This window comes from Salvelinus fontinalis, chromosome 6, assembly GCF_029448725.1.
Source record: "Salvelinus fontinalis isolate EN_2023a chromosome 6, ASM2944872v1, whole genome shotgun sequence".
Classification (NCBI taxonomy): Eukaryota; Metazoa; Chordata; class Actinopteri; order Salmoniformes; family Salmonidae; genus Salvelinus; species Salvelinus fontinalis.
The window spans coordinates 24,931,758-25,073,883 of NC_074670.1; the positions used below are offsets into that span (position 1 = coordinate 24,931,758).

Sequence of the window (142,126 nt, forward strand, 5' to 3'; positions counted from 1 at the left end):
CATACATATTCATCCTGGTCCCCCCGTGGGAATTGAACCCTGGTCCCCCCGTGGGAAATGAACCCACAACCCTGGCGTTGCAAGCGCCATGCTCTACCAACTGAGCCACACGGGACCACGGATATGATCAGATATGATGGATAGCAGGTGAATGACTGCTCACGCTCTCTTTAGCAGAATCCTAGTTATGTACAAAACAGTTTGGCAAATTATGTTGACAGTGACGTTCAATAGGTGAGGTTTGTGTATTTCCTGCCAGTTAGCTGGTGGCTATAATAGGCTGTATGACCACTGCTGCTGCATAGTCTGTTGCATCTTTCCTCTGTTGCATTGCTTTTCATTTTTGTCTTGTATTAAATCTGTCCACAGATGATGCTTTATACCAAATCTATCACAACGACATTCAGTTGTTTTCAATGGATCACTGTCCCACATAGGCTAAGCTTCCAATAAAGTCAATTGAATTAAAATTGCCAAAATTATATAGCCTAATTAGCCTACTCCTGTCTATACAGAAACAAATAAAATCATTCAAAATAGGCTACTACACCAGAAAGCATGATTTGGCCACAGAGGGTCATTAGCGTCTTTGAAATAAATAAGATGTGGATTGTTTTAAATCGCATTGCCTACAGTCAGAAAGGCCCTCAATTAGTCTTTTAGTTATCAAAATGTATTGAGCAAACAGTATACTCTAAACAGCGGTACTAAACTCTTACCCTACGAGTTCCGAATCCTGCTGGTTTTCTGTTATACCTGATAATTAATTGCACACATCTGGTGTCCCAGGTCTAAATCAGTCCCTGATTAGAGGGGAACAATGTAAACAATGCATGGGGAACTGGCTTCGAGGTCCAGAGTTTGGTTTGAGGGCTCTAAAATGAAAAGGTTCCTGGAGGCACCTTTAGGCATTCCTCAGATTGCAACACCAGTGGAACCTTTTTCCTGAGGAACCTTTTAAAAAGGTTCCTTAAAGAACCTTCTAGGAACATAGGGCCTTAAGGTTTGTTGTGGAAATTCAACACAGGGACACTGAGTAAATTTTAAATAATTATTTATTATCAGCAAGCTTGAGAGGTTCCAACAAACTTAATGCACCAAGTCTGTCAGGAGCTCTGTCGGGGCAGTCCCATGAGTTCTCTTATATACTTGCTTACAGGGACAAGTTATATTTGTATGATTTACATTATTCCTGATTAATTCATCATTAACTTTTGGTTCATGCATGTGACTGACCAATACCTCACAAGGCTTCTTCTCTCTAAGCTGAGACCTTGAAACTGAGACACCCCTTTCGGTCCTCAAAACAATGTTCTAGGCGTACTCCCAAACTGCATTATACTGATAGTGAGGATTCCTCCCAGGCAAGCTCAATCATTCACTTGCATGAACCGAGTCGAATTGGTTATTCGAAAAGCACAAACATAAAATGTTCCTTCACGGGTTCCTGTCCAATGTATTCTATTATAAATAATAGTAATATTAACAATAATAATAATAATACAAATAAAGATTGGGTAGCAAACTTGTAAAGTCACAAATTAATTGTATTAACATTTAAAGTCACAGAAATCCAAACATGCAATCAATAAATAAAGTAAAATGTCAACCATTGACAAAAATTCATATTTGATGTGTATCGACAACAAGATAAGAGCATATTAAAAATAAAATGATAATTATTTTCATCAACTATATCAAAAGACCACATCTTACTGATATAAATGATATGTTTAGATACAGTCAGGCAGTCAGGTTTGGGGAGTAATGGTCAGACAGTCAGGGTTGGGGAGTAAGGGATTACACAGGGCACAGAGTAATATAGCACCTCTTCGCCAACAAAGCCAAAGCTTGGCTTCTCCTCTTGGCCTTTCGGCCCCAATTTCCCCACAGGATGAAGCCAACCCTCTCCACCCGCTTGGCACGGGACGCCTTGACAAACTCGTCAAAACCGAATTCTGAAAAGCTATGTTCCATAGGGGTGTTTTTAGGGTGTGAAATTGGTTCTTGTAGAATACGCTTCATTTTCTTCCATATTGTCATGGTGTTCGTAGCTATGAAGTTGATAATGTTCTTAGCTTCATCCTTTGAAAACAGTCACGTGAAAATATTCTGGAGATGAACATGCGCATCTTCAATATGTACCCATTGTTCCTCTTTAGTGTATTTAACTATATGTCACAAGTAAAGGCATTGGGTGGCGAGTTGATAAAATTCCAGGTCTGGAAGGCTAAAACAACCCTCAAACTTAAGGACATGTAAAACTTTCCTATTTATTCTATGAGTTTTATTTGCCCATAATAAGTCTGTTATGTCCAAGTATACTTTTTTAAAGAGTTTCTTCGATGGGGTAATTGGTATTACCAAAAATAAATATAAAAACTTCCATTCTAAATAGGTCTATTCTACTGGTAAGATTTATGGGTAGATTTCTCAATTTAATTATATCTGCTTTCATATTGTTGAGTAATGGGATAAAGTTATCTTTATATATTTGTTGTTTGTTGTCGCTCATTAAGCATCATAAGTATTTAATATGTTTTTGTGGTCCACTTAAAGGATTGCTGTAGATCATGAGTTATTCTTTTTCCTATTGCCATTATTTCAATTTTCTCCACGTTAATTTTATATCCTGAGATTTAAGAGTATTCTGAAAATATTCTTTACAAGGGGGCAGTTTTCAATATTAGTCGTCAGGTATATCAAGAGATCTGTAACAGTGCCTGTGTGTAGCTTGTGTAGAGGAGTCAGGCGCAGGACAGCAGATATGAGTAGTAAACGTAATTTACAAATATTCACAAATACAATACTTCGAGCCCACAATAACGGACCATATTACAAACCAACAATCACTCACAAACAAACATGGGGGAACAGAGGGTTAAATAATGAACACGTAATTGGGGAAATGAAACCAGGTGTGTAAGACAAGGACAAAACAAATGGAAAATGAAAAGTGGATCGACGATGGCTAGAAGGCCGGTGACATCGACCGCCGAACGTCACCCGAACAAGGAGAGGGACCGACTTCGGCGGAAGTCGTGACAAGATCAGTGTCAAATAAGTTTAGTTTATATTCATGTTTACCAATACTGATACCTGTTACATTTGGGTCCTGTCTAATTCTTTCTGCAAGTGGTTCAAATGCCAGTGCAAACAGGAGAAGGGAGAGAGGACAACCCAGTCTCATGCCCCTTTCTAAAGACATTTCATCAGATTTATTATTTGTGTATATTTCTGCTTTAGGATATTTATATCATATTTTTATTAAATGTATTATTTCAGCTGTAAAGTTCAAGGCTTCCAAAGTTTGAATAGAAAAAGCCAACGTTGTCAAGTTACTTGCACAACTCATATGCCAAAGTAAAATTGAAAGGGATGAATTATTCACAGACAAAAAAAAAAACGTTTTCCTTCTATTAAAAAACAAAGAAGAGGTGGTGTGTTTCTTATAAAGTTCTCTATATTACGTAACTTAACCATACAATAGATACAGGACATGATACCTAAAAACTGTTCTGCACAGCTTGTATTCTCACTTTAGTCTGTGTTGACAGAAGACCACAATAATCAGATCATTATTGTGGTAAAAAGGAAGATGGCAAAGTCTTTGATATCCTCAAATAAAAAAAAGATTTGTGGAACATTCTGATTGTCTTCACTTCTATAGGTGAGATTATTTAACCCATTCAGTTATTATTGTATTAAAAATGTTATAGCAAGATGAATTCATATTTGAAATAAGTCTGACTGCTTCATCATTACTAAACCATGATGAACACATAGCCATAAACTATATTTAGAGCAACCACTTGCAGAAAGAATTAGACAGGACCCACTATGTTAACTGTCTGTCACGAGTAAAGGATAATATCCATTAAATACCATGGCTAGTAACAGATATGTAGTAGGCTAAACACTGGATTGTTCTGGATTATCCTCTATGTTTCTCAGGAACCTGGGCCCTTAAATTTATCCAGAGACCTGATGAGATTGTAAAACTGGCTCAGAATACCACATTGGTCTGTCAGTTCTTCCACATCCCAGACTAGCAGGTAGCAAAGAGTCCCATTCTCCACTGGCATAAAATTACAAGTCAGACCCAAATGACAAGACTGTGGCCTGACCCGGAGTCACCGTACAAGGATCGTGTGGATGTTCTGGACAGAGACCGCAACTCACCAAACAGATCTGTACTTCTGAAGAATGTCCAGTGGGACGATTGCAGAGGAAAGTATGAGTGTAAACTTTGTTATAGGGTTATAGGGCCGCCGGACAAGAGGACAAAAGGGAGCGGCGTTAAGCTGTTGATACATGGTAATGATACAATTTCTATGCTTTTGCCATGTTGTCCACTAATTGCAGTTTTTCAATTTCTATACCAGACCATGTTATGAGACAAATGTGTGTGTGTGTGTGTGTGTGTGTGCGCGTGACTTTCTGTACGTCTAATCCAGATTCCATGAGAATGAGACCCAAATCATGTGTGATGTGAATGTTTCCCGGGCCTATCGGTTTGTCTTATCCTCGCTACAAGACGGATCTAAAGTATACACCCTTCATCCTCTTCACCCCAACATTCCACTGTCTGTTACCCTGTCTGTGATCCTCCCCTTGGATCAGGGCAAGAACTATGAGTGTCAAATCTACCTGGGCTCCACCATGATAATGAGCCAGCCCTTCCAACAGCCGCTTGATTACAGTGGGTCACATCTATGATGACTTCTTGTCCTATGCAGGTCAGACAGTAAGACTGACTGCCACTGGCTCATTCTACAACACATTGAAAGCCATTCATGAAAGCGGTGGATGTTGTTAATATTTGTATTATTTATTTTATCAAATCAAGTTTTTCACCACATTCGTGTGATAGACTTTTGTTATAAAATTAACTTTACTGCGTGATGAGGGAAATTCTAACTCTTTTGCTTCCTCACTGTTTTGACATCCCATGTTTCAGTAAATGTTTTCTTGTGCCCAAATGGGGGAAGTTCTAAAAAGGGGACATTTGTGCTCCTATTTACCAGCCAACAATATATTACCCTGTCAACAATCATGAACATTTTGATTATAACTGAAAATACTGTAGTCGTATCTATCAGGTTTCAGGTATGACCCAGATGCAGACAGTGTCGAAGAAACAAACATGTTTTCTAGTACAGGGGCAGGCAAACGACATGTCGAGGGCAGGCAGAGGTCAGTAATCCAGAGAGGGTGCAAAAGGTCCAGAACGGCAGACAGTCTCGGGGTCAGGGCAGGCTGGGGTCAATAATCCAGTGAGGTGGGCAAGATATAGAATGGAAGGCAGGGTCAGGGCAGGCAGAATGGTCAAAACCGGGAAGGACTAGAAAACAGGAGCAAGAACAGACAGGAGAAGGGGAACAAACGCTTGTGGGTTTCACAAAACAAAACAAACTGGCAACAGACAAAAAGAGAACAAAGGTATAAATACACAGGAGATAATGGGGAAGATGGGCGACACCTGGAGGGGGGTGGAGACAAGCACAAAGACTGGTGAAACAGATCAGGGTGTGACAGTATCAGATTAAAGTGCCTTTTTCTAACTTGTGTAAAATATGTCTTCAGACAAGATTATCAATATTTTCTTGAGAGAATGTTTTTCCACGTCTCTTACATAAGATGGAGTGTTAACCCTTTTGCGCTACCAAACAGCATGAAACATATGGTATAGCAACAAGGCCCCAGGATACAAGCACCAATCAAATTGGAAGTAAACAACCAGTCAGTCGAGTGACTGTGCAGCTGCCAATGTCTTAAGGAGACTTTGGAGTAACATCTGTGACTTGCTGCAGTATTGCTGGGATAACACTTGAGTACTAGGAATCAGCAACTTCATCACTGTCACCAAGCACAAAACTGACTTCTTGTTGTTAGAGTCCCAACTAACCATATCTACAGAAATCTGTTGTATTAAATGTGTATTTTGTTGTTCTCATTGTTTTAGCAATATTATATGTATTGTAAATGGTCAACTAAAATGCACTCATTCATCAAATGAATACGAAAGTATATTCTCACAGCTTTGCTCCCTGGAAAGTCACCATTTCTGTTTGAATACGGGTCGTATTTTCATTCCCTCATTTGATAATGCTGTGATTTATAAAGTGTTATCCTCATACAAAATAATACAAATGACTGGAGTTAGAGGAACAAACAATTTGGAGGTCAGGTCAGACTGACTAGATGAGATGAGTACATGTGTCTGTCTCCCTGTGAGCCAAAACATGGGACAATAATCCTAGAGTCTACTGTCATTGTTCAATTGAAAAATGAGATATGAGCCATTCATTTGACTGATGTTCTCTGTCCCAGTGTGCACTAGACTTGCTTTAGTTGACCTGTGTTCAGAGAGTATCTGTGTGTGTGTGTGTGTGTGTGTGTGTGTCGATGTGCATGCTGGCGAGTATTCTTCACAAATTAGCTATTATAACACCGTTATAGAATAAGTTGTGTTTTATTGGGGGTCCAGTAATACAACTAATTACCAACACTCCCTTTTCTCTAATTTCCCTAGATTCCTTTTCCTTTGCCTCCTCCTCCTCTCTCTTTTCCTCTTACAACTGAGATGTCATCCATTCCTGGTTTATTCATTTGCTATAGGAAACACAGTCACCATGTTTAGATACAATGTTAATTAACAGCAACGGACACCTCTCTCTCTCTCAATTCAATTTCAATTTAAGGGCTTTATTGGATTGGGAAACATATGTTAACATTGACAAAGCAAGTGAACTAGATAATAAACAAAAGTGAAATTAACAATAAAAATGAACAGTAAACAATACATCGCTGTGATGGCACTGTGGTATTTCAACCCAAAAGATATGGGAGTTTATCAAAATTGGGTTTGTTTTCAAATTCTTTGTGTATCTGTGTAATCTCAGGGATATATGTGTCTCTAATATGGTCATACATTTGGCAGTAGATTAGGAATGTAACAATAGTGAGAGTCTTAACAGAAACAAGGCAAACGCTCAAGAGCACACTAATAAACATGTAACCTAAGCAAAGATACAGGCCAACTGAGGAACCTAATTAACAAGGCAACCAGGTGAACAGAGAAAGTAATTAAACACAGGTGAATCCAATAAGTAATAATCAGGGTAACCGGGAAACTAGAAAACAGGGTAAGGGTGCCCTCCAGCGGTAACCTAAGGTAACAACAATCAAATAACAGAAACTGTGACAAGGAAGTGCAGCGCAGTTTCCACCTCATTTTGTGGACAGTGTGCACATAGCCTGTCTTCTCTTGAGAGCCAGGTCTGCCTACGGCAGCCTTTCTCAATAGCAATGCTATGCTCACTGAGTCTGTACATAGTCAAATCTTTCCTTGAGTATGGGTCAGTCACAGTGGTCAGGTATTCTGCCAGTGTACTCTCTGTTTACGGCCAAATAGCATTCTAGTTCGCAATGTTTTTTTGTTAATTCTTTCCAATGTGTCAAGTAATAATCTTTTTGTTTTCTCATTATTTGGTTGGGTCTAATTGTGTTGCTGTCCTGTGGCTCTGTGGGAACTGTCTGTGTTTGTGAACAGAGCCCCAGGACCAGCTTGCTTAGGGGACTTTTCTCCAGGTGCATCTCTCTGTAGGTGATGGCTTTGTTATGATTGGTTTGGGAATCGCTTCCTTTTAGGTGGTTAGCTGCCTAATTCTGCTCTGCATGCATTATTTTGTGTTTTACGTTGTACACAGGACATTTTTGCAGAATTCTGCATGCAGTCTAAATTTGTTGTTTGTCCCATTTTGTTAATTCTTGGTTGGTGAGCGGACCCCAGACCTCACAACCATAAAGGGCAATGGGTTCTCTAACTGATTCAAGTATTTTTAACCAGATCCTAATTTGTATGTTGAATTTTATATTCCTTTTGATGGCATAGAAGGCCCTTCTTGCCTCGTCTCTCAGCACGTTCACAGCTTTGTGGAAGTTACCTGTGGCGCTGTTTAGGCAGTGGTTCCCAAACGTTTTATAGTCCCGTACCACTTCAAACATTCAACCTCCAGCTGCGTACTCCCTCTAGCACCAGGGTCAGCGCACTCTCAAATGTTGTTTTTTGCCACACACACTATACGATACATTTATTAAACATAATGAGTGTGAGTTTGTCACAACCCGGCTCGTGGGAAGTGACAAAGAGCTCTTATAGGACCAGGGCACAAATAATAATATTATAATAATTAATCATTTTGCTCTTTATTTAGCCATCTTACATATAAAACCATATAATTTTCCACACTCAGTCTGTGCCTGTATTTAGTTTTCATGCTAGTGAGGGCCGAGAATCCACTCTCAAATAGGTACGTGGTTGCAAAGGGCATCAGTGTCTTAACAGTGCGATTTGCCAAGGCAAGAAACTCTGAGCGTAGCCCAATCCAGAAATCTGGCAGTGGCTTCTGATTAAATTCAATTTTCACAGAACCGCTTGTTGCAATTTCGATGAGGCTCTCTTGTTCAGATATCGGTAAGTGGACTGGAGGCAGAGCATGAAAGGGATAACGAATCCAGTTGTTTGTGTTGTCCGTTTCGGGAAAGTACATGTGTAATTTCGCACCCAGCTCACTCTGGTGCTTCGCTATATACATTTGACATTGTCCGTATGCTTGAGTTCATTTGCACACAAGAAATCATACAATGATGGAAAAACCTGTGTGTTGTCCTTGTTAATGCAGACAGAAAAAAGCTCCAACTTCTTAAATCAGAGCTTTAATTTTGTCCCGCACATTGAATATAGTTGCGGAGAGTCCCTGTAATCCTAGATTCAGATCATTCAGGAGAGAAAAAACATCACCCAGGTAGGTGTGAGAAACTCGTCATCTTGTTTCAGACAAGTGAAAATTATGGTCAGTAAAAAAAAAACATGTCAATACTTTTCCCCTTGATAACCAAGTAAAAGCGTTAAATGGTCTCTGCCTATATCATTGCATAATGCAGAAAATACACGATACTTCAGGGGCCTTGCTTTAACAAAGTTAACCATTTTCACTGTAGTGTCCAAAACGTCTTTCAAGCTGTCAGGCATTCCCTTGGCAGCAAGAGCCTCTCGGTGGATGCTGCAGTGTACCAAAGTGGTGTGGGGACAACTGTTTGCACACAGGTTACCACTCCACTGTCTCACTGTCATGGCATTGCGCCATCGGTACAGATACCAACATATCTTGACCACCAAAGTCCATTTGATGTCACAAAGCTGTCCAGTACTTTAAAAATATCCTCTCATGTTTTCCTGGTTTCCAGTGGTTTGCAGAAGAGGATGTCTTCCTTAATTGACCCCCCATAAACGTGATGGACATATACCAGGAGCTGTGCCATGCCTGCCACATCTGTTGACTCATCCAGCTGTAACGCATAGAATTCACTGGCTTGTATGCAAAGCAGTAATTGTTTCAAAACATCTCCTGCCATTTCACTGATGCGTCGTGAAACAGTGTTGTTTGATGAAGGCATTGTCTGTATAGTTTTTTGGCTTTTTCCCACAGCATTGTCCCAGTCATATCCACGGCAGCAGGAAGAATTAAGTCCTCCACAATAGTATGGGGCTTGCCAGCCCTAACCACTCGGTACCTCACCATATAAGACGCTTCTAGACCCTTCTTATTAATAGTATCTGTTGCTATTATACACATCTTAATACTCAAAAGTCGTCTTTATTCTCACTCAAAAAACCCCGTGGCTTATTTTTCAAATGGTCATGTTTCGTTTCTAAATGTCTGCGCAAGAGTGAAGGTTTTCTCGCGAGAGAGTAACGGTTGCAGTTATTGGATGCTAATTATTTGACTAGGGTACCTGTATTTGACATTGTGTTGTTATTACGCTGAACACTAGATGGTTAATTTTATTTTAGGCAGTGAAACGAGGCTACTCATGCGAGAAAAAAATCTCACCCAAATGTATTTTTTATCTTTGACTATACACTTCTCCTCTACCTCCTTCATATTTCTTTTTTTGCACTCTCAATCCTTTCATTAGCCATTTTCAACTCTTACTCTACTTCTTCATTCCTCTCTCCATCTCTCTCCATCTTCTCTCTCTCCTTTTCCTTCCACTCTCCTTGAATGTCCCTCTGCTCTCTCTTTACCGCCATCTAATCCATTGAGAATGCACACCATCAAAAATAAATCCATCATTAATGTGTTTGGTCATTTCCTAAGAAACATTAATCGACTAATAAAATGTATTTTCAATAGAATAGAATAGCATATTTTGATTTTAATTAGGCCTATGTTACAGGTGCAGCCATGCACCATCCATATGAAATTAATAGTTTGTTATTTTGTTAAATAAACAGACAAGACACACCTATCCGATCACAGTCAACACATATATTCACAGAGTGTATAAAACATTTCCATGCTTTTTCCATGACATAGACTGACCAGGTGAATCCAGGTGAAAGCTATGATCCCTTATTGATGTCACCTGTTAAATCCACTTCAATCAGTGTATATGAAGGGGAGGAGACAGGTTAAAGAAGGATTTTTAAGCCTTGAGACAATTGAGACATGGATTGTGTATGTGTGCTATTCAGAGAGTGAATGGGCAAGACAGAATATTGACGTGCCTTTGAAAGGGGTAGGTGCGAGGCGCACTGGTTTGAGTGTAGCAAGAACTGCAACGTTGCTGGGGTTTACACACAACAGTTTGCACTGTTTATCAAGAATGGTCCACCACCAAAAGGACATCCAGTCAACTTGACACAACTGTAGGAAGTATTGGAGTCACCACTTACACCTTGTAGTCCATGCCTCGAAGAATTGAGGCTGTTCTGAAGGCAAAAGGGGGTGCAACTCAATATTAGAAAGGTGTTCCTAATGTTTTGTAAACCTAGTGTATTTTACAGTAACAATATAATAGAATATAACAGAATAAAATACAACAAATATTTTCCCACACAACTTGTGGAATGTGTAGAACCGCTGTCATAAAAAAAGTGATATTTTGAAACAGTGCCCAAGCCCATGTTTTTGATTGCACTTTTCAGCTCTTTCCTACCCTCACTCTGCTTTGTTAGGGAGCAGGCGTAGGGTCTTGCCTTCATAGAAAATAATAGCAATCCTATTTCCAAAAGCATGTAAGTCTCGTTCATATTTCACAACCTCCACAGGCTTTTGGAGTTGCTATACACGATAGAGCAAAATAATAGGCCTACACTTGATTTGGGCTACATTATTGCTTACTAAATGTTCCTGTGATAGATGAGCAAAGGAATACATGAGCTATACCACCACCACTTACTTTCCCAGCCAGAAACGAATTAACCAAATAGCCTATAGGCCTACAGACAGAGATTCAGTGTAACAAAACCACATTGATTATCATACGTGTCAGTGAAGTCACATGCTTTTGGTCGGGAGTAGGCCTAGGCTACTAAGATACTGCGAGAGACGAGTGAAATAATCCACTTGTTAAACTAACTATAATGAACACATAGAAATTGTTGCATGTTGCGTTTAAGATTTTACTGAGTTACATTTCATATAAGGAAATCAGTCAATTTAAATAAATTCATTAGACCCTAGGAATTTAATATGACTGGGAATACCGATATGCATCTGTTGGTCACATGTGCCTTAAAAAAACAGTAGGGGCTTGGATCATAAAACCAGGCAAATGTGACCCCCATTTGCCTCATGCAGCGTGACACATCTCTTTCTGCATAGAGTTGATCAGGCTGGTGATTGGAATGTTGTACCACTCCTCTTCAAAGGCTCTGCGAAGTTGCTGAATATTGGCGGGAACTGGAACACGCTGTCATCCGCGTTGATCCAGAGCATCCCAAACATGCTCAACGGGTGACATGTCTGGTGAGTATGCAGGGCATTGAAGAACTGGGACATTTTCAGCTTCTAGGAATGTGTGTACAGATCATTGCAACATAGGGCCGTGAATTATCTTGCTGAAACATGTGGTGATGGCGGCAGATAAATGGCAACAACGCCACCATGGGGCACTCTATTCACAACGTTGACATCAGCAAACCACTCGCCCACATGACGCCATACACATCGTCTACGGTTGTGAGGCCGGTTGGACGTACTGCCAAATTCTCTAAAACGACGTTGGAGGTGGCTTATGGTACGCAACAGCTCTGGCGGACATTCCTGGAGTCAGAATGCCAATTAAACACTCCCTCAGAACTTGAGACATCTGTGGCATTGTGTTGTGTGACAAAACTGTGCATTTTTGAGTGGCCTTTTATTGTCCCCAGCAAAAGGTGCACCTGTGTAATGATGTTTTCTAATCATCTTCTTGATATGCTACACCGGTCAGGGATGTAAACAAATTTGCACACAAAATTTGAGAAAAATAAGCATTTTGTGGATATGGAAAATTTCTGTGATCTTTTATTTCAGCTCAACACTTTACATGTTGCATTTCTATTTTTGTTCAGTGTACATAACATGTCAAAATGTTCTAATAAATGAGCCAACTAGACAAGAGGATCATGGGCAGCACTCACCTCAACTCCATTTTCACAGCCTAATTGTAGCCTAACCAATGTCCAAACCGAGATTCTGGGAAAACAAAAATCGGACATTTATTGATTTATCAGGAGGGTTCCCCACGCTTGTCTCAAAGCCCAATCAAAATGGTACTGAAATTGTGGTCTAGTTGACCACATGCTTTTGCTTCAAATGTATTACATTGATTGGATGACTTTGAAAATGTCAGTAAGCAACAATTGCATTCATGCTTTCAATTGCAATAGCTTACTTTATTACAATACTTTCGTCATTCAGTGATATTTATTAACACAGTAAGTACTTATGGATACATTCAGTTGTGGTTAAGAAAAGTGCATACTTAGTCGTGGGCTATGTGAAGAGACATGCCTTGCCAGGTTTAGAACTGGCAGGAGGATGGTTAACGGGCCACTATAGCAACCATCAAGAGTTTAAGAGCATAGTGCGTGCCAAAGCCGCCTCAGCCTTACATGCTGACCAAACCATGTGCGTGCGTGCATTTGCGCACAAATTGATTTTGTTCACCCACACCAGACGCGCTCAGGACACGCAAAACAAACTCTGAACCAATTATATTAATTTGGGGACAGGTCAAAAAGCATTAAACATTTATGGCAATTTAGCTAGCTAGCTTGCTGTTGCTAGCTAATTTGTCCTGGGATATAAATATTGGTTTGTTATTTTACCTGAAATGGACAAGGAAATCATCTACTTCGACAATTAATCCACAGAAAACGGTAAACCGAATGTGTTTCTGTCATCTCTCCTCCTCCCTTCAGGCTTCTTTTTCTTCTTTGGACTTTATATGGCGGTTGGCAACCAACTCTATGGTGCATTACCACAAAGATGAACTGAGTGTGGACCTCAGTTCATCTTTCAATCACCCACGTGGGTTTATGCTCCTAAAAACAAATGTCACTGGTGTAGAGTGGAGTAGGCAGTCGCAGGTTTAGAAATACTGAATTTATTTAAGCACCATAGATCAATGCATGACGAAACCCAAACAATCTTGTGCTCAAAATATATCTTCATACACAAAAAGGCACACGGCGCACCCAAAGTGCAAAATATAAAGTACTCAGGAAATAGGAGAGATTCCTCTCTGGAAAACAAGTAACAGTTACAATGACCGACAAAGACAAATGGCAGATGGAGTATATATATAAGGTGATAGAGTGGGGATTGGATCCAGATGTGTGTAATGACGAGACAAGTCCGGGGTTGATGAGTAAAGGGCGTTTGCCAGCAGTAGGTTCGGCAGCAGCTAAACTCAGCAAAAAAGAAACGTCCCTTTTTCAGGACCCTGTCTTTCAAAGATAATTTGTAAAAATCCAAATACACTGCTCAAAAAAATAAAGGGAACTCTTAAACAACACAATGTAACTCCAAGTCAATCACACTTCTGTTAAATCAAACTGTCCACTTAGGAAGCAACACTGATTGACAATAAATTTCACATGCTGTTGTGCAAATGGAATAGACAAAAAGTGGAAATTATAGGCAATTAGCCAGACACCCCCAATAAAGGAGTGATTCTGCAGGTGGTGACCACAGACCACTTCTCAGTTCCTATGCTTCCTGGCTGATGTTTTGGTCACTTTTGAATGCTGGCGGTGCTCTCACTCTAGTGGTAGCATGAGACGGAGTCTACAACCCACACAAGTGGCTCAGGTAGTGCAACTCAACCAGGATGGCACATCAATGTGAGCTGTGGCAAGAAGGTTTGCTGTGTCTGTCAGCGTAGTGTCCAGAGCATGGAGGCGCTACCAGGAGACAGGCCAGTACATCAGGAGATGTGGAGGAGGCCGTAGGAGGGCAACAACCCAGCAGCAGGACCGCTACCTCCGCCTTTGAGCAGGTGGAGCACTGCCAGAGCCCTGAAAATGACCTCCAGCAGGCCACAAATGTGCATGTGTCAGCATATGGTCACACAAGGGCTCTGAGGATCTCATCTCGGTACCTGATGGCAGTCAGGCTAACTCTGGCGAGCACATGGAGGGCTGTGCGGCCCCACAAAGAAATGCCACCCCACACCATGACTGACCCACCGCCAAACCGGTCATGCTGGAGGATGTTGCAAGCAGCAGAACGTTCTCCACGGCGTCTCCAGACTCTGTCACGTCTGTCACATGTGCTCATGTGCTCAGTGTGAACCTGCTTTCATCTGTGAAGAGCACAGGGCGCCAGTGGCGAATTTGCCAATCTTGGTGTTCTCTGGCAAATGCCAAACGTCCTGCACGGTGTTGGGCTGTAAACACAACCCCCACCTGTGGACGTCGGGCCCTCATACCACCCTCATGGAGTCTGTTTCTGACCGTTTGAGCAGACACATGCACATTTGTGGCCTGCTGGAGGTCATTTTGCAGGGCTCTGGCAGTGCTCCTCCTGCTCAAAGGCGGAGGTAGCGGTCCTGCTGCTGGGTTGTTGCCCTCCTACGGCCTCCTCCATGTCTCCTGATGTACTGGCCTGTCTCCTGGTAGCGCCTCCATGCTCTGGACACTACGCTGACAGACACAGTAAACCTTCTTGCCACAGCTCGCATTGATGTGCCATCCTGGATGAGCAGCACTACCTGAGCCACTTGTGTGGGTTGTAGACTCCGTCTCATGCTACCACTAGAGTGAGAGCACCGCCAGCATTCAAAAGTGACCAAAACATCAGCCAGGAAGCATAGGAACTGAGAAGTGGTCTGTGGTCACCACCTGCAGAATCACTCCTTTATTGGGGGTGTCTGGCTAATTGCCTATAATTTCCACTTTTTGTCTATTCCATTTGCACAACAGCATGTGACATTTATTGTCAATCAGTGTTGCTTCCTAAGTGGACAGTTTGATTTCACAGAAGTGTGATTTACTTGGAGTTACATTGTGTTGTTTAAGTGTTCCCTTTATTTTTTTGAGCAGTGTAATTTCACAGATCTTCATTGTAAAGGGTTTAAACACAGTTTCAAATGCTTGTTCAATGAACCATAAACAATTAATGAACATACACCTGTGAAACGGTCGTTAAGACACTAACAGCTTACAGACGGTAGGCAATTAAGGTCACAGTTATGAAAACTTAGGACACTAAAGAGGCCTTTCTACTGACTCTGAAAAACACCAAAATAAAGATGCCCAGAGTCCCTGCTCATCTGCGTGAACATGCCTTGGGCATGCTGCAAGGAGGCATGAGGACTGCAGATGTGGCCAGGGCAATAAATTGCAATGTCCGTACTGTGAGATGCCTAAGACAGCTCTACAGGGAGACAGGGTAGACAGCTGATCATCTTCGCAGTGGCAGACCACGTGTAACAACACCTGCACAGTATCGGTACATCCAAACATCACACCTGCGGGACAGGTAAAAGATGGCAACAACAACTGCCTGAGTTACACCAGGAACACACAATCCCTTCATCAGTGCTCAGACTGTCCGCAATAGGCTGAGAGAGGCTGGACTGAGGGCTTGTAGGCCTGTTGTAAGGCAGGTCCTCACCAGACATCCCCGGCAACAACGTCGCCTATGGGCACAAACCCATGGTCACTGGACCAGACAGGACTTGCAAAAAGTGCTCTTAACTGACGCGTCGTGGTTCTGTCTCGCCAGGGGTGATGGTCAGATTTGCGTTTATTGTCGAAGGAATGAGCGTTACACCGAGGCCTGTACTCTGGAGCGGGATTGATGTGGAGGGCCCGTCATGGTCTGGGGCGGTGTGTCCCAGCATCATCGGACTGAGCTTGTTGTCATTGCATGCAATCTCAACGCTGTGCGTTACAGGGAAGACATCCTCCTCCCTCATGTGGTACCCTTCCTGCAGGCTCATCCTGACATGACCCTCCAGCATGACAATGCCACCAGCCATACTGCTTGTTATGTGCGTGATTTCCTGCAAGACAGAAATGTCAGTGTTCTGCCATGGCCAGCGAAGAGCCTGGATCTCAATCCCATTGAGCACGTCTGGGACCTGTTGGATCGGAGGGTGAGGGCTAGGGCCATTCCCCACAGAAATGTCCGGGAACTTGCAGGTGCCTTGGTGGAAGAGTGGGGTAACATCTCACAGCAAGAACTGGCTAATCTGGTGCAGTCCATGAGGAGGAGATACACTGCAGTACTTAATGCAGCTGGTGGCCACACCAGATACTGACTGTTACTTTTGATTTTGACCCCCCTTTGTTCAAGGACACATTATTCAATTTCTGTTAGTCACATGTCTGTGGAACTTGTTCAGTTTATGTCTCAGTTGTTGAATCTTGTTATGTTCATACAAATATTTACACATGTTAAGTTTCTGAGTTTAGAAGGCCGGCAACACCGAACGCCTGAGCTGGACAGAAGGGGGAGCCAAAGCGAAGGCTGGTGTGCCAGTACACCCCCCGAGGCGCTGCTCCAGTAGCTGGGTGCCGCCGACATTGTGGACGACCCCGGAGATGCAGTGCGGGTCGGTGAAAGTTCCGAATGAGAGAACAGTCCAGGACATCCCTGTCGGAACCCAGCATCGCTCTTCGGGACAGTACCCTTCCCAGTCGACCAGGTACTGGAGAAGCCCCCCACGACGCCGTGAGTCCAACAGGCTGCGGACGGAGTACGCCAGGGCCCCTTGAGGGGGAGGTGCGTTGTGGGGTCCAGCACTAGCCAAGGGACCAGCTGCCACCGACCTGAGGAGAGATAAATGAAATGAGGGTAAGATACGGTAATTGACGGGGAGCTGTAATCTGTATGTCACCTCATTGATTCTCATCAGGACTGAACGGCCACACAAACAGCGGGCTCAGCTTCCGGCAGGGCAGGCGGAGGGGAAGGTCCTTCGTAGAACGCCAGACCCTGTCACCGGGGTGAAAGCCTGGTTCCTGATTTACCCTTTCCACCTGCCCATTTGATTGGGGACGGTACCCGGAGGTGAGGCTGATCGTGACCCCCAGTCGTTCCATGAAGGCTTTCCAGACATGGGAGGTAAACTGAGGACCACGGTCAGACACGATGTCCTCCGGGATCCCGTAGTGCCGGAAGACGTGAGACAAGAGAGCCTCCGCTGTCTGCAGGACCATAGGGAGACCAGGCCGAAGAATCAAATTCCAGGCTTTGGAAAACCGATCCACAACGACCAGGATGGTGGCGTGCCCTTATGAGGGGGGAAGGTCTGTGACAAAGTCCACGGAGAGATGGGACCAGGGTCGTTGTGGAACCGGCAGCAGGTGGCGTTTGCGATAGGGAAGGTGTCTAGGAGTCTTGCTCTGTGCGCAGGTGGAGCAGGAAGAGACGTAAACCCGTCCCTGGCCAAGGACGTCCCTGGCCAAGGTGGGCCACCAGTACCAGAGAGACTGTCGATAGTATGGGCTATACCCGAGTGCCCCGACACAGGTGCTGTGTGTGCCCAGGTGAGGAGACGGCCCCGCACATTAGAGGACAAGTAGATATGCCTCTTGGGACATTGGGCAGGTGAAGGCTCCTGTTCAGGGCTCGATGGATGTCCATGTCCACATGACAGGAGCCACAATGCGGGACAGGGGAATAATGGGTGTCACTTTCTCCCTCCGATCCTCTGTGTCATGCACCCGGGACAACGCATCGGCCTTAACGTTCTTTGATCCCAGCCGGTAGGAAAGGGTAAAGTCAAACCTGGCGAAGAATAGGGCCCACCTGGCCTGATGCGGGTTCAGCCTCGTCGCTGCTTGAATGTACTCCAAGTTCCTGTGGTTCGTCCAGACAAGGAAAGGGTGTTTAGCACCCTCCAGCCAGTGCCCAGCATGCTTTCAGTGCCTTCTTGACGGCCAACAACTCACGATCCCCCGCGTCGTAATTCCACTCCGCGGGAGACAGCTCTATGAGTAGATGGAGTTTAGCTGGCGATCCAGTGCGTTGGGAAAGAACAGCCCCTACTTCAACCTCGGAGGCGTCCACCTCCATGATGAAGGGCAGAGACGGGTCGGGCTTTAGAAGGCCGGCAACGCCGACCGCGTGAGCGGGACATAAGGGGGAGCCAAAGCGGAGGCTGGTGAGATGGCACGTGGGTATATGCTTCTAAAAATCAATGAGGAGATGGGAAAAGCAGGACTTGCAGCGGCTGATGAGAGCAGTGTGGGTGCAATGATTGAATAACATGTATGTACAAATGTATTAAGTAACGCTCGCCAGTATGTTACATACATGTTTAATGCTTTTTGACCTGTCCCCAAATTAATATAATTGTTTCAGAGTTTGTTTTGATATTTTAACCTGCGTGTCCTGATCGCATCTGGTGTGGATGAACAAAATCCATTTGCGCGCCATGGCGGACGCACGCGCGGTTTGGTCAGCAAATAATGCAACAGCGCCGTTTCATAGGCGTATAGGCTCTGATTTGACCATTTTACGCTTACTATAGGCCTATACAGTGTGTTCGAAACACACGTGGATTTTGCATGGGATGAAAACAGCACATTAAATCATCGTTGCCATCACAACAACATCCACATACCTCTCCGATCCTCCTTCTCCATCCCACTGCTGCAATACACTACTCCTCCCATTCACTTCACTCCCCAACCTCTCTTAGCGCTCCCGGTCCCAAAGAGTGATATAGCCTAGATAGGCTGCAGCCTTCCGAAGACCATGTAATTTCGCAGTCTCATCCGTTATCTCCTCGGCGCTCTGGTCACCTATTCAATAGCAAATTATGTTGAAAAATTGCCTGTTCGTAGGCCTACTGTGGATACTATTTGAAAGTGCCTAAAATGGGATTTTTCGCTTTTTATTGGTAAAATTCTGTGCCACGTTTTACTCGCCGAAGCAGATCTCTCAAACGCACGGAATTGCCTAGGAGGCAACAGTCGACCGAAAACCTTGGAGTAGACGCAATGGAGAATATAATCTAAAGAGGAACACATGGGGAAAGAAAATAAGGAATAGGAGGGTACCGTACATAACGACAGATATTGCTCATAAACGCAGCATATCTTTTTAAAATGTGAAGTTGCCAGAATCAGAGAAAGTCACGAATTTTATTCTGTTTTTAATTAGGCATTTTGATGAATTAATTTTGTGCTTTGTATAGTCATATCCAATAATATATCGGAATGTAGTTTAGTAGGGTATGTATATGACCACTGCTATAATAACAAATGGTAAAAAGTTAGATAGGTCAATAGGCCTATTGTAAAGTTATTTCTACATGCCTTCTTGGCCACAATCACCCTTAATGGTTGTGTATGGAATGACCTGTTATCCCGACCTGTAGGGGTTAGTGTTACCGTGCACGAGTGTATTGGTATGAACAAGAACAAAAATGTAAGCACTAAGTAGGCCCACTGTAAGTCCTCTGGATAAGCGCATCTGCTAAATGACAAAAATGTAATGTAAAACATAAATTATCATAAGTGTTGTGGAATGATGTTTATTTTTGCAAATATAACACGTTCTTATGGTGAATAGTGCATTGCATCTCTCAAACTCATTGCACAATTATCTGTCTTCCATGAAATGCACAAATTCTATCAGACACACTAATGTTGTCTTCTACTTTCTGAGCCTAAACTCAACATGTCTTCCTGAGAAACCTCATCACGAAGAATCATTGATCGTATCAGCTGCTAGTCTATTTACCACATGTTGCTTTTTTTCTGTGCACACCCAGTCACATTGCCAAACAGCGCGTCCAGATTATAAACAGTTGAACAAAAGCTTTAAACGAGCAGCCAGGGTTACTGAAACCTGAGGCGCAGGGCATTATTTCCTCATCATTGGTAACTGAATCCGGTGGATGTGGATTCTGTAGACTGTCAGCTGGACAGGCACCAGTCTGATTTAAAACGGAGGCCGGTGAGGTAAGGAGGAGGCTGCTTATTCCTGATAAGGACACAGCCTAGAGCTGACATCCACCTCACCTGGCCACTCACCCCACAGAGGGACACCTCCCAGGCCGAGCACCAGCTGAAGAGGAGGACGAAAAATGTACTCTGACTGTGAGCTTCGTCTCACCAGAAGAGGTCCTGGCTCAGATCTCCTCCCCCAGACTGGTTGAGACGCTCCAGTTGTGTTTTGATACTTTTCTCTTGAGTTTTTTTTTTTTACCCATCCTCACTGGAGTGAGAGAGTGAAGACATTTTGAAGACCCAGAGGTTTTTGCTCTGGGAGTACCTTTACTTGGAGTAGCTGCTAATAGACGGAGACCTACAGTCTTTCTTTGTCTTTCCCTGTCTGTGGTGTTTGTGGTGTGTGTGTGACAGTGCTTGTCGGTTGGCACAGGTGAGAGCCGTCTCCCTTCCCTCCGCCAGGATGTCTGCAGTTCAGCTGCTGCTGGTCCCGCTAGCGCTGTGGGCTCTGCAAGGTGAGTGGCCAGTGGGTGGTTGTCACAGCCACAGTCCAGTCTTCACTCTTTGTCTGCTCTTATAGGGGCTAATAAGCATAGGGGCCCAGTACTGTGTGCATGGTCAGCTTTTGAGAGGAGAAGGGTGTGTGAATCTTTTGTTGTTTGAGCCTTAGTTACAGGGACTCTGACTGCTGTTGTTACACTGATTGTTAAATCATAGAGATACAGTATATTGAATGTCCTGTGCGCTGTTTAACCAAGCTTTCCTTCCCATTAACTGCAATGAACAAGACCAGTGTGTACTTCTGTGTGTGCGTGCGTGCATGCGTGCATGCGTGCGTGCGTGGGAGCCTCATTTTGCCGGATTGCTCACTAAAAGCCTAAACCAGCTGCTCTTGTTTTCAGAGCGAATAACGAGATGAGATGAGGCCATGCCTTGGAGTTAAAATTGAGGGCTCAGTAGCATGGAACAGTCTAGAACAGTGTAGATTATTACCTGTACTCATTGTTGCTTAATCGGTCACCCAAGCCCACTGTGTCTACCCACCTAGCATCATGGAAAACAGAATGGACTGTGCTTCTCTACGGTTTGCATACAGCAAATATATTACAGTATGCACAAATGCACATAATGTACTCTGAATCGATATTACATGTACAGTGCTGTGAAAATGATTTGCTCCCTTTCAAAGTATCTCTCCTTTTGCATATTTTTGATACTGACTGCTATCAGATTTTCAACCAAAACCTAATATTAGATAAAGGATAAAGAGAACCTGAGTGAACAAATAACACAACAATGACATACTTATTTCATTTATTTCACAAACAAAGTTATGCAACACCCAACGCCCCTGTTTGAAAAAGTAATTGCCCCCTTACACTCAATAATAACTGGTTGTGCCACCTTTAGATGCAATGACATCAATCCAACGCTTCCTATAGTTGAAGCTGAAGCACAGCTGGGTCATGTACGAGATGGGTCCCATTATGTCTGGCAAAAATCAAACACTGCAGACCAAAGTAAGAACCTCATACCAACGGAAACGCACGGTGGTGGTAGTCTGATGGTTAGCAGATGTTAATGTGAGTGTAGCGAAATGCTTGTGCTTCTAGTTCCAACAGTGCAGTAATATTTAACAAATAATCTAACAATTCCCGACAACTACCTAATACACACAAATCTAACAAGTAATCTAACAATTCCCCAACATCTACCTAATACACACAAATCTAAAGGGGTGAAGGAGAATATGTACATATAAATATATGGATGAGCGATGGCCGAGCGGCATAAGCAAGGTGCAGTAGATGGTATAAATACAGTATATACATGTGATATGAGTAATGTAAGACATGTAAACATTATTAAAGTGGCATTGTTTAAAGTGGAACAAAATTATTAAAGGCATTGTTTTACTAGTGATCCATTTATTAAAGTGTCCAGTGATTGGGTCTCAATACAGTATATACATGTGATAGGAGTAATGTAAGATATGTAGACATTATTAAAGTGGCCTTATTTAGAGTGGCATTGTTTAAAGTGACTAGTGAACCATTTATTAAAGTGTCCAGTGATCGGATCTCAATGTAGGCAGCAGCTTCTCTGAGTTAGTGATTGCTGTTTAGCAGTCTGATGGCCTTGGGATAGAAGCTGTTTCTCAATCTCTTAATAGATGGAACCATGAATTCTGCTCTGTATCAGAGAATTCTACAGGAGACTGTCACGCCATCCACCTGTGAGCTGAAGCTGAAGCGCAGCTGGGTCATGCAACAAGACAATGACCCACAACACACAATCAAGTCTACATGAAAATGGTTAAAAAGCAACACATTTTAAGTTTTGGGATGGCCTGGTCAAAGTCCAGACCTAATCCCAATTGAGATGTTGTGGCAGGACTTGAAACGAGCAGTTCATGCTTGAAAACCCACAAATGTCGCTGAGTTACAGCAGTTCTCCGTGCAAGAGTGTGTCAAAATACCTCCACAGCGATGTGCGAGACTGATCAACAACTACAGGAAGCATTTGGTTGCAGTCATTGCAGCTAAGGGTTGTCACGACCAGTTATCAAGTGTAAGGGGGCAATTACTTGTTCACAAAGGGGAATTGGCTGTTGCATAAGTTTGTTCATTAAATAAATGGAATAATTATATATTTTGTGTTGTTATTTGTGAAGTCAGGTTCCCTTTATCTAATATTAGGTTTTGGTTGAAGATCTGATAACATTCAGAATTAAAAATAGGAAAAAATAGAGAAAATCAGAAAGGGGGCAAATACATTTTCACAGCACTGTAGTAGCCTTTACAACCTCATTAGGCAATGCAGGAGGTAAGGTATAGAAACATGCTCTTGGGGAAAAAGGTCCTGGTTTACAATGCTAATGCCCCAGTTGGTAATTTGAAGAATGTCCCCTATGGTGCTATTCATACACCTGTACCTGTGTGGAACTGTGGAACAGAGTCATCCATCTCTCCCCAATAAAATATGTTAGAAATAGGCCAAACTGGCCAAACTGACCCCCTATATCAGGTTTCCCCAACTGGTTCATTGTTGGACATAAACGACCGTAAAATCGCAGGAAATCAGCTCCAAGTGATGTTCATTTTGGAAATCTGTTCCCAAGTGTTCCCACGCATAATAGAGACACACGTGATTGTATAAAATGTAAGTATGGTTTGAAATGATTATGTTTCAGTCAAATATTATACACTGTAAATACCAAAGTATGTGGACACCCATTCACATTTGTGTATTCTTTGTGTATTCGGCTATTTCAGCTACACCCATTGCTGACAGCTGTATAAAATCGAGTACACAGTCATGCAATCTCCATAGACAACCATTGGCAGTAGAATGGCCTTACTGACGAGCTCTGTGACTTTCAATGTGGCACTTTCAATGGAGAGCATGCATTTAGTTTTACTAGCATTTAAAAGCAGTTGGAGGCCACGGAAGGAGTGTTGTATGTCATTGAAGCTCATTTGGAGGTTTGTTAACACAGTGTCCAAAGGGACAGATGTATATAGAATGGTGTCGTCTGCATAGAGGTGAATCAGAGAATCACCAGCTGCAAGAGCAACATCATTGATATATACAGAGAAAAGAGTCTACCCGAGAATTGAACCCTGTGGCACCCCCATAGAGACTGCCAGAGGTCCGAACAACATGCCCTCCGATTTGACACACTGAACTCTATCTGAGAAGTAGTTGGTGAACCAGGCGAGGCAGTCATTTGAGAAACCAAGGCTATTGAGTCTGCCGATAAGAATGTGGTGATTGAAAGAGTCGAAAGCCTTGGCCAGGTCGATGAAAATGGCTGCACAGTACTGCCTTTTATCGATGGCGGTTATGATATCGTTTAGGACCTTGAGCGTGGCTGAGGTGCACCCATGACCAGCTCGGAAACCAGATTGCGTAATGGAGAAGGTATGGTGGGATTCGAAATGGTCGGTGATCTGTTTGTTAACTTGGCTTTCAAAGATTTTAGAAAGGCAGGGCAGGATGGATATAGGTATATAACAATTTGGGTCTAGACTCTAGAGTGTCTCTCCCTTTGAGGAGGGGGATGACCGCGGTAGCTTTCCAATCTTTGGGGATCTCAGACGATACAAAAGACAGATTAAACAGGCTATTAATAGGGGTTGCAACAATTTCGGGGGGTAATTTTAGAAAGAGAGGGTCCAGATTGTCTAGCCCAGCTGATTTGTAGGGATCCAGATTTTGCAGCTCTCTGGATTTGGGTGAAGGAGAAGCCGGGGGGCTTGTGCAAGTTGCTGCAGGGGGTGCTGAGCTGTTGGCCAGGGTAGGTGTAGCCAGGTGGAAAGCATGGCCAGCCGTAGAAAAATGCTTATTGAAATTATCGATTATCGTAGATTTATTGGTGGTGACAGTGTTTCCTAGCTTCAGTGCAGTGGGCAGCTGGGAGGAGGTGCTCTTATTCTCCATGAACTTTACAGTGTCCCAAAACTTTTTGGAACTACAGGATGCAAATTTCTGTTTGAAAAAGCTAGCCTTAGCTTTCCTAACTGACTGAGTATATTGGTTCATGACTTCCCTGAAAAGTTGCATATCGCGGGGGCTATTCGATGCTATTGCAGAACGCCACAGGATGTTTTTGTCAAGTCTGGGGTGAACCAAGGGCTATATCTGTTCTTAGTTCTAAATGTTTTGAATGGGGCATGCTTATTTAAGATGGTGAGGAAAGCACTTTTAAAGAGCAACCATGCATCCTCTACTGACGGGATGAGGTCAATATCCTTCCAGGATACCCGGGTCAGGTCGATTAGAAAGGCCTGCTCGCTGAAGTGTTTTAGGGAGCATTTGACAGTGATGAGAGGTGGTCGTTTGACCGCGGACCCATCACGCACTCAAGCAATGAGGCAGTCATCGCTGAGATCCTGGTTGAAGACAGCAGAAGTGTATTTAGAGGACAAGTTGGTCAGGATGATATCTAAGAGGGTGCCCATGGTTACGGATTTAGGGGTTGTACCTGGTAGGTTCCTTAATAATTTGTGTGAGATTGAGGGCATCTAGCTTAGATTGTAGGATGGCTGGGGTGTTAAGCATATCCCAGTTTACGTCACCTAACAGTACGAACTCTGTTGATAGATGGGGGGAAATCAATTCACATATAGTGTCCAGGTCACAGCTGGGGGCTGAAGGGGGTGAATAACAAGCGGCAACGGTGAGAGACTTGTTTCTGGAAAGGTGGATTTTTAAAATTAGAAGCTCGAATTGTTTCGGCACAGACCTGGATAGTATGACAGAACTCTGCAGGCTATCTCTGCAGTAGATTGCAACTCCGCCCCCTTTGGCAGTTCTATCTTGTCGGAAGATGTTATAGTTAGGGATGGAAATTTCAGGATTTTTGGTGGCCTTCCTAAGCCATGATTCAGACACGGCTAGGAATTCAGGGTTGGTGGAGTGTGCTAAAAGCAGTGAATAAAACAAATTTAGGGAGGAGGCTTCTAATGTTAACATGCATGAAACCAAGGCTTTTGCGGTTACAGAAGTCAACAAATGAGAGCGCCTGGGGAATGGGAATGGTGCTGGGGGCTGCAGGGCCTGGGTTAACCTCTACATCACCATAAAAATAGAGGAGGAGTAGGTTAAGGGTACGGCTAAAGGCTATACGAACTGGTCGTCTAGTGCATTCGGAACAGAGAGTAAAAGGAGCAGATTTCTGGGCGCGGAAGAATAGATTCAAGGGATAATGTACAGACAAAGTTATGGTTGGATGTGGTATGGTAGGATGTGAGTACAGTGGAGATAAACCTAGGATTTGAGTGACGATGAGAGAGGTTTTGTCTCTAGAGGCACCAGTTAAGCCAGGTGAGGTAACCGCATGTGTGGGGGGTGGAACAAAAGGGCTTTCTAATGACTATTGGGCAGGGCTAGGGGTTCTACAGTGAAATAAGACAATAACCACCAACCGAAACAGCAATAGACAAGGCATATTGACATTAGGGAGAGGCATGTGTAGCGGAGTGATCATAGGGTTCAATGAGTAGTACTAGTCATGAGTAGCACTAGTCAGGGAGCCAATTCCATAGACGCTGCTACGCTAGGCGAGCTGGATGCATGGCGATTCAGACAGCTAGCTGGCCGGGACTAGCAGATGGGCATTCGGCGACGTCGCAACGGAAGAGCCTGTTGAAACCACCTTGGACGGTTACATCAGCAGACCAGTCATAATGGATCGGCGGGGCTCCGTGTCAGCAGTAAAGGGTCCAGGCCAATTAGAAAAAGAGGTATTGTAGCCCAAGAATTGGCTGGTGGACCTCTTTGGCTAGCCGGAAGATGGGCCTAGCTCTAGGCTAGCTCCAGGCTAACTGGTGCTTGCTTCGGGACAAAGACGTTAGCCAGGAGTAGCCACTCAGACAGCAGCTAGCTAGCTGCGATGATCTGGTGTAAAGGTTCAGAGCTTGCAGTAAGAATCCGGAGATGTAGCAGAGAAAAAACAGTTCAATATGCTCTGGGTTGATATCGCACTGTGCAGACTGGCAGGAATTGACCGGGTTGAGGCTGGCTGATGTCCGAGTTAACGGTGAGGACCGCTAGCAGTGGCTAACTGATTACTAGCTAGTAGCTAGTTAGCTGGCTAGTTTCTGAAGGGGGTTCCGGTTCTAAAGTATAAAAATAGCAGATCCGTACCACATTGGGTGAAGCGGGTTGAAGGAGAGTATATTCAGTCCGTAGATGGAAAGTGATATTAAAATATATACGAAGAATATACGAGGAAAACAATATATACACGGGACAAGACAAAAACACACGTCTGACTGCTATGCCATCCTGGAATATATTGTGAAGAGTGTCAAATTAGTCTGTCCTCGGTTGCAACTACAGAGTTCCAAACTGCCTCTGGAAGCAACGTCAGCACAAGAACTGTACGTCAGGAGCTTCATGAAATGGGTTTCCATGGCCGAGCAGCTGCACACAAGCCTAAGATCAATATGCGCAATGCCAAGCGTTGGCTGGAGTGGTGTAAAGTTCGTCGCCATTGGACTCTGGAGCAGTGGAAATGCTTTCTCTGGAGTAATGAATCACGCTTTACCATCTGTCAGTCCGACGGATGAATCTGGGTTTGGCGGATGCCAGGAGAACGCTATCTGCCCCAATGCATAGTGCCAACTGTAAAGTTTGGTGGATGAAGAATAATGGTCTGGGGCTGTTTTTATGGTTCGGGCTAGGCCCCTTAGTTCCAGTGAAGGGAAATCTTAGCGCTACAGCATACAATAACATTACAGATAATTCTGTGCTTCCAACTTTGTGGCAACAGTTTGGGGAATGCCCTTTCATGTTTCAGCATGACAATGCCCCCATGCACAAAGAAAAGTCCATACAGAAATGGTTTGTCAAGATTGGTGTGGAAGAACTTGATCGCCCCTGCACAGAGCCCTGACCTCAACTCCATCGCACACATTTGGGATGAATTGGAATGCTGACTGTGAGCCAGGTCTAATCGCCCAACATCAGTGCCCAATCTCACTAATGCTCTTGTGGCTGAATGGAAACAAGTCCCCGCAGCAATGTTCCATCATCTAGTGGAAAGCCTTCCCAGAAGAGTGGAGTCTGTTATGGCAGCTAAGGGGCGGACAAACTCCATAATAATGGCGATGATTTTGGAATGAGATGTTCGACAAGCAGGTGTCCACATACTTTTGTTCATGTAGTGTATCTGTTTGGGCTTCTTGCAGTCAATTTGCAGTCTACAAATTATTTGTAATAATGTTCCGGCCCCCCGACCATTTCCTGAAGAAAAAAATCGTCACCATGCGGAATCTAGTTCATGATCCCAGCCCTATGTGAAAAACATGCATGTTTCTATTTGAATGGATGTACACACATTGTCTGGCTACCCAAACTCCTTGCTGCGGCCAAACGCTACTCCACGCCCACGGACGTTAGTTTCTTCCCCGCAATTAGTCTGGATCTGAGTACCTCCCAGACGATTTCTAGAACGCTAACAAATTCTTACCATTCTGTTTGGTCCCAGAAACCAATGGGTTGGGCGAGAGCCAGAACACATGTGGGTAAAGCAGCATTTGGAAAATTCGTCATTGGCTTTGTTCCTCTGATTGGTTAGAGATGATCCAATCGCTGATGACTTTGTTTTGTACAACACCCTTCATTTTGACGTCACCACAAACGACTTCAGTTTTTGCAGTCAGACTGAAGTATGATGTGAACATAGACCAGAGGGCAGAATTCAGAGTCGTCAGGCAAGTACGCACACGTGGCCCTTACTATTACAGAGTGGTGGTGAAAGCACAAATCAGAGAGAATGTTTGCTGATGCATGGTCAGATCTATGAGTGTACAGTATATTCTATGTATGTATATAAGTACGTGCTGTGTGGTTTTGCTTATGCTTCCGTGTGGCATGCTTTGATTATGCTGAGGCTCTGAATACAATGAAGGAAGCATTTCCTTAAATGGGAGATTTAGGGAGAGCTTATCTCCCCCAGCCATCCTCTGTCCCCCTCTAACCCTGCCCCAATAAACGAAACAACCGCTACCGCCACTCGTTGTCCCAAATGTAGGACACACAGTATGCCCACCGTGTCCCCATCTAAACCTGCCCCTGTTAGCAGTACCGCGGCCCTCACGCTACCATCTGTAGGACACACAGTTTACCCTCGCTGGCAGCACCACAGCCAAATCTCTTAAAAGTATGTCAGTGCATCAAAAGAATGGAGGGATTTAGAGAATGGAGAGTTTCTGCACAAAGAGAGCTGCAGAGTGATGGAGGACAATGAGACCAGGCTAACAAAAAAATTGTTTTTGAGAAAAAGGGAGAGAGAAGGAGAGCGAGAGAGAGAGAGAGGTTGGGGTGGAGGTATGAGCGTTATGCAACAGCCCTTCTGCAACGGGTAAATAAAGCAGCCTGTCTGTCTGCTGGACCGGCCGGGCCAAGTGAGGGCAGCCCAAAGAGAGACAGGGTCTGGCGTGCTGTGCACATCTGTACCCATTCAGGGAGAGGAAATGAGAGAGGACAGACAATGGGTGATGATAAGGACAGACAGACAGAATCCTCAAAGAAGCCTGGTCTTCAAGTACAGTAGATGAGAGTGAGACAGGTAGATGAGAGTGAGAAAGGTAGATGAGAGTGAGAAAGGTAGATTAGAGTGAGACAGGTAGATGAGAGTGAGACAGGTAGATGAGAGTGAGACAGGTAGATGAGAGTGAGACAGGTAGATGAGAGTGAGACAGGTAGATGAGAGTGAGATAGGTAGATGCGAGTGAGAGAGGTAGATGAGAGTGAGACAGGTAGATGAGAGTGAGGGAGATAGATTTTATTTATTTATTTATTTTACCATTATTTTACCAGGTAAGTTGACTGAGAACACGTTCTCATTTGCAGCAACGACCTGGGGAGTAGTTACAGGGGAGAGGAGGGGGATGAATGAGCCAATTGTAAACTGGAGATGAGAGTGAGACAGGTAGATGAGAGTGAGACAGGTAGATGAGAGTGAGATAGGTAGATGAGAGTGAGACAGGTAGATGAGAGTGAGATAGGTAGATGAGAGTGAGACAGGTAGAGGAGAGTGAGATAGGTAGATGAGAGTGAGACAGATAGATGAGAGTGAGACAGGTAGAGGAGAGTGAGACAGGTAGATGAGAGTGAGACAGGTAGAGGAGAGTGAGACAGGTAGATGAGAGTGAGACAGATAGATGAGAGTGAGACAGGTAGAGGAGAGTGAGACAGGTAGATGAGAGTGAGGCAGATAGATGAGAGTGAGACAGGTAGATGAGCGTGAGACAGGTAGATGAGAGTGAGATAGGTAGATGAGAGTGAGACAGGTAGAGGAGAGTGAGATAGGTAGATGAGAGTGAGACAGATAGATGAGAGTGAGACAGGTAGAGGAGAGTGAGACGGGTAGATGAGAGTGAGACAGGTAGAGGAGAGTGAGACAGGTAGATGAGAGTGAGACAGGTTGAGGAGAGTGAGACAGGTAGATGAGAGTTGGACAAGCAGATGATTGAGACAAGTAGATGGTGAGACAAGAAGACCAAAATGGGCCGATCTCAGTTTTCCCCCGATATGACTAAACTGCATACTACCTGCCTCGCTTGTCCTTGCTGTTGACAAGAGTGTAAAACATAAAGACATATCAAAACTAAAGAATGGGCAGCCTTGAGGAATCCTCGCTGTTAGAGTGACCATCCTCAATGTTAGAGTGACCTGCACAGGCCCATAGACCCATAGCCTGTCAAATGGACGACCAGGAATTGCTAGAGGACGAGGTCAATGTTAATGGCGTACTGGAAGTGGCAAGCCTCTCCAAACTCTCAAGCACTTTGGAGATTAGATCAATTCAATAGTTCATATCTTCAATTAAGATTACCATAATTTCTTCACTTGCCCATTTCAAATAGCCCTCCCAAAGGCTTCCCTGATTGATGGGCTCAAGTTGTGTGTGCTAACATCTTGGGAATGAAGACTGTAAATGGAAATGCAGCAGCCATTGCACTGTTTAGATCATTCAAATCCTTGCAGTTGTGATCTGGTTCAAGCTTCTCCCTATGAGTTCAGAATAGCCTCAAAATGAAATATATTATTCAAATCTGTAAATTTGATGGAAGCTGTAATCTATCCGTTTAATCTAATCCACTAATCTGGACCATGACCATGTTCTAATTGCACGCACACACACACACAGTGAATGGAGTGTTTTTATAAGCTCTTTGCACGTTCTTAAGTATGGTTTTACTTGACTGTAGCTACTATAATGGCAGAAAGTCTGTACCTGTTATGTACTCACTGATAAAACAGTACTCTAAAAAAACATGAAAGAAGTTTTCCATTAAATGTCAGAAAAGTATGCATAGCCTTTATTTTTGGATTGAACTAAAATAGTTGTTTCGATCTAATTACAACAATCGACGAGACAAGAGAAACAACCCAAGACAAACACATGCCCAGGGTCATCTGCAGTGGTAGCCATACATTTGATAGATAAACTGACTGTTGGTCATAGATCCTCTCTCTCTCTCTGGGTCTGCCCATGAGTCAAAGCAGTTCAGCCTCAGGTTGAAGCAGTTCACACACACAAAAACCTCCACACACAATCAGCCATCGTATTGGGCCTGGAGACAGGGAGACCAATGAGGAGGGAGGATAGTGCTCCAAAGTGATTTCCTGATGGGTGTCTCACGACAATGCCTTCTCACTCAGCAGTGACGCACTGATTACATCTGAGACGGTGTGTGTGTGTGTGTGTGCGTGTGCGTGCTCTCTTTCCCTGAACTGATAGAAGTCCCCAGACCACACTTCAATGTACAGTACTATGGAGATTCTAATTCAAAGATAGAAAAATCGTAGGGGAGTGTCAATAGGCCATTTTCAACACAGATCCAAGAATTCTTGCATCCTCAAATGCAACGCTGGTCTAGATGTGTCAAATCCTCTGAGAAAATGAATGTGACAAACAGTACATTACACCTATTTGTTACTATGGAAAGTTTCTTTCTTGGTTAGTGTCCAGGGACATGTATGTCATGGATGTTTGCTATTTCCCCAGGTCGAGGGTGTGTGTGTGCATCTCCACTGTGAATGGGTGGTAACCTTGTCATGGAAACTGACGTGATCTGTTTCCCTTCTGTCTCTCTCTCTCTCTCCCTCTTTCCTTCGCTCTATAGATTCCTCTTTCATTCTCTCTATTTCTCTCTCTCCCTCCTTCACTCTACTGTAGATCACTCTCTTTTATACTTTCTCTGCTTTGTTCCTCTATCTGGCTCAGAGAATGACCATCCATTCTCTTGCAATCCCTTCCGTTCCTAACAGTTGATTTACCAACATCAGTCTGTAGGGACTGACAGCTAGACAGCCGTTTCAGGGACTGAACTATAACTCACCATTTTGTATTGTTGCTTTCAGACTGAGGGCATTCAGTAAATTGATATCAACGGCTAATCCCCCACACTGCCCCCTCTCCTAATCTAATCTGCAGTTTCTGGAATATTAGTTGCATAAGGCGAATCTCTGCCCAACCGTCAACAGATTACGCAATGGATTTTGGATATTGTGTGCTGTGTCTGTCACATTACCGGAAATGAGTTTGCAGAAGGTTGAAGATAGGTCGCTGAGTCTGCACTTTGTTTGGATGAGTCTACACACTCTGCATGTTCTGTTCCTCTCCTCTCGCTGTCTCTGCTATGAACAGCCGGCAGCAGCATCCGCTCCTCCCCACTGTGCCTCTCTCCTCTCCACTCTTCACTCCTCTTCAAACAACGGCCTGCTACTGTTTGTGTACTCTATAATTACACTGCACTGTGTCAGTTTTCACCACTCTCCCTCTCCCTCTCCTTCCTCTGCTGTCTTGCAGCAATGGTGCATCAGCATTATCTCCTGTCTTGTGACCTCCCCCAACCCCCTTCCAACTCTCTCATTTGGTGGATGATATGGTGGTGTGTGAAATGTGACAGTGTTGTGTCCTCATGTCTGCGTTCCTTCCGGGTCTTTTCCTTTCTGAGCAGTCAAAACCAGCCATCTCTGTCCCCTTTCTACACGTCTGTCTGCATGGGCTGTATCCCGATTCCCCCCCCCCCCATGTGGAAGTAGCTGATGTGATGAAACTGTTGTGATGTTAACTTTCTCCCCCCCCCCCTCTCTCTGCAGTGAATCAGCAAGCATTACGCCTGTCCTCTCCTCTGCCTCTCCTGGAAATGACTGTTAACTCTCTCTCTCTCTTTCCTCCCTCCCTCCCTCTGTTTCTTCCCTCCCTCCCTCTGTTTCTTCCTCTTTCTCTGCAGTATTCTCTCTCTGTCTTCATCTGTATCAGTATTCAGTGTTGCAATATTTCCATCAGAGAGTTCTCACATTGGTGCATATCAGGTAGTATAATATGAATGGTGACTATGAAATTCTACCAAACTATGTATTGGTTTATTTTCAAGTCACTTTCCATCTGACCACCTGTGCATCCTGTCCCCTTCATCTCATTGCGGTTGAACAAAAAAGCATCGCCAGAGGTCAAAGCGGAAAATAGCACGAGAGCATTGGTTGAGAGCGATGCAGGTGCAGATGCCTTTGTGGAAACTGCAGGGTGCAGTGTGAGAAAGAAACACTTGCAGTTCCAGGTGTGTTGCTCTCGGCCGATGTACAGTATGTGACATGATGGCATATATAGACTTATGCGTCTATATATGCAAATAGCTTACTTATATATAACTCGCAGACAGGCTGCAAGAAGACTAGCATCGCTCACTGCAATCTGTTTATTTCCCCTCAATTTCTACATCCAGGTCACCCTTAGCAATTGTAGCTTTTTTAGCTAATTCGTCAATAGACTATATGAATCTGAAAGAAAAAAAAACACAATTGACCAAAAACGACAACAAAACGTATATGGAAATTATGAGTGGAAATAAATAAATAAATAAAATTTGCTCTGATATTGAAAAAAAGACAAGCATGCTATGAGCGATAGGAGCAAGCACGCAAAACAAAAACTCTGAATGATATAATTGTCATATTATCTGCCAATTCAATTGACAAGCATTAGGAGACAGTTTGTCTGCAATATCACTAGAGCATTGGCCTTGTGTCAGCCTGTTCTCAAGCCATGGATCAATGCACAAGGGTCAACACCCATTATGGCTCTCAGGCCTACTTCAGATTTACTCGTACACTGCACTCCATTTTTAGTGAACGTGGTTATATTGACCAACCGTTTATAGTGATCAAATTATCGTGCTGCACGGATGTGACCACTGTAAAAGAGGTGTGCACTCCCACAGGGCACAGACGTCAATTCAACGTCTATTCCACGTTGGGTCAACATCATTTCATTGAAATGACGTGGAAACAACGTTGATTCACCCAGTGGGCTGTAAAGACAAATATCCATGGCTAACTGTATGTTTGTTGTACTTTATCTCTCCTTAGCGTCTCTATGCCATGGAGCGTGTGTGGAGGTGGACTCTGACACTGACGCAGTGGTCAATGAAGGCTTTAAGCTGGGCTGCATCTCCTGTAAGATGAGGGGCGAGGTGCCCGCCGAGGCCACTGTTGAATGGTCCTTCATGCCCAAAGGGGAGAGCGAGTTCACAAAAGTGAGTAGACACGGATCTAAGGGCCTATAGGGATAGTAGCGGGATATGTCCCAATTATCTCTCCTCCTCGCAAAATGTGCACCTGTTCACTTTCCTTCACTGATTTGAAAGGAAATGACTGGTAGAAGAAATATGGTACTCCCACTAGCCCATGACTGCACCAATCCAGTGATTTTAGATCTGTGGGAAGTAGTGAATGAGTACACACTTCAGGAGAAAATAAATATTGTTGAGACACACCTTAGATTCTCCACACTTTGCCTCTATTGGTTGACCTAACTAACTATAGCGAGGCTACTCATGATGTATTGGTTGACCTAACTAACTATAGCTAGGCTACTCATGATGTATTGCTTGTTTGTTTTTTGCTGTTGAAGCGCTTAGATTTTTATGAACACCGCTATAGAAATGTGATCAATTATTTTTATTATTCCACTTTGCACTTGCACACTCACCGACATGGATTTTAAAGGATTGGATTGGTGTTAACATTGGCTAGAGGGAGTTTCCACCGCTGTTAAATCCATGACAGGGAGTGTGCAAGTGCACAATAAGTGATCCCTCCCAGCAGAGTTTAAAAAGTGTTCCCATTCATTCTGTGGGGATCGACCCCATAAGGGGTCATTGGGGTAGCCAAGCAGGTTGACTTGTCTGTTGTGTCAGCAACAAAGGCAGGTCTTTTAGTTTCATTTGGATGCAATTCATGAATGGGAGAGCCCCACTGATCACAATGACTACCAAGACATCACACCAATGGGTGCTGTACAATGGAGACACATCAAGATAGATCATTTTAACTCATTCAGTAAAAAGACACACCACATCAACCAAAACAAGCATGTTTACATTTCGTAGGCAATTTCTATGTCAGCAGAACAAGCAGTCTCTTCTCCAGTGAAATGGGCACTATCATTCATCATGAAAGAGCATCACAGCCATGTAAATCATGCAATGCTGTCAATAAGAGATGGTTTTAGTTATGCACACTGGTCTAAAACGGATTCACCCCTTAACATCCAAACTTTTGTTTCACAGTTTCCAAATATTGTAGTGTCAAACCAGGCAACTGGCTGCGGCCACTCCTAGCAGGAGCCCTTGTTGAGGCTGTATTACTGAGGGCCTGCCTGCACCACTTCCTGATTGGATCTCTCTCCTCATGTATGCGTTTATGTGCTGGAGCGATTTAATGGCTAATGGCCGCCCTGTATTGATGTTGGAACACACTCTTACCTTGTAGGGAAACGTGTGTATGTTTACATCTGACACTGAGAAAACTAAAACCATCTCTTATTGAGAGCAATAATTGTTATAGACATGCATGCTGTATCAGGAAAAACACTGCAAATTATTCTTAAATTGGTGTAAAAATACTTGTTTTTTTACACCAAGTTCTCTCCTCCTGTACATTTTAGTAAAACAAGAAAATGGTAGAGTATGAATTGCTTAATATAAGGAATTACAAATTATTTATACTTAAGTATATTTGAGCAATTACATTGACTTTTGATACTTAAGTATATTTAAAAACAAATACTTAGACTTTTACTCAATTAGGATTTTACTGGGTGACTTTCACTTGAGTTATTTTCTCTTAATGTATCTTTACTTTTACTCAAGTATGACAATCGGGTACTTTTTCCACCACTGCTTATTCTGTACCAACCAAACTGCTTTAGAAATCACTTCATCTTGTTTTGAAATCACTCCATAATCAAATCATAACAGAACCAAAGTGCCTGATTGAGCACTTAGTCCAGAGAGATGAGCCCTTGTTGATGCAGAACATTGGTGCTTTGACAAAAGTGCTGCACAGATTTCATCCAGTAATGTACAAATTCTAATATCCTAATAGGATCTGCCCAGGATGAGTGTGTTGGCTCACCAAACCCTGTCTCATATAGCCTAGAATAAAAACGAAGTAATCTTGTCCAAGCCAGACTAGCAGGATCCTATCTCCTGTTTCTGTAGCGTGAGGCAGCTCGATGTACAAGTACACCCCTGGACAGGATGCTAGTCTATCGCAAGGCCTTTCCCCCAATACATCTCCTTAATGCTTTAACAGTCTTTGGTATGACATCATCAAGGTTCAAACGGCCTACCTTCCAATCTCAGGGCATATGCTCTAACCACAAGGCCAATCCTAACTGATATGCTCCATTTAACAGCATATTAGTTTGTTTGCAAGCTCGTATGTCTCACTTCCCCCCCCATTGTGTTTCTCAATAGATCTACAGCTACGAGGATCTAATGAGTGACATTCCAGACGAGCGCTTCTACGAGCGTCTGGACTGGAACGGCAGCAAGAAGACCAAGGACCTGCAGGACGGCTCCATCTACATCCTGAACGTGACGTGGAACGACACGGGCACCTACCGCTGCATCTTCAACCGCACCCTCACCTTCACCTCCTACGAGTTCCACACCAACGCCACCAAGATCGTCCACCTCAACGTGGTGCCAAGACGTAAGGCTTTGGCTTAGGGTTCACAGGGTTAGGCTTAGGTCTAGACACAAATGAACACATGCAAACGAACACACACACACAAACAGTATAGTAGACACACACCCTCATCTTGGGATAGGGGAGAGGGAGAGAGGAGGGGAGGAGAGAGGGGAGGGTGGAAGAGAGGGAAATAGTACACTAAGATCACCCTCGTGAAAGTAGTGACATGACATGGGCTTACTTACACCCTGCATGGGGAGGGGGAAGAGATGGAGGGGAGAGAGGGTGCTGGGGAAGGGGGTTGGGTGGGGTAGAGGGAGGGAAGGAAGGAAGGTTAGAAGAGAGGACGAGAGTGGACCGACACTCGATGTCCATGCCTGAATTGACAAAAATTGCAATATTGTCAGAGCGAATGATGGGTTATGCAGGGGTTATGATTTTGATGTAGGGTCAGGGTTAGATAGTCCATGGTAGATTGGACCATGTTTCAAAATAGAAGCATTGACATCAAAATCACGGAAATATGACAGAGGGACGAACAGGAAACAGTCATACATCTCATTATCTATACAGCTGTTGATGGATGGTTAGTAGTAGTAGCCCTGTCACAGAAGCGGTCACAGCTGTCATTAACGCTCATATCTCCCAATCCAAAGGCTCAGCCACAGCCACGCCATTGATTGTCCAACACATCATTGTCAATGACAGCTGGCCATTAAGTAGATACTGTATCAAGAAAGACATACAGTAGACATGTACATGCAGAGACAGATATAGTGCCTTCAGAATGTCTTCACACCCTTTGAATTAAAAAATAAATAATTGTCACTGGCCTACACACAATACCCCATCATGTAAAAATGGAATCATGTTTTAAAAAATGTCTACAAATTAATTAAAAATAAAGCTGAAATGTATTGAGTCAATAAGTATTCAACCCCTTTTTTTATGGCGAGCCTAACTAAGTTCAGTAAACATTTGCTTAGCAAGTCACATAATACGTTTCAAGTCACTCGCTCTGTGTGCAAAAATAGTGTTTAGCATGATTTTTGAATAACTACCATATCTCTGTACGCCACACACACAGATAATTGTAAGGTCCCTCAGTCAAGCAGTGAATTTCCCACACAGATTCAACCACAAAGACCAGGGTGGTTTTCCAATGCCTCGCAAAGAAGGGCACCTATTAAAGAAAAAAAGCAGACATTGAATATCCCTTTGAACATGGTGAAGTTATTAATTACACATTGGATGGTGTATCAATACACCCAGTCACTACAAAGATACAGGTGTCCTTAATAACACAGTTTCTAGAGAGGAAGGAAACCGCTCAGGGATTTCACCATGAGGCCAATGGTGACTTTAAAACAGTTAGTTGAAGGCTGTGATAGGAGAAATCTGAGAATGAATCAACAACATTGTAGTTACTCCTAAATGTCAGAGTGAAAAGAAGGAAGCCTGTGCAGAATAAAAAATATTCCAATACATGCATACTAGTTGCAACAAGGCACTAAAGTAAAACTGCAAAAAAAATGTGGCAAAGGAATGAACTCTATGTCCTGAATACAAAGTGTTATATTTGGGGCAAATCCAACAACACTGAGTACCACTCTTCCTATTTTCAAGCATGGTGGTGGCTGCATCATGTTATGGGTATGATTATTCTCGGTAAGAACTAGGAAGTTTTTTTTAGGATAAACAGAAACGTAGTTGAGCTAAGCACAGGCAAAATCCTGGAGGAAACCCTGGTTCAATCTGCTTTCCAACAGAATTCCCTTTTCAGCAATAACCTAAAACACAAGGCCAAATATAGTTGCTTACCAAGACGTCATTGAATATTCCTGTGTGGCTTAGTTTTATTTTTGACTTAAATCGGCTTTAAAATCTGAGGCAAGATTTGAAAATGGCTGTCTAGCAATGATCAACAACCAACTTGACAGAGCTTGAAGAATGTGAAAAATAATGGGAAATTGTACAATCCAGGTGTGCAAAGCTTTTAGAGACTTACCCAGAAAGACTTATAGCTGTAATTGCTGCCAAAGGTGATTCTAACACTCAGGGGTGTGAATACTTCTGTAAATGAGATATTTCTGTATTTCATTTTCAATAAATTTACTAACATTTCTAAAAACAAGATTTCACTTTGTCATTATGGTGTATTGTGTCGACGGGCAAGATTTTTTTTTAATCCCATTTTGAATTCAGGCTGTAACAAAACAAAATGTGGAATAAGTCAAGGGGTATGAAAACTTTCTGAAGCACTGTACATACATACATATGCTACCGTTCAAAAGTTTGGGGTCACAGAAATTCTTGTTTCCATGAAAACAGATGTGAAATGATTTGCAAAATTAATAGGAAATATAGTCAAGACGTTGATAAGGTTATAAATAATGTTTTTTAAATTAAATAATAATTGTGTCCTTCAAACTTTTCTTTCGTCAAAGAATCCTCCATTTGCAGCAATTACAGCCTTGCAGACCTTTGGCATTCTAGTTGTCAATTTGTTGAGGTAATCTGAAGAGATTTCACCCCATGCTTCCTGAAGCACCTCACACAAGTTGGATTGGCTTGATGGGCACTTCTTACGTACCATACGGTCATGCTGCTCCCACAACAGCTCAATAGGGTTGAGATCCGATGACTCCTCTTTCTTTTCTGGTTAGAGCCAGTTTGCGCTGTTCTGTGAAGGGAGTAGTACACGAGATCTTCAGTTTCTTGTCAATTTCTCGCATGGAATAGCCTTCATTTCTCAGAACAAGAATAGACTGACGAGTTTCAGAAGAAAGGTCTTTGTTTCTGGCCATTTTGAGCCTGTAATCAAACCCACAAATGCTCCAGATACTCAACTAGTCTAAAGAAGGCCAGTTGTATTGCTTCTTTAAATCAGCACAACAGTTTTCAGCTGTGCTAACATAATTGCAAAAGGTTTTTCTAATCATCAATTAGCCCTTTAAAATGATAAACTTGGATTAGCTAACACAACGTGCCATTGGAACACAGGAGTGATGGTTGCTGATAATGGGCCTCTGTATGCCTATGTAGATATTCCATTAAAAATCAGCCGTTTCCAGCTACAAAAATCGCTGAAGCTGAAGACTTATATTTCCCTCACTAACTTCAAACATCAGCTATCTGAGCAGCTAACCGATCGCTGCAGCTGTACATAGCCCATCTGTAAATAGCCCATCCAATCTACCTACCTCATCACTATATTGTTTTTATTTACTTTTCTGCTATTTTGCAGACCAGTATTTCTACTTGCACATCACCATCTGCTCATCTATCACTCCAGTGTTAATTTGCTAAATTGTAATTACTTCGCTACTATGGCCTATTTATTGCCTTACCTCCTCACGCCATTTGCACACACTGTATATAGACTTTATTTTGTTCTGTGTTATTGACTGTACACTTGTTTATTCCATGTGTAACTCTATGTTGTTGTTTGTGTCGAACTGCTTTGCTTTATCTTGGCCAGGTCGCAGTTGTTCTCAACTAGCTTACCTGGTTAAATAAAATGTAATTTTTTTTTTTACAACATTAGCAATGTCTACACTGCATTTCTGATAAATGTTATGTTATTTTAATGGATTTTTTTGTAGCTTTTCTTTAAAAAACAAGGACATTTCTAAGTGACCCCAAACTTTTGAACGGTAGAGTACATACATACATAGAGACCTACTGTACTGCTTTAATGGACCTGCATTTTGATGAATGATTTTTCTCCTCAAGAGTGGAGAGGTCAAAACTTCCAAGCGCTAAATAGCTTTCATAATCCTAAGTAATATTTTAAAGGCTTCCACAAAGGTTGATACAGTGTCTCTAGAATGTTGGGTTTAGCAGCAAGCTTAGTCAACTCACCCACTACTTGAGGTCATTCCACCAGTCTTAGTTGAGATTAATGTTGACCTTGAAAAACTGGGCCATTTCCAGTGAAACACTGAACCCTTGTGGATGTCTGGGGATAATTGTACCATCATGTTTTCTAGGAGGCATCAGACATTCAGAAACCTGTATATTTTCATTGAAATAGGTTCTAATTAATAATTAATTAAGCCCAAGGCGTTCTCTTAACCCCTCCTCTCATTCTCTAGTGACCAGGGGGATAGCGTCCATCTTGTCTGAGGTGATGATGTATGTCACCATCATTGGGCTGCAGGTATGGCTGGTGGTAGAGATGGTTTACTGCTACAGGAAGATATCAGCACAAGGCGAGGAAGCATTGAGAGAGAGCGCGTGAGTAGACACAAACACACAGGTCCAATTCAATCACAGACACCTTCGCACAAGAGCACACACTTTTTCCTCAATCTTCCTCTGAAAATATTATTTTCTTGCTATGTAATTTCCTAGCGAAAACTGCTCCTTTCTAACTGCCCCTCTCTCTTATACCTCACCTTCTCTCTCAATCTTTCTCTCTCTCAGGGCGGAGTACTTAGCTATAGCTTCGGAGAGTAAAGAGAACTGTGCAATGGTGGCAGTGACAGAATAGCACTGGTAGGTTTCCCCTACTACTAATCCATCACTGGACTCTTGGCCGTTTGTTCTTTCCTTTACTCTTGTTCTGTCACTGATGCGAACTCATATCAGCACCCAGAACCAAATCACCTACATTTTAAAGGGGAAGTTCAGGATTTTATAACTTGATATTAGATGGTTTCTTCCCCAAAAATAAATCCAGGAGAAACTTCACCTTTATGGCAGTCACAAGTGGACTCATGGCATCTCCATGTTCTTACAAGTTGTTTTCATTTCAGGTTAAAGAATGGCTCCAAACGACGAATAGCTCTCGATAGCCCTTCAACACTTCACCCTTTCTTCCAGACTTCCATTATGACACCATCTCATTACCCCATCCAGGAGGACAAGCAGCCAAGAGGCTTTTCCAGAGAACAGATGGATGAGAAGTGAAACAGCCAATGAAAAAGGACTTCACTGTATTTAAAAGCAACTATACAGCACGAGTGTACTATCTAGCAGTACTATAATATCAAAGAGAGTTGTAACTACAGTACGTATGCTTAATTATGCAATCCAAATCTTCATTGTAATACTGATACATTATAATAAGTTAGTTCATACATAGCATTGTACATTAGAATTGCATGTTTTAGTTTAAACATTTGAAAATGTTTAAGCTATCGTTCTACCGTTGTGACTGGAAACCTTAATATGCAACATCCATAAATATATTTATTGCAGTATAATTGCATTCTCTGCATATTTCATTAATGCTTTATTTGCTAGATTTTCCTTACCATATTTACAACAACAACAAGGGCTTGTGATATTAGCTACCATTTTACTGCCATGGGAAACTACCATAATTTGTTCAGTGTGCCTAGAGCAGTAATGTCTGACTGGTCAAAGACCAAAATCTCTACGGAGCAGAATACATTGAGCTGCTATTGAAGAAAAAAATGGACATCCCTGTCATTCCTATTTGGCAGTCAATTCTGTATTATACCTCCAGGGGCAGCATAACACTGCCTAATGTGGACTGCAATCTTGCACACATACTTTCTTGTATAATTTCATTGGGATCTGGGTTTAACTACCAAGGGTTTGCAACATTTGAAGTACGGAAAAGTGAAAGAATAATAGGATTGTTATTGCATGATAACTGTCACACATGAACAAATTATAATTCATGTTCAAGATTCTGAATTATTCAAAATTCCCTTTAAAAACCTTGAAGCTGATTTGGTCAGATTAGAGATTCTAGTCACCTTTCACAGAACTTCTACATTCAATAGTGGAATATGTTGGAAAAAAACAACAGGCTTATAATAGGGAATAGTCGACTTCTGCCGTCATTTAAAATGTTCACTGAAGAGAGCTGATCCAGTACACACTACTGTGGAAATGTTGCTTGCCAAAACGGTCAGCTTTATACCATAATACAATTGTCATGTGAGAATGGAGTAGGCTTTATATCTGGTTTATTAAATCAAAACAATTTCTACCGTGTCAGATTTTTATATTTGTGGTAACTTTTCAGGTCTCTGACAAGAAAGACTCTCTTTCACACGCACACAGAGACAAAAGACAGAGACAGACAGAGTGTAATAATATAATCTGAAGAGCATAGCGGCAACTGAAGTGTGGGACAGAAATGGCCTGTTGTTCTGGCATGCAGTCACATGTTGTATGGCTGTCAATGCGCTGTGGCTAACCTCATGATAGAGTACCTGACTGGAAACTGGTGATGTCACATTTCCAGGGAACTGACGGGCTGCTCACTGGGAGTCAGGAGGATCAGATAGCAGATAAAGTAGTCTGTTGACCGTGGCGTTGACCATGACCGACTTCGGCAGTGGTCAAACACAAACTTTCCCTTATAACCTTGGAAAACCACTCGTATTAAATATTTCATTGACAATTTCCAAAATGTACTTTAACATAATGTACAAGGTGCCTGAGGGTGGCCTTACAGTTAAGGGCCCTATACTCTGCACATATACCTTCTCCCCCTATTCTAGCTTTGACTCGACTGATAGCTACGTTGACGAAAAATGTACTTTCTATACCTGTAAAATGTGGTTGTCCCACCTAGCTATCTGAAGACGAATGCACTAAGTGGCTGTGGATAAGAGCGTCTGCTAAATGACTAAAACGTAAAAATTGTACGTATCCTAGCGACTACCAGCCCTACATTGCATCTTCCTTCTCTCCGTCTCCTCTTAATTTCATACCGTCTCTGTTAATAAACAAGAGTTCAAGTTGTCTCCCTTTAAAAAAAAAAAACGACAAGGTTTGAAATTCTCCATGAACTAACGTGTCCTCTGACGCTCAGTGGGTACAGCATGGCGCTTGCAACGCCGGAACAGTGGGTTGGATTCCCGGGACCACTCGTAGGTATAACGAATGCACGCATGAGTACGTTGCTTTGGGTAAAATCATCTGCTAAACGCCAGATATTGTACTGATATACACTGCTCAAAAAATAAAGGGAACACTTAAACAACACAATGTAACTCCAAGTCAATCACACTTCTGTGAAATCAAACTGTCCACTTAGGAAGCAACACTGATTGACAATAAATTTCACAAGCTGTTGTGCAAATGGAATAGACAAAAGGTGGAAATTATAGGCAATTAGTAAGACACCCCCAAAAAAGGAATGGTTCTGCAGGTGGTGACCACACACCACTTCTCAGTTCCTATGCTTCCTGGCTGATGTTTTGGTCACTTTTGAATGCTGGCGGTGCTTTCACTCTAGTGGTAGCATGAGACGGAGTCTACAACCCACACAAGTGGCTCAGGTAGTGCAGCTCATCCAGGATGGCACATCAATGCGAGCTGTGGCAAAAAGGTTTGCTGTGTCTGTCAGCGTAGTGTCCAGAGCATGGAGGCGAACCAGGAGACAGGCCAGTACATCAGGAGATGTACTGGACCGCTACCTCCGCCTTTGTGCAAGGAGGTGCACTGCCAGAGCCCTGCAAAATGACCTCCAGCAGGCCACAAATGTGCATGTGTCAGCATATGGTCTCAGAAGGGGTCTGAGGATCTCATCTCGGTACCTAATGGCAGTCAGGCTACCTCTGGCGAGCACATGGAGGGCTGTGCGGCCCCACAAAGAATTGCCACCAGACACCATGACTGACCCACCGCCAAACCGGTCATGCTGGAGGATGTTGCAGGCAGCAGAACGTTCTCCACGGCGTCTCCAGACTCTGTCACGTCTGTCACATGTGCTCATGTGCTCAGTGTGAACCTGCTTTCATCTGTGAAGAGCACAGGGCGCCAGTGGCGAATTTGCCAATCTTGGTGTTCTCTGGCAAATGCCAAACGTCCTGCACGGTGTTGGGCTGTAAACACAACCCCCACCTGTGGACGTCGGGCCCTCATACCACCCTCATGGAGTCTGTTTCTGACCGTTTGAGCAGACACATGCACATTTGTGGCCTGCTGGAGGTCATTTTGCAGGGCTCTGGCAGTGCACCTCCTTGCACAAAGGCGGAGGTAGCGGTCCTGCTGCTGGATTGTTGCCCTCCTACGGCCTCCTCCACGTCTCCTAATGTACTGGCCTGTCTCCTGGTAGCGCCTCCATGCTCTGGACACTACGCTGACAGACACAGCAAACCTTTTTGCCACAGCTCGCATTGATGTGCCATCCTGGATGAGCTGCACTACCTGAGCCACTTGTGTGGGTTGTAGACTCCGTCTCATGCTACCACTAGAGTGAAAGCACCACCAGCATTCAAAAGTGACCAAAACATCAGCCAGGAAGCATAGGAACTGAGAAGTGGTGTGTGGTCACCACCTGCAGAACCATTCCTTTTTTGGGGGTGTCTTACTAATTGCCTATAATTTCCACCTTTTGTCTATTCCATTTGCACAACAGCATGTGAAATGTATTGTCAATCAGTGTTGCTTCCTAAGTGGACAGTTTGCTTTCACAGAAGTGTGATTGACTTGGAGTTACATTGTGTTGTTTAAGTGTTCCCTTTATTTTTTTGAGCAGTGTATTATCTAAGAGGGGAAGCAGTACAGGTGGGAGTCACCCAATGACCGCCCTTAAACATATAGATATAGCAGGGCAGATCAATTCCTGTGACATTAATAGATCGTAACAGTGTCTCCTGCTCCTTGGTAATGATGTAGGCCAGTAGATCAACTGTGTTTGTAGGTCAATTGACAGTATCGATCTACATGGACTTTGTATGAAGTCGCTGTTATTGGCAGACATCTAAAATCAATGAAATGCTTTGCCTCAACAGGTCAAAGCAACAGATCAGCTTGAATTTGGACACGGTGGGAAGACAGAAAGATGACATAATTACACCGACTGTTTTTAAATACTTTTTTTAGTTAAACTTTATGAAAATGGTTGACGACACACACACAAAAAAATAAAAATAAGACTCCGATGAGTTGTTGCATATTTTAGAACTTTTCATTTCTCTCCAGGGCATTGTGTACAATCAAATCTTTTACAGTACATTTGCTCCCCCGACCCCCCACCCCCCTGAGCCTAATAAATATAGTACATCCTTTGATCACTCACTGTTTGGCCGTGCACAGCAAGGCTCACACACTTACACAGCTGAAGGGCAAGAGACGGAAGGAGTGGGGGGGGGAGGCAGTACAACGAGGAAAGAGAGAGAGGAAGAGTGAAAAAGACAACAGGAGGGGGGGATGAAAAGGAAAATAATTAGGAAGAGAGAAGATGGTTTTTGATAGACAGTGAGAGGGAATCAGAGGGGGGGGGGTGAGCAGAAAATAAAACGAGATGACCTTCCGACAAACAAAAACAATAAGAAACAAGATAGACTACAAAATAAAGATATAAAATGAAAAGGAATAACATATAAGCATCAATTTGAACTCACAAAAACAATACTGCAATAGTTTCCCTTTATCCAGGCCTACACTTCTGGTTGGTCCTTTTTAAGTCCAGCCCAGTTTACACTAGAAAGTCACTAGTTTATTGCATCTCTCTGTTTACCTGGTGTGCAAAGTCTGCGTCCCCAAGGGCACATTATTTCCTATGTAGTGCACTACACTATAAAGGAAATGGGGTGCTATTTGGTACGCAGAGTCTGGTCTACAGAGTACAGTCAGTAACCCTGAAACACTTCAAGTCCGATCCAATAACACAATCAGAAGTTGACCAAGTGCGAAAAACAAACCAAAAAAAGTATCCGACAAAAACAAACTCATAATCATACTGATCTTAATAATACCAAATGTAACAGTGACGATGTAACATTGAGGATAGTTCTTTCTAATACATATATATCTCCGTCTTCTTGTCCAACTCCAGATCTTCGCTTGCTTGTCTCATTTTGCTCTAAACACACTTTAGAGATACACTACTTTTGAATGTGTAAAAAGTAGTTTAAAAATCACCAAATATCATTATTGCTATGACCAGTAAATATAAAAGATGAACCTAATAGCTCTTTCTTGGTCCGTGCTGAAGTATTAACACAGAACATAAATCGGAAAAAAAAGAAATCATTCGCGTTGAGAGTTGGACAGGACTTTTCGAAATCAAAGTCGTGCTAAATAAATACTGTAACGGTCTGGCGCGCACACTCATCATTCGCTCTCAATTCTCAAAACAACCCAGTCACCCTCCAAAAGACAGCTAACGATAAAAACGAGCTAGTAGAGGATTTAGGAGTCTTTTTATACTATTAACATCTAAAAAATAAAAAATAAAGTATTGTTTCGAAATGATTCTCCAATAGCAGATCAAGTCTAAGATGGAAGCTGCTGATCCCAGATGGAGAGAATGAGAGAGAGAATGAAAAAAAGGAAAAAAAAGAGTTAGAAACAGGAGACTTTCTGTAATCCATCAGAGCTTTCCCCTCTCTCGTCATGTGTCCCTCATTTCCAGAGGCTCAAGGGGGACTTAGCTGAGCGGACCCCTCACACCGAGGCACATAAGTCCCCTAGGATGGTTTCAGCTGGGAACAGAGCCATAGCTGTTTATCAGGGCTGGGAAAGCTCCCAATTTCCCAAATGTCAGATTCCATCCATTTTGAAACGCAAAGTTAATCTGGGTTGGCCCATTTTGAGAAATGCAGTCGGTCCAAGTCAAGTCAGTCCATTATGAAAGCAGCAGGGCTGCACATGATGAAATGCAGTAGATCGTCCGTTTTCTTTAGAAAATGTCTCTTGGATTCTCAGGCAGGGGAGATGGTTCAGGGTGAGCAGCATGGTTGGTTGCATGTGAGGAGCAGATGGTACTATACAAACTGGCCAGCCGTTAGCCCTGACTGTGGGAGATATGGTTGGCTCACCATGCTATGTTATTGCTGCAATCCTGAAGACATTCCCAGTTTAACTGTCTGGACATGAGAGAAGGTGGTGACTACAGAAGGTGGAACTTTGCCATTGCAGGTTACTCAGACTGAGGTGTGGGGAGTTATGGGTAGTGTAGTACCCCCCCAAAGGTCACTCACCACCCACCCCATTGCAGGTTGCTCAGACTGAGGCGTGGGGTGGGGACCCCCCCACCCCCCACATCTCTCCCTGTCTGTTTTGAGTAGAGAAGCAGGAGCGGAGCTTGGGATCGTGTGAGAGAGCGTCACTCTCCCTGAGTGTCCCAGCTGGACCCCCTTGGCTCTCTCCCCCGTGGTCTATTCATACCCACTTGAGGGCTGGAGGTTGGAGGGTGGAGGGAGGGAGGATCAGTGCTCAGTGAGAGACTCTGAAGTGGGGTTCGAGGGGGGATCCTGCTGGACTTCTGGAGTGACGACGCCTCGGTGGAGCTTTTCCAACGACTGTTTCATCTGAGGGAGAGACAGAGAGGACAGAGGAGGAGGCTAATGTCATTACGACAGCCATCATGACTCATTCACGAAGAACAGTGAAGCCGTTTGTAAGCCTTAGGGAACGCTTCGTAAATGATGCGTGCACATGCTTGGACACACACCACACCTGGTCTAGCAGAGTGACTGAGGATTGGAGGATCTGTTGCCATTTGCCCAGCTGGGCCTGGTGGAACTGTCTCTGGAGCTGCAACACCTGGGCCCACTCTCCTGCAGACTGGGGTAGAGGACTGGATGGAGAGAAGAGAGGAGAAGAATGAAAGGGAGAGAGTGAGCGAGAGAAGAGCAGTTAGTTCACATTCTAAAAATGCATCTCTGGTAGTAAGTAATATCCAATGAAAGTGCTGGTTTGTTCTTGAGCAACGGAAGAGGACAAATCATAGATCAAAACAGTGGGAATCAGAGGTGCATTCGGTTCTAGTTTAAATCTAGTTTTCAATGAAACGGAGAACGGGACAGTGTCCTCTGATGGGTAAGTAGTAATGGCTATAACAGAAAGATCTATCCCGGTTTGGTTACCTGTCAGACAGAGAGAAGGAGTGCCACGTCTCCAGCGTGTGTGCAGCTCTCTCCAGAGAACACAGCTTGTAAAACAAGAGCATGTTGAGGGCCACCAACACCACCAGACTAGAGGAGAGAGAGGAGAGGTGATAAAACAAACAGCATAGAACGAAAGAGAGAGGGTAAATGATTTGACGTAAGTATGGGCCAAAAACAGAGGGAGCGTGACTGGGTTATGAATAAAGGGACAACATTCAGGAATATGAGAACTGGAGGAGGAACGGAACAGTGGTTGCGCATCTCAAACTGTAACACAGCACAAAATGTTCGGGGACAACAAAGCATACTAGACCATCAAATGACAGCGGAGACCTCACAACACCGAACAGTCATTCAACGAGACATTGACGATGTGACACCCAGTCTCTTATTATACGGTACCTGACACAGATCCTATGCACACGAAGCGATAGAGAGAGAGAGGCGGTGGGAGGCCGTCAGTAAGCAGAGGAGATATTCATTTCATTGAACCCCCCCCCCCCCAAACAAAACAGTGACGACATGGACTACAGAAAAAGAGAAACAAGCACTCAGACTCATTTGTACACTAGCACACACAGTGGAACTCACACGGTGGTGGTTACAGTAACGCTACAGGGATGAGAGGTCCCCAAAAAACACTTTCACAATCACTCACAAAAGGTCCAATCCCGACTTGAGTTTAGTGTAGGTTATGTATTGATGTCAATGGGAGGATTGTGTGAAACGTGCGTATCTCAAGTCTGGATTCATCCTAAAGCTCATACGCTGGACAAGATTAGGCCATTGATAATTCCCTTGGTTTACTCCTACTAAGGGATAGGAGAAACGATCAGTGTTTCTTTTCACGCACGCCGAGAGGTCAGAACTCACATGAAGCTGACTATGAGCAGTATGGTAGAGATGCTGTTGCCTCCGCCACGCGACCGCTCTCCGTGCTTGTACTGACCACCTGGTCAAAGGGAATAAACACATTACTTACTGCCAGAAGAGCCTGGATGCAGTTCCAAATCACACCACCAGATGTCAGTGTATAAAGCAAAGAGGAGCACCAGTGGCATCTGACATTTAGTTGTATGAATCATCATAAACCTGGAGACAAATAAGTTTGATTGACACATTTGAGGTAATCATTGAACTCTGCTTGACAATCTTTTATATGGGTTTTATTTATCAGGTGTCAAACAGAAGAAAATTAACTGATGCCACCACGACCCTGTTGACTCACCCGCCTCTCTCCGCTCCTCTCCTATCCCTCGGTCCCCGCGCTCTCCACCTCCCTCTCTTTCCCGGTCCCCCAGGCGCCGGGAGCAGGTGCGTTTGCGTCGCCGCAGGGCCGGGGGTGTCTTGGCACAGTCTGCCCCCACCACATCCCCAGAGGTCACCACTGACACCTCAGACTGGAGCAGGGTCTCCAGCTTACACACCTCACTCTCTGATAGAGAGAGAGCGACAGACGGAGAGAGGGAGGGAGGGAGAGAGACAGACGGAGAGAGGGAGGGAGGGAGAGAGACAGACAGACAGACAGACAGACAGAGGGAGGGAGGGAGAGACAGACAGACAGACAGACAGAGGGAGGGAGGGAGAGAGACAGACAAAGGGAGGGAGAGAGACAGACAGAGAGAGGGAGGGAGGGACAGAGAGAGACGGAGAGACAGACGGAGAGAGAGAGACGGAGACAGAGAGAGAGAGAGAGGGAGGGAGAGAGACAGACAGGCAGGAGGAGGGAGAGAGACAGACAGAGGGAGGGAGGGAGAGAGACAGACAGACAGACGGAGGGAGAGAGACAGACAGACAGACAGAGAGAGGGAGGGAGGGAGGGAGGGAGAGACAGACAGACAGACAGACAGAGGGAGAGAGAGAGACGGACAGACGGAGAGAGAGACAGACGGAGAGAGAGACAGACGGAGAGAGAGACAGACGGAGAGAGAGACAGACGGAGAGAGAGACAGACGGAGAGAGAGACAGACGGAGAGAGAGACAGACGGAGAGAGAGACAGACGGAGAGAGAGACAGACGGAGAGAGAGACAGACGGAGAGAGAGACAGACGGAGAGAGAGACAGACGGAGAGAGAGACAGACGGAGAGAGAGACAGACAGACAGACGGAGGGAGGGAGAGACAGACAGACAGAGGGAGGGAGGGAGGGAGAGAGACAGACAGAGAAAGGGAGGGAGAGAGACAGACAGAGAGAGGGAGGGAGGGACAGAGAGAGACGGAGAGACAGACGGAGAGAGAGACGGAGACAGAGAGAGAGAGAGACGGAGACAGAGAGAGAGAGAGACAGACGGAGAGAGAGACAGACGGAGAGAGAGACAGACGGAGAGAGAGACAGACGGAGAGAGAGACAGACGGAGAGAGAGACAGACGGAGAGAGAGACAGACGGAGAGAGAGACAGACGGAGAGAGAGACAGACGGAGAGAGAGACAGACGGAGAGAGAGACAGACGGAGAGAGAGACAGACGGAGAGAGAGACAGACGGAGAGAGAGACAGACGGAGAGAGAGACAGACGGAGAGAGAGACAGACGGAGAGAGAGACAGACGGAGAGAGAGACAGACGGAGAGAGAGACAGACGGAGAGAGAGACAGACGGAGAGAGAGAGGGAGGGAGAGAGACAGACAGACGGAGGGAGGGAGAGACAGACAGACAGACAGACGGAGGGAGGGAGGGAGAGAGACAGACAGAGAAAGGGAGGGAGAGAGACAGACAGAGAGAGGGAGGGAGGGACAGAGAGAGACGGAGAGACAGACGGAGAGAGAGAGACGGAGACAGAGAGAGAGAGGGAGGGAGGGAGAGAGACAGACAGGCAGGAGGAGGGAGAGAGACAGACAGACAGAGAGAGGGAGGGAGAGAGAGAGAGAGACAGACAGAGGGAGGGAGAGAGAGAGACAGACAGACAGACGGAGGGAGAGAGACAGACAGACAGACAGACAGACAGAGGGAGGGAGGGAGAGACAGACAGACAGACAGACAGACAGACAGACAGACAGACAGAGGGAGAGAGAGAGACGGAGAGAGAGAGACGGACAGACAGAGAGAGGGAGAGAGAGAGACAGACGGAGAGAGAGACAGACGGAGAGAGAGACAGACGGAGAGAGAGACAGACGGAGAGAGAGACAGACGGAGAGAGAGACAGACGGAGAGAGAGAGAGACGGACAGACAGACAGAGAGAGGGAGAGAGACAGACAGACAGACAGACAGAGGTAGGGAGAGAGAGGGAGAAAGACGGAGAGACAGACGGAGAGAGACGGAGGGAGGGAGGGAGGGAGGGAGGGAGGGAGGGAGGGAGGGAGGGAGGGAGGGAGGGAGGGAGGGAGGGAGGGAGGGAGGGAGGGAGATAACCAGAAAGAACCAAAAAGAGAGGAGGTAAGCAATAAGAACACACACTACTTTATCCCGAGTAGGAGAATAAGACTACAATGTAAGTCAGTCTCACCCATGTGTCTGTAGTACTCCTCGATGCCGCTCCAGGTGTTCTTCTCGATGAGCGCCTTCACCAGGCTCCACGGCTGCTTCTTGTAGCAGATATCTGACGAAACCCTGCAGACACACAAGCAGCCACAACTCAGAGTCCATCACACTGTAACCAGCAAGCCATCCCTGAAGCACTCTGTATCACTAGACATAATGCACGGTACTGCACATACCTGGGATCCCCACAGAATTAAATAGAACATATTATATAACAGTATTATATGACATCTCTAAAGGGATCACACGGTTCACCAACGACAGAAGCTAGAAACGTATCATAATGAACACCGATCCGCCACTGAACTGATGGCGCCCGACAGACGTGGCAGTTCTGCTTCTAGCATTTCGCTACGCCCGCAATAGCAATCTTCTAAATACGTGTATGTGACCAATAAATCCGATTGAGTTAAACTGCACCTCGTAGAACAGTTTTAAAAAGGGACACTTCATCCATATCGGGTGTATTTTATGTGACGTAAGAACTGAAGCTCGCGGTTTTCTAAGGCAGTGAGTTCACCTGATACATACAACATTCAGTAGGTTAGCACACAAAACAGTCGTTTCAAACAACTAAATGTTTCTATTGCCATTTGATCTGCACAGGCGACTCGTACACAAACTATTAGTCAGTCAAACACTCTTCAGTGTGCTGGGTGGTGAAAGTAGGTATACCGGAGTCTGCTCTTGTTCTTGTTGATGGCGGTGAGGCAGTAGCGGTGCACGGTGTAGAAGTAGTCCTGGTAGGGGATGCCCGAGGTAATGACCTCCGAGTCCACCACGTAACACTCGCCCGGCGCACTGTTCTTAAACAGCGTCTGGATGGAGCGAGGGAAAGAGAGGTGTTAGCGAATGATCTCCGGGGGTGTGTCTCGATCCTCAGAAGGCGAGTCAAGTCTTGTTCTCCCACTCAGTGGAGACTCCCAGCTCCAACGTCTCCGTGTCGTGACCTAGATTTTTCTCTTGTGAACTGGATATTCAAACCAGAACATGGAGGACAATGGAGGCTGGTGTCACTTTAAAAAAAAATCAGAGGACAGGCTCATTTGTAATGGCTGGAATGAAATGAATGGAACCCTATCAAACACATAAAATCTATATGTTTGATCCGGTTCCAATCATTACAATGAGCCAGTCGTCTGATTTAACGTGACACCAGCTACCACTAATGTCGACCAAATGTTTTTTTTAAACTGCAAAATCCAACGTGCTGACTGACTGACCTGAGTCTCCACGACGGGGGCGGTCTTGGGGCCCAGGGGGTTGTTGATGGCGATGGTGTAACTCAGGATCCGGTTGGTGTTCCCACTGCAGCTGTCCTGCTGCCACTCACGAACTGACAGGTCTGACGGAGGGACAGAGAGAGAGAGAGGACGAGGAAAAGAATGAGGGAGTGAGTGTGTGTGTGAGGGAGAGAGAGAGAGAAAGACAGTAAGTGAGAGAAAGTAGGAGTGAGAGGACAGAATGAGAGAGACAGAGGGAGAAAAGCGAGAGGGACACAGCACCGCTTTCACAGAGGAAAATGCACTAATTAAAGCCACACAATGTCCTCAAAAGCTGGCAGGGGCACAAACCAGGGAGGCCATCAACCAACCAACTCCTCGCCTCTATGGCAGCATCTAATAAACGCCAACTTTAGGGAACTGTGCTAAGAACAACGAATATGCAGAGCCCTGTACTGCTTCTCTCAGAACATACAATAGCATATCAGGTGTTGAAGAAAAGAAGAGGAGAGCGAGAGAGACAGATGGAGGAAGGGTAACCCAGCGTAAACAAACACCGTGGACTGCTCATTAGCGCTACAACACACTGGCCTATGTCTGAGGAGAGGGGAAGGAAGGGGGCGGAGGGGGGAGACCCTGACCGCATCCCAAATGGCACCCTATTATTCATGTAGGGAATAGGCCAGGATGCCATTATTTGGGACAGCTCCAGTCTCAGCACTAGGAGGATAATAACAATCATTCCATCCCCATACATGACAACAGCCATACTGCGTGGAGCAGCAGAGACGTCCTACAGATGAGCACCAGTGCATCAGGAGATAGTCGGTCGGAAGAGGCGGCAATGAGCGTCTCACGCAGTAACACTCCTAGGCCGCGTCCCAAGCGGCACCCCGTTCCCTAAATAGCGCACTACGTTTTACCAGGGCTCTGGTCAAAAGAAATGCACTATATACGGAATAGGGTGCCATCTTGGACGCAGCCCTAAAGCTTACTGTACAAGCCCTGGAGGAGTGGACTTTAGGAAGGGCCGATAAGTCACATGGAATGAACTAAGCATTTTGCATCCTATCGTGTTGTAGCCTATCCATGTTTCTAGGCAGACTATCACTAGTACTGGGAAACAGTGGTGTGTACAGGAATGTACTCTAGGAACAATGCTTCTACGTAAAAAATGTAAGGAGATATTTAGGAAGGGAATGAAAACAGAATGAGCAGAAAGGGAGAGGGATCAAGAGGGATCAAGAGGAAGAAAAACGAGAACGTTGCCAATGCCAACCATGTGTAAGATCAACAAAGAGTGTGTGTGTGTGTGTCTCCGCGTATGTACAGTGGCTTGCAAAAGTATTCACCCCCTTGGCATTTTTCCTATTTTGTTGCCTTACAACCTGGAATTAAAATATATTTGAGGGTTTGTATCATTTCATTTACACAACATGCCTACCACTTTGAAGACGCAAAATATTTATTGTTTGTTTGTTTCATGATAAAAATAAAATGAATTCAAACAGAAAACCTGAGCGTGCATAACTATTCACCCCCCCCCCCCCCCCCAAAGTCAATAGTGCAATTACAGCTGCAAGTCTCTTGGGGTATGTCTCTATAAGCTTGGCACATCAAGCCACTGGGATTTTTGCCCATTCTTCAAGGCAAAACTGCTCCAGCTCCTTCAAGTTGGATGGGTTCTGCTGGTATACAGCAATCTTTAAATCATCCCACAGATTCTCAATTGGACTGACATCTGGGCTTTGACAAGGCCATTCCAAGACATTTAAATGTTTCCCAGTAAACCACCAGTGTTGCTTTAGCAGTATGCTTAGTGTCATTGTCCTGCTGGAAGGTGAACCTCCGTCCCAGTCTCAAATCTCTGGAAGACAAACGGGTTTCCCTCAAGAATTTGCCTGTATTTAGCGCCATCCATCACTCCTTCAATTCTGACCAGTTTCCCAGTCCCTGCTGATGAAAAACATCCCCATAGCATGATGCAGCCACCACCATGCTTCACTGTGAGGATGGTGTTCTCGGGGTGATGAGAGGTGTTGGGTTGGCGCCAGACATAGAATTTTCGTTGATAGCCAAAAGCTCAATTTTAGTCTCATCTGACCGGGGGTAGCTTCTTCCATATGTTTGGGGAGTCTCCCACATGTTTGTAGGTGAACACCAAATGTGTTTGCGTATTTTTTTCTTTAAGCAATGGCTTTTTCCGTCCACTCTTCCTTAAAGGCCAGCTCTGTGGAGTGTACGGCTTAAAGTGGTCCTATGGACAGCTCCTTCAGGGTTATATTTGGTCTCTTCGTTGCCTGGTCCATGAGTTTTGGTGAGCGGCCCTCTCTTGGAAGGTTTGTTGTGGTGCCATATTCTTTCCATTTATTACTAATAGATTTAATGGTGCTCCATGGGATGTTCAAAGTTTCTGATATTTTTTTATAACCCAACCGTGATCTGTACTTCTCCACAACTTTGACCCTGACCTGTTTGGAGAACTCCTTGGTCTTTATGATGCCGCCCCTTGCTTAGTGGTGTTGCAGACTCTGGGGCCTTTCAGAACAGGTGTAAATATACTGAAATCATGTGACACTTGCACACAGACACTTGCACACAGATTGCACACAGGTGGACTTTATTTGACAAATTATGTGACTTCTGAAGTTAATTGGTTGCACCAGATCTTATTTAGGGGCTTCATATCAAAAGGGGGTGAATACTTATGCACGTACCACTTTTGCATTTTGAATTTTTGGAAACAAGTTATTTTTAAAATTTCACTTCACCGATTTGGACTATTTTGTGTATGTCACATTACATGAAATCCAAATAAATTAAAATATGAAACAAAATCTGAAAAACGCCAAGGGGGATGAATACATTTGCAAGGCACTGTATGTGAAGAGCAGGTGTGCCAGTGTGTACACGTGTGCGTGTTTGCGCTGTACGGACCTGTGAAGTGGCGCTGGGAGAAGAGATGCTGGATGAAGTGTGTGTCTGCGGAGAAGAGCAGGTCGTGCAGCTTGTCCACGCTCATGTGCACCACCATGTTGATGTGCAGCCGGCCAGCCAGGTCCGCACAGAACGACTCCACCTCGTCTGCATGGGGACAGAGTTACACATCAGTCACAACTATAGTAATGCACCAGTTAGCAGAGATACCACAGTTGAGAAAGTCTAATCATCAGAATTTCTATGATTTTTTTTAAATATCCCCCAGGATTTGTTGCAACTGCATTGACAAATGTGGCCTAGATAAGCTGGCTTGTCAATCAACTTCAATTCCAGTGTCAGATGAAATGGCTTTTCAAGTCAATTAAATAAAATATAAAAACGTCAGCGATAATGGGGAGGATAATGTCCTTTTTGTTGACGAGAGACACAGTTTAACACAGTTCTGTTAGAGCAGAAGAGAACTGTAAAAGATTCCCCACTTTACAGGCCTCAAAGAAAATACATTGTGGTTGCTAACATTAGTACAATTCAGACTTCTGTAAAGTGAACGTTGCACTTTATCGGTCAAATCATAGTCACTAAAACAGAATTTTCTCAGAAAATATATTGTTTTTCTGCTCCTAGTACTCTGTCATCTGCTAAGTGAATAGTGACGTCTCAAGTTTCTCTTGAGTTTTGCCTTTAATGCAGCAAGTCACACAGTCTGTGCTCAGGAGAGTCCATGACTACAGTAATGTAGGTCCTACTAGACTTCTGGTAGACTACTAGTATGGTATCAATAGGAAGGGAGTATTTGCAGTAGTTTCAACTGGCTTTCTCTTCTGCATCTGCACTGATCTGAGAAGAAAAGATAGCTGAAAGCAGCAGAGTGGAAACCAATCGCTTTCATCTGTCACGTTCTTTCAGATTAGTGGGAATGAAGGAAAGGAGATGAGGAGAGAAAACCCCCTTACGGACTATTCGAATTTCACCTTTGTAAAGTGTTTACAAGCCAATCTTTCCCTCTCAACTCTCCTACGTCTGCATCAGATTAAAATGTATTTTCTATGTTTGCCTAAACGTAAATGTTTTTCCATGAAACTACTCTCGTGTGGGCTCCAGGAACTCACCCTCTTCCTGTGTGTCTGAGGAGTTGCTGGGGTCGGTGGGCAGCTCGTCGTCGTTGGTGAGCTGGTCCAATGAGGAGAGGTTTCCCAGGCTGGTGGCAGACGGGGGCATCATGTGATTGGCAGACTCCAACAGGCTGTCCCCGCCCTCCTCCACATACTAGGAAATGGCATGTGAGGGGAGAGAAAGGGGTAGTTAGTTACCACACGCGTGAGGTCATTAAGGCAGAAACACACACAAACAGAGCAATTCCAACACCCTCACATAACTGAGGAGCCTTGGAGGACTAGTACGACCTCAAAGCCTCTCTACTCTGCCCTGGTCAGACAACAACACTGGCTCTTTTAGGCACAGCATGGGCCACGTCCCAAATAACACCATATTCCCTATATAGTGCAGTACTTTTGACCAGGGCCATGGCACCCTAATTCCCTGTAGTACACTATATAGGGAAGAGGGTGCCATTTGGAACACAGAATTAGCATTACATCCGAGACGAATGGCCGTTTAGAGCCAACAAGCGACTCTGATCTACTGAGGTATATGTATCCTATCAAGATAAACCACGGAACAGTCATAATTATGAAACTATCTCTAAAGTCAGTTCAAATTTATAACCCCCCCACCTCCCGATGCCCTGGGTCATATTCACTTAAGACAACGTTTTGAAACATTTTACCCTAATGAATAAGACCCTGTAGTTCCCTGGCATGAAATCAAATAAAACTCACGAAAGAGGCAGCAGCCGAGGCGGGGGCGGACAAGGAGGCGGTGTGTGTGGTGGAGGGCAGGGAGCTCTGGGAGCTGGGCGGGCTGGGGTCCGGGGGGTCGAGGGAGGGGCTGCCGGGGATGTCTACGGGCAGACAGGTGGATGAGGAGGGGGGAGAGGAGCCCAGACCACCGCTGGCTAGGAGGGGGCCACTGGGGAACAAGGCTGCCATGGAGGGGGGCGAGCTGCCCAGAGAAGCTATGGCCCCCAAGGAGCTGAGGTCCAACAGGTCAGAGATAGAGACTGACTCGTCCACTGGCCTGAGATGTGTGTGTGTGTGTGTGTGTGTGTGTGTGGGGGGGGTTGGATAAGGAGACAGAGACAGGAAGAGAAACGGAGAGAAATGAAGGGGACAGAATGGGGGAAAGTATGGGGGAAAGAGGGCGAAAATGAGCGCGAGAATGAAGGACGGGAAGACAGAGAGGAGAAAAAGGAGAAAGAAACATGATGATTAACAATTCACAATCCCAGTAGTGGCTTTAATTGAAGGGATCGATAATCCAGAGACATCAAAGTTAACGGACGACAGTTCTAATTTAATGGACATCGCCAAACTAAATGGTCGCACGCACACACACGTCAGACTCTCACAGACACAGCGAGCATGTACACTCACAGTAGACCGTTAATGTGCTCATCGGTGGGTGAGACATAGTCATCGTCTTCACTGGTGAGGCCCAGCTCAGTGCCGTAACACTGATGGACTATGTGCCACAGCTCCTTTGGGGACAGAGGCTGAGAGGAAACAGACATTAACCGTCTCAATTTCTCAATAACTTCTTGGATTTTCCTCTTGTAGGACATTAAAACGTCAATCAATAATTAAATCATTCAGTAACCGATAGTGTTGGTCAGTGTTATATGCATTTTGGGTCCTGTTGCATTTTGTTATGTTATATTTCATCACTGAATAGTTATATTATCCAATAAACAACATAAATAATACTGTTTGCCGCCTCTCAGTATTTGGAAGTGCCTTTGTTCCGGCACGGTGATATATATGCCCAGTTAATGTCACACTGGCAGGAGTGTGAGAGCTGGAGGTGGGAGGAGGGAGAGGAGGTGGGTACCTTGTCCATCAGTGCGTTCTGCCACAGTCTGAAAATCATCATGTAGCTGCGGTCCCTCGCCCCGAAAGACGTGAAGAAGTGCTGGATGAAACGACAGAGAGCGAAAGAGAGCAAGCACAGAGGAAAACAAATTGAGTGAACAATGGAATGATGGCTAGTGATTCGGCTTGTCAAATACCATGACAGAAATAGTCTATTTTGCCATGATTAAAATAAAAATAAAATGTTATTTGTCAAGGATTGGAAGCATCTAAACCAGTGGTTCTCAAATGGTTTTGCCTTGGGACTCAAATATGACAATTGAGTCGCGACCCAATATTATGGAATGTTGATTATTACATTTTGTAACGTTGTATTGGAGCTGCTTTCTTGGGCAGGTTTCACTTGCTAAATAGACTCTCTCAATTACGGTAATAAAAGAAAGTCATTACACAGACATATTAACTGAGAAAACATTTACCAATTGAAGAGAATAAGCTATTTAATTAGGCCACCAGTTCAGGAGTGGGGAGTAATAAATGGTCAGACTCACAACATGACATCAAAAGCAGTCCAATAATGTTCATGAAAAGTAACACATACCAGTGTTTCAAATAGAAAAAAACACCATCATTTGTAATTGATCATTAAGAATTCCTATGTCAACAGTTTCACAACCTTGACGACTTATTTTTATTTTAAAGGTTTTTAACCAGATCACAAATGTAATATGAAAATCAGAATGAATTAACAATAATAATTAACATAGTGAACAATAACTCATTAACCTGTTTATTTATTGTGTGTGTGTGTGTGTGTGTGTGTGTGTGTGTGTCCTATCAGTGGGAAAGCTGGGGGTGTTTGTTTAGTATGATAAGTTTATTTATTATTGAAGTCTGGGGTGATGGTTGACAAGGCAACTCGGAGGTCATGCTGGCTGTCCAGTTTTTCTCTGATTTTAGTTTGTTTTCAGCACTGCCATTGCAGAGAAGCCACTTACACACTGATTGGTAGTGCTGAACGGTACCTTGATTCTGATTGCATGACAAGCGAGAGCAGGATACTCTCCCATTACGCTGCACCAGAACTGTGACAGTGTCATTTCCAGGAAGCGCATGCTCAATCCACGATCAAATGACAGCTCCACCAGCAGATCCTCTCCGTTGCTCGGCAACGTGATGCTTCCCATCTCCACTAGATAGGGGTCCCCGTATCCAGTCATCTTGTCTCCTGTTCTCTTCCGGGAAGTAGTTGGAAAACTTTCCCTGCAGCTTGACAAGATGCTATTTAACGGTGTTTCGCCGTGCGCTTTGTTGATCGGATTCTGAATCTTGAAATCAGCATTGGGAAACATGTCAACCCTCCCGTTAGAAACATGATTTGACCAAACGGTAAGCTTCATCTTGAAGGCATCCACTTTGTCCCTCTGTTCATAATTGATTGTGCCAACCTCCCTTGCATTGACACATTGAGAGAATTCAGATCAAAAATATCCACCAGGTAGGGAACCTGCGCGAGCGTTTCCTCACAATCGGAAAGTTCGGGCAGAGGTGACTTGTTTACCAAAAGAAACACAGCAATCTCTGCTCAAAGCTCATAAAAGCGACCCAACACTTTACACCTGGAAAGCCAGCGGACCTCTGCATGATAAAGCACCTGATGGTGCTCCCTCCCCATATCCCTGCAGAAGGCCTGAAACACCTGCTTTCCCTAGAACTCTTTTTGATATATATAGTTGACACGCTTGATCACATCCTGGAGAGTGGCGTGGAGCTCAGGCACCATGTCCTTCGCTGCCAATGCCTCCCTATGTAGGAAGCAGTGGTTCCAGGTCTCACTCTGTGCTCTCTCCAGGATCCACTTTGCTACCCTGGAGTGCTTTCCCGACATAGCAGCTGCCCCATCAGTGGTCACACCGACGCACCCATCCCAGGCCAGTCCCACGGAGCCCAAGTGCATATCCATTGTGTTAAAGACAGGCTTTGCAGTGTTGGTGGTGGGCCAATCAGCACTTAAAAGGAACTGCTCCTCAAAGTTATTATCCCAGGCGTGTCTGACATAGACCATTAGAATTGCATGTTGAGCCAAATCCGTAGATTCATCAAGCTGCGCATTATGCCCTCAGACATGTCCTGGATTCTCCTGTCATTGGATAGGGGTGTGGTTTTAAGTTTGTTGGCGGTTGACTCTCCCAAGATTTCAGTTCACATATCAATCGCAACAGGGGGTATGAGATCCTCTGCGCTGGTGTGGGCTTTGCACTTAGCAATGCGCTGGGCCACAAGGATGATACGAAAACATTATTGGATTGGTCAGCGAGTGAGTGCAGAGCGAAAACCCTCCGAGTCCGAACGTAGCTAGCCATTTCACCACTGCGGACACACTGCACGTGTAAAGTCAGCAACAGTAAGCGCTGCAGCGGTATCCTTTCAAAATACACCTCCCGCAACCCTCCCCCCCACACCCCCCAGTTGACAATCACTATACTGTCTACAAGAATCTATAATAAAAAAATATTTTCCTTTACATATCATTGATACACCTGTTAACTACTGTTCTTCTACTACTCTGAACCGTCATAGTAGGCTGTGTGACTAAATATCGAGCCCCTTGGCTCACCTTGTCGTGGTCGGTGCTGATCTGAATGGCGTTGGGGATGACCTTGGCAGTCTTCTCCTTCGTCAGGGTGGTCACATCTTTCAGCAGGATTGTGATCTGAAATGAACATGAGGATTAGTGTGTGTGTGGAGGGTTGATTCTTCTATACTTGTGGGGACCTAAAATCCCCCAAAGTCCCCACAACGATAGTAAAACAAGGAATATTCTCCCTTATGGGGACTTTGGGGGATTTTAGGTACCCACAGATCCCCCCCCCCCCTCACACACACAGAATTAAGGCTATTTAAAGCTCAGATGTTAGGTTTAGTGTTACAATTAGGGTTAGGGTAAGTGGTTAGGTTTAGGCTTAGGAGTTGGGTTGAGGGTTGAGGGTTTGGGGTTAAGGTTAGGGAAAATATGATTTTTATTGGAAATCAAATTTAGGTCCCGACGAGGATAGAAGAACAAAATGTGTGTGTGTGTGTGCCTATAACTTACAGTGGTTTCCCAGCGGAAGATATTGCTATAGAAGCAGAGCCAGTTCTCTGACAGATAGAGTCTCCCCTGGAGTAGGATGTCTTTCTGCAGCGCACACGAGTAGTCTGGGGAGGACGGAGGAGAAACATCAGGCTGACAAAGCAACAGCATCGGCCCTTCACTTCCACAGTGTCAGCACAGAGATGCCAACTCGTACAAAGCACGTGTTTGTGTGCGCGCGTCACTCACCCACTATGAGGCGTTCTGTGTCTGGCAGCTTCTTGAAGAGTTTACGGAAATCCTCATTGCGCTGTTTATAAGTTGGACTGAGAACCTGAGAGAGAAAGACAGATTACTTTGTTGCTCTTCTATGCTTTATCAAATATAATCTTGCAGAACCAGTCGTGTCTATGAATATTGTATATACATCGAGTTCCAAAAGTATTTGGACAGTAACAATGTTGTTTTGGCTCTGTACTCCAGCACTTTGGATTTGAAATTCTACAATGACTGAGGTTAAAGTGCAGACTGTCAGCTTTAATTTGAGGGTATTTTCATGCATATCAGGTGCGGTTTAGAAATTACAGCACTTTTTGTACATAGTCCCCCCCATTTTAGTGAACCAAAAGTATTTGAACAAATTCACAAATGTGTATTAAAGTAGTCAAAAGTGTAGTATATGTTCCCATATTCCTAGCATGCAATGACTACATCAAGCTTGTGACTCCCAACAAGACAATCTACACTTTAACCTCAGTCATTGTAGAATTTCTAAATTATATGAGCAAAAACAACAAAACAATGTGTCACTGTCCAAATACCTTTGGACCCCACTGTACATCTGGCATGTGAGGTTACATCAGATACTATGTCCCTGAGGTAAAAGCGACAGGCTGACGAGGTAAATGAGAAGAACACTAAGGTGAATTAACAGTTAAATCAGCTAAAAGTTCAATGGTTAGTGAAATGGTTAAATGGGGGGGGGGGGGGGGGGACCAATTTAACAGAAACCGTTTTCGGCATCCATCATTTCACTGTTAAGTGCTATTTCATACTGTACTGTGCACTCCAACCAGGAAACACTGTAGCTACCATCAGCAGAATAAAGTGCACCGGAGTGTGAGCCCCTAATGAACAGTTCCTTGAAGAGTATACTTACATTGTACCAGCTCTGCATTTTCTGCAAGGGAAAGAAAGAACAGCAGATAATCAGTGACGAGCAGCATCCAAAAGGTTTCTCCATCATTAAACAGTAAATGTAGAGTCTTAACTATTTTGACATTCATGTAGTTGGGGAATAGGTTAAAAAGGGACACTGCGGAAAAACTAGCCATTAGGCCTGTATGGCGTTCCTTGATGTTCTGGTCATTCATCAAGCTTGCTGTGTGTGTTTCTATCATCTCTGACTTTTGTGTGTGTAAAAGGTCTAATGCAGCCGTTTTTATCTTAATATTAAATCATTTGTGTAAAAATGAAGTACCTTACTGTGATTATTTTTTACATTTTTTATTAAAAACAAACAACAATGGCTTCTTAGCAAAGAGCAATTCCTTAAGCAAGATTTTTTCTAAGACTGTCTAGGAGTGGGGAGGGAAAAACTGAAAACAAACTGTAATTGTTAGAGAGGTTGGGAACTCCATCCCACCAAAACAGGTTGAAATGCCAGATGGTCTTTTCAAACAGCTCTTACACTAAAATAGCATCATCATCATTCTCTAAATTTCACAATATTTTTCCAAACTCATGTGGAAATATATATATAAAACTCAGTAATAATCATGTTTTTGACTGCACTGGGCCTTTAACATTTGGCTTTTAGCCCATGATTAATGCATTGACAATCTACCCACAGTCAATCTATTCCAATTCCAATTAACACTGTGGCCGTGTCCAAAATCTAGATGTCAAAGTGCACGACAGATCTCCTCTGCAAAAAGGTCAAAATTAATGACAGATTCTTGAGTTACCTTAGATTAATTCTGACTATTTTGAGGAAATGTATACAGGCTACAGTGTCTCAAAATGGACAAACAGTACTATTGCCGCGTTTTTCTAGTTTTTCCAGCTAAGGTCTTTTAAGGGACACTCGTTCGATTAGCTGAGTTCAGCTAGGCGCCAGCCGAACTGAAGCATGCTGACGCCATTACTTAAACTCCATACTGTGTACTAATCGTACCACATACCATTTAGAACGTACTGTTTAGTAAAAACAAATGCAGTAAGCAACAAATATCAGCATACTAGGCATCCTACGGATAATGTATCTAATGGCAAATGCATTTATTCCCTTCATTCATAAACTTTGGTACAGCGCATCCCATCAGCTGATTATCAGACACACGTGGGTCTCGAAAGACTATTCTCTTCCTCAAGTGTTCAGCGAACTATACTAGATTAAAATCCAAAATGAGTATGACATCCTGACATTTAAAGCACTACATTTCGCATACTATAAAAGTTACTTTTCTCACCTTTCTAAAACACCTACTATTTACATGCAATTATGGGTATTCGGACACGGCCAATGACTACGTGGCTGTGTCGTCATGCCTGTCCTTATCTCTAAGCAGGGCTGTGTTCAGCAGGGCACATCGTTGTGGAACGTTCAGATAGAAATATAGTATACAAATACACAAATGCCTCTCTGACATGTAGACAAAGGAATCACGTCAGCTCTACTCATGACATTTGTCTGCAACGTTCCACCTCCTTTTCCTACTGAATATGGCCCCAGTATATTGTTGACATAACAAAATGAGAGTGGCATTAGACAGGGTACCCTTACCTTGGCGTTGCGGCTGAAATGGCGTGAGGCCACGGGGTAAGCGGAAGCGGAGGGCAGGGGGCTGTCCGAACCTCTCCTTTCCCCACTGCGCTCCACCGGGCCACCCTCCACGTCGCTGGTCCTGCTTCCACCCCCACCACTACCCCCCAGCACGCGGCGGCGCAGAGAGGGGGAGCTGCCAGGGGTGCTGCGCGGAGAGTTACTGGCGGTACTGAAGAGAGAGATAGAAGAGGAGGAGAGATTAGTGGTAGGCTAAGGGAAAGAGTATGGACATTCATGTTCATGTCATCATCAAGGTTTCACGGTGGCCAAGGATGTAAGTAGTTAAGCCTATCTGGCCATGCTGGAAAGGATGGAATAACTGTGCTTTCTATTTAGCTAAAAACACACTAATCACTAACCATTAACTCTAACCTTTCTCCCAACTGATTGGTGGCGATTAGAGCGGTCAGACACTGTCCATTCCTATATAGCCTAGATATCCTACCTGTGGCAGTGCAGTGGTATGAACCTCGTGGATCCTTCCTCTACCATCAACATAAATGAAAAAAGCGCTGCTTTGAATACGCCTACATGAGAAACACATTAGGGCGGAAAATGTTCAATGGAGGATTTTATGAAGAGCCCTTTTATCAAGTTAGGTGTGTAGTGTGCTTACACAACCATGCTGTTGTCTTCCTTCTAGTGAAAGCAGACATTCTGAAATTAAAGACAAGGTCAAACCTATATTGCTGCCATAATATGTGCAGCTCATGTTCAGAGTTCAGGTCATGGCTCCATAAAAATGGCTGTATTGATGCCATAACAAAAGTTTCCATGGTTGCAGACTTGCGCTTAATTTGCAGTTTGGTGAAAACAGACAACCGCCTCCTGTTTTGACTCTTACACTCATATCGTACTAACTAGCTATAAACACACACAAACAGTCTCTTTCAACAGACACTGTGGTCTACTGTGTGAGCTCATTTGATCATTTTGTTCATCTCAAGCAATAACTCATAGCCCACACACAGACACTGACTAATCACTCCACTGTATACAGCCACAAGCATTTATACACTACCAACAACCTCTAGATCATATTGTTCACCCCTTCTTTTGCATCTGTTTCTATTTCTCTCTTCCTGCACCTTCTGTTTCTCTTTTCTCAGTGTTCCTCTCTTCTTTTTTCCCCCAGTGTTTTTTCTATCCATAGCCTCAGTTCAGTCAGCTTCCCCTCCTCCATTGCAGTCTCTCTTCCCTTTCCTCTAACTCTTCTCTCATTACTGCCAAAACCACACTGGTCCAACTGCCAGTTGTCATGGTGACCAAAGGTAGGGGGGGGGCTAGGGGTTAATATCAGCATTATCGCCAAGGTAACAACCCCCTTGCGAAATAACCCACCAATAGTAGCTGTGATTCTGAATAATGAAATCATAGGAATGAGCCAACACTTGAGGCGATGCCTGCTGCCAGATTTGTGCATTCAGAAATGGTCTCAAAGCACTTTAAAAAAGGCTGGCTGGCTAGCTAACATACAGTGCAGATAAAAAAAATATTTACAATTGTGAATTTATCACAGAAATAGAAAACCATGGTTTACCAACTCCCTGACCAAAATGGTTTAAGTTTATCCCATCATAAGAAGGATCATGTCCTTTCTAGTATTCTAATTCTATGGGGTGTGACCCCTCATACGTCACTGGTGTAACCCGAACCGGACATTATCCTGCTCGTGTCAAGCTGTCAGTGAGTTTCAAACTAAATCACACATCATGCAAAGTAGAGATGCAAACGACTGTCAAATGGAACTACCACAATATTGCATACATTTTATTTAGAGCTCTGTTTTTAGAAGATTACTTTCAACCAAGTACAGCCTACTGTAAAAATGAGTCAGGCGCAAAATTAACGTTACCGCAATTCATAGCGCCTGTCAGACAACAGGACGTAAACAACGATAGAATGTAACTCCGTGAACTCGCGCTGTCTACGTGAGATATGAATTATACAGGCACAATAACAGATGCTGTCAGAAATTATCCAAATCATCTCGCTGATTTCAGACTGCTATAGACGCAAACGTACCGCAGACACGGGTTCCGAAATGGCCATTCGAATCAAACGACGTTCATATCCTTTCTACCAGCCCATCCATCTTTCAATTGGCAATCACTGACTGCCCACAACTACTGACCCTCCCAGTTCCCCACCCACATGGATACGAGTGTAGCCTATACCTTTCTGAAATGCATTTAAATACGAGGACAAACGGGCAAAATATTTCAATTTGGAGGGCAGACTGCCCTATTACGTAAATAATAATATTGCCACTTACTCTACCATGTCATGAGGTGTTTTCAATTTGGACGTGATGTCCACACGCTGCTTCATAGTATCTGTATCACTATGGCACCGGTCCTGTGTGCACAGAGCCGAGCCAGCCGACGCTACACTGTCCATCCCGATGTCTGTTTTGTCGGATATAAAAACGCACAGCGGGCCCGGAATAGAAACGAGCACTTCATGTGCGACCTGTTTCACTTCCCCATAACTAACACCCTTCCCTCGCAGGCAGATAGCCCGAACTCAACCAGTCTCCTATTCTGTGTCTGGGAAAGCTAGCGTTGACAAGCTGCGCCCATAAGTAATCCGTACTGAACACACAGGCAGCAGAGAGAGGGGGGAGGAGGAGGCACAAGAGAGGCCCATGCATAGTAGCAGTGCACTCTTAAGGGGAAAAAAAGGTGCCATCTAGAACCTAAAAGGGTTTTTCAGATAACCCTTTTTGGTTCCAGGTATAACCCTTTCCACAGAGAATTCTACATGGAACCCAAAAGAGTTCTACCTGGAACCAAAAAGAGTTTTACCTGGACAGCCAAAGAACTCTTTTGGAACCATTTTTTTTTTTGTAAGAGTGTAGCATTGAACTGAGAGAGCCAAATAAAATAGGTTTTTAGAGTACTTGTGAGTTATTTTAAAATCAATGAAGACGGTATTGGGAAAGGTTATAAAAGAGAAAATCCAAGCATGAATTAGGGCCAGTTGTAGACAGATTATATATAGGCCTAACATGGTGTAATAAAATATCACAGCTGTTTGCTAACATGGTTTATCACACTGACTGTACTTATCCAGTACTAAAACAGTGCTGCCCGCAGTGTCCACCTGGCCGAAGCCCACCCAATCCTTTAACCCTCAATCGCTCTGTCCATCTCTGGATTAGAGACCCACTGAGTAGGATACATCATAATCCATGCTGTACAGATCCCCTTCTCTTGCTCGCTCCCTCTCTCTCTGTAATCTGCTTTTCTGAGGTCCAGGAGTGCCTGCTGTAATCTCTTCAATTCATAGAGCAGGCAGGAGAGGGGGGGGGGGGGGGTGAAGAAGGGAGCAAGAGAAAGAACGAGAACATGTGAAGACGAGAGAGAAAAATAAAGAGTGAGGGGGCAAAGAAGATGGGATGCTCAAATCTGGTCCTGGCCCATTCAACAGAAAGTAATTTACCAAAGAGCATTGGTTGCACATCGTTGATGGGGGGAGATCAATGTTCTTTGGGCTAATTAGGTGAGTGGTGTTTTAGGCCTGTGCGCCGCACATTTTTTAGGTGAGGCCCTGTTCCAAACTATCTAGCAGAAAAATGGCTGAGTGGGAGGAGACCTGAGCCAAAACTCATTAGTCAACGTTAATCCAAACATAAATATGAACAGTGGGCGACGCCAAACACCTCAAATATAGGCTACAGAGAGACAAGGGCCTGGCCTGCAGACAATTGATCTGCAGTTGTTTTTCTGTGTCGGTGGATTATCAACTGGGATTATGTGGCCAGCAGAGAGGGGAATGGGGGGGAACGGTACAACGGCAATTACTCAATTAGATATCCGTCTGCCAAGCAGGTCAGGCCTAAACAGACAGGGAGGACATGTATCAGCTAGTAGTTTTCCCTTCACCTCAGTTAACTTAACCCCACTCTGCAGGTAATGTTTGACGAACTGTTGACTAAAAAAAAAACAGCCCAAGGGTGAAGAACATATGCCTAACCTACTTTTGAAATGTGATGGGTTTTAGTTGTTCAGCATCAAGTGTGCATGCAACAGTGGTGGAACTGGAGAAAACATGAACCCCTCCCCCACCAACCATATTATTGTCATCCATCCTCTGTTACCCAACAGATTAAGAAGAAATGTTACTAGGAAATGTACACGTCATGTTTGTCTTACATTAGCACTTTGTTAAACCGTCAAAGTGCAATCTTTAAGATGTTAACTGACTTCATGACTGTGGTGCTGAGATCTGATAGCCCAACACACAACAGTTGGCTATTTACTAGCCTTATATTAGAAGAAGTTTCCGCACCGTCGCTCAGACTATCGCTACAATTATGCTACTGCTTAGACAGTTGTGCAGTCAGTGTTGTGCAAGTGACTGAGGTTTGATCACCACGGGAAAGTGCTTTTAAACCACTGAGGAATCCAACTTGGTCTCTGATAGATAAACACACAACACAGCTGTCCCCAACCAACAAAGTGTTGGTGTAAGACAAAAGGAGCCTATAGACTATGTAGCCTATCTGAGGTTTAAGGTAGAGGTAATATCACCTTAGTAGACTAAGGCTAATATTTAGCCTAACTACCAAGTCTCTACAATAGAATGACTGGGAGATGTGGCTACACAGCATCTTGTAGGAACATGCCTCGCATAACATATCTCGCATTTCTCCACGTCAGACTGCTTCACACACACGAGTTGTTGGCCTCTGATTCAAATCAACTGCCGCCCCCACTAAGCACCCTGAATACTCAACTGTATTAAAACTCATTATTTGCATTAGAATCCTTCCATGTTCTTCCAATGCAAATCGTTATTCAGATCCCCATGGAAATAACAGAAGTCATTAGCCTAACCATAACTGAAACGCCTTCATTGGCCTTAATCATCCGTTCCCGTCGGGGTGTGGCTGTCAATGGTCAATTATTCTCATCTACACTGTGGGTTTATTTCATGCAACAGGACAAAAACAATGGTAACCAAAAGACATGAAATGAACTGGCTAGTGTTTTAATGATATAAGAATACTGTGCCTCATTGTATTAATGCGTCCAGGCTAAATGGGAACGAGTACAAATAGTCTAAGGCCTAATAATTTCACGTGTCCACTCAGAGGGTCAGCAAAAAAAATATTCCAATTTAGAGTCAGTGTTACAAAACACTGGAATGAAACAGAAAATGCCTGGATTTCACCACAACTTGATCAACTGTATATATAGCCATTGATTCTTGACGATTACAATTTATGTCGTACCCCATTAGAACTGATATTAGCTTCTTTCTTTTTTTTTACTGTAAACCATGTAAAAGCAAAACTATAAATTTTGATAGCATTGATGGTCAGTCCTTATATCCATAGCTCGGTCTATGAATTTAAAAGTGGTTACATTTATCCAGGCCCATCCCTTAGCTTTTTACGAAATCAGAGGCGGGGTGGCCACTTTGTTATTGTTTCAACTAATTAATATAGCTTTAACCACCTTATATAGAAAATACAGGCAGTATCATTAAGGAGCTGTAAAATTAATGTCAGAGGTCTATCTAAGTAATGTTTCATTAAACAAAACCTGGGCCAATAAAACTGGTTGGTAAATGAACAGGACAAAGGCACTGCTGTTAATGTGGAGTGTGGAGCGGAGAGAGGAACACCCTCTGCCTGCCTGGATGGTCATTTAACAGGCTCACCAAGGACACTGCAGCACCACCAGAGACCCCCTCCAATTGGACAGAGGTGACATCAGACGAAGCGTGGGCTCCTATTGGCCGGCGGTGATGTCATGGATTTTAAGCAGGATGAGCGGTGCACACAAACCCGCCTCCCTGATCCTTGTGACTGACCAAGCGGAAGCGTCTCTCCCTCTCTGCTACAACATATAGATCTCTCGTTTCCCTAACATTTCATTTAGCCTACTCTCTTTTCAGCCTCATGCCTTTGTCTTCATATGCTTATTTCTCTCCCTCAAAATTTTACAATTTATCTAGAATAGAAGTTAAGGTGCAGGCTTACTTCAATTATGGCGAGGTAGCACCTTTTATATTGTGACCTGGGCTAATGATTTTGTTCTCTGAAATATTATAAGAGCATAATGAACATGCTCCTCTGCCTGCCTGAACAAATCAAACTGTGACATAACCCAGATTGGAGTTCACCAGGACTAACAGCATAATCTGCCCTCTGTGGGTTTTAGTGCTTAACCAATAAGCCCTCTGCTGTGCCCTTTCCAAATAGTTGGCTTGTGGTGTGGCATTACAGAAAACTCCACTCCAATCGCTGTCAAACAGTGACATTTATTTTATCTGTGACACACCATTATCAGGCTCCTCGTCTTATCTAATGTAATATCAGTGAAGTATGTAGCCTGTGAATTCTCATTTAACCTAATGCTTAGATATATAATACACTAAGTGCCTTAAGTTACAAATCCCTGATTCGGTACATTACAAGGCCATGAACCAATGTGCTGCAGCTTGCAAATAACTGAGCCCATCCCTAGATGGGAGAGCCTTGAGGGGGGTCTGAGGTGAGTCTGCAGGGAACCTGAGGCCTCTGGCTGCCTGGCTGTCCTAGAGAGGAGATAGAGAGCAGAGCACTGACCTGCAGCTGTCCCAGTCAGACTCCCTGCTGAGCAGACTCCTGAGGGACCAGCGTGAACGCCGGCCGAGAGACGAGCTACGTGACCAGGAGGTGCGAGACAACGGGGGTAGCAAGAGGTCCAGGGAAGGGCCCAGGACTGCGTCCTCCACATGGGGGGGCAAGAGGGGTGAAGGGAGAGGTGAGGGGCTTCTTTGAGGAGTTGCGCTCCCCTTCACCCTCTCCTCCTCAGTGCCGTTCCCCCGGGGTTTGGTTGACTCCTCTTGTTCTCCATCGCTCCTCTTCTTGGTCCGGCCTCTGCTACGGTGGCGGCGGGGAGGCCGGGGGCTGGGAAAGCAGGACCAGGCCTCGGTGTCTGAGGACGGGGGGAGGATGTTCAGCGTGGGGATGGGGACGAGCTGGTTCACCCCGCTTTCTGGTCCGGCGGTGGCCAGCACAGACATGGTCATCCTTCTCAGAGCAATTGTTTTACTTCAAAACACCCCAATGAAGGTTTGCTGTGGCGAAGCAAATGATGCTGACACCAAGTCAGGATGTTGAGGAAGTTGGTCTGAGATCCGATCACAACTTCTGCTTTTTGGTACAAATAAATTGTCTGGTCCTAGACCTGCTAGGCTAACATTTGTGAATGTACCTCATGTTTCCAGTGACGTCTAGATGGTGCAGTATGAAAGATGCCATTATGGAAGGCAGGTTTTATTCTCCATGGTAGTGCAGGGCATGACAGTACTACACTAGGTTATAGCCATTTAGCTTCTCCTGCTAATTTCAGTCAATAATGTTGCAGCAGGAAACCAGGGTTGTACCCTCATTGAATTAAAAAAGCTAATACAATGCAGTCTTCTCCCTCTCTAATATTTTCCAACTCTCCACCTCATGCTCTGTGCATGGGGATTCTTTGCATCTTTTTGTCAGTAGTCTGTAGTTTTCTTCCTCACTCCCTCTTCTGCAACTCCCCCCTCTGTCCGATGTCTCCGTCGATGTGCCTGCTCTCCCTCTTACCTTCAGCCAAGTTCACAGGGCGTGCAGTCTCACATTTGGTCTCATCATAGCAACAGTTGAACTTGCGGTGGGAGAGATAAAACATCTATGTCCGGCTGTAGCAGGGGGCTGAGGAGAAGAAAGACTGTAGTATTGGCTAACAGTCTAATTCTCCCTTAATAGACAGAAAAAAACTAACATTGTAGAAGATCAATTTTCTGGACAAAAGATGATCCCGGTTACTTTGATACATGTTGATGTCTATTTCTATTGGTTTTGAGAGCTGACCTCAAATGGTATCAGGAAGTACTGAATGACACAGACAGCTTGTTTTGAATTATTGATCGTCAGAGAGACAGATCGATGGAAGTTATGTATTCCGTATCCAATATCAGTGGTGTCTGATTGCTTTCGATGCATTGTTTGGTTGGAAATTGCTGTGAGGCAGATTTTGCAGCTTTGCTCCCTTCTGGTATTAAGTCAGTAAAAGTGATTATAGTGCGCACTTGGAGTCAAATGCTGAGAGATTACGCTATTAAAGCACTTTTTAAAAACAAAAAACATACACAATACGTACAACAATCCTTTATCCCATCTCAAAGATTAGCTCAAACACCCCAACAACACCGCCCCTCCTTCAAATCTCAAGGTCCAGCTCAACCACATTAACATCCCCTCTTTTCATTCTTAAAAGCTGCAATACATAACTTTTGGGGAGACCCGACACAAATCACATAGGATGTCTAAGAAGCGGTAGATATGTGCACTATTTCTATGCTCCCCGTTCTTAAGTTTCGTTTTTTGCATCTTTTACTTTTGGTTTTGTACACCAGCTTCAAACAGCTGAAAATACAATATTTTTGAGTATGAAAAATATATTTCAGCGGTTTAGATGGTACTATGACTCTCTACACTATACTCACTTGTTTTGTCACAAACTGAAATTAGGCGACCAGGAAATGGCAGAACGATTTTAATCGACAATGACAAACATAAAAATCAACTCTCTCAGCCAGACAGCACAGATGAGGCAGAACATATGTTATATTGTCACAGACATGATAATATGTGTGTGTGTGTTTATTATCTAGCTTCTTTTGACCAATTCAATTTGTATAATTGTTTTTACCTTTAACTAAGTCAGTTAAAAACAAATTCTTATTTTCAATGATGGCCTAAGAACAGTGGGTTAACTGCCTTGTTCAGGGGCAGAACGACATATTTTTACCTTGTCAGCTCAGGGATCTTGTAACCTTTCGGTCCAAGTCCAATGCTCTAACCACTAGGCTACCTGCCGCCCGGCAGTGCAGGCACTCGTTTTAGTCAAGGCCCAAGCCCTACAGTGTATTTGGTCATCTGTTTGCATAAGAGAAATCTTGGCATGCTCTTGTTTGCTAATCCATGGTAATACTCGTGTGACACTCTCAATCTTTGCTTCACACACAGCCATATCTTGTAAACTAGCAATAAAACACACCACAGAGATTCAGATGGGCTATAAACAATCATCAAAAGCAAGGACTTCCCCAAATCATGTTTCCGTAGGTGCAATACTAGCCTGGCTCCAGTCTTAAAAGTTATGATGACACAAAACGCATGGGTAAAATAGGATCATGGCATAGATGACAACAATTTTGTTCAGGCAGGGCCAAGAAGTTATCAGTTGGGTTGCTATTATTTACAACTTCAACGTCGTCACGTCAACTTCAAACGCTTTTCAATACAGTAACATTATCCAGTCTGTATTCAATACAGCCTGTCTAGTTAGCTAACGTTAGATATCTAGTATTTGGTTGGTACAATAAAAATACACTATTGTAACTAACTTAGTTAGCTAAAATTAGCCTAGCTAACTGGCTTGCCAAGCTTTCAATATCTTCAGAGCCTCTGAGGAAGTTGCCAACAACGTGATTCTACATCTCCTGCATTGATTGCTGTTTGGGATTTTAGGCTTGGTTTCTGTCTAAGCACTTTGTGACATCTGCTGATGCAAAAAGGGCTTTGTAAATACATTTGACTGATTGCACAAAACACACTTTAAACGGTTAACATTCAGTTCCTACCTCCCATTTGATGAATTTCCCCCATTTCGATTATCTTGCTCGGCTTCGAAAACAAGCCGAGCGACAGTGCGAGGAGCGATATTAAAATCCACATTTTCACAGGATCCCATCAGCAGCATCCTTTTGAAATATAAAACCCTCCACTCCTGCTGCCAACACACCAGGCAGCTCGCCGAAATAGACCTGACTGACAAGATAGGTAGCTAGCTAAAACCAAACTTCCTTGCTAAATATACACGTAGCTAGCTACTGGTGGAACATAGAAGCAGTCAACGAACGTATTGTTTATTCCAACATTTGCCTAGTTGAAGCGAGCTAACTGTTGGCTAGTTAGCTAACAACACCATTAGCTAGTTATGCTAACGACGTCGTAAACCAGCTAACTAAGTACCGGGTAACGCGGTTCGTTGTCTGCTGGTCTGACGTTAACTGGCTTGCTAACACTAGCTACATTGCTTGCTGGTATTTATTGTGCTTTTATCTTGTTGTCTTATAGGGGAAACTTTAATGTTTCCCATTTTTGTGTCTAGCACTTTTGGCTAAATAAATTTCTGCAAGACAGAAAGCGATCGAAGCGGAATCTCAACAGAGCCAAACAAAAACTTTGAAGAGGGGGGCATCAACAGTCATATATATTAGCATATTTCCTGACTACTTATAAAATGTAACATTATGATTCGAAGCAACACAAATATCTCCCTGTGGGTTGATTTTTATGCTTTAAAATATTGCTAAATAATAATACATTGTTACATAATCATTTTTAATTATAACCCTTTCCCCAAAACGTGTGGTACAGTCTGGTGATAAGAACGCTGGATGACAAATAACGGGTTCTCATGATGATTGGAGCACTTTAAGCGAATCAAACGAAGCTATATCCTAGTAGGGCGGGCTTAAAACTGTGAAACTTTATTCAGCCAAAGGTGACTGAATCAACGCCATCTCAACGATCAACACTAGAATACAAATTGCATGGATAGCGCCCACAACAATCTGTCAATCTGTAATGCCTCTCAATTAATGACTTAATACCATGGGAGCTGTTTAAACCATGTCCAATAATGCAGATAGAAATGTATAGATGAAGGCCGGGAATAGACTTGTTGCGCCCTCTTGTGATTCAAGTGTGTGCAGTCACAATAATGATATGCAAAACAATGGACTTAAGCACGCTTAAAATTTCACACAGAGGAAAAGTACAACAAAATACACATATTTAAATTATTATGAAACAATCTTGATATTATTGATTAATATAGGTTTATTAGTCGGGATCTCACCTTTATGAGGTAGGTCACAGTGGTCCACCATTGCTGCAACGCGTGTGTGTGTATGCTGCTATCGGCTACTCTCTCTCTCTCTCTCTCTCTGAGCTGTAACTGATTAATTTCGGGCCGAGCTGAGAGATACGATATCCATGCAGTCGAATACTTTGCGGCTGCAGGCGCCTGGGTGAAGGACAGGTCACCTTGTTCTGGTAGAAGACTGAAAGCAAGAAGGGGATATTGACAAGGAACACGAGCATTTGGTTTCACCACTTGGACATTCTATCAGAGAAACAACAGACAATACAGTAACCTATGTTTTATAATAATAATAATAATTAATAAAACTGAGAATTTTAGAAGCCTAACAAGATGTATGTATAAATGTATAATATTTAGGTTAATATGAAAGTGCAATGGTCAACAACAGGTCAATATTTGTGTATGACATCTAGACAGGGGCAGAGACATGGACAGTGTTCATGCACGTGACAATATTTACTTACAATATGCTCTCTCTGCTCACCCTCGTTTCCATGTGTAGGCATATATTGTATAAGTACCTGTGTAACCAGGCTATAACATTGTTGTTTTAGCCGTTACCTCAAAAACTTGTGAAAAGTTTTTCAAGAAATAGACTGCTCAGTATACATTTTGTCTACATCATGATTGATACCTCAGGAACAAATGGGCTACAGGGCTGTATGTAAAGTGCAAAGAAATATCAAATCAATAAAATACGTTGGTATGTTCGTTTGTTACATTTAATATGATAAATAAACCACTTTAAATTTAAACAAATCTATCACACTATTATACGTCCATACCTGAATAATGTTGCTGGTAAAAGCTGCTCTTCTCACAGAGGTTTATTAGTTCACTCGAGCTTCAGTTTATCAGACTATTTTACGAGACAATTATTCAGAAGAATAGCCAATAGTGGTCGCAATTACTTTGCATTTTCAGAATTCCCTCTTTGTTTTACATCTTCGCGCTTCATGGTATTTTACATCCGGTTATAAACACCTGGACAGCTCCAGTTCCATGGTGCCAACGACTCAAAGAGAATCCGAGTTTATGCCTGCGCAAACCAGGTCACGGAGAGATGTGTTGCTGAACGCTTCCCTTCGCAGAATGGGGAACTAGAAACCAGATCTGGGCTAAAAATAAAAAACACCAGCATGTGTGGTTTGGAATAGAGGGTAGGTGTGTGTGTGTGTGTGTTCTATACAGGAGTGGTGAAAGCAACATAACAAATGGATACCCCCCCTCTACATCAACAGGCATCAGTTTTCATACACAACTGTTAACTGTTTATCATGAGTCAATATTTGCTTTAAAGCTTTAATGTTGTCAACCCTCAAGGTCTAAGTAAACCTGTGTGTGTGTGTGTGTGTGTGTGTGTGTGTGTGTGTGTGTGTGTGTGTGTGTGTGTGTGTGTGTGTGTGTGCGTGCGTGCGTGCGTGCGTGCGTGCGTGCGTGCGTGCGTGCGTACGTGTGTGTGTGTGGTTGCATCACATGAGAACGTCCTAGACATACAAATAAGACCTAGACCTTCGATGACAGAGATGAATTGCATGAATCTCTTGTTATTGCGCATATCAAATTACTGTACATCATAGAGCACATTTCATTAACCAGCTGAGATTTCCTCACATAACAAATACACTTGAAAACATGTGAGGTAGACATGTGTACATACAGACAAGGTAGAGAGGTGATGGACGACATGTTATTAGATCCTCATAGGCTATCTGCTCCTTGGGTCTTTTTGTCATTATGTTGTCCTTCAGTCATCTGTTTTGTGGACCTTGCCTTCTATTGCAATAGCCTTGTGTTTCCAAGTAATTTTGCATTGAATGAGCTTCAGATTCCTGATAACAGATATCTGATGACATCTGATACATCTTGTTGATGCTGAGTCAACCCTGCCTGTGCATCAGACTGACAGTTGAAGAAAGTGTTGCTTTTGCCAAGGAAGTTATTAGAAATATAATAACTTCATTTTCCATCCCACTTCTGACACTACTAGGAAAGGCCAACAATGACAAATACATGCATGGATTGTTTGATATTCTGGAACATTATAGAGTTGTGCATCATGTGTGTCCTATAAGCAAACTATAGACAGGCACACATTTGAATACACATACGCATGTCTGTATCTTGCCTCATTTGCTTAACAAATTTGACATTATGTCACATTTCCTGGTCAGTGATAGTGAACTGAATACTTAATTGTAGATTATTTTCTCTCAAAATGTTTATCAAAATAACCATCCTTCATAACCAAACTGTTAATTGGGCAATGTGCTTTACAACTGCAGTTTCATTACTGCCTATAGGGTCCATCTATTCTCAGAGATTAAAACCAGAATGATCATTGACATTGATTCAATCAAAACCATAGACCACTGAAAGAATCCAAACAAAGAACTATTTAATTGATTGATAAAATAAGAATAGGTTGTTGGTTAAAACAAAGCTTAAATGATGTGTACAAGAAACAGCCCCATATGGTAATTAGTTGGCTATGATTTGCATTAGAAAGGTTTGGTTGGCTTGGATATCATGCAATAGTACATTGATTTCAACTTCTCTTTCGCCTTAGCCTGGGTGCGCTAAAACTGTTGGACATTCAAGACAGGCATGTATTCACACGGTCTAAAAATAGCATTGTAAAATACGAACTCATACTGTGTAGACTACAGTGTAGGCTGGAAACTGCATCGATGGCTTCTGTGTTGTTATTATTCGCGTAGCTTGAAGCAAATTAATAAGTAATAGACTCCGATTAATTGATAGAGATCATACATAAACTTCAATCCGTTTTGATCTGAACAGTTATCATTTGGAAATGTCAAACTAACTCTGATTAAGCGGAAATCAGAACATGCCAGAATAAGGTAGAAAAAGTATTGATTAACAATGGCGAAGTTAACAACATAGCAACCTATTGGAAATTAGTTCACTCCGTTTCATGCAAGAAGAAACTCGTGGGGAGTAAAGCAAGAAAATAAAAATAGGGGGATTTTATTCAATTCATTTGTTGGCAAGAGTTTTGGAAGAAAAATGATACAACAGTTATCGTCACTCCTGGTCTTTGTTCTTTGTGGTAAGTTTTCCCTTAAGAAAATTGAGACCAAAAAGATAACGAATCAGCCTGCATAACATACTATAAGGCTATGGCCTAATGCAAAAGTCAAGTGTGTACTGCTGTTATAAAATGATATGTAGCCGACAAAAAAATTAAATATTAGCTTGGTTATTATATTATACATAATTATAATTATCAATATGATGTGTTGTTCCTGATCATGTTAGTGTTGTTGTTATTTATAACCCCACTGATCTTGGGCGAGTATTTCGTCATCATGTCAAACTGCTGTCTAATTCCTTGCTCTTCTCTCTTCTGGCCCCAACTCCCCACCCCTCTTACTCTGCCTCTGGCACCATGATCCCCTGGTTACCCAAGTGCCACATTGTCATGGGGGCTGTGCAGAGGTGGACTCCATGACAGAGGCGGTGGCCGGGGAGAGCTTCCTCATGGGCTGCATCTCCTGTAAGAGGAGAGAGGAGGTCCAGGCCCATACCACGGTTGACTGGCACTTCAGAGCCACAGGAGAGGAGGAGTATATCCACGTAAGTAGGCCTACTACATACTGACTAGCTGTAAAGTGTATTATGTATTAATTAGTGTGTATTATGTAAGTGTATAATGTTTTTGTAAAGTGTAATGAAACGTGTTAAATGCACTGTAAATAAAATGGGACGTGACTACCAAGACAATAGAAAGGCTAAAAATGACAATATGGAACAATTTGGTATAGAGGAATGCATGTATAATACCGTGGGTGGAATATTACGTAATTTATCATCTGGGAGTGTATAAACACTGTGTGGGTGTTCTACTTTCTTTTAAGATCTTTCACTATGACCACCCACACCCCAACACCCTCCACGGGGACTTTAATGACCGGCTAGAGTGGCAGGGAACAATGGGGAGTAAGGATGTACAGATAGGAGCCGTCTTCATTCACAACGTCACGTTTAATGACACAGGCACTTACCGCTGCACCTTCCAGCGTACCCTCTTCCTCCCATTGGATAATGAATATATCACAGTGGAAAAGGAGGTGGAGCTTACTGTGGTGGCTGAAGGTAATGGGGATCCCTCCCAGTGAACAATGTTTCTACTATCTCTTGCTTTTTAAATCAATCTCTCTTTAATGGTCTTTGTTGTGTATGTGACAACCTCCTGAAGTTCTTCCTTCATGTTTTTCAGTCAGTCTGACCACGCTGTGTATTTAGATTATTTTCCCTCTTAGTAAAAAAACAATGCATCTTATGTAACACACGTTTATGTGATAATAGGATGAGCCCAAAAATACTGTTAAATATCCACATTTCCTTTTCTTACTTCCTCATCCCTACCTATTTAAAAATGAGGCCCGTTAACCATACTTAAAAGTATTCAGATTCACCTTGAACTCTACATGCGCTCTATAGAAATTAATGTATACAGTAAAGTACACATGATCTCTGCAAAGCACTCCCTTTCCTCCTCCTAGCCAATCGGGAGCTGTTGTCGGTGGTGTCAGAGATCATGATGTACGTGCTAATCGTGGTGCTGCAGCTGTGGATGATCGTGGTGCTGATTCACTGCTACAACAAGATCTGGGCTGAACACGAGGCGCGGGATGCCCGCAAAGCCTTGAGGGCCCAAAAACTGGCCCTAATAAAAGAGTGAGAGCCAGTCTTAAGTATTTGCTAATGTATACTTTATAATGTGCAAATGTACACGCCATAGAGATTGTGTAATTTGTGAATCAAAGGATGTCTATGGTACATATTCTCCATTCTACTCTATACCAGATACTGTAACTTCACTTTCTATGTCATTATTTCTCTCTCGTCATCCCTCCATCTCTTTTACTTCCTGACCATTAACTCAGTCTATTTCTTTGACATTTCCAGATCTTTAGAGTCAAAGGACAATTGTGATGGAGTGCTTCTGGAGTGACTTGTTTCAGTGAGTTTGTTTTGAAATCCTCTCACATGATTGAAAGTGTGATTTTATAGACTTGATTGTACCGTATATATGATTTTAGACCGCTGACTGTAGAGAATACATTTTATTACTTTCCCTACTCTAAATTCAGACACATTTCACTGGAATCAAAAGTTTTTTTGCATTGCTATTCTTAAAGCAGATGTTTGATCTTGATTTATTTTGTTTGTGTGTATCTAACAGGTAAACATCAAAGATGGAGAACTCTGTCACAAGCAACTGTTACCATTACACTACAAGGCTATTATATCATAGAAATATAATTTGAATGTCTTAGCATAGTGTGTAACACATGCAGTTTACAATGTACTTGATTTACTGTACGAGGTAGTTGCAGCTGATGTGAGGGGTGATTAGATTAACAGATGGTGCCGAATATCCTTAGTGTGTCAACTCAACAGAGAATGTCATCACGTGATAGATCAACAGTTCTGACAAAGCTCTGATTACAGATAGTTCCACCTGAGCTACATAGAAAGCTTTGGCAGGAACAACCGTGCATCTACATAGGTCTCATCTGCAACCATGTTGTTACAAAAAAATGTAATCGCTTTAGAGCTATTTTCACAAGTATGTGGTATATTTTCACAACTCTTAGAACAAAATACCAAACTGGTCACACTTGTAATGCAGCAAGTCTTTCATTCAAAACCTTTCATTGTGCATCCATTTGGATTATAAACATCTCTCACCACACAGCCATTGATTCAAGTTTATTGTGAAATGTTTATTGGTTGAAAATAACCTAAACACAACAATATCTTTTCAAATGAGTTGTTTTAATTACCAGTTAATCCAATAGCAAACAATGCAACTTAGAAGTTCTGAAAGTAATATGTTACAGTACTGTTAATTACAGTAGACTCACAGTTTTCACATTAGGCAATACACTTACATTACCCAACAAAATTGACAGAAAATGTATCCAATGTGTGACCAAAGGTGTGATCAATGAAAACATCCTCTACAATCATTCATGCACATTTAAAAAATATATATAATTGCAACATAGATGTACTGTCTGTAATTAAATGTAAGAAATTAAATGAAACAAATTAAATTAAAATGAAACAACGTTTAGCATGCATTAATTTGCATCAAGCCTGTCTTGTGCATTTGGCCATAAATTCTCATCCACATCACAGTGAATGTCATTGTTCATGCATTGCGGTAAAAACCTTTTGGTAAGGCAAATCCAAGCTTCATATTGGTCTGAAATGATGTTGTCACATGCCTCATCCATGGCCTGAAGGAGGGTGGCACGCTCCTGGGGAAAGCGATCGTACACCTACCACCATGCTGAAAATAATTCCTCAATAGGGTTGAGGAAAGGAGAGTATGGGAGCAGGTATAGGGTCACAAATCAAATCAAATTGTATTGGTCACATACACATGGTTAGCAGATGTTAATGTGAGTGTAGCTAAATGCTTGTCCTTCTAGTTCCAACAGTGTAGTAATATCTAACAAGTAATCTAACAATTCCACAACAACTACCTAATACACACAAATCTAAGTAAAGGGATGGAATAAGAATATGTGCATATAAATACATGGATGAGCGATGACCGATCGGCATAGGCAAGATGCAATAGCTGGTATAGAATACAGTATATACAGTTGAAGTCGGAAGTTTACATACACTTAGGTTGGAGTCATTAAAACTCGTTTTTCAACCACTCCACAAATTTCTTGTTAACAAACTATAGTTTTGGCAAGTTGGTTAGGGCATCTACTTTGTGCATGACACAAGCCATTTTTCCAACAATTGTTTACAGACAGATTATTTCACTTATAATTAACTGTATCACAATTCCAGTGGGTCAGAAGTTTACATACACTAAATTGATTGTGCCTTTAAACAGCTTGAAAAATTCCATAAAATTATGTCATGGCTTTAGAAGCTTCTGATAGGCTAATTGACATAATTTGATTCAATTGGAGGTGTACCTGTGGATGTATTTCAAGGCTACCTTCAAACACAGTGCCTCTTTGCTTGACATCACGGGAAAATCAAAAGAAACCAGCCAAGACCTCAGAAAAAATAATTGTGGACCTCCACAAGTCTGGTTCATCCTTGGGAGCAATTTCCAAATGCCTGAAGGTACCGCGTTCATCTGTACAAACAATAGTACGCAAGTATAAACACCATGGGACCACGCAGCCATCATACCGCTCAAGAAGGAGATCCGTTCTGTCTCCTAGAGATGAATGTACTTTGGTGCAAAAAATGCAAATCAACCTTGTGAAGATGCTGGAGGAAACACATACAAAAGTATCTATATCCACAGTAAAACGAGTCCTATATTGACATGACCTGAAAGGTCGCTCAGCAAGGAAGAAGCCACTGGTCCAAAACCGCCATAAAAAAAGCCAGACTACGGTTTCCAACTGCACATGGGGACAAAGATTGTACTTTTTGAGAAATGTCCTCTGGTCTGATGAAACAAAAATAGAACTGTTTGGCCATAATGACCATCATTATGTTTGGAGGAAAAAGGGTGAGGCTTGCAAGCTGAAGAACACCATCCCAACCGTGAAGCACGGGGGTGGCAGCATCATGTTGTGGGGGTGCTTTGCTGCAGGAGGGACTGGTGCTCTTCACAAAATAGATGGCATCATGAGGCAGGAAAATTATGTGGATATATTGAAGCAACATCTCAAGACATCAGTCAGGAAGTTAAAGCTTGGTCGCAAATGGGTCTTCCAAATGGACAATAACCCCAAGCATACGTCCAAAGTTGTGGCAAAATGGCTTAAGGACAACAAATTCAAGGTATTGGAGTGGCCATCACAAAGCCCTGACCTCAATCCCATACAAAATTTGTGGGCAGAAGGAGGAGGCCTACAAACCTGACTCAGTTACACCAGCTCTGTCAGGAGGAATGGGCCATAATTCACCCAACTTATTGTGGAAAGCTTGTGGAAGGCTACCCAAAACAATTGACCCAAGTTAAACAATTTAAAGGCAATGCTACCAAATACTAATTGAGTGTATGTAAACCTTTGACCCAATGGGAATGTGATGAAAGAAATAAAAGCTGAAATAAATCATTCTCTCTACTATTATTCTGACAGTTCACATTCTTAAAATGAAGTGGTGATCCTAACTGACCTAAAACAGGGAATTTTTATTAGGATTAAATGTCAGGAATTGTGAAAAACTGAGTTTAAATGTATTTGGCTAAGGTGTATGTAAACTTCTGTCTTCAACTGTACATATGAGATGAGTAATGCAAGATATGTAAACATTATTAAAGTGGCATTATTGGACCCATTGGGGCGGTATGCAAATTGAAGTGTGTCTAGGGTGACAGGTAAGGTGGAGGTGATATGATCCTTGACTAGTCTCTCAAAGCACTTCATGATGACAGAAGTGAGTGCTACTGGCGATAGTCATTTAGTTCAGTTACCTTTGCCTTCTTGGGTTCAGGAACAATGGTGGCCATCTTGAAGCATGCTGGGACAGCAGACAGGGACAGGGAGAGATTGAATACGTCCGTAAACACAGCGACCAGCTAGTCTGCGCATGCTCTGAGGACGCAGCTAGGGATGCCGTCTGGGCCGGCAGCCTTGCGAGGATTAACACATTTAAATGTCTTACTCACGTTGGCCACGGAGAAGGAGAGGGGGGGCCCGTAGTCCTTGGTATAGGGCCACGTCGGTGGCACTGTATTATCCTCAAAGCGGGCAAAGAAGGTGTTTAGTTTGTCTGGAAGCAAGACATCGGTGTCCGTGACGTAGCTGGTTTTCTTTTTGTAGTCCGTAATTGCCTGTAGACCCTACTACATACATCTCGTGTCTGAGCCGTTGAATTGTGACTCCACTTTGTCCCTATACCAACATTTTGCTTTTTTGATTGCCTTGCGGAGGGAATAAGTACATTGTTTATAGGTCGGCCATATTCCCAGTCATCTTTCCATGGTTAAATGCAGTGGTTCGTGCTTTCAGTTTTGTGCAAATTCCGCCATCCATCCACAGTTTCTGGTTAGGCTAGGTTTTAATAGTCACACTGGGTACAACATCTCCAATGCACTTCCTTATAAACTCAACTCACCGAATCAGCGTATAAAATCGATGTTATTCTCTGAGGCTGCCCGGAACATTTCCCAGTTCGCGTGATCAAAACAATCTTGAAGCGTGGATTCCGATTGGTTAGACCAGCGTTGAATAGTTCTAGTCACGGGTACATCCTATGTGAGTTTCTGCCTATAGGACGGTTGGAGCAAAATGGAGTCTAGGTCGGATTTGCCAAAGGGAGGGCGGGGAGGGTCTTGTATGTATCGCAGAAGTTAGAGTAGCAGTGATTCAGTGCATTGCCTACATGAATGCTACAATCAATATACTGATAGAATTTAGGTAGCCTTGTTCTCAAATTTGCTTTGTCAAAATCCCCAGCAACAACAAATGCAGCCTCAGGATATATGGTTTCCAGTTTGCATAGAGCCCAGTGAAGTTCCTTGAGAGGAGGGATATACTTGGCTTTGATAATAACCGACGAGAATTCTCTTGGGAGATAATATGGTCGGCATTTGATTGTAAGGAATTCTAGGTCAGGTGAACAAAGGGACTTGAGTTCCCGTATGTTGTTATGATTACACCATGAGTCGTTAATCATGAAGCATACACCCCCGCCCTCCTTCTTCCCAGAGAGATGTTTATTTCTGTCAGTGCGACGCATAAAGAATCCCGGTGGCTGTACCGACCCCAACAACATATCCAGAAAGAGCCATGTTTCCGTGAAACAGAGAATATTACAATCCTGGATGTCTCTCTGGAAAGCAACCCTTGCCCTAATTGCGTCTACCTTGTTATCTGGACCTTGGCGAGTAATATACTCGGAAGCGATGGGTGGTGTGCACGCCTTCGAAGTCTGACCAGGAGGCCGCTCCGTCTACCTCTTCTGTGGCGACGTTGTTTGCGTCAGCCTCTGGGATCAGATCCAATGTCCTGGTTGGTGGTCAGAACAAAGGATCCACTTCGGGAAAGTCGTATTCCTGGTCGTAATGTTGGTAAATTGACGTTGCTCTGATATCCAATAGTTCTTCCCGGCTGTATGGAATAACACTTAAGATTTTCTGGGCTAACAATGTAAGAAATAATACATTAAAAAAATGAAATACTGTATAGTTTCCTAAGGACTAGAAGCGAGGCGACCATCTCTGTCGGCGCCATCTTTGTTTGGGCCCGAAACCATGCCTGAACCACCTTTGTATGCTGGAACCCCTTTGCATACTGGAACCTGACCAGTGGCGACCCGTCATTCAGGGCAGAAAAAAAAAGAATACTAAAATATATAAACAACTATTATTTTCTTTCAAATATCATTGAGTTAATAAAGCCGCATACACACATGGTCTCTTTTTTGTTTTCTTGAGAAAGGCAGCTCCAAAATGTAGGTGTTTCAGCCTAGCTCAGTGCTTTCTGTGGTGGTGGGGCGAGCCAGCAAAAAGTTAGGAGCATTGCTCCGTGATTGGCTCAGTGTTCTGTCACTCATGGGGACACTACGTCATTGCCAAGTTTAAGTCCTTAGTAAGGGTAGACATCCAAAAATGCAGTCTTTGGGTCCTGCCATAGATATATATTACAAGTGCCCATCCAAGATGGCTCAAGGTCATTGGCCACAGATAAAATAACGTAAAATCACATTATATGTACAGTAGCTTTGATTGGACTGATCATGTCAACATCTTACTTTTAAAGTCTTAGCTCGCCGTCATCATCATGAATCAAGTCGACAATACACTGGCAAATAATTTTTAATCCTTGTCATGTGAAGAGAAATAATGAAGAGAAATTATAGATAAAACGTATTGGTTCTTATCGGCAATTGGATATAAAGATTACACAACAAGTTGAAAATTGCAAATTCAACAATGAGTCGTTTGGAAGGAATCAGTGGCTAACTGCAAGCATTGGAAAGCAACCTCTAGCCTGCTATTCAATGACGTGGCTGTGTTTTTTCCCGAGTTCCCACCATAAATCCAGAGAATGCCAGACTTTAATTACAAAATTTGCCCACAAAGGACCACCGTGCCACTTTCATGTTTAAGTGAACACATCACAAGCCAAGGTGAGTCCAATAATGTATTGTATGCTGCTGCATAAATTACATAATATGCAAGGGAGATAGTAATACTTTCTTAGCTACAGTATACATAAGTGTATGTTGTGTAGTAAGCTGTTAGTAGCCCATGTGCCTCACCCTAATAATTTGGTCTATTTTCACCTCTTAATTTCACCTAACATTACTGTTCTGACTCGGTGGTGCTGCACACGTAGCCTATAACCTGTTTTTGAAAAATGTAATTTAATATTGTAAGAGGTTTCATTGTCAGCTTATATGCCCCCTTTATCATACGGCTCTGACTTGGTGTACAGGGAAAATACTGTAAGAGCAGCCCATGTTCTGCATTCTGTTGATGTACATTTCAAAAGTGCTGAACACATAGTTATATTGACTATGTCCGTCTCATTAATGTCTTAATCTGAAAGGATCGACGCAGGAGATGAGAAGCAGGTACTGGGAGTGAAGGGTTATTAACTGATGGACACAAAACAGCGTCTGGACAGGAACACATAACAACGATTAATGCAGACACAGGGAACACCACAGAGGAACAGGCAGATATACAGGGGCAATCAACCACGTGAAGGAGTCCAGCTGAGTCCAATGAGCGGTGCTGCGCGTAATGATGGTGACTCATGCGTGTAAAGACGGGTAGCCTGGCGCCCTCGAGCGCAAGGGAGGGGGAGCGGGAGCAGGCGTGACATAATCAAAATTAGGAAATGCCTCTTGTCCGCTCATCGTTCCCTTATGCTAAATTTTGTACATCACAATTGTCAGTAGAAACCACATTTGTTTAAGAAAGTCAACCATATCAGCTATGTTTTTTAAAAAGGCAGTAAACGAGGCTGAATTAATTGTTTCGCTGCCAGACAAGGCTCCGCTAATAGCAAGGTGTAGCGGTGGAAAGGATTCACTCCATTGTGCTGGAAAGAAAGCTCTGCTGTTGGGACAGCTTAATGTAGGCCCTAACAGTTTGTGGGCACCGCTTGTCGCCGTTATAGTGCAATTAATGTATTGTTCAGTGACTTTGCTGGCATGCATCTAAAAAAAAATTGGGGCGTTTCCCCCACCAAGATTTACATGTTAAAATCTCCACTGAACCTGACATTATCCCACAGAATGACATAGGTGACCCCTTCACCTTGACAGGCCTGCTGCTCAATAAGGTGTGCAGTGTTGTAGGATCCAAGTAATGTAGGCTACTGTAGCTATTTGATCATAATGTAGTCCTACCAGAGTGGCCTGCCATCAAAAACAAAGGAGAAAATGCATCCCATAACATTTTAACATGTTAATAGCTGTTCTATCATTCAGCCTACAGTAGTAGCCAATGTGTGGGTTTCAATGTAGGCCTAGATTCCATGAGATTTTCGGGGGGAAAAAACATACAAGGCTTGATATTAACATGTTTATCCACTTGTCCTTCAGACAAGGAGGTGACTGAGAATGTTGTGTTGTTTGATGCAAGAAACCACTTTACAAAATAAAATGAATTCTTATTCCCATACCATTATTACAGAGAATCAGACAAATTATGCTATCCTCTGCCTATTGGCTCCTTGGCTTATTCAAGCTTGTCTCAAAATATAATACTGCCCCTTTAAGTAAAAAAAAAAAGAAGCTCTTTACCTGACTCGCTTATCAAAGTTATACAGGTTTTGTGCTCCTGTAGGAAGTAATCACTCCCCTATTGCTGACTACAAATTATCTATAAATGGGTTAATAACTCACTAACTAGCAAAGCATAAGAACAAAATGCGCACATGGCTACATGCAGCTCTCGCTTTGATCTCAAAACATGTGCATCTACTCACGACCGCTCACGCTGTAATCACAGTTTAGTTCAAAGTAAATGGGATAGATCAATATATGGCAATGGTCTATTTGCATATAGGCCTACTGCAGCTCTGATCATTTATGCCACACCGGTCTGTGTAAATAACGGGCTGAGTATTGCATGTCAATGCAATAGAATCCTACTCTGATGCGTTTTGCCTACAACAAAATCTCTTGCATAGTACATTTTGTTTAGGTATGTTGCATTGAAAGTGGCTAATATTGCGTTGATTCGATCACCATTGCCACATTAAAGGGAAATGTTGATAGTGTTAACAGGGAAAACTCTAGAACACTGGTCACCAACCTTTTCTGAGTCAAAATCCCAGTCAAAATGCAAGCCGAGATCTACCACTCAGATTTGTTTTAACATGACTTAAAAACGTAAGCCTATGCAACATTAACCAATTAAAAACAGTTCTGTAGCAATGCGGTTTGTGCAGTAAGCTATAGGCCCAATACATTATCACCGCATATTGGCTTTGCTTGAATTGCCCTGACAATGAATGCATTGTATTTGGAGACATTTGTTTAATTATATTTCAAAATTTGAGGTAGGCTATATGATCACACCGGTAATAGATCAGTTGTTGTATTACTTGTGAAGCACAGCTGAATGAGCATACATTTCAATAATTTGCTTTTAAATTTATTGGGCTAATGATGCCTGCATCTGATGGTCTGAGCACTGTTCGCTAGAAGAGTCCGGTGTCTCAGCCTATGTAAAGGTGCCTATTGTATTTCTTTGCAGCGCATACATCATTTCAGATGTTCAAAATGTATAAAACCTGCAAAGGCATTTTAGAAGCGTTGCCTCTATAGCTAAAACCGGACACTCAATTCATTCTTCATCGCGCAGTCTTCTAAACACCCGACTCCATTTAATTAATGCCAAGATGTTTATATTTATTTTTTATTATACTTTTGTGATATTTTTGTGACGTGGATCATAATTACAGTTACAGTCTATCAGCTTGCGTGATCCTCGTAATGTTACGTGGAAAACACAACTAATGGGACGCAGAATTAAATGTATATCACAACCGCACAAATGCGACCAGTTATTTTTCGTATTTGCATTTCATTTCTTGAACTAGCAAATGCGAGTGAACTGCTGGCACTTTGGAGCCCACTGAATGTCCATCTTATGTAAGCTAACGTTAGCTTGAAACAATGTGTTCACCTTTCCACAACACATGGAGTCGAAAAGGGATTTGTCCATGTGTTTACGTACAGCTGACAGTTGGCAAACTCAGCATCACAACAAACAGGAGGGGCAGACACGGGTTAACTACGTCGAATAATGATGTATTAATCTCCATGTCCGTTGACACAAACTCCGTACATGTCTGTGTGTTGCAGCTCGACAATCGGGGTGTTAGATTTACTCAGTGGATGTATTTTTTATTAACATGTAAATATATATATATATATATATATGTGTGTAAAAAAAAAATTATACAAAATCGGGCCCTATTCATTTATGCGTACTTTTAACTCGGATCTCGAACTGCGTACATGGACAGAGAATTGCGTAGTTGGTACGCAAAATGCGTGCATGTCGGCATGTCTGTAAAACAAATTGTAACGTCTGCTTCCAACTCACTCTCAAACATATAGATCCCCTGAACGCAGCTCACTCTCCAGATCCCAATCACCTGCATTCTGATTACCTGTTCACACACCTGCATGTCATTTACACACACTATTTAGTTCAGTTCTTTGCACCCCATCATTGTGAGGTATTGTTTGTTTTGATACACATTTCTATTTGGAGCGCTGTTTTTTCCCGTATGAGTCCTCCCGTGTATCGTAGTTTTTGGCCATCCTCACTAACGACGCCTTTTTGCCTATTCCCTGTCTGACCTTTTGCCTATCGGATTTCCTGTCATCAACCTCTTGCCTGATCTCCTGGACTAAGTTATTAGCCTTTCCCTGCCTGTACTGTTACATTTTTGGAGCCCCTGTGTATGACCTTCTGCCTGCCCCTGGACCCAGCTACCTGCCTCTTCCTGTGGTCCTTTACAATTAAACACCTGCTGCACCCTGCGCTTGAAACCAGCACTCTGTCTCCCATCATACTCATTACACAAATGAGAAGAGGGTCATATTAAAAGTATTGTGAGCATTGCATTGTGAAAGGCAATTACTTTATATGAAAGGTATTTCTAGATGAAACACTGATTAGGTTTGGTGAAAAAGTTACTGTAAGATTGTTTTACTTAGTCTATTGAAAATTTACTTAAAGTTTTGAGAGAAAAAAACAGCCTTTTTGATGATCTCTTTTGAGTTGTGAAATTTCATCACACTTGTGAAAGTAGTACCAAAGCGATAAAAAAAAATATGTATTTGACATGATCAACCTATAGGAATGTAATGAATGTTGATTTGCAGTGGAAGTGTTGAGTATGATCGTTTTGACCTGCCACTGTATATTTCTTCATAGTTTTTTTAGGCAGAATTTGAACCGTCATATATGGAGCAAGGAAAATCAAATCAGATGTGCTCACAAACTCGGGACTTTTCCTTTTGTGTTTGAAGGATGTATCTGTCTTGAATGGAACATTTGCAACTGAGCCAGCGGTCCTGGCACAAACTAATCCAAAATAACCAGCAGGTGGCAAACTCTGCTAACGGATAAGAATTTAGACCACACAACCTTGATATTCAGCAATAAATAGTAAGATATGATCAATAATGATAAGTTATACAATTATTCCAGAGGTCACAGAAAAAGATACAATAGGATTATAGGATATTTGTTTTGTATAGGCTTACACCAAACATCTAAAGGCATAGTCAAATAATATTTTATCTGCAAATTATGAGATAGTCCCAAGGACTCCTTAGGTGCAGAATGCCTGGGGTCTAGTCACTGGGATATGTTTACATTTACATTTAAGTCATTTAGCAGACGCTCTTATCCAGAGCGACTTACAAATTGGTGCATTCACCTTATGATATCCAGTGGAACAACCACTTTACAATAGTGCATCTAACTCTTTTAAGGGGGGGGGGGGGGGTTAGAAGGATTACTTTATCCTATCCTAGGTATTCCTTAAAGAGGTGGGGTTTCAGGTGTCTCCGGAAGGTGGTGAATGACTCCGCTGACCTGGCGTCGTGAGGGAGTTTGTTCCACCATTGGGGTGCCAGAGCAGCGAACAGTTTTAACTGGGCTGAGCGGGAACTGTACTTCCTCAGAGGTAGGGAGGCGAGCAGGCCAGAGGTGGATGAACGCAGTGCCCTTGTTTGGGTGTAGGGCCTGATCAGAGCCGGAAGGTACGGAGGTGCCGTTCCTCTCACAGCTCCATAGGCAAGCACCATGGTCTTGTAGCGGATGCGAGCTTCAACTGGAAGCCAGTGGAGAGAGCGGAGGAGCGGGGTGACGCTCGCTTCGAGGCAAATAACACTGAAACATGCATATACATGTTTATCATGTAGAATGGACTATTGACACAATTATATGTTGTTCATTCTGTCTGCAATGCTGAATGTTCGCTGGACTGCTTAGGCCCCTGAAGGTGAGTCTCTATGTAACACACGCATGCACGCACACACACACACGGAAAAGCAGTGGGATAGCTAGGACGTTTGGAGGTGATTTGTGATTTGCTCCTGTTGTAACTTAATCTCGCCACTCTCCCTCCAGTCTGAATGCCGCTTTGTTCTACAGCCTAGCTCCATCACAACCACACATGAACATAAGACTCACCATACATACAGATATGACAATCCAGAAGTGACCACAAACTGACCATACACCTTACAACACTGAAGCATGTTGACCAGGTGATCATAGCTATGGAGACAACTATAACAGAGTTATTACCACACAGGTTTAACTGTACTGAAGTGTCCGTAACTGAACCAGTGTCCTGCGGTCATAAGAGTAAATCACACGGCACCACTACCATACCATGCGGAGGTTCTGACCTTGACCTCTGACATGACATCTATGGCTCATTAAACGTGTTGACGTGGTTAAGCTCTTTGTGTCTGTCAGTGTGTGTGTGTGTGTGTGTGTGTGTATGTGTGTGTAAGGGAGAGAGACAGAGCGAGAGAGAGAGAGAGCGAGAGAAAGACAAGTCTTGGAGTGGAAGTGTAGGTGGAACCAGATTACCTTACAGTTTATACCCTTATGGGATCTGGAGACCTCGAAATCAACGGAGTACTCTATTTAAAAAGGTCACCATCATCCTCTTCTACTAGCGCCTTTGAGCAACAATACCTTGAGTTTCCAAAGGTATTTGCACTCTTCATTTTACATATTTCTTCTATGATTGCTAATTTGTTCCACACTTGTGTCTTAGATGTGTAATACCATGTTTTCACAGGTAAGTCAACAGAAACTGAGGCAGAAGCCATCGGAGCAACTAGAGATAAAATATTTTTATCCACAGCAAGAGAACAGAGAAGTGAGTTCCGCAGCATTAGTTTGTGTGTTTGTGTGTGTCAAATTGTCTGTGCTGTGTCTGTGTTAAGACTTTCTGCAATGTGTGTTTTTGTTTGTCTCATTGTGCGAGCGTACTGACCAAGGCTCTCCTCCCTCATCAGTTGACAGAGCAGCAGTTCCCTTCCACAACCAGCAGAGATCAGCAATGCTGCACTTAAACGGCACAGAGCTGCAGACTCTCCTGCTATCCTTCCTACAGCAATGTCTGAACGGCACAGGTTTACTGGTCCCAGTACTCTCTCAAAACTACACTACCCAACATGCCGTTCTCCCAGTGGGCGGAGCTATACCTAAGGCTCAAGCTCAGGGATTTGTGTACGTTCTACTGATGGTAGGTATGTTTAGTTTCTTCACGTTTGGTATCATGCTGAGCTACATCCGCTCCAAGAAGCTAGAGAGCTCCCACGATCCGTATCACCAGTACATTGCCCACGACTGGACCAAAGGACTCACCCTCCCACGGGCCGTCACACAGGCACTGCATGGGGCAGACACACGTATTGGAGACAACGGGAAGAACCCCATGGTCATCTGCAACCCTGCTGCATTGGAGCAGCTCCCAGGATAGGTTGGGATGGATAGTGAGGAGATAATAGTGTTGATGTTCTCAATCCTAATATAACATATTATAGTCACGATGACAAGTGAGAAAGAGATTGAGTTACAGTACCTCTTATTGTAATGCAATCATAGGCAGAATCTAGCGCACACACCCATAATCGATTAGTGAAGTTGCGGGAGGCAAAATGCAAAACTGGAAAAAGTCACTGCACACTTCCACTCATCGTAGCTTAGCATTCGGTCAGTCATCCTATTTAAAGAGATTTTCATCTGACTGGAAGTGTGCGAAAAAATCTTCAGAGGTTTCTGTTTCCCCGTATTTGAGTTCAGAGCAGTTTCAGTCAACTGCTCATTCATAACGAACATTGAGTATTCTATGCTTTCATTCCTTCATTCAGCAAAGAAACAAATCAATGTAATTAGAATCGCTTAGCTTATAAACGTAGATAAAAACTATTTCATTAAATGGATTATTGTAGTCCGATACCATTACCATTGTGTCCTGAGGTCCAGACACTGACACGTGTAGCATTATTGTAAAGCACAGTTGAGTTACAGTAAGGTCAAGTAACCGTGTTGTAGTAGTGGCTTGTTCTATTATTCTGTGTGTTATAACATGCTACAGTAATCTACCCAATGTAGCAAAAACACTGCAAATGACATAAAAGACAAATGATTCAACACCTCTGTCTTATCCTCTCGAAGTGTGTTGACACCTGTGTAAATGAATTATAAATAAAAGTTTGATTTGAAATATCCTTTTTTATCTAATTTTGCTTCAAGGCCCATTGCTCATTTTAGTAAATTCTGCATCCATGCCAGCAGGCCGCCTTGCCAAGAGTGTTGATTTCTCTTCTCCCGCTCCCTTTCTCTTTCTCTTCTCTGCTCCTCCCACTCCCTCACTCTTTCCCTCTTCCTCTCCTGTCTGCCTTGAATGGCTGCTTTCTCTGCGCGGTCGATCTCACGCTCCAAACTGAAGTGGACCATTTGCATGGTAAGCATGGGCGCAATCAGGTTGAAGTTATCCACCGTTTTATTGAGCTTCTTAAGGTCATCCGCCACCACCCCACACAGCTGCTGCCACTGAGCATGCTCCCTGGGGTTCATGGGGTCGACGAGACGCGCCCGGCCCTGCAGCAGTCTCTCTCGGATCTGCGCGATGTCCTCTCTGATGTCGCGTTGCGTGACAATCCAGGGTGGCTGGTAGCCGTTGTCGATGAGAATGCGGTTGAGGTTGTGGGTCATGGGGTCGGCATACGGGTTGTGCTCAAACTTGTTGATGGGCTTCCCGGCGCCACTCAGGTTGCGGAAGTCTCCCCGGGACATGGATTCCTGAATGAGGTCTTCCACCAGCCTCTCCACTGCCTGCGTGACCTTGATCTGCCGGCTGCGCTGGCGGACGTCCCTCTCCACCAGCGCCCCCTCGGCTGCAGCCGCCGTCTCATGCTCCTTCTGGCGGTAGTCGAGGACCTGCTCCACCGCCCGATCCACTCGGAATTGCCGGTATTGGCGCTCGCGCTGGCTAGGCGTCCCAGAGCCCACGCCCTCATAGCTCAGGTAGTGGCGGTGCTGAGGAGCCACGCCTTTCACCTTCTCCTCCTCGTCTTCCATCGAACCCCCACAGCTCTGAAGCCGGGACTGGTGCGCCAGCACGGCGCGGTATGCCTCCTCTACCCGCGCAAACAGTACCTCGTCTGCCGTAGCAGCGCCCGAGTCTGGATGGTACAGCTTGGCCATGCGTAGGTAGGCTTCTTTCACCTGCGCAGGACTACTCTCGCCCTCGTCCGGAAGCTCAAGCTGTAGCAGCTGGTAGCTCTCCCGAAGGCTGCGGCTCACACGGGGACCAGAACTCAGCTTGCGGAGAAGGGACCGGAGGGCCAGGGGGATCAGTGTGTGGCCATGACAGAAATCCCCACGGTGAATCAACAGCTGCATGGCGTAACTCATCTCTGCTGGTGGCACGCAGAAGCACACACCTGCCCAACAGTGACAAGAAACATGATGTTGCTTGTTGTATTTGTTCCCACACTTAATTGTTAGCATAGAGAAGCATAGCATGCATTTGAAAAGGTCATGGGATGCTTTTGAACCATTGTTTACATTTTGTTGGTAGTGGTCTAGTCTGAAATACAGAACCACTTTTGCTAACATGCCCCTCCTTGTACTCCATGTCATTTCCAGGGATTGATAAGGAGTGGAATGATAGTGGAAACAGATTGGTGGTACCCAATATTTGATGGAATTATGCACTTCTTAATTTGACACCTACTGTCACATGCATTAAAGCTACAGCATGTAACCTCACATACATGTAATCGGTGACTACAGTAACTATTCCCGTGTTATGAACGAACACCAGTAGCTAGCTGTCATCTTTATTACTCGGATAGCAAGAAGCTAAATCATGCTAGCTAAGCTCCATGGCTAACTGCATCGTTCTTTGCGCGTTTTAGGTAAACAAAGCATCGAGCTAACAAGATACTAATTGCACTAACCTTATTCAAATACGGTCGTCCTTCTCATTAGTTTCAGACAGTGTTATTTCCCACTAGGTTCCGCGCCAGACAACAATCAGGTCGGATCACTTTGGTATAATTAGAACGGGTCGGACATGCGTGTTTGGTGCTGTTACCTAACTCTCCCAATGAATGCAGGGAGTAGCAGTTTTTGCCAAATCCTGTGTTTTTTATTAAACTACAGATACACTGAAGACAAAAACGGAACGTGAACAACTGTGGCTTTTGATTATGCTAGCAGCATGGTGTATGAATTGTGTTTTATAATTTTGTATTACTTTTTATTTCAAATACATTGAGTTGACTGTTCAATATTAAATGTGTTTTGTTCAAATAAAGCATTGTCATACAAGCCTACTAAGATAAAATTTTGTGCAAGTAGCCTGCAATTTTAAACAGATGATGTGTCCTCCCCAAAGATAAAAAAAAATACACTGTGAATGTGTTGAACAAGCAACTAGAGGCAGAACTCCCTGGAACTTGTAAAAACAGGCTAATGCGCGTTCATGTGTTGGTCGGAACTAGGAAACTGCATTTCCGACTTGCTAACTGACTGAACGCAGCACCTGTACAACTACAACCAGTTAGGAAGTCAGAAATGTCAGTTTCCTAGTTCAGACTAGTTCAACCAGTTAGTAAATCGGAAATGCAGTTTCCTAGTTCCGACTAGCACATGAACTGCCATTATCCCATCTACGTCTACAGACAGTCAAATATGGACGGTAGCCTGTATTCACTAGCTATAGCAACCAAAAGCAACCAAACAGAAGAGACTGATGCAAACAAAGCAGAAAAAATGAAACGGAGGGACCTACCTGAATGTGTCTAATAGAAACTCTAATGCGACTCAAAGATACACTCCTGGATACCAGTCTGTTTGTGCCATCATCATGCCATCAGTCCTTTCCGCTCCATGTTATGCAAACAATGACAACTAATTGACAAGACAGATCAAACAGATCTAGGACCAGGCTATCAATGGCTCTCTTATGATAAGCAGACGTTTATGTTCAAATGGCCGTATGCTTGTTTATGTTTAAGAAACGACATAGCCACAAATCGATGACCTACGCGGAAGATTAAACTACCAACGGGACATTCAAAACTGTATTATCTTATTATTCACAGAGTCGTGGCAGAACGACGACACTATCAACATACAGCTGGCTGGTTATATGCTCAAGGGGCGGTGGACTATGTATATTTGTAAATAACTGCTGGTGCACGATATCTAAGGAAGTCTCGAGCTATTGCTCGCCTGAGATAGAGTATCTCATGATAAGCTGTAGACCACACTATCTACCTCGAGAGTTTTCATCTGTATTTTTCGTAGCTGTTTACATACCACCCCAGACTGAGGCTGGCACTAAGACAGCATTGAATGAGCTGTATTCTGCCATAAGCAAACAAGAAAACAAACAAGAAAACGCTCACCCAGAGTCGGCACTCCTAGTAGCCGGGGACTTTAATGCAGGGTAACTTAAATCCGTTTTACCAAATTTCTATCAGCATGTTTGTAACGGTCCTGACCTGTTTTATGTTGTTTTTTGTAGGTGTTTAGGTCAGGGCATGTGTTTTGGGTGGGCAGTCTATGTTATCTGTTTCTATGTTGGTTTTGGTTGCCTGGTATGGCTCTTAATTAGAGGCAGGTGTTTTGCGTTCTCCTCTAATTAAGAGTCATATTTAGGTAGGGTGTTCTCACTGTTTGTTTGTGGGTGATTGTCTTCCGTATCTGTGTTATGTCTTGCACCATACGGGACTGTTCGGTTGTTCGTTTCGTTTCGATGTAGTCTGTTTCCTGTCCGTAAGTGTTACGTTTAGTTATGTAAGTTTATGTTCAGGTTTCGTCTACGTCGTTTTCTTGTTTTGTATTTTTGAAAGTGTTTTGTTTTTTTGTGTTGCCATCGTCGTGTTAAATAAAAGATGGCTTATTTCCCTAATGCTGCATTTTGGTCTGATGATCCTTCTCTCCTCTCCTCATCCGAGGATGAGGAGAGCGACAGCCCTTACAGAATCACCCACCAAATTAGGACCAAGCGGCAAGGGAAAGCTCGACAGGGCAACAAGGACTTCTGGACTTGGGACGAAATATTGGACGGGAGAGGTCCATGGGCACAGCAGGGAGAATATCGCCGTCCCAAAGCTGAGCTGGAGGCACTGAGGAGAGTAGAGGCTACCGGAGAGAGGGGGGCTAAGAGGTAGTGGGCCAAGGGCAGGTAGGAGACCTGCGCCCACTTCCCAGGCTTACCGTGGAGAGCGGGAGTACGGGCAGGCGCCGTGTTACGCAGTAGAGCGCACGGTGTCTCCTGTACGAGTGCATAGACCAGTGCGGGTTATTCCACCTCCCCGCACTGGCAGGGCTAGATTGGGTATTGAGCCAGGTGTCATGAGGCCGGCTCAACGCGTCTGGTCTCCAGTGCGTCTCCTCGGGCCGGCATACATGGCACCTGCCTTACGTATGGTTTCCCCGGTTCGCCTACATAGGCCGGTGCGGGTTATTCCACCTCCCCGCACTGGTCAGGCGACCGGGAGCATTCAACCAGGTAAGGTTGGGCAGGCTCAATGCTCAAGAGTGCCAGTACGCCTCCACGGTCCGGTATTTCCGGCGCCACCTCCCCGCCCCAGCCTAGTACCTACAGTGCCTACACTACGCACTAGGCTACCAGTGCGTCTCCTGAGCCCAGTTCCTCCTCCACGCACTCTCCCTGTAGTGCGTGTATCTAGCCCGGTGCCTCCAGTTCCGGCACCACGCACAAAGCCTCCTGTGCGTCTCCAGAGCCCTGTACACACTGTATCTTCTCCCCCTACTAATCCTGATGTGCTTGTCCTCAGCCCGGTGTCACCAGTGCCGGTACCTCGCATCAGGTATAGAGTGGGCTTTGAGAGTACAGTGTGCCCTGTCCCTGCTCCCCGCACTAGTAGGAAGGTGCTTATCCTTAGCACGGTGCCTCCAGTTCCGGTTCCTCCAGTTCCTCCAGCCATCTGAGCCGTCCGTCTCCCCAGCGCCATCTGAGCCATCTGTCTCCCCAGCGCCGTCTGAGCCATCCGTCTGCCATGAGCCTGCAAAGCCGCCCGTCTGCCATGAGCCTGCAAAGCCGCCCGTCTGCCATGAGCCTACAGAGCCGTCCGCCAGACAGGAGCCGCTAGAGCCGCCCGCCAGACAGGAGCTGCTAGAGCCGCCCGCCAGACAGGATCTGCCAGAGCCGCCAACCAGACAGGATCTGCCAGAGCCGCCAACCAGACAGGATCTGCCAGAGCCGCCAACCAGACAGGATCTGCCAGAGCCGCCAACCAGACAGGATCTGCCAGAGCCGCCAGCGAGCCATGAGCAGCCAGAGCCGTCAGAGAGCCATGAGCGTCGAGAGCCGTCAGCCCGCCATGAGCGTCGAGAGCCGTCAGCCCGCCATGAGCGTCGAGAGCCGTCAGCCCGCCATGAGCGTCGAGAGCCGTCAGCCCGCCATGAGCGTCGAGAGCCGTCAGCCTGCCATGAGCGTCGAGAGCCGTCAGCCTGCCATGAGCGTCGAGAGCCGTCAGCCAGCCATGAGCGTCGAGAGCCGTTCAGTCAGGATCTGCCAGAGTCCCTCAGCCAGGATCTGCCAGAGTCCCTCAGCCAGGATCTGCCAGAGTCCCTCAGCCAGGATCTGCCAGAGTCCCTCAGCCAGGATCTGCCAGAGTCCCTCAGCCAGGATCTGCCAGAGTATATCAGCCGGGACCTGCCCCTTGTACCGGTGTTGCCCCTTGTCCCGGTGCTGCTCTTTATCCTGGTGCTGCCCCTTATCCTGGTGCTGCCCCTTGTCCCGGTGCTGCCCCTTGTCCCGGTGCTGCCCCTTGTCCCGGTGCTGCCCCTTGTCCCGGTGCTGCCCCTTGTCCCGGTGCTGCCCCTTGTCCCGGTGCTGCCCCTTCTCCCGGTGCTGGCCATTCATTTAGGGGATGTTAGTTTTAGGGTGGTCATTGGGAGGGGAAGACAGAAGCGGGGAGTGACTATGGTGGTGTGGGGACAGCGTCCAGAGCCGGAGCCACCACCGTGGTCAACTGCCCACCCAGACCCTCCCCTGGACTTTGTGCTGGTGCGCCCGGCGTTCGCACCTTGAGGGGGGGGGGTTCTGTAACGGTCCTGACCTGTTTTATGTTGTTTTTTGTAGGTGTTTAGGTCAGGGCATGTGTTTTGGGTGGGCAGTCTATGTTATCTGTTTCTATGTTGGTTTTGGTTGCCTGGTATGGCTCTTAATTAGAGGCAGGTGTTTTGCGTTCTCCTCTAATTAAGAGTCATATTTAGGTAGGGTGTTCTCACTGTTTGTTTGTGGGTGATTGTCTTCCGTATCTGTGTTATGTCTTGCACCATACGGGACTGTTCGGTTGTTCGTTTCGTTTCGATGTAGTCTGTTTCCTGTCCGTAAGTGTTACGTTTAGTTATGTAAGTTTATGTTCAGGTTTCGTCTACGTCGTTTTCTTGTTTTGTATTTTTGAAAGTGTTTTGTTTTTTCGTGTTGCAATCGTGTTAAATAAAAGATGGCTTATTTCCCTAATGCTACATTTTGGTCTGATGATCCTTCTCTCCTCTCCTCATCCGAGGATGAGGAGAGCGACAGCCCTTACAATGTTAGCATGTTAGATGTGCAACCAGAGGGGAAAAAACTCTGGACCACCTTTACTTCACACACAGAGACGCATACAAAGCTCGCCCTCCATTTGGCAAATCTGACCATAGTTCTATCCTCCTGATTTCTGCTTACAAGCAAAAATGAAAGCAGGAAGCACCAGTGACTAGATCAATAAAAAAGTGGTCAGTTGAAACAGATGCTAAGCTACAGGACTGTTTTGCTAGCACAGACGGGAATTTGTCCCGGGATTCCTCCAATGGCATTGAGGAGTACACCACATCAGTCATTGGTTTCATCAATAAGTGCATCGATGACGTCGTCCAAACAGTGACCGTACGTACATACCCCAACCAGAAGCCATGGATTACAGGCAACATCCGCACTGAGCTAAAGGCTAGAGCTGCCACTTTCAAAGAGCGGGACTCTAACCCGGAATCTTATAAGAAATCCCGCTATGTCATCCAACGAACCATCAAACAGGCAAAGCGGCAATACAGGACGAAGATCGAATCGTACTACATCGGCTCTGACGCGCGTCGGATGTGGCAGGGCTTGCAAACCATTACAGACTACAAAGGGAAGCACAGCCGAGAGCTGCCCAGTGACACGAGCCTACCAGACGAGTTAAACTACTTCTATGCTCGCTTCGAGGCAAATAACACTGAAACATGCATAAGAGCACCAGCTGTTCTGGAAGACTGTGTGAACACGCTCTCCGCAGCTGATGCGAGTAAGACCTTTAAACAGGTCAACATTCACAAGGCCGCAGGGCCAGATGGATTACCATGACGTGTACTGCGAGCATGCATAGTGCCTGTGCCCAAGAACACTAAGGTAACCTGCCTAAATGACTACCGACCCGTAGCACTCATGTCTGAAGCCATGAAGTGCTTTGAAAGACTGGTCATGGCTCACATTCCCAATGACGGGGCTGCAGTGGAGCAGGTTGAGAGCTTCAAGTTCCTTGGTGTCCACATCACCAACAAACTAACATGGTTCAAGCACACCAAGACAGTCGTGAAGAGGGCACGACAAAACCTATTCCCCCTCAGGAGATGGAAAAGTTTCGGCATTGGTCCCTAGATCCTCAAAAGGTTCTACAGCTGCACCATCAGAGCATCCTGACTGGTTGCATCACTGCCTGGTATGGCAACTGCTCGGCTTCCGACCGCAATGCACTACAGAGGGTAGTGCGAACGGCCCAGTACATCACTGGGGCTAAGCTTCCTGCCATCCAGGACCTCTATACCAGGCGGTGTCAGAGGAAGGCCCTAAAAATTGTCAAAGACTCCAGCCACCCTAGTCATAGACTGTTCTCTCTGCTACCGCACGGCAAGCGGTACCGGAGCACCAAGTCTAGGTCCAAGAGGCTTCTAAACAGCTTCTACCCCAAGCCATAAGACTCCTGAGCATCTAATCAAATGGCTACCCAGACTTTTTGCATTGCCTCCCTCTCCTTCTCTTTTATACGTGTGACTAATAACATTTGATCATTTGTTTTGATTTGATTTGTTTGTTTGTATGTTTTCTATTGTTGTGTTTAAAAAAAGCTAGATGATTAGAATTCACCACACAGTATTTGCTAATCAAAAGAAAAAAACAGTGGTCAATATAAAATGTTTAATTTATTGCAAACTTTGGAGACAATTCATTTTTTCCAATTTAAGAATACACTGTCAAACAGAGTGCATTATTATCATCATATTTTTGTTGCATGCCTTAAAAAAATGGCTCATATCCTCATTATTCTCCCTTCAGGTGACTGATCAGGAATGGCTCCAAATCCATCAGGATATCTAAGAATATATCTTTGCCTTTGGGCCCACATGCTTTCAGAGGGCCATCGAAAAGCTCCCTCATCCTTTTCTGGTTGGTTCTGTTAGCCCTCACTTCACTGTAGGAGTTTTGGGTAATGATTCCCTTATCCAGGAGTCTATCCAATAGGGGTTCCACCTGGCTCACTCTGTCGATCAGGGCCGTCCGGTGATGGTCCACAAAGTGTTTGTCTGAGGTAAGAGAGAGGACATGACTTGGGACTTTTGACAGTGATGGAATGAAAAGCATACATAATATATTTTATAGCGGCCTATATCTCTACATGCCTCCTTTAATCTTGTATGTGTGCATGTGTGTAGGGTGTGCAAATTGGAGGGTAGGCGTGATGCACTTTTTCTAATTCAGACAGGATTAAATAGGCTATAGGGAGTGAAAAATGCTGTTGAGGATTCTAGAGGAGGGCAGCAGTTGCGACTACAGTATGTTGAAGAATAAATTAAAAGGAAGGACTTTTGTGATTGTTCATCGAGGTAGAATACTTTAGGTATTGAATATTTCCCCATTAACCATCACTAATTACAGCAAAACATACATTTTAATAACGTCGGCATATTTGAGACATTAGGCTATATAACACCTGGTTTGGTGTTTACCTTTGATCATGTTCTTTGGTCCAGGTGCACCGGACATTGCAGCACCCGATGTTACGCAAGTTCTGTGAGTTGTAAAATAGGCTTCATGAGACACCACCAATCGAATAAAAATATGAATAGTTGGCCTAAAGATTGATCTAAATCAGCAAGCAATCGAAATGTGTGTTTATGGTATAATGTATTAGGCCTATTTTGAGTTGCAAATGGAATATATGCTACTGTCTGATATCATTCTGCCCAGAAGAGCAAAATAGAATGCTCGCATAAGTGAAAGTAAAACTGTCAACTTCCTTATAATTTTCCTTCCATACGTCATGGACATTTCAATGCAATTTATTTAGCGCCTAGGTCTAATAAAGGTTTCTTCTAGCCTACTTTTGAGATAACTGAAGTGGTTTCTAAACCTTTCAAAGATATGAAATTAAATATTTATTTTTTAAATGTTCGATGGACGTGCCTCCTACTGTATTCGACTTACATTTCTTGAATTCGGTCAGTTCCAGGACACCGATTAATATATCACCAACGGTTTTTGGCCTATTTTATGCCAACCTGTAATTTAAACCAGGTTTTGTGAGATTAGGCTACGTGTCTTCTATTCTATGTTGTCTAATAGGCTACTGACTGTCTTCTCTTCAAGAGACCGTATATCTTCGCACCGTCTCACGTCATAGGCCAAGGGGAGGTCCATCAGCACACTCTCGAAGAAACAAAATAACCTAATCCATTATTATTAATTTAGCATTTATCTAACGAATGTATTATTTATTATATTATTTGTATATATTTTTGCCTGCTCATTTTTTTTTTTTTTTTTTTTAAATATAGGCCTTTATACCTTTCGAAATAATACAGAAAATTTAAGATAGTATTTTCAAGTTATGTACAGTTTATTTACAAAAATTGTACAAACAACATTGTTCCCTAAATCGTGTAAATCACACACATTATATTCAACAGAACAAGCATTGTCCCTCTTAGCTTTATTTTGTCAGCAATAAAAGAGGTAGATATGTTAGGATATAAAAATAGACAGATCCTCACAGTCAAAGTTAATGTTGAACATTGTTCAACAGCATGGGTGGTAAGCAGTGGTGTCATGCACCCATTATTTTAAGAGGGGGCAAGAAGTACTTCAGGATGGAGGGGGGTTGTTAATCACTAACCATGTAATTAACATAAAGAGCATCAGTATTGGAGACAACTGGGCTTACAGTTTCATTGAGCTCTTATTCTGCTGATGTTAATAGGAGGTAAGTCATACACTAAAATGAAATCAAATTGAAGGCTACTACAGAATTTTTTTATTCTGATTTTCAGGGGGTGCTGCACCCCTACTTTAGCACCCCTACTTCCCACAGCTATGGCTACTACTGTATCACTTGGTAATAAAAGTGTTACACCAAACATTGTCTAATGTTGCAGATAGAAATGCCATAAATAGAGCCAATGTGATTCCTTTTCTACATGTCTAAGAGGCATGTTTGTTCTACATAGCATATTTCTAGTGATGTAGCCATAACAATATCAAGAGCCAATAGCACCAATGAGAACCAGCGCTGCTGGTACACTCCCCCTACTGCGACGCCCATGCTTCGCTGGACTCTGGCGATAATACTGGTGCCCCCTGGCCTTGCCAGGATGACTCTGTACCCGTGGGTAAAATGTTCAGGCTGGCCAGGACCTCCTGTGCCGTCTTTCCCAGCATCCCCTGCACGTCGCAGACGAAGCGGTAGACGTAGCGCTTGCCTGTCGTTTTGTGGATGATGTTCTTGTGGTAGTAGTAGCGCAGGCCGCGGCTCAGCTTCTCGTAGTTCATCTTGGGCTTGTTCTTACACTGGCCCCAGTGCTTGGCCACCTGGATGAAACACAAAAGGGGTGGTTGTTAAAAAATAACCACAAACGCCTGATAGCATATTCCCACTGCTCAATCCTGGGTTGGTTTCCAACTCCTACTACGAGTGGTTAAAATCTCTCACAATCAATAGAGAAACTCACCTCTGCTGGGTCGGACATCTTGAACTCCCAACCGTCTCCTGTCCAACAGATGAAGGTACAGCAGGCGGAGTCTAGAAGCAGCTCCAGTAAGAACTGCCACAATTGGATGGGCCCTGATCCTGAATAGAGAGAAAATACACATGAACAAATTCTGAATTGTATCATCTTTAGCCCTAGACTGGATCCAAAAGTTGTTTATTTGCCTGCTAGTCTTAAGATATACTATGAATTTGTTTCTATTTAAAAGAAGACACAGTAATGACAAAATCACATTCTAGAGCAAACACACAATCAGGCTCCAAAATACACATACTACCCCTGCTCACACACACGTGTATAACAGTAGTAATGATAAGTCATGATAAGAGACTAGTCTTACCTGGATAAACTGACATTCCCATCACTTGTCCTCCTTCCCTCTCGGGTCTTTGGGAGTGTGCACTTTTGCGTTTGGCCACACGGGAGCAGTACTGCTCTGAGTGCTGCTGTGGTCCAGGGATTGAGGAACAAGATGGAGGGTGGTGAGGGGGCGGCAGGGATGCGCCATAGCTGGGAGAGGGGTAGTCCGGCCAGAAGGAGGTCTTCTGTGCTTCTGAGTCATACAGTTTTTCACCTGAGTGACGAGTGTAGCTTTGCTCAGATTCATCTATGGAAGAGGAGGAGGAGGAGTTAGACATTGTAAATATTATCCAAGTAATCATAGCCTATGGATTTCTCTGTGTGGTTATTTTTATAAGTTAAATAAACAAAGAAGAGCTGGTTATAGCAAACAGCTTAAAACATGATATGAATTAGATATTACACAGCCTACAAGCAAAAACAGGCAATATGTTTTTAAACACAAATAGGCCTAATGGTCATTCATTGGTTAATACATTTTTTGCGTTATGTCTTAAAATGTGTGTTCTTTCTTACTGAGGTGGTCCAGGCTGACAGTGCTGGGGGTCCCTCTGTGGCTCGTTCCTTTTCCAGGGAGGAAAGAGTTGCTGGTGCTGGCATCCTCCATGCTCGGGCTGAACTGTCCACTCTGGCCTGGGGAACACAGGGGCACAAGGCTGTGGTACGTCTGGGTGGAATCCTGGAACCCCGCTTGAGACTGGCTCAAAGTCAGCCCATCTAATAATGAATAGAAACAAAAAAGGAATGAACAATCATGATCAATATTCATTCATTTCTAATACTACAACAGGTGTTGATAATAGAATCATTCTCAAAATGATAGAAACATATGGATTGGAGAATAGAGGACTGACACTCACCACTTGGGTATGACGCCCAACAGTTAAACTCTGGGTATGAATCCAGGTTGAACAGGACAGAGTCACTTGAGGTTACTGAAAAAAAAGAATGAAAGACGTCAAAAATAAAAACACGTGAGCAACACCGGAAGTTAGTCAATAGTCATTGACAGGCCTATCCAGTGATTTTCTCCCCCCAGAATGCTTATCAGAGTGGTCTAATAAAGTGGTTGTTAAAGAGTCTCTGTAAGAGTCTTCATAGGTGTACCTTTGTTGTCGTACGGACGTGGATTCTTCTGCGGCTCTCCAGAACTCTCTGGATACTGTTGCTGCCCCGGTCCTTTACTGTCTAATAAAAAAGACAGGTCTTCATCACTGTAGTCTGGAAGTCACGGAGATAGAAGAGAAGGATGGGGATGAGTCAAAAGGCATGAAGATCTGAACAGAACTCAACATGGAATAGAAATAGAATTGGTTTAGAATGTAACAGGTTATAATGCTATGAAGGGGTTGCAAGCGTATCTCTAAAGACTGTCCAACTGCTATTCTACAAGCAATAATATGTTATGGTCTACTACTATTACTCATTATTCTTATTGACGTTTAATAATAGTAATAATAGTACATCAATATATCTATTCAGCAACTATTCTGCAGCACCCAGAACAAAATCTCAACCATAGCCATTTGAGTTGAATGGCGGGAGAAGGGGAAACAGAGGGAAAGAGGAGGAAACGCCAGGGGAGGAAGTGTGACAGAGTAGTGATGAAGGGGGAGGAGAGGGTATCTAAATCTGTTGGAGAAGGAAGTCTGGAGGAAAGGATTAGGGAAAGAGAGAGGGAGGGTCTTTAACCCGACCCCCCCATCTCGCTCTACCTCCCTCAGTCAGAATGACAATCCTACAAACAGTGCATGGACATACACCCCAGCAAGCCTTTTCCTGACGCAGCCCTCAGTTGAGTAGAAGGATCAGATGTCAAGGTCTCATTTTGAGTTTCTGACAGGGCTGATGAGATACTAACTCTGCAAAAAACGTTTCCTTTGTCCTTCAACTACTACACAGAGCTACAGGAAACATAGCTCAAAATCTTATCATAGAAAAATGTGGATACTCCGAAAGTTAGTTTCAGAGTGTAAAATGATAACTATTAAAGTTGATGATTAATCATAATTCTAGTGGCGTTGGTGGCAGTTATTTGGTTTGGGGTGTAGTTCAATCTGAACGGATACATTGATCAGTGTTTATCAATATGTTATCCAATGAGAACATGACTTACCATATGATGCAAAGTCCAAACCAGCAGGGACTTCCTGTGTTCTGAAGTCTTCCATATAATATCCAGCTTGGTACATCTCCATCTGTGTGGAAAAAGTGGAATACATATGCCATGCCCATTTTATTGTGGAACATCTGTTTCATACAATTTTACAGCTTTGGTTGATATGTATAATCGAATGGTCTCTGAAAATGTAAATACATATGGCATTCTTAATCATTTTAAGTGTTCGTACAGGCTGCATACATGAACAAACTTAAAACCGCAGGATGCAAAATCCTACCTTTATTTTAGAGTCTCTGGTGTCTATGTTTCTCTCGTTGGATTTCAGGATGGTATCCCAGTACATCTTTGACGGGAACAGTTGCTTCCACTTGGAGTTCAGAGTTACAGTTGTGTTGTCTCCCTCTGCCCGGCCCAGTCCCGTTATAAAGCAGCGGAGCTTGGAGGGGCGTGCCTGCTCCCCGGCGCAAAGGAATGTGTCATCTTGCTTCGTGACTCCCCGTTCCTCTGTCCCAAAAAACTGCGGTTTAACTGGCCGTGACGTCAGCCACGACTCACGAACACAGATTTGGCAGCCACACACACACCCATTCACAAAAATGTATCATAAAATGGTCAATTGAGCGCCCAAAATCGAATTAACATTGCATGCCCATTTGGCTATCTTACCCCGATGATAAATTGACAACCCATTCATGATCAGATAATGAATGGAGAGTGTATTAGTGTAATCCTAGATATATCATTTTATAGGAATACAACTTGATCTACAATTTATTTTATTTAAATTAGGCCAGTTTAAAAATAGCCTATGTATTGAGAAAATGTCTTCCCCAATTAGGTCAATAGCGAATGCCCAATAGGCTACACCAAAACGCATGTATGCCTATCAATAGGCTATTGATTTAGTCATTAAAAAATCTATGGAAATCATGACTCTTTTCTATGCTTGGCAACGTCGACTAAGCACAAACCCATGCGAGACAGGGCGGGGGACAGATAGGGTGTTTTAAAAATCAGAACTTTCAAGTTGGTTATAATGAGGTGGGAGGCCATGAGCATATCTTTAGAAGCCATTCGACAGAACAATAGCCCGTAAACTACATGCTGAAGCTCTGAAATCACGGTGTGAGTGGCCTGAGCAGATAAGGCCGGCACAAGCGCCTTGTATAAACAAACACCGCAATTTTCCCTCGGCAGAGAAAAAATACATCTGGAAAAGTGAGCTGCCAAGTCGTGTACGGTGTGGGAGACACGAGTCGTGATTGGGACCCCCCCCCCCCCCCCCCCCCCTTGTCTCCGGACAAGGACACATGGGGGTTCTAGTTACACAACCTCCTGGCCAGCCTAATGATGACGAGTCCATCATCAACTCAACTGATTTACAAACTGAATGACACAATGAAAAACTCCAGAATATTACAAAGCTGAACAATGCCAGAACCTCAATCAAAATATCTCATCGATGATCTTAATAAAAAATAGGCCTAAACATTGTTCAGTGGACTGAAGGGACAGTTCAACTATTTTTCGTTATTTTCTTTCACAAATGAGAAAATGTTAAATGTATAAGACAGAAAAGGCATAATAAATCTAAGTATACTAGTAGGTTATTAATGCTGTGCCTTGTTATCGGGCTTGGGTTCATCTCATCTAGGCTATTTATTTATTTTGATTTATTTTGACCTAAATGGCCAAAGAAAGTTTCGATTTTCTGAACACATTATAGTGATAGACAAACTAAAGTAGGTTTAGGCTACTCCATGCATGCGTTAAAGCCAGATTGAGGCATAACCAATGTGTGATAGCTTTCATGATAACCCCATGGAAATTGATAAAGGCAAATGTTTTCTATGAAAATACAGAACTCACATTTTCTATCGTCTAACTTTGCACGCTATTAAATCATAAAACAATGTATTGTGAATTTGTTTAAAGTCACCTTTTACATTCAACCTCAAGGAAGTGCATTGGGCCTATCATGTTATAGCCATATCTATAGTCTCCATCTATATATAGATCAACTTGCAGACTTAAAAAGTAAAGGCCTTAAAATATGCACTTTCCTACATCGACGATAGATGGTTATTTGTCAGAGAACATTTAGTGATCTGTTTGCTAAGGGGAACATGGTCTCACTGTGTAACCTCCTTTGGAAGACGGTTCTTTTTATCACAGTGTGCAAGTTTGCGGTCAGAGATTTTTTTAACATAAATTGCAATTTCCGGAGTCATATTTAGAAAAACTACAGGAAGGCTCTACAATGTTCATTACCACTATGGTTATTAAGATGTGGCTATTCAAGTTTAGAACGTTGCAAGCAACAGGCTTTTGAATGACAAACGAATGTATGTATCTCGACAATGTCCAAGAACAAATTAGAAATGGGCCTACATTCAGTTGTAAATGACATGTTGCTTGAAACACACATGATGCAATGTGTTTGTGCACGTCAAAATGCATGATGGCAATAAATATTTATCAAAGCATTGCTGGACGATAACAACACTCGGAGCAAAGCCTACAGAAACCCAACAGCTCTGCACCTTAATTGCTCTATGTCCAATCATCAGCCTGATCAACTTTTACGCACAGTCAGATTAGGAAGATTGTCATCGTTGGTTTGTAGGCTAATCAGCAGTTTTCTGTGTGCAATGTTGTAAGAAATTAAAAAGGACTTCGTTTCACCAGTAGGGACCCAGCCCTAATGCGTTGTTAGAGTGACTTCACTTCCCAATTTAGAGTGAGAGAGAGAAAAAAAGCTGCCATCCGGTTATGGACTAAGCAAGAATTGTTGCTGCAATGGTTTGCGCCAAAGGGTAAATGCGCTTGTGTATGGGTTGATGCGATTCAGTCAGGCTATCCAGACTAGTTATAACGTGTTTAAATGACTAAATGAGAATCAACGACTGAGTGACTGCTACAATGGACTGTACGATAAAGGTAGGCGATTAAACTGGTTTTAATGTCGCTTCTGAAAACGATACGCAGCCACCCACTGAGTCGGTTAGCACGTCTGTTTGCTGAGTGAGAGAGGCAAAGCGGTGATGCGAGGTCCCCACTCTTTCCTTCTTGTACAAAATTTCCTCTTCCTTCCCGTTCGTGGTTGTATGTCGGCTCTTTAATAACACAAGTAACCACTACATCTTTACACACCGATAAAAACGAAATGGTGTCCAGCACTGCACGCGTAAAAAGGGGAGCGCAAAACTCGCGATTTGAATTGTTTCATTTAATCAAGTTTTATGCACACGTTCCTGGTTTAAAAGCACATATGCTAGTCTAAAGAAAGTTAAAGGTAATTTAAAGAAGTGATGCACCTGTCACAATTTATGATAAAGACGACGCCTTTGAGGCACATTACACAGCATATAAGCAATCTTGATCAGTACAAGTTTATTGGAGCGCGCTCGTGGCAGGTGTCTTTGCGCCATGGAACGTATTTGGAGTATAAGGCCACTTTCCATAGAGTTGGAGGATCGAAATCCATGAGATGACTGGTATTTCATATTTTACATTTCTTTCAACATTAATCATCATTACCACAACATATGAATAACTGTTAGGATTATTTTATCCAATTAACAAAAGGACTTCAGTAAATTATTATTCTTTAATCGAATTATTAAAATGGAGTAATGTAAAGACGACCTAAAGCTTACCGAAATTGATGAGAATAACTAGGCTATTAGATGTAGCCTAACTGTTATTGGAATAGATAAAATATTGACTTATCGAATTGTTCTGAAACGCATTTTTTCTCATGAAGGTGGGGCACAAACGCTGACCAAGACAACAGAACAGCATCAATTACAAATATAACGTATAAAGGTTTCCTTGTTATAGCAATGCTGATTATTATTTTCACATAATAGGGTGAATTTAACCAAACGGTTAACGAATAGTTTAACAAAAATATGTAGAACCGGATTAAATAGCGTGTCCTATAAAACAACAAGGACCTTTAATTTTGAGAAAAAAATGCACTAAAACAACGAATGGATTTTCTGCCAAGGTTATACATCTCACGATCAATTCAGTCTATTTGCAGAACGAAACATATCAATTTAGAGGCTAATAACGAAACGAAATAAACGATTTAACAGGTTTTGAAATTGGTTGAAGAACCATGTTGATTATATTTTGAAGTAGCTAAGGCATTGGAATAAACCACTTACATTAAAATGTTATTAAACTTGATTAAATTGATAAAAATGTATATGTTTTGAACCAACAACTTTAGCCTACTTTCACGCATTGCAGGTGTCCATCCTGTTTCTCGTCCACTGAAGTCAAATCACTTCCAGAAACGTATAACGAAATGATCATTACTTTTCTTTATACCCTACAGCTATACAACATATAGGCCTAACGTACTTGGGCTATTATTTGGATAACCTGAGCGGGGGAAAAAATAGGCTACTTCTGGTTACTGAAAATGTATGTTATTACAGTGACATAGAGAGCGTAATTTAGAAGCGCGCGCGCACACACTTTGAAAACTTAAATATGAAGCCCCATCTACTGAAACATGGATATTTACTAAAACATCCAGACAAAGTCAGTTGTTTTTGTCAAAGTTATTTAAAGAATATAGTGGCCTAAACTGCAAACAGGAGCGCTTGTCAGGTGTCGTTATCTGAACTCTGCAGGCTTCCTGCCTCAAACCTCAGACTTTCCGCACACATTTCCGCTCCCTCCACACGAAAAAAAGGCAACGGAGCCTTTGCAAAACAGAATCAAGTCACTGGATGTGTCGAGGTACTGCATTGTTTTAGATGTGAATAAATGAACTCTGAATATAGCCAAGACGACCGTGCTCATGCGCCATGTGTATCCTTTATTATTGGCAGCTACAGTACATGTTTTATGTTTCTACTGTCTAAAAGCAATGTAAAAAAAAAAAAAATCCATGATGTCGCCATATCAAAAGTTGTGAAAACCACATGTGTTTTTGCATGGTGAAGGAGCAGCTGCTGCAGGCCTTTGCAAAATCAGCTCGATTCAAACTCTACTTCTGCTTTCTTGGCCTCTACACCATATTGAGGACAGAGTTGGTCACATGTTACATGGATCACCGTCGTGAATTAGTGATCAACTGCATGCAATAAGGAAAACAAACAGTTTTTTGATATATGGCTCTGGTTTCAATAGGCAGATTTTTATTCATTTCAATTGTGATAAACAATAGCATTATTCACTTTTTTTTAGATGTACACTTTTTATCCATTGACTTTTTAATAATAGACGATTGAATATTTAGCGGAGTCAATCTTCTTGTTTGGCAATGAGCGTTCCCCTTCGTAGACAAACTCTGCAATTTGAGGCCTCTGTAGAAAGGCACCATCAGCACAGACCAAAGCTAACATAAATTCACAACATACAGTTGAAGGCGGAAGTTTACATGCACCTTAGCCAAATACATTTAAACTCAGTTTTTCACAATTCCTGACATTTAATCCAAGTAAAAAAACATTGTTTTAGGTCAGTTAGGATCACCACTTTATTTTAAGAATGGGAAATGTCAGAATAATTGTAGAGAGAATGATTTATTTCAGCTTTTATTTCTTTCATCACATTCCCAGTGGGTCAGACGTTTAAATGCTTCCAAATACTAATTGAGTGTATTGACTTTAAATTGTTTAACTTTGGCCAAACGTTTCGGATAGCCTTCCACAAGCTTCCCACAATAAGTTAGATGAATTTTGTCCCTTTCCTCCTGACAGAGCTGGTGTAAAGGAGTCAGGTTTGTAGGCCTCCTTGCTCGCACGCGCTTTTTCAGTTCTTCCCACAAATTTTCTATGGGATTGAGGTCAGAGCTTTGTAATGGCCACTTCAATACCTTGACTTTGTTGTCCTTAAGCCATTTTGCCACAACTTTGGAAGTATGCTTGGAGTCATTGTCCATTTGGAAGACCCATTTGCGATCAAGCTTTAACTTCCTGAATGATGTCTTGAGATGTTGCTTCAATATATCCACATCATTTTCTTTCCTCATGATGCCACCTATTTTGTGAAGTGCACCAGATCCTCCTGCAGCAAAGCACCCCCACAACATGATGCTGCTACCCCCGTGCTTCACGGTTGGGATGGTGTTCTTCGGCTTGCAAACCTCGCCCTTTTCCCTCCAAACATAACGATGGTCATTATGGCCAAACAGTTCTAATTTTGTTTCATCGTACCAGAGGACATTTCTCCAAAAAGTACGATATTTGTCCCCATGTGCAGTTGCAAACCGTAGTCTGTCTTTTTAAAGACGGTTTTGGAGCAGTGGCTTCTTCCTTGCTGAGCAGCCTTTCAAGTTAAGTTGATATAGGACACATTTTACTGTGGATATAGATACTTTTGTACCTGTTTCCTTTTCGCACCAAAGTGCAGTCATCTCTAGGAGACAGAACGCATCTCCTTCCCGAGCGGTATGACGGCTGCGTGATCCCATGGTGTTTATACTTGTGTACTATTGTTTGTACAGATGAACATGGTACCTTCAGGCATTTGGAAATTGCACCCAACGATGAACCAGACTTGTGGAGATCTACAAAAGAAATTCTGGGGTCTTGGGTGATTTCTTTTGATTTTCCCATGATGTCAAGCAAAGAGGTACTGAGTTTGAAGGTAGGCCTTGAAATACATCCACAGGTACACCTCCAATTGACTCAAATGATGTCAATTAGCCTATCAGAAGCTTCTAAAGCCATGACATAATTTTCTGGAATTTTCCAAGCTGTTTAAAGGCACAGTCAACTTAGTACATGTAACTGTATGACCCACTGGAATTGTGATACAGTTAATTATAAGTGAAATAATCTGTCTGTAAACAATTGTTGGAAAAATTACTTGTGTCATGTGTAACCGATGTGAAATGGCTATCTAGTTAGCGGTGGTGCGCGCTAGTAGACTTTCAATCGGTGACGTCACTTGTTCTGAGACCTTGAAGTAGTGGTTCCCCTTGCCCTGCAAGGGCTGCGGCTTTTGTGGAGCGATGGGTAACGATGCGTCGTGGGTGTCAGTTGTTGATGTGTGCAGAGGGTCCCTTATTCGCGCCCGGGTCGGGGCGAGGGGATGGACTAAAGTTAAACTGTTACACATGTACAAAGTAGAAGCCCTAACCGACTTGCCAAAATTATAGTTTGTTAACAAGAAATTTGTGGAGTGGTTGAAAAACGAGTTAATGACTCCAACCTAAGTGTATGTAAACTTCCGACTTCAACTGTAAATCAACTTCAGCAACGATATGGAACAAAAGTTAATCCAACCATGATAGTTAGGCATATAGACTGCAAAGCATTTGGTTTGGACGAGTAATCAGTCTCCCTTGTGAATCAAGGATATATCTAGGAACTAAGAGAGAGCAGGTGGGAAGCAGGTGTTGGACAAGTAAATGTTTGTTTGCTTTTGCACTGTGTTTGAGTTCCAGTAGAGGTTATTAAGCTAGAGCTCTGTTGTGAATGCGAGGATGTTTCACAACAGTTGGTAGTACATGGTTGTGGTACAGGGATGTGTCACTATTGGTGAACTGTGTGAGCACCACCCTTTGCGGCTGATTCATAAGATGATTATCTGATGTGCTGCTAACCATCAACCATTAAGCAGCTGAACCTGAGACAACAGACTTCTAACTTACAGTCCTACATGTTCTTCCTGTGTATGGTTTAGTTGGCTTTTCTATTTTGTTGAACCTTTTTCTAGTATTAGCCTTAGGTGGGCCTAGTACATTCAGCACAAACCTTTCAATAGATAAAAATGGCCTAAGTGTGATAATGCACAAATATGCTGAAAATAAAGATTTGAATTTTGACAGCAGAACTGACAGGAAATTGATCATGTGCGTTTGTACTGTGTATGCTATGGGTGTGTGCAGACAAAATTGTTTTCAAAACTATTTTGTGTTCCTCAGCAACAGGGCCTAGCTTCTACGAAACTCATTGAACAGGAAGTCAGTTGTGGCATTGGCGGTCAGGCCACATTCGGTATATTTGTGTCAGTTTGCAAGCTATAGAGGGAGAGGGAGGGGGGGGCGAGAGAGAAAGAGCAGGTGTATGAGCTTGTGGCTGTGAATGCACAAACACGCCATTGAAACAATGAATGAACTTAATGAAAGATAAGAAGTTCAACAATTGATCAATTCACTCCAATGCATAACATTACAATATGAGAATGGCGCTCATGACCCTTTCCATGAATCGTTGCTGCTCAGCCTCAACCTCTTCCCAGCTCAGCCCTTAGTTTCACTTCTGCTGTCAGGGCCTCTGCACAACATGAGAGGAGGAGGGAGACAGACAGGGAGAAGAAAGAGAGTCGAAGAGAAAGCGAGAGGAAAGAGACAGAAAGAGAGGAGAGAGAGTGGGTAACGGTCAGGGAGGAAAGTGTGGTTGACCTGTGATGTGTTGTTCTTCTACCACTGAAAACAAACTTATCACGTGTGCTAACATTTCAGTATCAGTACTGAAATAATATTATGTCTGTTTGATATATTAATGTCATTTATTTCAGCTACAATGTTGCTATAGCTAACAGTCCTGTCCCTGTTAGTCTGAAGAAGGAAATGCCACTAAATGTGTACCATGCATAAAACACTTTACAATGCTCAGGTAACACAATGGAAGAGCGGGACTTTGAACTTCAATCAAGGCTGTGTATTCTTGCTGTCCGACGTACCCAATCCTCCCCTACCTTCATCAACCCTAGGATGTTTTCCAGCTTTAAATGAGCCACATCTTTACACTGTGGCCCCCCCTCTGTTTCCTTTCCCTTGGCCTGTGCCAAAAGGTTTCTCTGCACATGGGGGCCAGATTTCCTGTGGGCCACCGAAAAAGCCCGGCACTGACGTACGAGCCGCAAAGACAATAGTGAAGTCCTCTAAACACACACGCACTTACTCCCACTTAGACCTACACATATATACTTACCCACACAAAGACTCAAAAACATGGCCTATCCTTACCCACCGTATAGACACAACACGCCCTCGCAGACACACACACACAAACACACACACACAGAGACACACACAGAGACACACACAGACACACACACTCACACAGAAGAGTGCCATCTTGAGGAATGGTTTGGAGTTTGGGGGCCTTTGTCAGCGTTAAACAGGAAGCAGCACAAAGAAAGCGTCTCAAATCTTGATCTGACTCCACCATGCTCCCTCCCATCACCCCAATCCCAACGAATTAAAACTGTGACAAAGATCACAGAAGCTCTCATTTCTCCAAACGTCGATGCCAGTGTACAGCAAGTAACTGCAATCAAACATTATGGTACAGCTAAATTGATCAAATAAAGACAGTGATTTATAAGCTTCATGCCCCAATCTCCTATTTTCCATGTAATGTTCCTCAAGTCACCAATCACAAATTCTAATGACATCTGGACTATGACAAAGTTAGAAACAGGAATTAATAAATCCTTCATCAATAGAACAAGACTCATTAGGGTGTGGAATCTCATCATGCGTGTTCCATTCAACGTAGTGTGGAAAAACCTCACGGAGGTGTGGACAGTTTCCTGGCTACCATCATTACATGACTAGTTGTGGCTCATACTTACCGTAACCGCTGACTCCACTGTTTGTCCGTGCCGGCAGGAAGCACTGTCCGTGGTGAGCGAGGACCAGTCCATTTTCGAGTCGCCCTTCCCTGCCGCCACGACCATGCACATGAAGGGCGAGATGACGTCACCGGGAAGCTTCAGCCAGGCCTCCGAAGAGAGCCAAGAACCCACCGAGCCGGAGTGGGCCGGGCCGGGACCACAGAACCCTGGGAAGAGAGGAGATCACATCAACGGAACCAGGTGAAGGAGGGCGCATCAGTATTAGCAGTCTTTGAGAGAAGTTATACCACTTAACCCTAACCCTAACCCTAACCACATTCCCAATTATTTAGTGTTATATTTACCCCAATCCTACTTATTTAGTGTTATATTTACCACATTCCCACTTATTTAGTGTTATATTTACCACATAGTGTTGTATTTACCACATTCCCAATTATTTAGTGTTATATTTACCACATTCTCACTTATTTAGTGTTATATTTACCACATTCTCACTTATTTAGTGTTGTATTTACCACATTCCCACTTATTTAGTGTTATATTTACCACATTCTCACTCATTTAGTGTTGTATTTTTCACATTCACACTTATTTAGTGTTATATTTTTTACATTCAAGAGAGTTGACCATCACCATAATAAATACTGCAACAGGATCACACAAAATCATACGAGAATATTACTCATCTACCTACTCTCTCCCTCCCTCGACAGTCGTGAGTCCCCTGTGGACTGCAGTGTGACCAAACGCTCCCGACACATGAGCAGCAACGATGGTGGTCAGCTGGCCTACCAGGCCTCATACCCCGAGCCCCGCTCCAGCCCCCAGACCGCCACCCCGCCCAACAGCGCCACTGAGGAGAAGAGAGTCATAGTGCCCGCAGGTGAGGTGCCAACACACTCAGCGGCGGGGTGACCAGATCCTATGGCACACAAGGATCTGCGAAGAAAATAGGCTGGGATGGTGTTCCCATCATATTGCCATCACCTGTTAAATGATCTTCCATCATTTGTGAGTTAGCCATTAAGAACAGATTTTAGGAACTAGGAAGGGAGCACATTTTTGGAATGGAATCCAGCCAATGAGTCATTGTTGGGAGATTCCACCTAAGATGACATTCCAAACATTAGGCATCATTAGGTGTATTACATCTTTACAATTAATAGACAAGACTACAAGGTTTGATTCTTAGCCTGAGTCACACAGGCCAAGTTATTCTAGTGGCCATGATAATACACGGATATTACATCACAGCTGTGTTAAACAAGGACAATGAAGACCCTAGGGCTGCCCCCCCCCCCCCCATTTCTGAGCACAAAAACATTTATAACAGTATTTTTTATTTTTGGACATAAAAAATTGTAAAAACACCAGCAAATCAGCTACAAGTTATTTACATTTTGGAAATCTGTTAAAAAGTATTCCCACACATAATATAAAGATAAGTGATCATATAAAAATGTAAGCAAGGTTTTTTAATCAAATATATCTGTTTGGGCATCTTGCGGTCAAATGATTTGTAATTATGTTCCAGCCCCCTGACCATCCTCTCAAGAAAAAAAAAGTTGCTGATCTAGTTGATGATCCCTGCCCTAGGGCAGTGGTTCCCATACTCTGGGTCAGGACCCACTTCTGGGACACCGGATAAAAACACTTTCAGTGTAAACTAAAACGACTAAAACCAAATAGAAAGTATGTAGAAAATATAAAGGACCTACTTATTTTTCAATAGCAGCCTATAATCTTTGAAAATTAACAATCAACTGAATAAAAGCTAGACAATCAGCCCCCATTGATTTTGTAATGTTTGAGCATAAGAACACAGCAAAAGCCATGTAAAAATGTAACGTGGGAGATTAGCTTTGAAACTGCAACATTTTCTCTCCGCTGCTAAGATAATATGTTTTACTTATTATTTGGTTTGTGTCTGTTTTTTTTCACTGCTCACCCCTTTTGGTGGGTCGCGACTCAAAAGACACCTCAATTGGTGGGTCACAAAGCAAAACAGTTTGGGAACCCCTGCCCTAGGGTACAGACAGAGGCTAGGCGTCTCCATACTACTGTCTGATATTTTGGGGTATTCATGACGTCCATACGTAATCTTTGGGTTCTTACTGTACATTTAAAAATACATTTAGTTTCATTTAAGGAGAAGAAAACAAAAGAGTAACTTCTCAACTTTATGAGATGCTGCGTCTGTGTGAGTTACAACAACCTCCTGTTACCCCGACTTACCAATCTATCTTCCTTCTCCTCTTCCTCCTGGTCCCAGACCCTGAGGTGTGGACCCAGGACCATGTGCGCCAGTGGCTGGACTGGGCCATCAAGGAGTACAGCCTGGAGGAGGTGGACATCATGCACTTCCACACACTGGAGGGCAAGGCCCTCTGCAAGATGACCAAGGAGGATATGATGCGCCTCACGTCCGCCTACAACACAGACATCCTGCTCGGCCACCTCAATTACCTCCGGCAGAGTAAGGGTTACGGCCTGGGACTCATAGAAAGTTTTCATTTGACTATTTTTATACTACATGAGGACATAACTGATCTATGTATCCATTTTGTAACCTTCTTTGAATCTCTTTTTAGGCAGCCCTACTTTCTCCTACCCCACAACTCCAACCAACAACACACAGCAACAACCCAGACTACAGGTTAAATCAGGTAAGACAATTAACTTCACAACTCATTACCAAGAGCATAGTGACTTAGTGCAAAATCCTTAAACTGCATGCATAAAGAGCCTGGAGCTAGCAAGCATTGAGATAAACTGCCTTAAAATGAGAAGGGGAGTAAAATGGAGGGGTTTTGTGGCAGGAATCATCTATTCAAACCTCTCTCAGAGGCAGATCAAATACTTCACTCATTTAATGGATTCAAAATGAAGTGTTGAGTTGCCATTTCAGATTACATAGTTTAGAGTGCTTTAACGTTTCTTGGCGGAGCGTTTCCCTGAGTTGATGACTTTATTACGAGTCCACGACTCAACAGTCAGTTTCAGACAGGAAACAGCTGCACCGGCAGAGGAAAATGGGGGAGTATGGGCCCCACTTTGGGACACAATTGACAATCTAATGGCAGCACAGGTGGCCCGGACAAAAGGACACTCACCCCAAGGAATACTGGACCATCTTCAGCTCTCCTTTGTCTGTTTTCTTCTGGCTGCTTCAAATCACTCTTTTTGAGTCTCCATTTATGGGCTTCCTTCCATAGCATGTAAAAAAAATATGGACGAAGCCATCGATGACAATACCCCATTGTTTCCTATGGGAATTCTCAGTGGCGCATTTGATGATCAGGAAGTATCATTTCAGTGTCACCATCTTGCTACATGGAGGAGTTTTTGGAAACATTGCATGTGCAGTTTGAGCTACTCTGGGAAGTGACCATGCATCCCACTGCTGGCTTGCTTCTGAAGCTAAGCAGGGTTGGTCCTGGTCAGTCCCTGGATGGGAGACCAGATGCTGCTGGAAGTGGTGTTGGAGGGCCAGTAGGAGGCACTCTTTCCTCTGGTCTTAAAAAATATACCAAGTCTCCATGGCAGTGATTGGGGACATTTCCCAGTGTAGGGTGCTGTCTTTTGGATGAGACATTAAAATGGGTGTCCTGACTCTCTGTGGTCACTAAAGATCCCATGGCACTTATTGTAAGAGTAGGGGTGTTAACCCCGGCGTTCTGGCTAAATTCCCAATCTGGCCTTCATACCATAATCCCCAGTTTACAATTGGCTCATTCATCCCCCTCCTCTCCCATGTAATTATTCCCCAGGTTGTTGCTGAAAATGAGAATGTGTTCTCAGTCAATTTACCTGGTAAAATAAAAAATAAATGTTGCAGGCTAGCTCAGTGTTGACCCCTCTCATGTAGTATGTCAAGTTGAAGGCCCTCTGGGGTACTGCAGGCTAACATTAGCAACTAAATGATCCTTATAACTTTGTCTGTCGAAGTAATCGGACATGCATCTGGTGAAATAGAAGCAATTATTGAGACCAAGATTGTGTTTGTGAAAAAATGCAGGGTAAATCCATTTTAATTCAATCACTTTTTGACAGCCCCCCTTTTGATTTGAATGAAACATTCCATACACATTTGCACATTGTTTAAGTGGCCAGAAAGTTACTTTTTGGACCCAAATGCAAAAACATTCAAGAGATCAAGGTGCTCGAAGTTGATCTATTTTGCATACCCCACCATACCATGAGACAGCCATGTCTTAATAAATGGAACAGATAAACGGTTGAGTTTGCTCTAATTTAAAAGCTTACAAATAGTGTTGTCAAACTATTTTATACTTTATTGAAAATAAAAATGTAATTTAACCTTAAACATAAATGATCAAAAAACGCTGAAACTCCAATTTGTTTCATGTTGAAATATAGGTCCATTCCATTTCTACGATTGAAATGACACCCACCCTGTATTAAAGAGCATGTTATGTCTCAACCAATGGCAGGCACAACACAAAAACCTAAGATGATATAAAGTAGGGTCTAAGCTACAACATATGCATATATGAAGAAAATAACAGTTTGCGCATTTTTAGATAATTAACGTTAAAGGTAAAAAAGTCCATCATTATTTTTAAAACATTTTTTATGTTTTATAATTTATTTGAAAACAGTTTGAAAAACCTTTTTATAAGCTTTTAACTGATATCATACTCAACTGTTTATCCTTTCCAGTGATGAAGACATGGATGTCTCATGGTGGAGTATGCAAAATGGGTCAACTTTGAGCACCTTTATCTCCCAAATGTTCTGGCATTCAGGTCCAAAAAGACACTTTCTGACTACTTCTTCCATGTACAAAAATGTTGTGGAAAGTTTTGTTTAAATCAAAAAAGAAGCTGTCAAAAAGTGATGGATTTACCCTGCCACCCTGTCTGTCCTCTATGCTTAAAAGCCCTCTCTGAACTTTCTTCCTGTGGATGCCTCGTCTCACCCTCTGTTCTTTTTGAGCAGAGAACAGTTATGAGGAGATAGGCAGAAGGAACAGCTGGCCATCGAACCCAATGCCACCTCCAGTACCCAAAGGTATAATAACCGACATCACATCTCATTCTCAGTGCTTTACATTTATTGTGTGCACTAAGGCAGATTCATACTAATAGTTGTATCAAGATATTAGTTCTAGAAATTATTACTACAGTGTTTCACAGTGGAGAGAATAAATTCATTAAGTCAAGCATTTTGTAGTTCAAGATGGAATAATACTGATAGAGCAAACTAAGAGTAAACAGAGAAACTTTGTTGACATGTTTGCATTATGCTGATAAATACATCATGTTGTTTATGATTTAGGTTCTCCCATGGAGCACCAACACAGCACCAGAGTCACGGAGCCTCCACCGAGAAGTGTGCAAGGTGTGCATCTGTACTGCTTTCTCGTTTCCTGATCCTAGTTTGTTGAAACACTGGTATAACCTTTGTATCATAGTCAAGCCAACAATGTCTTAATAAAACAATCTAACTTTTCAAACCCTTAATTTCCTTGCAGACCCATACCAAGCATTAGGTCCCATCAGCAGTCGTCTAGCCAACCCAGGTGAGAGCATATCCCATAATGCACCATGTTAAACTGGTGAACCAAAAAGGTGGTGACAAATGTGGCCTTTACACTGTCTGCTTTGGTGTCATGAACTGTAACACTCCAAAAGAGATTGAATAGGAGAAACGAGGAGGGCCAAGGTATTCCTTAAAAAGAGGACAATTAATGGTCATACATTCCCTGTCTGGGATGGCACATTGACAAAAACCTCCACCTAGATGAAAGCATTATACATTCGCCCTCAGCAAAACTAGGCTGAAACATTTGATTTATTGTCTCCCGTTGACCAGAATGACCCTGTTTGACAGAATTAATTCTGTATCTCCTCACAGAAGGGCAGGCCCTCCACTCCAAGAACCGAACAAGCAAACACAGTTCATACAGGCTGCCTGACCCCAGCGCTCACAGGCCTGTGGGTAGGTTTCTGCCTGGTCCACCCACGTTCTATCTCTCTCCATGACACACAGTGAAAAAGGTCACATTTGCAGGAGTAGTTCAAACTTACAGGATTAATTGACACAAACAAAAATGACAATGATTCACAGTGATAATTCTGCCGGTGTTCTGTGCAGTGCAAATCGCATAAAGAATGAAATGGAAATCAATACATAATAGTAGATAAGTATATTCAAGCAAAAAACATCTTAAAAATCTATACAAATACAGAAAAATTCAAATGTGTATATGGATAAAACTACACTAATCTACAAACAATTCTACTCTTAAGAGAAGCATTTCAGAAACAGATCTTGCTCGCTTTAACAGAACCCAGCCCTTTGATGCATCCATTCCCCTCACCCTCTGTCCCGTTTCTCTTCCAAGGCTCTGGACAGATCCAGCTGTGGCAGTTCCTGCTGGAGCTGCTGTCGGACAGCAACAACTCCAGCATCATAACCTGGGAGGGCACCAATGGCGAGTTCAAGATGACCGACCCGGACGAGGTGGCCAAGCGTTGGGGCGAGCGCAAGAGCAAGCCCAACATGAACTACGACAAGCTGAGCCGCGCCCTTCGCTACTATTACGACAAGAACATCATGACCAAGGTGCACGGCAAGCGCTACGCCTACAAGTTTGACTTCCAGGGCATCTCACAGGCCCACCAGAGCCACGGCGGAGAAGGGGGCATTGTTAAGTATCAGACTGAGGTATCTTATGCCCAGCCCTACCACAGCCACCAGCCAAAAATGAACTTCATGAACACACATGCCGCCCCTATGCCCGTGTCCCCTGGGAACTTTTTCGGGCCGTCTACAACTTACTGGAACTCAACAACCAGCCCAATGTATCCGGGGTCTCCCATGCCAAGGCACCCGGGGACTCACTCCCACCTGAGCTCATACTATTGAGGCCTGGGTGTCTTGCACTAGACTGGATGGGCTGGCAGAGCTTTCTGAAACAGACTGATATCCAAGATACCATCCACAATGTATCTGGTCTTTAATGTCTAAATTACATTGTAACGCTATGCAAGTTTTTTAATTTCTCAATTATGGAGGTTGAGAATGTTCATTTCCTGTGATTCAGTGTTTTGAAAACCAAGTTTTTCAATTATGTAAGTATTTTGTTTAATATGTAATTGAGGTCATTGAAGGATTTAAGGGGAAAGTCATTGTGTGGGAAGTGGTAAAACTGTTATGAGGTCTTTATCTCAATTACTATATTCATTAAATCTAACATTTGTAAAAGTATAATTGTACAGAATGTTTCATACAATTGTAGCAATAAAACATTTACCCCTGTAGTAATGCTAATAAAAGGAACTTGTATATTTGAGTTGGTCTCCTCTCTTTTCTTCAAACCATTGATCATTTTAACCAACAAAAATATTAACAAGATGGTGTATCAGAATTTGTTTTATTTTTTTATTGCCAAGATAAATTATCGACCTAAATATCAGGCAGTGACCACAGTTGCAGTTGCTGTCTATTTGTCCACACCAAAGAACTCCGCAAATGTTCTGTGTGGTTCAGAGACCTGCTCCACTTCCACGACAGCAAATCCCTTCACAGGTCTCTCTTTAAGTCTCTCCACCTGCCTCACACCTAACTGCCCCTCCACCACGGTCTCGGGCTGTGAGGTTGTCGTCACCTCCTGGGTCAGAGCAGGCTTTGTGTTGTATTCAACTGACCACAACTTGCTGGTGACCATCTTGGTGGTGGCTAGAGTACACAGAGCGAGTTAGATGCTAAACTTCCTCACCGACAGACTGAATAAATGGATACTCATTGGTGGCGATAAGGCTAAGCTTTGTGCATAAATGTTTGAAAATGGCTTTCCAAATAAAAATTATTCATATCATAATGAGGCCATCTTTACAAGAGTAAAAAAGTACTCTTGACCAAAACAACTTCACAAAACCAACAGTAAATAAATGCAAAGATACACTTGTAGGCACGGTACTCAACAGAGGGGACAGCAGAGCTACATGTGGACTCAACAGGAGCAGACTGAAGAAGCTCCATACAGCTCCTTCCATCTGATAGGACCAGACCAAGATGTGTGAGAGCAACATGAGTCTTTTTTCTATTATTCATGGTTTTCTATCATCTTTTGCAGGGCCTATATGGATAAAGTATCAGACAGCTTCAGTATTATCAGGGCTTACCCTCCTGCTGCGGAATCGTAAGTGCAGGCCTTGGCAGTTGAAGAGGGGACAGACCTCCCTACAGACATAGCACAGTGCATGTAGAGCTGCTGTGGCAGAAGAGGAGAGGCTCAGGCTGATTCAAAAATGTGGCACAGAATCTACAGTTTGCATACTTATGTACATACTACTTCCAATGCAATGTAGAGTCAGCAGACCTCAGTAAATCAATTGCACAGACAAGGGAAAGGAAAATATATTCAAGCTGAGTAGTTATGCTTGATGAAGGTCATTTATTGCATAGGAAATCTCAAGATGCAATAGCACTAGTTAGCTTTACATGCCACACTGAATAATCGGTGAAGAATTGGCAAACATTCAGTTGAAATCGGAATATTTAACTTCACAGGTAGCACAAGTTCAACTACGGGTCAGTTAACTATGGTTACTGTTGCATATTATGAATGGAGCGCATCTTCAGTATGTGCATCCTTAACATACCTGCCCTGCTGTCATTCCCTGAAACAGAAAAGCATCCATGGTAAACCTCACAACATTCCTTTTAGATGGGATGAATCTGGAGCCACTGTCGTTTCTGCTCTCAACTATGCACCTGAGCAGAAAATAGATTACCGTTAAATCCAAGAAGTTCCTTAAAAAGGGTCAATCTGCAATTGCTACATTCATTTTTGGACTTACAAAATGTACCCATTGATTCTTGAAGAACATAACTTCTAAATGCTGCATGAGCCTAGTTCAACTATCGTACAACATCAGAACCCAAAACTATCATTTGGATATCATAGATGGTCAGCACTTGCATCTATTGCTCTGTCTATTCATTTGAGAGTGGTTCCATTTCTCCAGCCCCATCCCTCAGATTTAGGCCAAAACATGAGCTGGGATTTGTTTTGTTATTGTTTCAGCTACAGATTGCCTCTTTAAAAGCAAAGTACTGTGCAAATGATACTGATAGAAGTGATCTGTAGACATACTGTATGTCTACATTACCCAAAATTGTCAATGACAGTAAAGTGAGGCGTAGAGGAGTGTGACTGCTTAATGTTCACATTACACGAGAGGAAATAGAGACGTCCATCTTTAGACATGGAAGGCGCTTCAGCCTGAAAGTACATGGACTTTCCCATAGAGTACACATCGGATTGGGCAAGTCTCTCCCATTGAGCTGAGGGAGAGAGAATGAGTAGTCAGATCTTTCAATTACCTGAAGGCTCATTTAAGTATTCTATAACATGAGCACTATACTCATTTACTGTATATCAATGACTCATCTATACCCTACCATTACGTGCAGTGAGCATGGAACGGGTTCTGTTCTTTATTGGTTTGGAGACCTTGTGTACCATGTTCAGCATGTAGCCTATTTTGTAGGAGTAATGATATCTGGAAAGAACTAAGCAAATCTAAATAGCCATGAACTATAAATCAACGTTTAAATGTTGTGCCAACCTGAATCATTTATGTACTTCTTGTGTATGCAATGATAACTCCTCCAGTGACATGAACTCAAGGTAAACATTAATCCATCATAAAAATAGTGTAAATACTGTAGGTCACCTGTTGAAGTGACAGACAACTCGCAGGGTGAATGGTGCAGCACGCCAGATAGGCCCTTCGGAGGGTCATATCGAAGTTATGTTGGAGTACACCACACGATTATTTACTAGCGGTTTTATTGACGATAAGTATGCCTATGTCAATATCAACAAGAAGGTATTTCTGAGAAATGTAGGCCTATGAATGTTGACAAACACACACTGGAAAACCTTCTCGGCCTTGTGGGAGATAGCGCTCGGGGTCGTATTCTAAGAGGGAATATTTTGTAGATGTATTGGCTTGGCATGTTCCGAGCGTCAGTTGCAACGGTAAACCCCCTGAGCCTAAAATGTTTTGTTTTTTTACCTGCACGAACATCTTGTTGATGTTACAAAGTGTTATCATTTCGCGGGCTTGACTTTTTGGACCAGATAGCTATTGTGTTGGGTACACCGGGGTCAGTATTTTCCTGACTTTATCCGGTAATTGTTCGTGTCCAGTTCCACGGACTGGAGAGAAATTTTCCATGTCTACAAGCGGCACCCTTGAGTTCAGGAACACACGTCGTTCGAGGAAAGATGGTGAATCTTCGGCGAGTAATACCTTCACAAAAGGTTTTATAAATGACTTGCGTTCATTTGAGCGTCCCGATGCTCTTAGACAATGCAAAAGGCCAAGTTGAAAATATAAAACATCTATATTCCTGTACCAAAATGATACAATAACTCGAGCAAAATCAGGCCCTGCGTCAATTAATCCCCATAGGTATGCCGCGTTCAAATACTAGTCGGAACTGGGAAGCTTGGAAATTCCAGTTGACAATTCGAATATTTCCGAGTTTCCTAGTTCCAACTAGAGTGTGAACGTGGCAGTATACGCCTGAATCAAAAACACCTGTTGGAGACCTAGTCGACTATTGGTGCGCACAACGCTCGTGCCACCGAGGCCATTTGAACTGCAGGAAAAATATTAGATCAATTGGATTCAAATATTATAATATATGATTATGCCTACCTATAAGTTTTGATAGGCTAGACAAAAATTGTCAGAGCCTATAAAAATTAAGATATACCCAAATATAGAAAATACAAATAGACAATTATAGATGATATCCAGACAATGTATTATCCATAGAGTGGATGCTTTATACGTTGTTAGCTCTCATTTTCAACTTTGATAACAGATAAATGTGGGATATTGTTAATTCTATGCCTATATGTAAAATAAAGTGTTAGGCACATTATTTTACATTACTTGAGCAAAACCATGTGCGTGCTTTGCTCATCTCCAGAAAATGGTCAGTTCAATGGAAATGATCTCCTCTGTCCATATTTCATGTACAGAAAGCACACATTTACTGTGTTAAACACCTGGGCCACGTTCAGCAGAATACAACGTTTTGGAACGAACAGATAGAAATATGGTATGTACATTATAACAAACATGCCTCCAACAATTACAACAAGGAATCATGTTCATCACATTTATATCTGAAAGGTTTCGACCAACGCTAGGCATCTGAATGTGGTCATGTTTTCCTTATGAATTTAGCAACAGTAGCATTATCTTTAAAGGTGGGTAAATCACAGTGAGAGAGTGAATGAGAGGAGAAAGAGAGCAGAGCCAGTCCAGTAGAGGGCAGAGGGGGCTGCGGCCCCATTACACAGGTGGGTAGAACAGCATTCATTGGTAAAGGTGAAGTTGAGGCCCATTGCGTACTTCTCACCAGTCAGGCCACACAGGGCGGAGAGGACACAGCTCTTCTCGTAGAGCGTCAAACTGAACTCTCCTGTAGATTAAAGGTGTTTATGACCGAATTAGTGTTACATTAATGGTGTTATTTGTACACACTCAATCACAAACATGCGGGCACACACACACACAATGTATGTAACTTAAGGACCTCTCACCGCGCCTCCCCACAGCTTTGCTGGACAGACATAGCTGACCTGGAGGACACTTCTGAGGGAACTTGATACAGTCCAGTGGGGAGATGGCAGGGAAGACACAGGTGAAGCAAAACAGAGGAACTGAAAGAGAAAGATATTGATTACGCTAAGAACAAAGTAAAACTAAAGTTTGGCACAGGGACTGAAGGATAGTAGAGATTTTTAATAGGTAATATTGCCAGTGAACATTTTCAGAGGAAGAAGCTGAAGTCTTATGATGGACAGTTGAGGGAAATGGGTGGGAGGGGCTTAAACAATGCTGTTAATGTAATAATGCACAAGTCAATGTAAAAAGCTAAACACCAATTAAGCAATTAGCTTCTCCCATAAACACACATGCACGCACAAACACAGTATATGATACATTGCAATATAAGCATTCCATTTCTAACTCCTTTCATTTCCACTTACCCACAGATGGTACCAGACACAGTAAAAGCAGATGGCATAGAAGCTGCGACATCACTTGTTTTTTTTGTCTCTCTCCAAACAAAGACAAAATCCTGTATTCCCTTTGATTTGACTGCTTTCCCAGCTCCTCACGACCTTTCTGTCTTCTCGTTATCTAGTTAGTCTAGATAAATGATCATCTAAAAAAACAATTACTTGTTGCAACCTTCTCTTATCCGGTAAAATGTGTTGATATAGTCCTTTCTGGGGATGCGTCTGTACAAACTTATGGCATTACGCCAGTACCCTTAGTCTTCTCTCTCTTCATGCATCGTCTGCACAGATCTGAAGATAGCCTCTCGTTTTCCTTGATACTACCTTAAGTATCTCCAAACATCTCCCCACTCCAAAACATCTGATTCAATTAGGACATTAGCCGCCCAGTGATAAGACTGAAGTCACTCCTTCGCCATGGCTGATTGTAAAGTTTGCACTGGAATCTGCATAAATACTAAAGTAGAAACAAACTATTTGAGTATTCAGTTAAATAGTGTGTATTGCAAGGAAGATACACAAATATATTGCTGGTATCTACAGTACTGCTTTGCCGTGTATAGAGGGCCTTTATACAGTGATTCTGTAACCACTCAATAAAGAAGAGGCTTATTGAATCATCCCTTATTTCTTAATGAAACACATGAAGTTTAGAGGGAGGACTGTCAAGTGACTTGCAGTCTTATGACTCGGACTGAAGAGGAGGGGGCGATGGAGACTGGACTTTATAACAGTATACATTTATTGACAGGTGAAGTTGAACATAATCAGTACACTGTTTGTGATTCTAATGCAGTCTATGCTGAACATATTCAATTCGCATTATAGATGCCAAGCTGTACAAAATGGCAGTATGACAAGGAGATCAAGTACAGGCCAATGAAACCCATGCACATTTCTGCTCTAAGGGACTCCCATACAATAAGCAATGGGGCTGAGTTTGCAGAGAAATACTGTTCATGTTTATTTCAAGTACACGTTAATGGTGTAATGCAGAAATGTGGTTAATTGAGAGTTGGGATGCCACACATGACTAGGTTAAACATACCTTCCTAATCATCTTGTTTAAATGGTCCCTTTTCAGCACATTGGTCCCTCTTTCACTTCATATCCAGGATAAAACACACACATGCCGTTTGTATACAACTATAGATAGGGGCTATTCTCTTTCCTTGATTCCTCTCCTCATCTACTTCTCAAAATGCATTGGCGGAGAAGATCAGAGGGGAGGAACCTTATATCTTTCTTCCCTCTAATCTTCTCCTCCAATGCATTTTTGAGAAGGAACCAAGGGAGAGAGGAAACGTTGAAGAAAGATGAATTGAGTCATGCACTACATAATGAGTTTAGTACAATCCCTGTTGGAGGAAAGTGGGCAGCCTGAACACAGCAGAGTCCACCTGCTCTGCGGCCCTCTTGCCGTGCAGGTTGTCCACCAGCTGCAGACATGTGCCCTGCAGCCTGGAGAGCTCCTCTTCAGAGGACAGCAGGCAGCATCTCAACACAGAACTACCCTGAGAGAAAAACACAAGACTCAGAGGGCTGAATTCTAACATGAGAACAAGCACTTAACTCAACAATGCATAAATCATGCATTGATGTCATTGGAAGACTTGCACAGAAATTTGAGTCTACTACAGTAAAATGGCCAAGTACATAATATAAGAGAAAGATTGTCAATCATGTTCTGTTTTAGAGGAAGACCGTTAGTTACCTGTATGAGATGAGCAGCCTCAGGTAACTGGGTCCCAGGGTGTCTGTGGTAAACGTTTACTATAGCCCTGTTCAGTTTCTCTCTGGAAAGTATATCCCCACTGTACTCAGGGCCCTGGAAAACACATGACAACATAATAAGTTAGGGGTGGAGTAGTGAAGTCACCCACTACAACATTATTACACCAACATTAGTGGCTCTTTCTTTACCAAATAAGTACAGATACAGATACCATCTCCAATGCACACTCTTATCCATGACAAAGCCTACAAATGGTTCCACTCACATACTGACCAGTGCTCTGTCATGGCTGTGACGAATGCAGTTCAGCTGCCTCTGTTAGCGGAAAGTGGCCAGCCTGGAGGCTGCGGACATAATTGTGAGATTTTGCTGTGCGAGAGAGTTTTACTATTTTGACTTTTAAATGTTAATGACTCCAACCTAAGTGTATGTAAACTTCCAACTTCAACTGTATAGCCAACAGGCTTGAACATAGTGCACATTCCTTCATTATTAATTTAATTCATCATAACTTTAAAATATTAAACTCTCACCATTGTCCCTGTGGTTTGGGATCTGAGTTTATTCTTACACAAAGCATCATGAGCACCACCACTTCAATTGTGTCTGTGTGCCTCGGGGTAAACGCTGCGGCGCTACTGCTCCGCGCACGTCTGATAGACCCTGACCGTCCTGCGTCGGTTTGCCACACCAAGTGTTCCGCTCGTCGTATAGAGTGCACCGTATCATCTCGCCAATACTGCGGTCCTATCGCCACAGAGGCGAGGGGAACTGACTGAACAGGCATTTATTTACTTAAGCCTCTTTTTTTTTTTTTTTTTTTTTAACATTTAAACTCATCAAAAAAAGAAACGTCCTCTCACTGTCAACTGCGTTTATTTACAGCAAACTTGACATTAGTAAATATTTGTATGAACATAAGATTCAACATCTGAGACATAAACTGAACAAATTCCACAGACACGTGACTGACAGAATTGGAATAATGTGTCCCTGAAGAAAGGGGGGCGGGGTCAAATTCAAAGGTAACAGTCAGTATCTGGTGTGGCCACCAGCTGCATTAAGTACTGCAATGCATCTCCTCCTCATGGACTGCACCAGATTTGCCAGTTCTTGCTGTGAGATGTTACCCCACTCTTCCACCAAGGCACCTGCGAGTCCCCTGACATTTCTGGGGGGAATGGCCCTAGCCCTCCCCCTCCGATCCAACAGGTCCCAGACGGGCTAATGGGATTGCGATCCGGGCTCTTCGCTGGCCATGGCAGAACACTGACATTCCTGTCTTGCAGGAAATCACGTACAGAACGAGCAGTATGGCTGGTGGCATTGTCATGCTGCAGTGTCATGGCAGGATGAGCCTGCAGGAAGGGTACCACATGAGGGAGGAGGATTTCTTCCCTGTAACGCACAGCATTGAGATTGCCTGCAATGACAACAAGCTCAGTCCGATGATGCTGTGACACACCGCCCCAGACCATGACGGACCTTCCACCTCGAACCCGCTCCAGAGTACAGGCCTTGGTGTAACACTCATTCCTTCAATGATAAACGCAAATCCGACCATCGCCCCTGGTGCGACAACCGCGACTCGTCAGTGAACACTTTTTACCAGTCCTGTCTGGTCCAGCGACGGTGGGTTTATGCCCATAGGCGACGTTGTTGCCGTTGATATCTGGTGAGGACCTGTCTTACAACAGGCCTACAAGCTCTCAGTCCAGCCTCTCTCAGCCTATTGCGTACAGTCTGAGCACTGATGGAGGATTTGTGCGTTCCTGGTGTAACTCGGGCAGTTGTTGCCATCCTGTACCTGTCCCGCAGGTGTGATGTTCGGATGTACAAATCCTGTGCAGGTGTTGTTACACATGGTCTGCCACTGCGAGGACGATCAGCTGTCCACCCTGTGTCCCTGTAGCGCTGTCTTAGGCGTCTCACAGTACGGACATTGCAATTTATTGCCCTGGCCACATCTGCAGTCCTCATGCCCCATTGCAAGCATGCCTAAGGCACGTTCACACAGATGAGCAGGGACCCTGGGCATCTTTCTTTTGGTGTTTTTCAGAGTCAGTAGAAAGGCCTCTTTAGTGTCCTAAGTTTTCATAACTGTGACCTTCATTGCCTACCGTCTGTAAGCTGTTAGTGTCTTAACGACCGTTCCACAGGTGCATGTTCATTAATTGTTTATGGATCATTGAACAAGTATGGGAAACTGCGTTTAAACCGTTTACAATGAAGTTCTGTGATGGTATTTGGATTTTTACTAATTATCTTTGAAAGACAGGGTCCTGAAAAAGGGGCGCTTCTTTTTTTGAGTTTATTAATTACCAGGTCTCTTTAGAGATTAGGTTACTAAATAACAACAAGTTCACCTCAACCTCCGAGGTTCAAATAAACTACTGTTGAAATATCTCCAAAACAACAGTTCAAGTAACCAGAAACCATGGTCCTGCTTGTGATTGGACAAGAGGTCAGTCAGTTGTGGGGTTGACTGAGGTCATGTGGAGATGGGATCCAGCTTTTGTCAAATTTACGTCCCCCAAAATATTTATTGCTAACACTAACTGCCACGTTAATTCTCCTAACCTGCTGCGCAAGTTCTCCTAAACCGCCTACAAAAAGTACATTCTGACAAAAGCTGGATCCCTTCTAGCCATGACCGTTTACTGGGGATCATATTCGAGTGTGAAGTACAGAGCAAATGAGACACTCACGGGTCATGAAAGTCCCTTTGATCATCCATGACATAAGCCGCAAAGTACATGCAATGAAAACAGACTAGATTCAATAATTTCGATCATGTAGAGAGTTTTATTTCTCAATCTCACAAAGACTTAAAAAAATTAAAACATGGCAGACATAAAATTATAAACCTTTTCCCAAAATAAATGTATCAAACCATTCGGTAGTAAAATTAAACCTGCCAAAAAGTACAAATAAATATTTTGGGGTAAAAAATGTAAACCCCCTTATGACAATCACAATACCACGCAGAATGATGTAGCTAATGTGTAAAGAAAATGGTAGTATGAACAGAAATAGCCCATTCGGACAAAAAGACACTGGGGGGAAAATTTTTAAAATGAAATCACAGAACTTACAGTTTGACACCAATGAAGAAAGCTTTTGGGGAACTGCAACATCAAACTCTCCAAATTCAACACAATAATCATCCCCCTTCTGACAGCATGTATCAAGAACGCTGCCCTGAAGGACACATTAACAAATCTCATCATACATTTCCCCATGTCCCATGCTACTAGTTAATCAATGTCTGACACGGACCAAAGTGTATTTTGAATGTGCATAAACAGAACTCGGGAAAGGAAATTATTTGAACTGTCTGTATTGATACATTCCATTGAAAGAGTACCATTTAAGCAAATTCAAAATATACTTTTGTCCATGTCAGACATTAACTACTAGCATACTTCATCAATTAAATCAGTCAATATGAATATACAAATATGAATGATGCCAAAACGGAGTAATAACATCATTATTGACAAATATCCAGTCAAGAGTTTTGTGAAGGCAATAAATTGTTTTAACATAAAAACCAAGGCTTGCCTGCCAAGGCAAGATGCAACTAGTGCAAAACACAACCTTTTCAATGGGCCTACATACAATTGTAATTAGTAGTAAACTACCTGGGGAGCAAGTGTTGGTTCATGCAACTCATCTATATAAAATGTGCATTGTACCTTCATGGTTCTATGTTTTTTGCTCTTTCACTATCTTGTTTGTCTCTTTCATAATGTGTGTTTGACAGCAATCATGGGTTCAAATTTGTTCAGCAGGTTCTGTTGAAGTTCTTTGAGTAGATGATCCCGTTCTTCGGAATCCAGGAGAACTTGCTAAATAAAACAAGTTTACAAATCAAAATAGTCAGTGTTAATTTGGTCCGACCTTTAGTGCTTTTCTAAGGTCATGTACGGACATACCTCAATGAGTTTGTCTCTCTTCTCCAGGCTCTCCCTCAATTTCCTCTCCTCCCTCTCTTTGTCATCCTTTTCGCTCCGCCAGGCTCGCTGTGCCTCCTTGTTCTCCTTCCCTCTCTCCCTCAGGTCGTTGAGTGTGTCTTTGAGTTGCTTTGACAGTGAAGACACCGTCTGACTATGATTCTGCTGTTGCTCCTTGAGAAGGCAGGGAAAGATGGGAAGAGAGGAAAGGTATGGGTTCTAATGACAAAACTATATTATAGGCGTTGGTATTTTAGATACCTCACTGAAGATGACCTGAATTGTGTAAACGACAATGGAAGACACAGCACATCTCAGTATATAGAGGGAGCCTCTTACTAGTCTCACATGGCTTCCCCTTCACTGATATGAAAGACAGGGATTGGTGAAAGCATCCACTCTCCCATTGTCGTTTGCACGCACCTGCACTATAGCCTGATAGTCCTGCAGGGCGGTGGCGAGCTTGGAGAACTCCTGGCACATGGTGGCGCTGTGCTCCTCTCTGTCCTGTAGCCAGGCTATCACTAGGCTCTCCTTCTCCTTCAGCTGAGAGGCCAGAGCCCCCTCAGCCCCACCTCCTGACACCCCTTGGCTAATCACAGAGTCCGACAGTGCCTGGGGGAAAAGAAAACAAGTTATGAGGAGGAAAGTCTCCCTGAAGCGAGTCAAAGAAGCTACATGTAGAATTTTTGCATTGTAATTCCAAAAAAGTCCATATAATAGCTGCAGTAGTAGTGGAATGATAGTGTTTCACAATATTTTTTCACACCAAAAATATTTTGGGCCAATACAAAAATCGCATTCTAAAATGCAGACTTTCTATTTGACAACAAAAGCATACGTTGGTAATACTCTATGATTTTGCTATACAACATTCCTGTAGATTGTTCTAAAACTTATTTGGTTAACAGGAATAGCCTATATATTATGTTGATTCCCGCTTTAAAAGTATCTGCCTGTCCCTGTTTCGCGGTCAGCTGCTGTGTGAGTGAGCCACTCACTCCCTCTCCCCACATTGTGCAAGGACAAATGGAACAACACAGAAATTTCACATTTGGAGCAACTTTGACATTTGGAGAAATGCGGATAAACAGAATCTGATGTCAAAATTGGTAAAACTGAGATCTTGTTGTACAATGAAAAAAAATAAACGCAATATATAAAGTGTTGGTTCCATGTTTCATGAGCTGAAATAAACGATCCCATATGCACAAAAAGCTTATTTCTCTCAAATTGTGTGCAGAAATTTGTTTATATCACTGTTAGTGAGAAGTACTACTTTGCCAAGATAATCCATCCACCTGAGAGGTGTAGCATATCAAGAAGCCGATTAAAAACAGCATGATCATTACACTGGTGCAATTTGGGCTGGAGACAATTAAAGGCAACACTAAAATGTGCAGTTGTCACAACACAATGCCACAGATGTCTCAAGTTGAGGGAGTGTGCAATTGGCATGCTGACTGCACCAGAACTGTTGCCAGAGAATTTAATATTAATTTCTCTACCATAAGCCGCCTCCGTCGTTTTAGGGAATTTTGCAGTACTTCCAACTGGCCTCACAACCGCACACCACCTGTTTGGCGAGCGGTTTGCTGATGTCAACGTTGTGAACACAGTGCCCCATGGTGGCGGTGGGGTTATGGTATGGGCAGGAATGAGCTATGTACAATGAACACAACTGCATTTTATAGATGGCAAAATGAATGCACAAAGATACCGTGATGAGATCCTGAGGGCCATTGTCATGCCATTTATCCGCCGCCATCACATGTTTCAGCACGATACCTCCCGGGCTCAGGTCACAAGGATCTGTACACAATTCCTAGAAGCAGCAAATGTCTCAGTTCTTCCTGTGTACTAACCATACATGTCAACCATTGAGCATGTTTGGGATGCTCTGGATTAACATGTACAACAGCCTGTTCCAGTTCCTGCCAACTATCCAGCAACTTCGCACAGCCATTGAAGAGGAGTGGGACAACATTCCACAGGCCACAATAAACAGCCTGATCAGCTCTATGCATAGGAGATGTGTCACTCTGCATGAGGTAAATGGTGGTCACACTAGATACTGACTGGTTTTCTGATCCACACCCTTACCTTTTTTAAAAAGGTATCTGGGACCAACAGATGCATATCTGTATTCCCAGTCATGTGAAATCCATACATAAAGCCTAATGAATTTATTAATCTTTGAAATTGCTGCATTTATATTTTTGTTCAGTATACATAAAATAGCAGAGGCCCATCAATTAGCCCACATGGCTATATAGCAACAATATCATATTTAGAGTTGGCAACCTAGCTAAGTGTTTTGAGTTCCGACTTCACCAGGTAGTGAATAATATAGCCTATAGGCCAATATGCTGTCAATTAAAAAATATATTTAAGTCAACAAAAAAAGAAACGTCCCTTTCAGGACCCTGTCTTAATAATTTGTAAAAATCCAAATAACTTCACAGATCTTCATTGTAAACGGTTTAAATGCTTGCTTGGTTTACCATGCTTGTTCAATGAACCATAAACAATTAATGAACATGCACCTGTGGAACGGTCGTTAAGACACTAACAGCTTACAGACGGTAGGCAATGAAGGTCACAGTTATGAAAACTTAGGACACTAAAGAGGCCTTTCTACTGACTCTGAAAAACACCAAAAGAAAGATTCCCAGGGTCCCTGCTCATCTGTGTGAACGTGCCTTAGGCATGCTTGCAATGAGGCATGAGGACTGCAGATGTGGCCGGGGCAATAAATTGCAATGTCCGTACTGTGAGATGCCTAAGACAGCGCTACAGGGAGACAGGACGGACAGCGGATCGTCCTCACAGTGGCAGACCACGTGTAACAACACCTGCACAGTATCGGTACATCCGAACATCACACCTGCGGGACCGGTAAAGGATGGCAACAACAACTGCCCGAGTTACACCAGGAACGCACAATCCCTCCATCCGTGCTCAGACTGTCCGCAATAGGCTGAGAGAGGCTGGACTGAGGGCTTGTAGGCCTGTTGTAAGGCAGGTCCTCACCAGACATCAACGGCAACAACGTCGCCTATGGGCACAAACCCACCGTCGCTGGACCAGACAGGACTGGCAAAAAGTGTTCTTCACTGAAGAGTCGCTGTTGTCTCACCAGGGGCGATTTTTGGATTCGCGTTTATCGTCGAAGGAATGAGTGTTACACCAAGGCCTGTACTCTGGAGCGGGATCGATTTGGAGGTGGAAGGTCCATCATGGTCTGGGGCGGTGTGTCACAGCATCATCATACTGAGCTTTTTGTCATTCCAGGCAATCTCAATGCTGTGCGTTACAGGGAAGACATCCTTCTCCCTCACGTGGTACCCTTCCTGCAGGCTCATCCTGACATGACCCTGCAGCATGACAATGCCACCAGCCATACTGAAGAGCCAGAATTACGTTCATTAGAGTTAACAGCCTCATAACTGCAGCCCAAATAAATGCTTCACAGAGTTCAAGTAACAGACATCTCAACATCAAATGCTCAGAAGAGACTGCGTGAATCAGGCCTTCATGGTTGAATTGCTGCAAATAAACCACTACTAAAGGACACCAATAAGAAGAGACTTGCTTGGTCCAAGAAACGAGCAATGGACATTAGACTTGTGGAAATATGTCCTTTGGTCTGACGAGTCCAAATGTGAGATTTTTGGTTCCAACCGCCGTGTCTTTGTGAGATGCAGAGAAGGTGAACGGATGATCTCCACATGTGTTGTTCCCACCGTGAAACATGGTGGTGTAATGGTGTGGGGGTGCTTTGCTAGCGACACTGTCTGTGATTTATTTAGGATTCAAGGAACATTTAACCAGCATGGCTACCACAGCATTCTGCAGTGATACGCCATCACATCTGGTTTACGCTTAGTGGGACTATCATTTGTTTTTCAACAGGACAATGACCCAACACACCTTCGGGCTGTGAAAGGGCTATTTGACCAAGGAGAGTGATGGAGTGTTGCATCAGATGAAGGAATGAAGGAAAAGCAGTGGGAACTGTTGGAAACTCCTGTTGGAAAAGCATTCCAGGTGAAGCTGGTTGAGAGAATGCCAAGAGTGTGCAAAGCAGTCATCAAGGCAAAGGGTGGCTACCTTGAAGAATATACAATATATTTTGATTTGTTTAACTCTTTTTTGGGTACTACATGATTCCATATGTGTTATTTCATAGTTTTGATGTCTTCGCTATTATTCTGCAATGTAGAAAATAGTAAAAATAAAGAAAAACCCTGGAATGAGTAAGTGTGTCCAAACTTTTGACTGGTACTGTAGATGCACAAAGAGCCAAAAATAAATCTGATAATTCTGGATCCTATTTTGACAGGTTGCACATCAAAATATCAATCATGCATTCCCTGGATATGTTAGATCAATAGCTGACTTTTTAAATATTAGTCTACCATCTCAGTTGACTTACATGGCACTGTAAAAATGTGTCTAGAGCCCTGACGCTAATGCAAAGTAACTGTCCATTAAAACATAGTTTTTTGTTGGAGCAACGTTCCCTCAAATTTTTTGGGGCACTGAGCAAATGTTTGGTCTTGTGAGCGGTGACGTCAACTTTGTGCAACTTTTGGCACGCGTCTACTGTGAACACTGAAGGTGTACCCTTACAGTTTTAGACAGTAGCCAATAGGCTATTGTGGCTATTTCAGCAAAATGTTGGCCTACCAACAAAACAGTGCAAATCCCATAACATTTTCACATGGAAATAGCTTATGATTTCAATGATATAGCCTACAGTAGCCTATATGTGGTGTTCAATGCAGGCCTGCATTGCATGAGACTTTTAAAACATTATGAAGGGCTTGACATTAAGTCATGATTGTTTTTACCAGGTCTGTAACATGGGCCAAATAGGTGACTGTAAATTGCATTTTATTGTGTTGTATGACGCAAGAAAACACTTTACAAAATACAATGAATTATTACCATACAGAGAACTAGACAATGTAGGCTACCCCTCTCTATTGGCTTATTTGCATATTCAAGCCCATCTCAAAATACAACAACGCACCTTTAGACATAAGCTTTTTACCAAGACAGCTTGAAATGTAGCCTACATGTTTTGGGTTCTTGTAGGAAGCACTAACTCCCCATTGCTGACCTATACTTATCTATAACTGGGCTAATAAACTTGCTATCTACCAAAGACTATCAACAAATGTGCAGATGCAAGTCTGAACTGAAACGCTCAAGACCGCTGATGGGCTACACCTTCCAATAGAATTCTACTCTGTTGCACTCCGTCTCTGCCTACAACAAAATCAGACTCAAATTTGCAGTCAGATTTGTTTTCATTTGTTGCATTGAAATGGGGCTGATATAATGTTGATTCGATCACAGAAGAAAAAAAAACTTTGATCTATATAGTGCAAACCAAAGGGGCGAACTCAGTGAAGTTCAATCTCTTGCGTCTCTGTGTGGCTGCACACATGCGCAACTTAGAGGGAACATCTATTTATTGTTATCAAGCAAAATAGTTATTCATCTCAATGTGACTTTTTGTCCATATCGCCCAGCTCTAGTACCTACCCCCAAAAATTATTTATTGCCGATTTATCACATTTTATTATGCATTTAAAAAAAAAAAACATTTATCGTGATATGGATTTTTATCCATATTGCCCAGGTCTAGAAAACTGCACCCCTCCTCTCTTACATCTGTATCAATAAAAGGCGTGGTCATGTCCTACTAAAGCACAAGGAACAACGGCAAACTGTGGCAAGCAGCCAACGTAGAAATCCCTCAGACATTTCCTAGTTGAAAAAAAATCTACACTCTTCAAACTATTTCAGTTTATGTGAGAAAACATGCACTGAATAGTGTAGGGAATCATTGTACCATCAAAATTGCAGTGAAATATCTACGACTGCTTGAAGTTGGTGGACGAAACTGAAAGTAAAATAGCCTCCATCATGGTCAATGCTAACCGGGATCCTTGGATGTCGGATAGCACTAACCTCTCCACCGTATTGCAGGGGAATGGGATGCGTGGGAGTGGGAAAGAGTTGTTTATATTCAGCCTAAGTGTTGTCGAAATTCACCTAGGTTCCACATGGGTGAGAATCGACATGTAGCACCTTTAACTTGAATAACAGAGGTCAGTGCATGCGGCACTGGTTACTGAACCTGACAAACAATCGTGGGCACACTAACAAGAGATGTCCCTGGAATCAATTCTATTTAGATCAGGAACGGTCAAATGAATAGATAATCAAATTAATCAAAGCACTATCTTTCAAGACATCTGGGTCTGTATTCACAAAGCGTCTCAGAGTAGGAGTCCCACAGCACACCTAATTTAATTCATCCTATGGAGACACTATGTTGAGGTGAACCCCCTCACCTGCATGTCTTTCTGAGAGCTCTCTAGCGCCTCCTTCAGGCAGAGGAGAAGTGACTCTTTCTCCTGTAGGACTGCTGTGAGGGCCTGGTCCCGCTGTCTCCACACTTCCCTCTCCTTCTGCACCTCCCGCTGCACTCGCTCCTTCTCAAACAGCTCCACTCTCAGTTCCTGGGGGTTAGAAGAAAAACAGGGCCCTTATGTGAGAAATTACTAGTAACACCTTTGACTGAATGACTATAGTGTATCCAGCACAATATGTTAACTTTATTAATGAATGTGAGTTAATACATCTAAGTGAAAGAGCGTGAGGGTGTGTGTGTGTGTTCTATAGCAACTGCCGTACACTGGTAGCACAGCAATCACACGTGTGTTCTTTCAACAGACTCACATTGATGATGTCCTGGTTACATTGGAGCACAGTGTTGAGTGTGGAGAGGTCTT

The 142,126-nt window shown here is 43.3% G+C and overlaps 10 protein-coding genes and 2 pseudogenes across 22 annotated transcripts in view; 4 read left to right on the plus strand and 8 right to left on the minus strand.

Annotated features, from left to right (window-relative positions):
* Positions 1-18,891: 18,891 nt before the first annotated feature.
* Positions 18,892-42,714, plus strand: scn1ba (sodium channel, voltage-gated, type I, beta a). Of its 2 annotated transcripts, none has more exons than XM_055925662.1 (6): positions 18,892-20,763; positions 34,139-34,305; positions 36,532-36,769; positions 40,911-40,987; positions 41,177-41,248; positions 41,509-42,714. In XM_055925662.1, the coding sequence occupies exons 1-5, from the start codon at positions 20,712-20,714 to the stop codon at positions 41,207-41,209; spliced, it is 567 nt and encodes a 188-aa protein (XP_055781637.1). In that variant the 5' UTR covers positions 18,892-20,711; the 3' UTR covers positions 41,210-41,248; positions 41,509-42,714. The 2 variants fall into 2 exon arrangements, with proteins under 2 accessions (XP_055781637.1, XP_055781636.1); XM_055925661.1 differs by having other exon boundaries at positions 18,897-20,763; positions 40,846-40,987.
* Positions 42,715-45,543: 2,829 nt separating this feature from the next.
* On the minus strand, positions 45,544-77,142 carry LOC129857431 (protein Aster-A-like). Of its 5 annotated transcripts, XM_055925665.1 has the most exons (21): positions 76,757-77,142; positions 75,945-76,149; positions 71,621-72,727; positions 64,999-65,209; positions 63,373-63,393; positions 62,463-62,547; positions 62,235-62,338; positions 61,758-61,853; positions 59,160-59,240; positions 58,706-58,824; positions 58,052-58,349; positions 57,323-57,479; positions 56,211-56,357; positions 53,274-53,395; positions 52,726-52,868; positions 52,016-52,119; positions 49,805-50,011; positions 49,450-49,528; positions 48,556-48,663; positions 48,146-48,266; positions 45,544-47,997 (listed from the first exon to the last, which is right to left on the minus strand). In XM_055925665.1, the coding sequence occupies exons 3-21, from the start codon at positions 72,064-72,066 to the stop codon at positions 47,896-47,898; spliced, it is 2,751 nt and encodes a 916-aa protein (XP_055781640.1). In that variant the 5' UTR covers positions 72,067-72,727; positions 75,945-76,149; positions 76,757-77,142; the 3' UTR covers positions 45,544-47,895. The 5 variants fall into 5 exon arrangements, with proteins under 5 accessions (XP_055781640.1, XP_055781638.1, XP_055781641.1 ...); XM_055925663.1 differs by having other exon boundaries at positions 75,945-77,142; XM_055925666.1 differs by lacking the exons at positions 75,945-76,149; positions 76,757-77,142 and adding an exon at positions 74,662-74,749.
* Positions 77,143-78,516: 1,374 nt separating this feature from the next.
* si:ch211-225p5.8 (uncharacterized protein LOC555567 homolog) lies at positions 78,517-81,698 on the plus strand. The gene is made up of 6 exons (XM_055925669.1): positions 78,517-79,044; positions 79,405-79,571; positions 79,853-80,090; positions 80,501-80,675; positions 80,907-80,961; positions 81,184-81,698. The coding sequence occupies exons 1-5, from the start codon at positions 79,002-79,004 to the stop codon at positions 80,950-80,952; spliced, it is 669 nt and encodes a 222-aa protein (XP_055781644.1). The 5' UTR covers positions 78,517-79,001; the 3' UTR covers positions 80,953-80,961; positions 81,184-81,698.
* A 9,866-nt stretch (positions 81,699-91,564) lies between these two features.
* On the minus strand, positions 91,565-96,575 carry dnajc28 (DnaJ (Hsp40) homolog, subfamily C, member 28). Its single transcript, XM_055925670.1, has 2 exons — positions 96,414-96,575; positions 91,565-95,894 (listed from the first exon to the last, which is right to left on the minus strand). Exon 2 carries the CDS (start codon positions 95,863-95,865, stop codon positions 94,711-94,713), a length of 1,155 nt encoding a protein of 384 aa, XP_055781645.1. The 5' UTR covers positions 95,866-95,894; positions 96,414-96,575; the 3' UTR covers positions 91,565-94,710.
* On the plus strand, positions 93,503-93,925 carry LOC129857434 (potassium voltage-gated channel subfamily E member 1). The gene has a single exon (XM_055925671.1). It carries the CDS (start codon positions 93,503-93,505, stop codon positions 93,923-93,925), a length of 423 nt encoding a protein of 140 aa, XP_055781646.1.
* A 6,066-nt stretch (positions 96,576-102,641) lies between the features above and the next one.
* Positions 102,642-104,132, minus strand: LOC129856690 (apoptosis-associated speck-like protein containing a CARD). Its single transcript, XM_055924426.1, has 3 exons — positions 103,943-104,132; positions 103,465-103,526; positions 102,642-103,041 (listed from the first exon to the last, which is right to left on the minus strand). Exons 2-3 carry the CDS (start codon positions 103,499-103,501, stop codon positions 102,779-102,781), a joined length of 300 nt encoding a protein of 99 aa, XP_055780401.1. The 5' UTR covers positions 103,502-103,526; positions 103,943-104,132; the 3' UTR covers positions 102,642-102,778.
* Positions 104,133-104,333: 201 nt separating this feature from the next.
* On the minus strand, positions 104,334-109,234 carry LOC129857435 (protein C-ets-2-like). 2 transcript variants are annotated; one of them, XM_055925674.1, is made up of 8 exons: positions 108,261-109,234; positions 107,978-108,059; positions 106,969-107,049; positions 106,722-106,796; positions 106,378-106,578; positions 105,842-106,108; positions 105,463-105,581; positions 104,334-105,322 (listed from the first exon to the last, which is right to left on the minus strand). In XM_055925674.1, the coding sequence occupies exons 1-8, from the start codon at positions 108,324-108,326 to the stop codon at positions 105,041-105,043; spliced, it is 1,173 nt and encodes a 390-aa protein (XP_055781649.1). In that variant the 5' UTR covers positions 108,327-109,234; the 3' UTR covers positions 104,334-105,040. The 2 variants fall into 2 exon arrangements, with proteins under 2 accessions (XP_055781649.1, XP_055781647.1); XM_055925672.1 differs by having other exon boundaries at positions 106,969-107,082; positions 108,261-109,233.
* Positions 109,235-110,732: 1,498 nt separating this feature from the next.
* Positions 110,733-124,862, plus strand: fli1rs (Fli-1 proto-oncogene, ETS transcription factor-related sequence). 4 transcript variants are annotated; one of them, XM_055925675.1, is made up of 10 exons: positions 110,733-110,923; positions 117,573-117,778; positions 118,255-118,424; positions 119,814-120,017; positions 120,133-120,207; positions 122,504-122,575; positions 122,843-122,905; positions 123,039-123,086; positions 123,422-123,505; positions 123,912-124,862. In XM_055925675.1, the coding sequence occupies exons 1-10, from the start codon at positions 110,906-110,908 to the stop codon at positions 124,433-124,435; spliced, it is 1,464 nt and encodes a 487-aa protein (XP_055781650.1). In that variant the 5' UTR covers positions 110,733-110,905; the 3' UTR covers positions 124,436-124,862. The 4 variants fall into 4 exon arrangements, with proteins under 4 accessions (XP_055781650.1, XP_055781651.1, XP_055781653.1 ...); XM_055925678.1 differs by lacking the exon at positions 110,733-110,923 and adding an exon at positions 110,968-111,278; XM_055925677.1 differs by lacking the exon at positions 110,733-110,923 and adding an exon at positions 111,285-111,480.
* A 150-nt stretch (positions 124,863-125,012) lies between these two features.
* On the minus strand, positions 125,013-127,925 carry LOC129856691 (zona pellucida sperm-binding protein 3-like; annotated as a pseudogene).
* Positions 127,926-128,541: 616 nt separating this feature from the next.
* Positions 128,542-129,897, minus strand: lypc (ly6 domain containing, pigment cell). The gene is made up of 3 exons (XM_055924427.1): positions 129,591-129,897; positions 129,141-129,260; positions 128,542-129,019 (listed from the first exon to the last, which is right to left on the minus strand). The coding sequence occupies exons 1-3, from the start codon at positions 129,640-129,642 to the stop codon at positions 128,814-128,816; spliced, it is 378 nt and encodes a 125-aa protein (XP_055780402.1). The 5' UTR covers positions 129,643-129,897; the 3' UTR covers positions 128,542-128,813.
* A 483-nt stretch (positions 129,898-130,380) lies between these two features.
* On the minus strand, positions 130,381-135,062 carry LOC129858578 (coiled-coil domain-containing protein 105-like; annotated as a pseudogene).
* The window catches only part of LOC129857437 (uncharacterized), a 17,598-nt gene continuing 9,615 nt past the window's right edge, over positions 134,144-142,126 (minus strand). For all 4 annotated transcript variants that reach the window (XM_055925679.1, XM_055925682.1, XM_055925680.1 and 1 more), the window contains 5 exons: positions 142,074-142,126; positions 141,686-141,853; positions 135,738-135,929; positions 135,297-135,488; positions 134,144-135,209 (listed from right to left, as the gene is read on the minus strand). The exon at positions 142,074-142,126 is cut by the window's right edge and continues 97 nt beyond it. In XM_055925679.1, coding sequence (XP_055781654.1) covers positions 135,105-135,209; positions 135,297-135,488; positions 135,738-135,929; positions 141,686-141,853; positions 142,074-142,126 — 710 coding nt within the window. In that variant the 3' untranslated portion in view covers positions 134,144-135,104. The remainder of the gene's footprint in view (positions 135,210-135,296; positions 135,489-135,737; positions 135,930-141,685; positions 141,854-142,073) is intronic.

What these genes read in the sequence shown, in the direction of transcription:
- scn1ba (XM_055925661.1), top strand. Translation starts at nt 20,712, where the DNA reads ATGTCTGCAGTTCAGCTGCTGCTGGTCCCGCTAGCGCTGTGGGCTCTG. An exon ending in AGCGCTGTGGGCTCTGCAAG is followed by an intron (nt 20,764 to 34,138) that starts GTGAGTGGCCAG and finishes ATCTCTCCTTAG; the next exon opens with CGTCTCTATGCCATGGAGCG. An exon ending in GAAGCATTGAGAGAGAGCGC is followed by an intron (nt 40,988 to 41,176) that starts GTGAGTAGACAC and finishes TCTCTCTCTCAG; the next exon opens with GGCGGAGTACTTAGCTATAG.
- LOC129857431 (XM_055925665.1), bottom strand. Translation starts at nt 72,066, where the DNA reads ATGACCATGTCTGTGCTGGCCACCGCCGGACCAGAAAGCGGGGTGAAC. An exon ending in CTCAGACACACAGGAAGAGG is followed by an intron (nt 56,358 to 57,322) that starts GTGAGTTCCTGG and finishes GTCCCCATGCAG; the next exon opens with ACGAGGTGGAGTCGTTCTGT. An exon ending in CTGCTCATAGTCAGCTTCAT is followed by an intron (nt 48,664 to 49,449) that starts GTGAGTTCTGAC and finishes TCTCTCCTCTAG; the next exon opens with TCTGGTGGTGTTGGTGGCCC.
- si:ch211-225p5.8 (XM_055925669.1), top strand. Translation starts at nt 79,002, where the DNA reads ATGATACAACAGTTATCGTCACTCCTGGTCTTTGTTCTTTGTG. An exon ending in CCTGGTCTTTGTTCTTTGTG is followed by an intron (nt 79,045 to 79,404) that starts GTAAGTTTTCCC and finishes TGGTTACCCAAG; the next exon opens with TGCCACATTGTCATGGGGGC. An exon ending in GCTTACTGTGGTGGCTGAAG is followed by an intron (nt 80,091 to 80,500) that starts GTAATGGGGATC and finishes TCCTCCTCCTAG; the next exon opens with CCAATCGGGAGCTGTTGTCG.
- LOC129857434 (XM_055925671.1), top strand. Translation starts at nt 93,503, where the DNA reads ATGCTGCACTTAAACGGCACAGAGCTGCAGACTCTCCTGCTATCCTTC.
- dnajc28 (XM_055925670.1), bottom strand. Translation starts at nt 95,865, where the DNA reads ATGAGTTACGCCATGCAGCTGTTGATTCACCGTGGGGATTTCTGTCAT.
- LOC129856690 (XM_055924426.1), bottom strand. Translation starts at nt 103,501, where the DNA reads ATGTCCGGTGCACCTGGACCAAAGAACATGATCAAAG. An exon ending in ACCAAAGAACATGATCAAAG is followed by an intron (nt 103,042 to 103,464) that starts GTAAACACCAAA and finishes CTCTTACCTCAG; the next exon opens with ACAAACACTTTGTGGACCAT.
- LOC129857435 (XM_055925672.1), bottom strand. Translation starts at nt 108,326, where the DNA reads ATGTACTGGGATACCATCCTGAAATCCAACGAGAGAAACATAGACACC. An exon ending in CCAGAGACTCTAAAATAAAG is followed by an intron (nt 108,060 to 108,260) that starts GTAGGATTTTGC and finishes TTTTCCACACAG; the next exon opens with ATGGAGATGTACCAAGCTGG. An exon ending in AGATGTCCGACCCAGCAGAG is followed by an intron (nt 105,323 to 105,462) that starts GTGAGTTTCTCT and finishes TGTTTCATCCAG; the next exon opens with GTGGCCAAGCACTGGGGCCA.
- fli1rs (XM_055925675.1), top strand. An exon ending in CCTCAATTACCTCCGGCAGA is followed by an intron (nt 120,018 to 120,132) that starts GTAAGGGTTACG and finishes ATCTCTTTTTAG; the next exon opens with GCAGCCCTACTTTCTCCTAC. An exon ending in CAGTCGTCTAGCCAACCCAG is followed by an intron (nt 123,087 to 123,421) that starts GTGAGAGCATAT and finishes ATCTCCTCACAG; the next exon opens with AAGGGCAGGCCCTCCACTCC.
- lypc (XM_055924427.1), bottom strand. Translation starts at nt 129,642, where the DNA reads ATGTCGCAGCTTCTATGCCATCTGCTTTTACTGTGTCTGGTACCATCT. An exon ending in GTGTCTGGTACCATCTGTGG is followed by an intron (nt 129,261 to 129,590) that starts GTAAGTGGAAAT and finishes TTTCTCTTTCAG; the next exon opens with TTCCTCTGTTTTGCTTCACC. An exon ending in CAAAGCTGTGGGGAGGCGCG is followed by an intron (nt 129,020 to 129,140) that starts GTGAGAGGTCCT and finishes TTTAATCTACAG; the next exon opens with GAGAGTTCAGTTTGACGCTC.